General features: G+C 50.1%; 3 protein-coding genes across 9 annotated transcripts; 1 reads left to right on the top strand and 2 right to left on the bottom strand.

The window, feature by feature from the left end:
• Positions 1-518: 518 nt before the first annotated feature.
• Positions 519-14966, bottom strand: RASAL3 (RAS protein activator like 3). Its single transcript, XM_012457762.3, has 18 exons — positions 14872-14966; positions 14406-14742; positions 11189-11325; positions 10955-11033; positions 10787-10848; positions 9912-9982; positions 7615-7741; positions 7425-7523; positions 6389-6931; positions 5714-5858; positions 5315-5459; positions 3863-4099; positions 3560-3761; positions 3350-3468; positions 2249-2639; positions 1785-1942; positions 1203-1266; positions 519-1089 (listed from the first exon to the last, which is right to left on the bottom strand). Exons 2-18 carry the CDS (start codon positions 14725-14727, stop codon positions 946-948), a joined length of 3045 nt encoding a protein of 1014 aa, XP_012313185.2. The 5' UTR covers positions 14728-14742; positions 14872-14966; the 3' UTR covers positions 519-945.
• A 3895-nt stretch (positions 14967-18861) lies between these two features.
• On the bottom strand, positions 18862-43400 carry PGLYRP2 (peptidoglycan recognition protein 2). 3 transcript variants are annotated; one of them, XM_064381716.1, is made up of 6 exons: positions 43306-43400; positions 27859-27983; positions 24631-25701; positions 23055-23265; positions 21105-21402; positions 18862-20260 (listed from the first exon to the last, which is right to left on the bottom strand). In XM_064381716.1, the coding sequence occupies exons 2-6, from the start codon at positions 27920-27922 to the stop codon at positions 20171-20173; spliced, it is 1734 nt and encodes a 577-aa protein (XP_064237786.1). In that variant the 5' UTR covers positions 27923-27983; positions 43306-43400; the 3' UTR covers positions 18862-20170. The 3 variants fall into 3 exon arrangements, with proteins under 3 accessions (XP_064237786.1, XP_012313177.2, XP_012313176.2); XM_012457754.2 differs by lacking the exon at positions 43306-43400 and adding an exon at positions 28653-28717; XM_012457753.2 differs by lacking the exon at positions 43306-43400 and adding an exon at positions 28595-28656.
• Positions 28168-102614, top strand: CYP4F22 (cytochrome P450 family 4 subfamily F member 22). 5 transcript variants are annotated; one of them, XM_012457755.3, is made up of 15 exons: positions 28168-28367; positions 49902-50029; positions 73963-74070; positions 75638-75860; positions 80349-80493; positions 88108-88161; positions 88282-88409; positions 88618-88739; positions 91511-91778; positions 94576-94642; positions 94755-94884; positions 98860-98993; positions 99886-99950; positions 101388-101470; positions 102118-102614. In XM_012457755.3, the coding sequence occupies exons 4-15, from the start codon at positions 75639-75641 to the stop codon at positions 102293-102295; spliced, it is 1596 nt and encodes a 531-aa protein (XP_012313178.2). In that variant the 5' UTR covers positions 28168-28367; positions 49902-50029; positions 73963-74070; position 75638; the 3' UTR covers positions 102296-102614. The 5 variants fall into 5 exon arrangements, with proteins under 5 accessions (XP_012313178.2, XP_012313183.2, XP_012313182.2 ...); XM_012457760.3 differs by having other exon boundaries at positions 28171-28367; positions 101739-102210; XM_012457759.3 differs by lacking the exons at positions 28168-28367; positions 49902-50029 and adding an exon at positions 57822-57886.
• The last annotated feature ends 1212 nt before the right edge of the window (positions 102615-103826 follow it).

The raw sequence follows: 103826 nt of genomic DNA, 5'->3' as shown, positions 1-103826 counted from the left end.
TCTCCATTAGCATGTAAGTTCCATGAGGCCAGGGGTCCTGTCTAGTTTATTATTGTTTCTCCACTGCCCAGTTCAGAGTCTCAGGAGACTTCAACATATGTACGTATGATCACAACATTCAAAATACTTTTCCTACTATGAACCAGGCCCTTTCTAGGTAGACATACCCACCCATTGAGTGTGTGTTGTCTCCATTGTGCTTTCAGGGGCTGAGGTTGACCTGGTTAACCATCTACCCAACGACTCACCTACTAGGTCAAACATCCAGCAAACGCTAACCTACCCATCTGCTGTTTGCTCCATCCACTCTACCCCTCACCCATCCATTCACCCATGATTTGAATGACTCATTACCCAATCATTCATACACAGAATCTAACCATCTTCATACCTGATCCCTCTCCTTTAGCTGCCTCCCAGACCCATGGCCTCCCTGACATGAGGGCCTAGGAAGATGCTCTCATCTGTGGGTTTGCCAGGGGTAGAGTCCCTGCTTCATTCAGAAGCAGCTGCCTATAACGATGGTGAATACCTTTTATTGAACGCCTTTAACTATAGGTCCTCTCACTGTGTAGGGAACTTTACGTCCATTTCACAGATAAGAAAACAAGGGCTCTTAGAGAATGAAGTCTAAGGTCACACAGCTAGTGAGAACTGGAGTACATGGCCCTCTCCATGAGACTTCTAACCAGGGGAGAATTTGGGAGAGATAAATAGCGATTGGGGGGCAAATGTCTAAGAACTGGCAATTCTTAGTGGGCAAAGAAACCACCAATGTTACTGAAATCAAGATTTTACTGGGCAACTTCATATTGCCAGGGTGGTTGGCACCTGCAGTTCCACTCCCCACTGTAGGCCAAGTAGGGCTAAGGCAAGGTGAGACACCTGCCCCAAGATGGCTGTCTTTCTGCTCCCAGACCAGTGGGGTGGGGCGGGATGGACAGCTCAGGTGGTGTCTCCATTGAGGCAGGGTGTTTTGAGGTGCTGGGGTTGACTCCGAGACCCCCACGTCCTTGGAGAAAGCTGCAGACTCTGTACAGCATCCCTCAGCTGGGTCTGAGTTCTCTCCAACTCAGTTAGGCGGTGCTCCTGGGGAGGCAGTGGAGATGGGGTTCAGAAACCAACCAGGCGATGGAGTTCAGAAACCAACCCTTACTCCTCCACCGCCTAAACCTGCCCCAGGGCTCAGACGGAAGTCTCACCAGGCTTTTCAGACTGTGCCCTTCATTGCTTGGAAGGTTGTGATCTGAATCAAACTCTGAGCTCCTGTGGGGGTCAGGGGATGGGGGCGAAAGTCAGAGGTTAAGGAAGTTCCTTCCAGCTTCTGGTTGGACAGCCAGGGATTCAGGGGGCGGAGCTTGGAGTGGAGGCGGAGCTTGTTCAGACTGGAGAGCGGGGCCTAAATATGCTTGAAGAAGGATCGGATCGATAGGACCTATCAATCAACCCTTGGCGGCGGGGCTTGTCCAGTCCTGGGTGGGGTCGTGACTGGGCTTGAGGAAGTGCCCAGGCTGAGACATCTCTGTGCCCGGCACAGCCAGGTTGGGAGGGGCTCCTGGAGGGGTGGGGCCTGGATGAGAGTATCTGCCAGGGTCCCAGGCCGACCTGCGGGGGGTGGGTCCACCTGGGGGCGGGGCTTGCCAAGAGGCGGGGCCTGGACAAACATTGGGGAGGGGCCAGCTTGGGGGCGTGGTCGTACCCGGCGTGATTTCGGCAGGGCCTGGTCAGATCTAATTGGATCGGGCCCACCTAGGGGCAGGGCTAATGGAGAGGGCTGGGCTCACCCAGAGCGGAGCCTGGAGTCCAGATCCTGAACCTGGCCCCGCAGCTGCTCCTGCTGCTCCGTCAGGGCCCGGATGTGGGTGCTCAGCGACTCCACGAGGCAGGACAGCGCTTTCTGCTCTTCACGCAGAGCGGCCACCTCACACTGCAGCTCTGCCAACTGTGGTGGGAGAGCAGCTGTAATCTCACCCGTCGTCCCGCCCCTGCGTCTCCCCGGAGACCCTGACCTTCTAGGCCCAAGCGCTCAGCGTCATCACCGCCCTGCCCAGTTGGGGAACATCCCTCCTGCTGTACAGCTGGGGAAACTGAAGCTCAGAGAGGGTCGGGCTAGGCCGGGGGTAACACAGCACAGCGAGCTGGGTACTTGAATCCAGACTTGCCTGGCCCTTCAGTCTTCCCCAGTCGCGTCCCTATCTACCCCTTGCCACTCCCCACTCCCCAGGCGCGGACCTGGGCCTGACCTTACCTTGTTCACAGGTCTGTGCGCGCTGAGTGCCCGGTTTTGGTCTTGCGGCTGGTCCAGTTGGCGCTGCCAGGGCACCGACGGCTTCCGAGGCAGCGAGGCGGAGGCCCGGGTCCAAGGCCGGCCGCGGGACGCTGGGCCCGTGCCCAGGGAGCCTTTGGGTCGCGGCCCGGATCGCGCAGACTGGCGGCGGCGGGCAGGACGCCCGGCCGGGACACTCTGCGTGCGCTGCACCGGCCGGGACCGCCGCAGGGGCCGCTCTTCCTCGGGCCGTGGCCGGGCCCAACTCTCTGAGCGGCGAACGCTGCGCAGAGACTGACTCTTGGAGATGAGAGGGGTGTGCTTGGGGAGGTCCCGGGGTGCCAGGAATCCGGGCTTCTCCCCTGCGGAGAGGCTAGGAATGGGATGGAGAATCTCAGAACCTCTACTGGCTCCTGAGATACCCCATCCCGACCTGACCAGAAGTGACCTCACCCCCAGGTGACATTGTTCTTTTTTTTTCTTTGAGACGAGGTCTCACTCCATCACCCCCAGGCTGCAGTGTAGTGGCTGGATCATAGCTCACTGCAGTCTCAAACTCCGGAGCTCAAACTATTCTCCAGCCTCAGCCTCCCAAATATCTAGGACTACCAGCGCATGCCACTACACCCAGCTAATTTTATTTATTTATTTATTTTTGGTAGACATAGGGTCTCTCTATGTTGCCCAGGCTGGTCTTGAGTTCCTAGCCTCAAGTGATCCTCCTGCCTCAGCCTCCCAAAGTGCTGGGATTACAGGCGTGGGCCACTGAGCCTGGCTTCTGTCCTTGACTTCTGACTATAATCCTGTCTTCTCTATGACCCTTGACTTGGTCAGATCTAATTGGATCTGGCCCACCTGGAGCCCTAACCTCTGTTCTCATCCCTGAGGCCCCAACCTCTTCTCTCATCCCTGACCTCAAATACCATGTGACTTTTAACCTGACCCTCCCTTTCTGTAACCTGTGATTCCAGTCTGACCCTGGGGTTGACCTCTGCTCACAATGATCCATCTTCACCTCTGACCCCTGTCTTAGCCCTGCTTCTGTTCCTACCCATTTAGACCCCAGACTAGACTTGAGGTTACCTGGAATGGACCTGGGCCGGGGGCGGTGGGAGACGCATTGGCACTGACACGGGCACAGGCCGGCCCTCCTCGATGGCTCGCAGGATAGTGGGCAGCGGTTCCAGGGTGTCTCGGGTTGTCTGGTGAGGCACACAGGACAGACTGAGCAAAGTCTCTGGGGTCAGAGTCTGCCAAGCCTTCTTGCCTCCCTGCTCTGGGTTCAGGCCACACCTGGTCAAGCTCAGCAAAGATTGTACAGAGCTGGGCATGCAGGACGGCCAACTGGAGGGCCAGGTCGCTGCTGCCCTGGTAACCACTGGGTGCGGCATCCACATTCACCATGGCCACCTGGTCCAGGAAGCATTGCATGGCTGGTCCATGTTCCTCCAGGAAGCTATTCATGAAGCCCATGTAGGCTTCTTTCTCGCCGAACCTGAATCAGGGCCAGGCTGGGTGGGTCAGGCCAGGTGCTTGCCACCCCCACACTCCCAGCATGGTACCCCCCACCCCAAGCCCTAGTTCGCCAGCACCTACGGAGCATGGTTGGCGAGGTTCTGGATGACCTTGGCAATCAGTGTGAGGGTGCGGGCTGGGCCGGGTGCTGGATGCTCTGGTGCTAAACCAAAGAGGCTGGGTGCCAGAATGGCGGGGCACAGGAGCCGCAGGAAAAGGGAGGCACACACCAGTCGGGGGCCCAGCGCCTCAGAGCCACGTGTCTTGCATGCTTCTCGCCAGCTTGAGAACACAATGCCTAGCTCCGCAGGGAACCAGCTGGTGCAGAAGAGGCAATGAATGGTCAGGGGGGAGGCTATGGGCATAAAGGGTTAAGGTCATAAGGTCGGGAGTCCCAGAAGCATTGCATGACTCGTCCATGATCCTCCAGGAAGCTATTCATGAAGCCTCTATAGGCCTCCTTCTCACTGAACCTGGGGTCTGGGATCCAGGATTGGGAATATGTGAGATAACAATGCTTGAAGTTATGAGTCAGCATGAGGTCATGGCTTATGGTGTAGCTATGACAATCGCTGGGGACAATATTCTTAGAGTTAAGGGTACAGGGTCACATGAAGACAAAGGTTATGAGCTTGGATGTACTTATTATTGGACATGGGATTCGGGAGCCAGAGTACAAGATAGGGAGTAGAATTGGGGCTCCAGAGGTCACCTAGGGTCAGAAGTCACTTGACTGAAGTCAGGGATTAGGTATACATATTAACTTAGGGTCAGAGGTCAAGGGATAGGAATCCCAGGTCTCTTGTGATTAGTTGCATGGGACTTGAGGTGGAGGGTCACTTATCATGGACTTGGGGTATCATCTTGAATCAGAGGTCATAGGATTGAGGTCCTACGTTAACTGGAGACAGTGGCATGAAATTGGGAATATGGAATCACCTGTGGTTACAGGACAAGAAATTGGGTCTCAGGTTACTTGGGGTCAGGTGGCATAGCATGGTGATAGGGTTGCCAGATGTGCCAAGTGAAAATTCAGGATATCCAGTTAAACATGAATTTCAGATAATGGAGTAGTTTTTATTTATATATTTATTTTTAATTGGGACAGGGTCTCTGTCAACCAGGCTGGAGTGCTGTGGCATGATCATAGCTCACTGCAGCCTTGAATCCTGGGCTCAAGCCATCCTCCAGCCTTGGCTTCCTCAGTAGCTGAGACTACAGGTGCATGTCACCACGCCTAGCTCATTTACAGAAAGCTTTTTGTAGAGATGGAGTCTTGCTATGTTGCCCAGACTGGTCTTGAACTCCTGGGCTCAAGCGATCCTCTTGTCTTAGCCTCCCAAAGTATTGGGATTATGGGTGTGAGCCACCGTGCCTGGCTCAAATGAATAATTTTTTAGTATAAGCATGTCCCAATTATTGCATCAAATTTAACTGAGTGTCTCCTGTATTTTATCTGGCAACCCTAAATTGGAGGTCAGGATTAGCATGGTAAGCAGGGGTGGACTAATGTGTTGGGGCCCTGATTCTCACTCGTAGGAATGGATAATGGTTTCGAAGACCTCCTCGCAGCTGTTCTGAAGTCTGGCCTGGTGCTCTGGCAGCTCCGGGGCTGGACACTTGCTGGGGTCCACTTCACAGTCCTCAGTGGAAGCACACAGACGCCGCACAACCTGTCCTGTAGCTCAGCACAGCCAGATAGGGGCTGGGGGCATGACCACCAAAAGCAGCCACACCCATCCTCCAACCTTATCTCCAGGTTACTAAGGAGGCACCCAACATGTGGGGGAGGTCCCAATTGACTCCAGGATCCTAGCATCCCCAAAACACCACTCACTACCAGAATGCAGGTTGTTCAGAGACTCCTAGAACTTCACCCAGGTCCCGTAGCTCACCCAGCAGGCCACTGACACGGACTTCCCCCCAGCTCACCTAGGGTCTCCTGGAGGTAATCCTGTGCCACGAGCTTCATGTACTCATCGATAGCCTTGGTGGCCAATGTGTTTTCCCGGAACAGCAGCGCCTCACGGCCTCCACAGCGCGCCAGCTCCGCAGTGCCCAGGTCAGTCACCAGCGCCTGGGAAAGGCAAGGGGTCACCTTGCATCGGTTGCAGATTGAGTCCAAGGGAATTCGGACCCTTGGCTCCTCCCTCACACCAGAGGCACAGGCCTCGCCTCTCGTAGCTGATGCTTAGGCCCAGTTCTTACTGCTGGGCTCATAACTGAAGCCGGAACCTCTAACCCTCACAGCAGAAATTTAAGCCTTACAGCGCTGAGGTTCAACTTGGGCCCCGCCCCTCACGCGGGACGCTCAGGTCCCGCCTCTCGCAGTTGAAGCTTAGGCCCCGCCCTTCAAGGTGTCCTGCCCCTTAAGGGTGATGCTTAGGCTCCGCCCCTCACAGCTGAAACTCGGGCTCCGCCCTTCTAGGTGCCCCGCCCCTTACGGGTGATACTCGAACCACGCCCCTCACAGCTGCCCTCAGGCCTCGCCCTTCAAGGCGTCTCGCCCCTTACAGGTACAACTCAGGTCTACACCCCAACTCCCGCCCGAAGCGCGTTATCGGTCTATCCCTAGTCGCCCCGGTTCGCGCTGTCTTGGTGCCGCACCTGCGCCCGGCCGGTGGCCCGCAGCACGCGCACCATGGAGGCCGCCAGCTCCTCCTTGGCCTGCGCTGGCAGCGCGGGCTCCAAGGCCCCGCAGAGGCGCGCGTAGTGGAAGGTGAGGAACTCCGCCAGCTCCTTGTAGCGCTCGGACGGCAGCACGCGCAGGCGACGCGCCCGGATCCGCGCCCGCAGCGCTGCGCCCGCTGGCGCCCCGAACAGTGGGAACCAGCGCTCTAGGCCGGCTGCAGGCGCGCGTGGGGTGCCCAGCTCCTCCAGCGCCAGCGCCACGCGGCCCAGCACCGCGCTTCTCGGGCCCGAGCCACGAAGCCTCAGCGACAGGCGACGTGCCGGTGGCAGCGCCTCGAAGTGGAAGCGCTCGGCCCAGAAGAGCTGGCCGGGGCCGGCCCGAGGCGCCGTGCGTGCCAGCAGCGCGCCATCCAGCCACAGCTCTGCGCGCACGCCAGGTGCCCCCGCCGCTGTCCGGGGAAGCCCCTTCGCCTCGTGCACCCACACGCTCAGCCACGTCTCTTCCCGCTCCACGTTGTCCTGCAGATGGGAGTGGGGTGGGGGAAGCGTTTTGGTTCGTTGGCACCCCAAAGAGCGCACCGCAAGTTAAGTGCGGAGCATCAAAACTGGTGCGCCGGGTCTCTAGGGGAGATCGCTGGGCCTTTAGGGAAAGAGGTAGAGCCACGGGAGTCCCGCGGTGGCTACGCGGAAGTCTTCTAGCTTTTCTGGGCTTTCCGGGGAAGTTCGGGGCTCCAGGGTATAAAAGAGTAGTCCTGGAGTGAAGACTTCGCGATTGCCTGGTAGGCAGGGTTTTGGGTGCGCATGGGGCCGGGAGTGGACAGAAGGGGCGGGTCTGATATTCCCGGGGCTGGTAATAGATGGAAGGGGAGTCTTGGAGCCGTTGCAACGAAGCAGGCGGGGCAGGTGTGTTGGGGGCGCGGGTTATGGAGCGAGCTGGTTTTGGGTACAGTGGAAGGAGCGGGCCAGGCGTGTGGGCGGGGTCTCCGTGTCCCACTTTTCTAAGGGCAATGACCTGGGTGGGCTGGAATTGGCGACGAAGGTCCTCGATCCACCGGTCTCTCTCAGCGGCCGAGCGACAAGAGAAGCAGCGGCTTCCGCCCGTCCACGTTACCTGTTGGGATGGAGAATCCAACGGTGTGATTGAGGCCAAGGGTGAAGCCAAAGGGTGGGAGGTGAGACAGAAGTGGATTGTCTGCACTTACCTGAAAGCAGTGGGGCTCCCCCACGAGGCTGGGGTGCAGTGGCCAGACCCGAACATCCTGCTCGGCGCCCAGGTCCAGTTCAGAGAGTGTGGCCAGCGACTCCCTAGAGCCTAGAGCACTGGGGGGTCTGGGAAGGGGGCGGATGAGCACGTGGTCATCTGCCTCTTCCCCATCCCCCATAGCCTGAAGGGTAGAGGAAGGCCGGGAAGGACTTCAACCCAGATCGGATCCTATTTCTCCCCTGGGCCTCCTCCCCATGGCACCTCCTTGCTTTTAGGATAAACTCAACTCCTCCTGGTGACCTAAATGACCCAGCAGAGGCTAGATGTTGTCACCTCATCTCCCTCCACTTAATCTGTCACTTTCTTTTCTTTCCTTTTTTTTCAGAGACGAGGTCTCGCTATGTTGCCCAGGCTGGAGTTCAGTGGCTATTCACAGGCACGATCCCACTACTGATCAGCACGGGTGTTTTGACCTGCTCCGTTTCCAACTTGGGCCAGTTCACCCCTCCTTAGGCAACCTGGTGGTCCCCCACTCCTGGGAGGTCACCATATTGACGCCGAACTTAGTGCAGACAGCCGATCGGTATAGCGCACTACAGCCCAGAACTCCTGAACTCAAGCGATCCTCCCACCTCAGGAGGAGGTGGGACTACAGGCATGCACCACTGTGCCTGGCTAATCATTTCTGAGCTCAACCCTGGCCTTGTTTTATTTTCTCTTATTTATTTATTTAGTTGAGACAGTCTGGTTCTGTTGCCCAGGCTGGGGTGCAGTGGCTCCATCTCAGTTCACTGCAACCTCCGCCTTCCAGGTCCAAGCGATTTTCCTGCCTCAGCCTCCCAAGTAGCTGGGATTACAGGTGCTTGCCACCACGCCTGGCTAATTTTTGTGTTTTTAGTAGAGATGGTGTTTCACCATGTTGGCCAAGCTGGTCTTGAACTTCTGATCTCATGTGATCCACCCACCTCAGCCTCCCGAAGTGTGGGATTACAGGTGTGAGCCACCATGCCTAGCCCTATTTATTTATTTGTTTAGATGGAGTCTTGCTCTGTCACTCAGGTGAGAGTGCAGTGGCATGATCTCGGCTCACTGCAACCTCTACCTCCCAGGTTCAAGCAATTCTCCTGCCTCAGCCTCCCAAGTAACTGGGATTACAGGCGTGTGCCACCATGCTCAGCTAATTTTGTATTTTTAGTAGAGATGGGGTTTCACCATGTTGGCCAGGCTGGTCTTGAACTTCTGACCTCAAACGACCCACCCGCTTTGGCCTCCCAACGTGTGGGATTACAGGCATGAGCCACCACACCCAACCCTATTTATTTTTGAGACAGAGTCTTGCTCTGTTACCCAGGCTAGAGTGCAGTGGCACGATCTCCTTCCTGGGCTCAAGCAGTCATCCCACTGAGCCCCCCCAATAGCTGGGAATACAGGTGACTGCCACCACACCTGGCTAAGTTTTGTATTTTTTTGTAGAAATGGGGTCTCACGGCCGGGTGAGGTGGCTCACACCTGTAATCCTCGCACTTTGGAAGGCTGAGGTAGGTGAATCACGAGGTCAGAAGTTTGAGAGCAGCCTGGCCAATATGGTGAAACCCTGTCTCTACTAAAATACAAAAATTAACCCAACATGGTGGCATGTGTCTGTAGTCCCAGCTACTTGGGAGGCTGAGGCAGAAGAATCGCCTGAACCCGGGAGGCAGAGGTTGTAGTGAGCCAAGCTCACACCACTGCCCTCCAGCCTGGGTGACAGAGTGAGACTCCGTTTCAAAAAAAAAAAAAAAGGTAGGGGGGTCTTACTGTGTTGCCCAGGCTGGTCTTGAGCTCCTGGACTCAGCAGTCCGCTCACTTTGGCCTCCCAAAGTGCTGGGATTACAGGTGTAAGCCACTTCACCCAGCCCCTTTGGCCTTATTTTAGTTGCTTCTTTTGGCCTCTTGGCCTTTGCACTTGCTATTCCTTCTGCCTGGAATGCTTTTCCCACCCTCTCTTGGCCAAGTTAACTTCCATCCACCCTTCAGCTCTCAGCTCAAGGGTCTCTTCCCTGACTCTCCCGGACCAGTTTATTGACTTAGAGTCAATTTACATTTTAAAGTCATTAGTCTCTAAAACATTTTAGAGTCATTGTGTCAGACTGCCCCCACCCTGGCTCAGTGCTAGGTCATTCAATATCCCCAGCATCAACTGATGTGGGGCAGAACACAGAGGCCACAAGGGGTATTTGGAGAAGGTTGGAATGATAGGCAGGAGCTGGGGGCAGTGTTGAACCTCAGCCCCTCCAGCCTCCCATACACCCTTACCCATCTCGGGGAGCATTGGCTCCTGGCTCCGACCTGGCCTTTTTCTTCTCTTTCAGCCTCTTGAGCAACCCCTGTGGGGAAGGGAATATCACCTGGACAGAAATCTGGGCTCCCTCTGCAGCTGCTTCCCTCCTAAGATATCCCAGAGGATCTACTGGTCTTGGAGGACCAAGACCAAGCTCAGGCTGTATTAGCTGGAATAATAAGAGCGATGAACAGCTCTCATTTTTTTGGTTTTTTCATTTGTTTGTTTGAGACAGGGTCTCGCGCTGTCACCCAGGCTGGAGTACAGTGGTGCAATCATGGCTCACTGCAGCCTCAACTTTCTGGGCTCAAGTGATCCTCTTGCCTCAGCTGGGACTACAGGTGAGTGTTACCATGTAGAGTTGGGGACTTGCTATGTTGCCCAGGCTGGTCTCGAACTCCTGGTCTCAAGCAATCCTTCTGCTTCAGCCTCCCAAAATGTTGGGGTTACAGGTGTGAGCCACTGTGCCTGGCCCAAGGTCCCATTTATAAAGCATCAATCCTATACTCTCCTTCACTATTCATTTATTTATTAAAGAGATGGAGTCTCTCCATGTTGCTTAGGCTGGTTTTGAACTCCTGGCCTCAAGCAGTCCTCTCTGCTCAGCCTCCCAAGTAGCTGGGACTACAGCTGCGCACTGCCCTGCCTGGCTCCTGCACACTCTATTGGCTTCCCATAAACAAACCTAGAGAATGTTCTTTCATTAGCTCCATTTGACAGATTGGGAATCTGAGGCCCAGAGAGAGTCAGCAACCTGTCCCAGATCACCCAGCAAGAGTGGCCTTTCAGTTCTGAGGATCTGAGAGTCTTGGCTCTCCCCTCTAGCTCCCTGCTTCACTGGCTGCCTTACCCGAACGTTGTGGACCTGGTTGGGACCAGCAGTCTCTGGTTCTATCTTTCCAGGCATCCGATCTGTGGGTAGTTACCGGTGGGAGGTTGTGGGGTTGGAATCATCTTAGATTCTGCCCCACTTTTAAAGCCTCCCAAATGCTCCAGACTTTCCGCCCCTCAAGCTTACCTGGATCCCTGAAGTTCCCCATGAGCACGTGGATGCTGCCCTCAGAGCTGGCGCTTCCCACCCGGGGCCTTCGAGGACCCTGTTCTCCCGCAGGAGTGGGTAGTCAGAGAGGGGAGGCAGGCAGACAGAGGGAGAGGCAGACACCTTCCCATCATCCTCCCTTCAGCCCCTGCCTCTGTTCTGCCCTCCTCCCTTTTGTTTCTTCCCTCCCTTTGCCCAGGTGCCCCCTCTCACCTCCTCCTCGCCTCCAAGCAGCACCAGCTTCCCATCAAGCAGGGTGAAGCCCTCAATGTCCCAGACAGGCATGTCGGGTGTGGGGGCCTCGGGGATCTGTGGGGCTGGGGGCTCTGGCTCTGGCTCCGGCTCTGGCTCTGGTAAGAAGAGGAGACACTGGGGGACTTAAGGGACCTTTTCTCTCCCTCAGACCACCCTTTCCATTCCCCAAGGCTCATGGTGGGTTCCCTCCTAGGTTCCCTTGCCCGGCAGCCATATCAGACTGTATGACCTTGGGCAAGCCTTCACCTCTGTGTGGGCCTTGTCCCCACTAACCATGGGGAGCAGACACGGCCCACTTACTCTGTGCCCAGTACCCTGTATACCACACACCTTCTTGCATTGAATCCTCCAAAAGCCATTCAAAGGGCTATGAGAACAGGCTCAGAGAAGTTGAGTGACTTGCCCAGGGCCACACAGTTTGTGAATGGTTGGGCTGGGCTTCAGTCACAAGCATTCTTCTTTTCACCAAGATAATAAGTGGGTCTGAGAGATTAAAAACAGGACGGGGCTGGGTATGGTGGCTTATGCCTGTAATCCCAACATTTGGGAGGCTGAGATGGGTGGATTGCTTGAGACCAGGAGTTTGAGACAAGCCTGGGCAACATGATGAGATCCTGTCTTTTTTTTTTTTTTTTTTTGAGACGGAGTCTTGCCCCGTCTTCCAGGCTGAGTGCAGTGGCAGGATCTCAGCTCACTGCAACCTCTGCCTACCAAGTTCAAGCGATTCTCCTGCATCAGCCTCCTGAATAGCTGGGATTACAGGCGTGCGCCACCATGCCCGGCTAATTTTTTATTTTTTAGCAAAGATGGGGTTTCTCTATGTTGGTCAGGCTGGTCTCAAACTCCTGACCTCAGGTGATCTGCCCTCCTCGGTCTCCCAACGTACTGGGATTACAGGCATGAGCCACTGCTCCTGGCCCCCTTGGTTTTTTTTTTTTTTTTTTTTTTTTTTGAGATGGAGTCTTCTTGCTCTGTCTCCCAGGCTGGAGTACAGTGGCTCGATCTCGACTCACTGCAACCTCCACCTCCCAGGTTCAAGTGATTCTCCTGCCTCAGTCTCCTGAGTAGCTGGGATTAGAGGCACACACCACCATGTCCGACTAATTTTTGTATTTTTAGTAGAAACTGGGTTTCACCATGTTTGTCAGGCTGGTCTCGAACTCCTGACCTGGTGATCCTCCCAAAGTGCTGTGATTACAGGCATGATCCACTGTGCCCGGTGAGACCCTGTCTTTAAAAATAGCCTGACACTGTGGTGTGTGCCTGTAGTTTCAGTTACCTGGGAGGCTGAGGTGGGAGGATCGCTTGAGCCCCAGAATTCAAGGCAGCAGTGTGCTATGATCATGCAACTGCACTCCAGTCTGGGAGACAGAGCAAGACCCTATCTGTGAAAAACAACAGGCAGGTGTGGTGGCTCACGCCTGTAATCCCAGCACTTTGAGAGGCCGAGGCAGGCGCCTATAATCCCAGCTACTCAGGAGGCTGAGGCAGGAGAATTGCTTGAACCCAGGGGGTGGAGGTTGCAGTGAGCCGAGACTGCACCACTCCACTCCAGCCTGGGTGAAAGAGCAAAACTGCATCTCAAAAAAACAACAGGCCAGGGGCGGTCGTTCAGGCCTGTCATCACAGCACTTTGGGAGGCCAAGGCAGGCGGATCACCTGAGGTCAGGAGTTGGAGACCAGCCTAGCCAACATGGTGAAACCCCATCTCTACCAAAAATTTTTTTTTCTTTTTTTATTTTTTGAGAATATACCAAGTAATCTACTAAAAAATGTTTTTAAAAAAATTAGCCAGGTGTGGTGATGGGCACCTGTAATTCTAGCTACTAGGGAGGCTGAGGCAGGAGAATCACTTGAACAGGGGAGGTGGAGGTCGCAGTGAGCTGAGATCGTGCCACTGCACTCCAGCCTCGGCGAGGAAGCAAGACTCTGTCTCAAACAAACAAACAAACAAAAAACAACAACAAAAAAACCAAAATGGCAATATAAGCAGTGAGAATTAAATGAGCTTCCAGGACATAGAAGGGCTGAATTAACCCTCCCAGATTGTGTGTCTGTTCCTTTGTTTTAACCACCAGGAACAACAAATGTTAATGCCACTTATTAAAGGATCACTTAAAATATGCTGGGTCCTGGACTAGTGTTACATTCCTGAGCCCTAGTTCTTGTGATATCCATTACCCTCCTAGGTCCCCCTGTGTGACACTTAGCACAATCTGTCATTTTCTTTTTCTTTTTTTTTTATCCTTTGAGATGGAGTCTCCCTCTGTTACCCAAGCTGGAGTGCAGTGGTGAAATCTTGACACACTGCAAACTCTGCCTCCCGGGTTCAAGCCATTCTCCTGCCTCAGCCTCCTGAGTAGCAGGGATTACAGGCACTCGCCACCATGCCCGGATACTTTTTTTTGTATTTTTAGTAGAGATGGTGTTTTGCCATGTTGGCCAGGCTGGTCTCAAACTCCTGACCTCAGGTGATCCACCCACCTTGGCCTCCCAACGTGCTGGGATTACAGGCATGAGCCACGGTGCCTGGCCCATCTGTCATTTTCTTGCTGACATATTTACTGTCAATTCCACTACACTGTGAGCTCCACGGGGCAGGGAGTGTCATCTGTATCTTTCACTGGTGTGTTCTCAGTGCCTAAATCAGGGCCTGGCACACACAATACAAGCTCCACAACCCTCTGCTTGAGTAAATGAATGGATATGAGCAAATGAAATGATATACTCTCCAAAGGAGAGATCATTATTCTCATTGAACTGATGGAGAGGCTGAGGCTTAAAGGGTCAAGAACCAAAGACACGGAAGCTGGAAGGGAGGAGAGTGGGAGGCAGGGTGGGGATGGATATCCAGGTAGGAAGGGATGGACCTGGGTCACTGAAGGAGAGACCCACTGGGGCCAAGAGCCATTTAGCCTCTGGACAATACAATCCTGGGTCTACATTCACGGTTCCTTCCTCAGAGGGACCCTCTGCCCACAGTACCCTGGCAACTCCTCCTACCCTCTTTAGGGGGAAAGAGGGAACAGGGTAGCTGGGCCCCAGCCACTTCCTGCTGGGCTTTTGCACTCCCCACAACTTCCTGTGTCTGCAGGGTTGATGCTCCGGAGGCAGACAAAACCCAAGCATCCGGCTTCTCAGCCCAGCCCCAGCTCCGGGTGGGGGAACCATGTACCTGGGGCCTCCTGCTCTGGCTCTGGCTCAGGCGGTGGGTTCTTATGCCTCCCCCAGAGGCCCTTGGAGAGTCGAAGGCGACTGGTCCGTGATTCCTTGGGAGGCGCAGAGAGGACCCGACGGAATATGGAGCGAGGGGCTGGCTGGCTGCTGACTATGGGCTCCTGGTGGCTCAGGGCTCTGCCCCAGCCAGCAAAGCGGCCCCAGCGGAACCCTCCAGCCCCCTTCTGCCCACCGCCCCCTGTGTGCCAGCGGTAGGAAGTCAGCGAAGACGGGGCTGTGGGCTGGGTTTGGGAGGTCCGGCTCGGCGACGGTGGGTCCATGGTGGGGGGGGTCTCCTGGGGGACAAGAGAATGACAGTTGTGCCCAGTGTCTGCCCACACACTGCCCTCATCTCCGCCCCCTCCCCACTCTCAGCTCTGCCTCCAGGAATCACCCTGGGGCTCCGCTTGCCCTCCCTCCCTTACCTTGGTTTCCTGACCAGCCCCAGAATCAGCGGCAGTCTGCACCCTGCCTCCTGCCTGGCTTCCTCCCTCGGAACCCAACTCCACGTGACCCTGTCTGTCCCACCCCACCCCACAGCCAGGCTGGGAGGGCACAGTGGGGACAGGATGCTGGAGGTTCGGGGGAGGAAGAGAGGAGGTGGCCTACCAGGCTTCTAGCAAGAAGGAGCCAGACTCCCTCCCCAACAGGGAGGCAGCACTTGCCCCTCTCTCTGAGCCTCCGTTTCCTTCTCTGCAAAATGAGTACAGGCTGAACAAATGCTGGTGAGAATATGGAGCACCTAGAACTCTCATCCACAGCTGGCCGGAGTATAGACCGATTGGCTTATGCTGGAAAATGGTTTGGCAGATCTACTAACACTATTGGCTGGATCTTCTCTGACTCAGCAATTCCACTGCTGGTAGACATCCAATAGACATGACCCCCTCCCCGCAATGCATAATAGCCCCACATTAGAAACAGCAGAAGTGTCCATTAGAGGTAGAAGAAATAAATTATGATCTCTTCACACAGCAGAATATCATACAGCTGTGAGAACAAACTAATGATGATTGAACTCGAACTTGGGTGAATCAATCACAAACATGTTGAGCCTAAACCAAACCAAAGCCACAAAATGCCAGTAATCACAGCTATTCAGGAGGCTGAGGGAGGAGGATCGCTTGAGGCCAGGAGTTCGAGGCTGCAGTGAGCGATGACCATGCCTGTGAATAGACAGGGCGCTCCAGTCTGGGTGACATAGGGAGACCTTGTATCTATCTTCTTTTTTTCCTTTTTCCTCACCCTGCCCTAGAGAGACCCCACCTCTAAAAAAAGATAAATTTTAAAAGCCCCCAAACAATGACAGGTATACACTTTGTGATTCCATTTATATAAAGTTCTAAAGCAGGGAAAACCATGTGTAACAAGTCAGGATGTCAGTTTCTTTTAGAGGCACAGTGGCTGGGAAGAGGTTACAAGGGGGGGCTTCTGGAAGATGGCCAGGTTTATTATTACTCTTATTATAATTTATTTATTTATTTATTTATTTATTTATTTATTGAGAAGGCGTTTCGCTCTGTCTCCCAGGCTGCAGTGCAGTGGCATGATCTTGGCTCACTGCAAACTCTGCCTCCCGGATTCAAGTGATTCTTCTGCCTCAGCCTCCTAAGTAGCTGAGACTACAGGTATGCATCACCATACGTGGCTGATTTTTTTGTATTTTTGGTAGAGACGGCGCTTTACCTCGTTGGTCAGGCTGATTTGGAACTCCTCACCTCAAATGATCTGCCCGCCTCAGCCTCCCAAACTGCTGGAATTACAGGCATAAGCCACCATGCCCGGCCCTTATTATTATTATTATATATAAATGAGGTCTGTAAAAATAATATAGATTTCATAAAATAAAAATATATATTTTATTACATAGTAATACAAATAATATTTTAAATAATATGAATATTATTTTTTATAGATGAGGTCTGTCATCCAGGTTGGAGGGCAGTGGCACCATCATGGCTCACTGTAACCTCCAACTCCTGGGCTCAAGAAATCCTCTTACCTCAGCCTCTTGAGTAGCTGGGACTACAGCTGCATGCCACCACACCTGGTTGATTAATTTTTTTTTGTTTTTTCTTTGTAGAGATGGGGGTCTCAAGTTGTTACCCAGGCTGGTCTTGAACTCCTGGCCTCAAGTGATCCTCCCACCTCAGCCCCCCAAATAGCTGGGATAATAACCTCATGCTACCATGCCTGGCCTATTTTTTGTTGTTGCTGTTGAGGTGAAATTCACATAACACAACACATTTAGCATGTTCTTTCTTTTTTAATATGATTTTTTTTTGAGACAGGATCTTGCTCTGTTGGCCAGGCTGGAGTGCAGTGGCGCAATCACAGCTCACTGCATCCTCAACCTTCTTCTGGGATGAAGCGATCCTCCCACCTCAGCCTCTTGAGTAGCTGGGACTATAGGTGCATGCTACCTGGCTAATTTTTAACTTTTTTTTTTTCTTTTTTTTTTTTTGTAGTGATGGGAGTCTCACTACGTTGCCCACGCTGGTCTCAAACTCTTGGGTTCAAACAATCCTCATGTCTCAGCCTCCCAACGTGCTGGGAATACAGGAATAGCCTGCGCCACTGTGCCCAGAGAGATGAAGCCTTGTTCCATCACCCAGGCTGGAGTGCAGTGACTATTCACAGGCATGATTGTGGCTCACTGCACCTTGAACTCCGGGGCTCAGGCAATCCTCCTTCCTCAGCCTCCCGAGTAGCTGGGACTGCAGGTGCATGCCACCATGTCTGGCTAATTTAATTTTTTTTTTTTTTTTTAAAGAGACAGGGTCTCACTCTGTTGCCCAGGCTGGTCTCAAACTCCTGTGCTCAGACAGTCCTCCTGCCTGAAGCCTCCGTAGTAGCTGGTACTGCAGGTGTGTGCTGCCATGCTTGGCTTAACATGTTCTATTTCTTGAGCTGAGTCCTGGTTACATGGGTGTGTGCTGTTGTAAAAATTCATCAAGCTGTGCACTTGGGAGCTCTTTCGGTTTCCTCCCTCCCTCCCTCCCTCCCTTCCTTCCTTTCTCTTTCTTTCTTTCCCTCCCCTCCCTCCCTTCCTTCTTTCCTTCCTTCCTTCCTTGGTGGAGTCTTGCTCTGTAGCCCAGGCTGGAGTGTAGCAGTGTGATCTCGGCTCACTGCAACCTCCACCTCCTGGGTTAAAGTGATTCTCCTGCCCCAGCCTCCTGAGTAGCTGGGATTACAGGTGCCAGCCACCACACCCGGCTAATTTTTGTATTTTTAGTAGAGATGGGGTTTCACCATCTTGGCCGGGCTGGTCTTGAACTCCTGAACTCATGATTCACCTGCCTCGGCTTCCCAAAGTGCTGGGATTACTGGCGTGAGCCACCACACCTGGCTGGGAGCACTTTCTTGTATCTCTGTCAGGCTTCCACAGATGTTTACTTGAAAGCCAGAGGTGAGTAAATGCCATTCTGAGGAATAAATGAGTCAGCATAACTCCGGTCCAGGCACCGAGTACCAGCTGGCCCCTCTCCCTCTGTGTGACCTCAGGCAAGTCATTTCCTCTCTCTCAGCCTCAGTTTCCTTATTTGTACAAGATGATAATATCAGTTTCAAAAGATTCACGTAAGCCTTTGTCTAGTCAACAAATGTTTCCTGAGTGCCTATTACATGTTGGGTGCTGGAGAAGCCACAGAGAACTAACCAAGCTTGGTTTCTGCCTTCCTGGAGCTCACAGACAATGGAGGTAGATAAGATCCTAAACTCGAACATGGGACATTTCTAGCCGGTAAGGAGGACCTAGAAGGAAATAGACTGCAGTGGATGCTCAGTGAAAATGCCACTCTTTGAGCTGGAAAAATCAGGGAGGACTTCCCTGAGGAGGTAACATTTGCAGCCATTTGTATGCAGTAGATAGAGTCCAATGTAACCAGCATTCCAAAAGTGCCAATGAATTAACATGTCCCTGAGAGCAGCCCTCACCTAATAACTGATGGGAGCTAGCGTATAAATACCCCAGCTCCTTCACCCCTTGTGTGGGATGACTCTGAGGTATGTGTCCTATGCTTTCCCCCAGGTGTCCCCAGTGAGACTGAACTGTTGCCTACAGTGGAAATTTGCTTGAAAACACATTCTTTCCTGGCTGCCTCCAGTTCTCTGCTTGGGCTCACCTCTCTTTTTTCTTCTTTCCCTCCCTCCCTCCCTTCCTTCTTTCCTCTTTCTTTTATTCCTTTCTTTTCTTTTCTTTTTTATTATACTTTAAGTTCTGGGGACATGTGCAGATGGTGCAGGTTTGTTACATAGGTACACACGTGCCATGGTAGTAGTTTGCTGCGTCCATCACCCTGTCGTCTACATTAGGTATTTATCCTAATGCTATCCCTCCCCAATCCCCCCACCCCCTGCTATTCCTCCCCTGGCCCCCACCCTCCAGGCCCCAGTGTGTGCTGTTCCCCTCCCTGTGTCCCTGTGTTTTCGTTGTTCAACACCCACTTATGAATGAGAACATGTGGTGTTTGGTTTTCTGTTCTTGTATCAGCTTGCTGAGAATGATGGTTTCATGTCCTTTGAAGGGACATGGATGAAACTGGAAACCATTTCTCCACCTTCCTTTCTTTTCTTTGAGACAAGGTCTCACTCTGTTGTCCAGGCTGGAGTACAGTGACACGATCATGGTTCACAGCAGCCTCGACCTCCTGGCCCAAGCAATCCTCCCACTTCAGCCTCCGGAGTAGTTGGGACTATAGGCACACACCATTATGCCTAGATTTTTATTTTTTTTTAGGCAGAGTTTTGCTCTGTCGCCAGGCTGGAGTGCAGTGGCACAATCTCAGCTCATTGCAACCTCCACCTTCCAGGTTCAGGCAATTCTCCTATCTCAGCCTTCCAAGTAACTGGGACTACAGGCACACGCTACCATGCCCAGCATTTTTTTTTTTTTTTTTTTTTTTTGAGACAGAGTCTCACTCTGTCACCCAGCCTGGAGTGCAAAGATGTGGTTTCAGCTCACTGCAACCTCTGCCTCCCAGTGTCCTGCCTCAGCCTCCTCAGTAGCTGGGACTACAGGCATGTGCCACCACACCTGGCTAATTTTTGTATTTTTAGTAGGGACAAGGTTTCACTATGTTGGCCAGGCTGGTCTTGAACTCCTGACCTCGTGATCTGCCCGCCTCGGCCTCCCAGAGTGGTGGGATTACAGGCATGGGCCAATGCACTCAGCCCTTTTTTTTTTTTGACACAGGGTCTCACTCCATCACCCAGGCTGGAGTGCAGTGGTGCGATTTCAGCTTATTGCAACCTCTGCCTGCTGGGCCCAAGTAATCCTCCTACCTTAGGCGTGCGCCGCCACACCTGGATAATTTTTTAAATTTTTGCTAGAGATGGGGTGTTGCCATTTGGCCAGGCTGGTCTCGAACTTTTGAGCTCAGGCGATCCACCCTCCTCAGCCTCCCAAAATGCTGGGATTACAGGCATGAGCCACTGTGCCCTGCTATGCCTGGATAATTTTAAAGACTTTTTTGCAGAAATGAGATTTCACTCTGTTGCTCAGGCTGGTCTTGAACTCCTGAGCTCAGGCAATCCTCTCGCCTTAGCCTCCCAAAGTGCTGGGATTATAGATGTGAGCCACTGTGCCCTGCCCTGGGATCTCCTCTCAATAAACTACTTGACTAGAATTATTGTGTTAAGGTCCGCTTCTGGGAAAACCCAAACTAAGACAACGTGTGCAAACACAGATGATGCAAGAACAGAGACCTTCTTTCCATGCTGTCTTTACTGGAGTTCTGAGGCAGGCAGGGTCAATGGGGATGGCTCCCTTCTGGATCTCTGAGAGACACTCCTGGCAGGTCTTGTCTTCACATTCTGGAACAGACAAGAGAGTGTGAGGCTTGTGGGTGGTTGTGGTGTGTGACTGAGTCTGTCCTCCTGGTGGTGGAACCCTGGATCAAGGAGGGGACAGTGTCCCAAATGAGAGAGTTGGGGACAAAGCCAACTATAGGCCAAGATAGGTGTGCTCGTATAGCTTAATGAAATGAAGTGGCAGTATGTAGGCAGCACGAGACTGTCCAGGTATGATTCTAAAATTGTTTTAGTGATGGCGATCAAGGGCTGGGATGAGGTCATCAGGCCAAATTTGCGCTGGCATAAGAGTAGTCATCGGGGTTAAGGAGTCAGGGACAAAACAAGCATCCTCAGAGTTGAGATTGTCTGGGCAGAGAATTGCAACAGAGGATTAAGGGCTGGACAGAGGTTATGCAGGCAAAGGTCGAAGCCCAGGTTCATGTTGTGTGGACAGAGGGCCTTTGGGTAGGGGCAGGGCTCCTGAGGTCAAGGTTCGAGGGCTGGGATGAGGGTGGTGCAGGCTGATGGGTTGTGGCTTGGGTAGAGGTTATGAAGGCCAGGCTGAGGTTGTGAGGGCAGAGTCAGGGTCCATGCCCTGGCTGGAAAAGTAGAGGTATTAGGAGCTGGGAAAGGACAAGTTGGCGGGGTCCCGCGCTAAGCTGAGGCTGCACAGGCAGAAGTCACAGGATCAGGGATGCTGCCCGCAGAGTGACCCGCGAAGGCTGGGCCTGGGTTGCCTGAATAGACTGCAGGGAAATAGGGGGCCTGGCTGGCACAGCGGTTACAGGCGGGGTGCAGGGGCCTCCTGAAGCTGGTGCAGACGGAGGGGCGGCGGGCCCCGGGGGTGCAGGCGGGGCAGACTCACCGCGGTGAAGTGCGGCCAGGTGCGCAGCTGGTCGAAGAGCGCGTCGCCGGGGCAGTCGGTGCGCACCAGCTGGCGGTGGCCCAGCAGCGCGTAGTCGGGCCGCAGGAGGCCGGCGCGCACCGCACAACTCGGGAGCGTGTCGCGCACCGTGCGCAGAGCGGCCTCGGTGGGTAGAGCCGCGGTGTAGTTGCCCACGATGGCCACGCCGAAGCCGCGGGAGTTGTGGCCGAGCGTGTGCGCGCCTACCCAGTACCAGCCGCGTCCCTCGTACACGTAGCCATCCGAGCCCACCACGAAACTGCGGAGGGAAGCGGGAAACAAGCATCACACGGCGTCCCCTCCTCTAGTCTGCCGCTGTGCCAAGGGCCACTGACCCCAAGCCCACGCGGTCGCTCAGCCTCTGTCCCATCTAGCTCTGTCCCACTCTCACACCAACTGCCACTCCAGAACCGTTCGGTTTCTCTGGACCCGCCCTTCAGTACTGGCACGCCCCCTTCTGCCCTCCTCCTCCTCCACGCTTTGCCTTTTTTTTTTTTTTTTTGAGAAGGAGTCTGGCTCTGTCACCCAGGCTGGAGTGCAGTGGCACGATTTCGGCTCACTGCAACCTCCACCTCCTGGGTTCAAGCGATTCTCCTCCTTCAGCTTCCCTAGTAGCTGGGATTAGAGGCGCCTGCCACTACGCCCGGCTGATTTTTGTATTTTTAGTAGAGACAGGGTTTCACCACGCTGGCCAGCTGGTCTCGAACTCCCGACCTCAGACGATCCTCGGCCTCCCAAAATGCTGGGATTACAGGCGTGAGCCACCGCGTCCGGCCCCCTGCCTTTTCTCAAGTCCAGTTCTTCCCCAATTCAGAGCGCTTTTCTGTTTGTTTGTTTTTTTTGCGGGGGGGGGGGGGGGCTTTTTTTCCTTTCTTTCTTCTTCTTCATCTCTCGCTTGCTCGCTCGCTCGCTTTTTCTTTCTTTCTTTTTTTTTTTTTTTGAGATGGAGTTTCGTTTTTGTCGCCCAGGCTGGAGTGTAAGGGCGTTATCTCGACTCACTGCAACCTCCACCTCCCGAGTTCAAGCGATTCTACTGCCTCATCCTCCCCAGTAGCTGGGATTATAGGTACCCGCCACCATGCCCAGCTATTTTATTTTATTTTATTTTTAGTAGAGATGGGGTTTCGCCATGTTGGTCACGCTGGTCTGGAACTCCTGACCTCAGGTGATCCGCCCGCCTCAGCCTCCCAAAGTGCTGGGATTACAGCCGTGAGCCACCGCACCCAGCCTTGTGTTTTTTTGTTTTGTTTTGTTTAGGTTTTTCTTTCCTTTCTTTCTTCTTTTCGAGACGGGTTCTCTGTCGCCCAGGCTGGAGTGCAGAGATGCGATCATAACTCACTAAAGCCTAGAAAACCTGGGCTCCAGCGATCTTCCCACCTTAGACTGCCGAGTAGCTGGGACTACAGGCCTGCAACACCACGCCCGGCTTTTTTTTTTTTTTTTTTTCATTTGTGGAGATGGTGGTGGTGGGGGTGGGGGGGGTCTTCCTATATTGCTTAGGCTGATCTCGAACTCCTGGGCTCAAGCGATCCTCCCGTCTCAGCCTCCCAGTGTGGTGAGATTACAGGCGGGGGCCACCTCACCCAGCCTCCTGTCTGTTTTAGGCCGTCTCTGCCTAGCCTCAGACCCAGACTCTACCACTGGTCCCGCTCCTCTCCCAGATCCCGCCTCCTGCCCTAGTTCTCTGCCCTTGCCGTGGTCCCACCGTTTAGCTAGTCCTGGTTCCTATTAAGGCCACGCCCCTAGCCTAGGCCACACCACCTCTCCAACTTGGCTCCACCTATCAGGACTCCTCCTCGGTCTTGCCAGCTTTCCTCGGATTCAAGCCCAGTCCTCGGCAACAGGCTGCGCCCACTCAGACCCCACCCCCTGACGTGAGCCCCGTCCCCGCCCCGGCCGGGCCCCTCCCACCTGTAGCCGATGTCCTCCCAGTCTTGCGTGTCCTGGTGGTAGCGCTGCATGGAGCGCATGTTGGCTGCGCAGCGCGCGAAGTCCATGCACGGTGGGGCAGGCACGTAGGTGTGATGCACGTACAAGAATCCCAGTGGCAGCTGCAGCGGCGTCGGGCGGCCCCGATAAGGCGCCGCTCCCCAGCGGCAGCGGGGGTGGATGGCCGGGCATCCTACAGGCAAGGGAGTTCAAGGCTGGGGTCAGGACGTGTTTCTCTGCCTGCCCCCTCCACCCCCATTAAAGCACACATACAGACCATCCCCCAGCCTCCTCTCAGATTTATAAAGGGTCCAGTCTCACCCCACATTGGTCCTCCCTGGAGACCAACTAAATGTACTCAACTAAATCTATTTTATTTTTATTTAAAAAAAAGTTGGGGTGGGTGGGACGAAGTGTCTCACACCTAGAATTCCAGCACTTTTGGAGGACGAGGCGGGCGGATCACCTGAGGTCAGGAGCTCCAGACCAGCCTGGACAAAATGGTGAAACCTTGTCTCTACTAAAAACACAAAAATCAGCTGGGCATGGTGGCACATGCCTGTAAATCCCAGCTACTTGGGAGGCTGAGGCATGAGAATCACTTGAACTCGGGAGGTGGAGGCAGCAGTGAGCCGAGATCACACCACTGAACTCCGACATGGGCAAGGCACAGCAAGACTCTGTCTCAAAAAAAAAAAAAAAAAAGAATGCCTTTTGGCTGGGTGCAGTGGCTCATGCCTGTAATCCCAGCACTTTGGGAGGGCGAGGTGGGTGGATCACCTGAGGTCAGGAGTTCGAGACCCGCCTGGCCAACATGGTAAAACCCCATATCTACTAAAAATACAAAAATTAGTTGGGTGTGGTGGTGCATGCCTATAATCCCAGCTACTCAGGAGGCTGAGGCAGGAGAGTCGCTTGAACTTGGGAGGCGGAGGCTGCAGTGTGCCGAGATCGAGCCATTGTACTCCAGCCTGGATGACAAGAGCAAAAGTCTGTCTCAAAAAAAACAAAAACAAAAATAAAATAATGTCTTTTGCAGCAACATGGATGAACTGGACGCCATTATCTCAAGTGAAACAAGTCAAACACAGAAAGACAAATACCATAAGTTCTCGCTTTTAAATGGGAGCTAAACAATGTGTATACCTGCATGTGTGGAAAGATAGACAGTGGAGATTCAGAAGGGTGAGGGGGAGTGAGGAGGGAGGATGATGACACATTGCTTAATGGGTCACTGTATGTTATTGGAGTGATGGATACCCTAAAACCCCAGACTTCACCATGATGGAATCTGTGTGAGTAACAAAGTTACACTCGTACCCCATAAATTAATGCAAATAAATACTATGAAACAAAACAAAATTAGATGAACTCCTATTCATCCCTCAAGGCACATCTCTAGCATTTCCTCGCCTGTGCTGCTGTCCCACCCATCTCTGACCAGATTCCTTATTGTCCTCTCTGGACTCGCCTAGTCCTCAACTTCCCTGAACACATGGGGCTGGGGGTATCTGTATCTGTCATGGTAAGTGTCACAGGGTGTGGGGAACCTCCTCACCCAGGAAGGCCTCCGTGAACTCCTTGGTAGCATTGGTGGCCACCTGGGCCAGGTGTTCCTGGCTCATGTGCTGAAGCTGGGGGTGTACCGGCTCCAGCCTCTGTAGCAGGACAAGGGTTCCCCACACCTGCTGGGCCAGGATGGGGGCTGAAGTCAGAGCAGCCCCTTTCTGCCGTCGGAAGTTGCTGCGGAACCCTGGGTCTCCAGCCACCCCAGCTCCATAGTACTGGCTCAGCAAGTGGCTGAGGGATGGCCGGGGCTCAGGAGTCTGGCTCAGGTAGTCTCCAAGGATGAACCCATCCAGGGCACCATTGAGGAAGGCCATGGTTAAAAGAGATGCCCTGGGGTCCAGGAGCCTAAAGGTCTGAGGGGCAGAGAGCTGGTCCCAACAGCCCTCACTTCCCAGGCCTGGATGGCTCTGGCTCTGGGAACCTGGGAGGAAGGTCAGGCCCAGGTTTCCAGCCAAGGTGACTGCCAGGAGGCTGTCCACCGTAGTTGGGGGGGACTTGGCTTTGGCATCTGGCAAGGAAGCTTGGACATCTGGAGAGCCTGTGGTGGCATCGGGAGAGCTGGTTCCAATATTTGCAGTGGTGACATCTGGAGCAGCATCCCTGAGTCCTGGGGAGGAGGGGACTCTTCCATCTGGAGCAAGGGCTGCGACATCTGGAAAGGTGACTCCAGCCTCCCGAGGGGCAGCTGTGCTGTCCAAGGGCAAGTTTATGACCCTGCGCCCTTGCAGCCCTGCCTGCAGTCCCGCCAGCAGAGGCTCCACAGCCACGGTCGAGCCATCGGGTGCCAGCACCACCCCGTATTCCTGCCCGTCTCGTACACCATGTCGGGCCACCTCCTTGGTCAGGCCTTGCAGTTCTGGGCTCAGTGAGTAGGGATCCAGCTCTGCAGCATCCAGGCTCCGTGCCTCCAGCAGGAAGTGGTAGAGGTGATTGTGGGGGCCAGAGCTTGGGGCTGACAGCAGCCACGCAGAAGCTTTGTGGCTGGCCTTGGCAGCCGGCGCCTTCTGCTCCAGCTCAGCCAGGGCCTGGATGACAGACTTCATGAGCAGGGGCAGGGAGGCTGCAGGAGGAAAGAATGTGTTAGCCCAGCTCCGCCCATTCCTGAGCCTCCTTATATTGATTCCACATCTTCCCAATGCTCCCAGCTCTCCATCTGATAACCCCATGACCCCCAACACTATCCTTGTATAGATGAGGAAACTGAGGCACACAGACTGTGACCTGTTGGTTAAGAAAGTCAGACTGTCTGCGAGTACTGGGGAGCCATGGCAGGATTATGAGCAGGAGAGAGATGTGACTAGCTTGGCATCCTAAGACTAGATTCTTAAACTTAGATTTGTTTATTTGGCTGCCATAGGGAAATGGATTTTTGGGGTGCTAGAACAGAGAAGGGAGACACTGTGGAGGTGAGAGATGAAGGTGGCAAAAGGCAGGTAGTGACATTGTAGTGGGCAAAAGCGGAGGAGTCCCGAGATCTTGAGAGGAAGAGATGGACAGTCTTTTGTGATGGATTGAAGTTAAAAGTTGGGGATGTTAGAGGGAAAGGTATTTGGAAAGATGCCTGGGGCTGGGTGCGGTGGCTCACACCTATAATCTCAGCACTTTGGGAGACCAAGGCAGTTGGATCACCTGAGGTCAGGAGTTTGAGACCAGCCTGGCCAACACCGTGAAACCTGGTCTCTACTAAAAATACAAAAATTAACCAGGCATGTTGGTGCACACCTGTAATCCCAGCTACTCAGGAGGCTGAGGTGGGAGAATCACTTGAAAAAAAAAAAAGAGGCAAATCCTGCCTCTGCCACTTCCTTGCTGTGTGACCTTGGGCAGGTAACTTAACCTCTCTGTGCTTCAGATGCCTCATCTGTAAAGGGACATTATCTTAGTCCCTTTGTGCTTCATGTGGAGGTGGAGGTTGCGGTGAGCTGAGATCATGCCATTGCACTCCAGCCTGGGCAACAGAGTGAGACTCTGTTTCCAAAAAAAAAAAACAAAAAAAAACGGCTAGGTGCAGTGGCTCGCACCTGTAATCCCAGCACTTTGGGAGGCTGAGGTGCAAGGATCACTTGAGGTCAGGAGTTTGAGACCAGTCTGGTCAACAGATTGAAACCTTGTTTCTACTAAAAATACAAAAGTTAGCCAGGTGTGGTGGTGGACGCCTGTAATCCCAGCTACTTGGGAGGCTGAGGCAGGAGGATCTCTTGAACCCGGGAGGTGGAGGTTGCAGTGAGCTGAGATCGTGCTGCTGCACTCCAGCCTGGGTGGCAGAGTGAGATTCTGTTTCAAAAAAAAAGAACAGAGGCATCCAAGATCAAGGTGCTGGCATCTGGGACTTCCCAGCTTGTAGAACGGCAAGAAAGTAAATTTCTCTTCTTTACAAATTTCCTTGATTTCGGGTATTCTGATATAGAAACACAAAGGGACTAAGATAGTGTCCCTTTACAGATGAGGCATCTGAAGCACAGGGAGGTTAAGTTACCCGCCTAAGGTCACACAGCAAGGAAGTGGCAGAGACAGGATTTGCCTTTTTTTTTTTTTTGAGATGGAGTCTCACTCTGTCATCCAGGCTGGAGTGCAGCAGGGCTCAGCTCACTGCAACCTCCACCTCCCGAGTTCAAGCGATTTTCCAGCCTCAGCATCCCAGAGTAGCAGGAATTACAGGTTCCTGCCACCATACCTGGCTAATTTTTGTATTTTTAGTAGAGATGGGGTTTCACCATGTTAGCCATGCTGGTCTTGCACTCCTGACCTCAAGTGATCTGCCCGCTTCGGTCTCCCAAAGTGCTGGGATTACAGGCGTGAGCCCCTGCGCCCAGCCAGAGGCAGGATTTGAATCTAGGAAGTCTTACTCGCCACACTCTCCTCTCTAGAATCTAGGTTCTTCTCCAGTCCACCACCTTATTCCTCTGCAGCGTTGTTCTTCTGTGCCTAAAAAGCCCTTTCTTGCTTCTCCACCAAATCAATTCTTTCTTCCTATCCTAGCTCCTATGTCTCCTCCTCCAGGAAGCTTTCCCTACTTTTGCTCCCCAGGCCCCAGATTCCTCCCTCTATCCTTGCCCTGACTCTGTGGGGCTGTGAATATCTATGTCTCCATGCTGGAGGTTCTTTGAGAGCTTGAGTCTCCAGCCTCACTTCATGCAGGACCAGACACAGACGAGACACCAGCACACCTTCCGCAGAGCCGAGAGGTTTGGTTCCAGAACTCTGCCCCCTGACTCACCTGTCCCTGGGTCTGACCACAGTAGCAATCCGAGTAGGATCCAGAGGACACCCTGGGCCACCATTGCAGGATTCCAGCTTCCAAGGGGTATTCCCGGTTGGCCTCGGCAGAGAACCTCAGCGGTGCTGGATGGAGACAGGCACAGAGAACTGAGCAGAGCCTGTGGCCACTGTCAAAGTCCAGCAGCTAATGACAGACCTGCCTCTCATAGAGCTGTGGGCGGAAGGCAGCAGGGATATGGGGCAGCGAACCCTGGGTCAAGGTCATCGGGGCCTTGCAGCCTCCCCCAGTCTCTCCTGTCCCTCCTCGACTGAGGTCAGTGGTCAGTAAGCCAGGCCCATCCCCAGAGGGGCCTGGAGACCAGGTGGTTCAGACTCCATAAACTCTGCCCGTTCTCCAGAGAGATAGACCGAGACCAACCTAGCAAACCCTGTCCCCTCTCCAGAGTGACAGCTCTGTAGCCGCTGCTGGCCACCAGAGGGGACTCTCAGCTGCCGCCTGCTGTACTGGTAAGACTGACTGTGTTGGGGGAGGAGAGAGAAGCAGAGGCCTGAAGTTGGCACTGCCTCCTGCTTTGTTTTTGCAAGCAACACTTCAGGCTCAGGCAGAGCAGGGGGGCGGGGGCTGAGGATAGTATTTGCTAAGCCCGCTCCGAGCCCACAGGGACCAGGAGCTGTCACCTCTCATCCAGTTCCAGCCCCAGATTCCAAGCCATCAGCAGTGGCTTAGAGCACACCTTGAGCTTGAGTGTTCAGGAGCCTGGGATCGTCGCAGGAGCTGGCTTCTGGGCTCACCTGGGTTGACAGTGAAGTGTTCTTCCTCTTGTCCCGGTGCCTGTGGCTGACCTGCAGAATGGGCCCGTCTCCCCTTTATCCTGGCATCAGGTGGGGAAGGTTGACGTGACTGGGCTGTTGTGTATGTAAATCATTTCCTTGTGGGCCTCCCACCCCGAAGCCAGACTGGGGAGTTTCCAGGAGACCCACCAGGCTGGGGACTCAGCTGGGGCGGGCCTGGGAATGTCCTGCCTGAGCCAGACCTGGGATTCCCCTGGAGGCCACCCCTGGGGCCTCCTGGGATATCAAGTTTTCTCTTTCTAGGGACCTTGCACCTCCCAGCACAGAGCTGGGCATATAGTGGAGGCTGAGGAGGTAGGGTGCTAAGGGATAGAGGGAATGGGGGATACTTCCCAGGTGAGTCAGAGACAATGTCTTCCTCCAAGCCCAAGTTTCCAAGGATTTGGGGAGAGGAGCTCTGCCTGGTAGAACCATGTGAAGGTTGTGGGCTGAGGCAGGTACTAGGGTGAGGTATTCTTCTTGCTGCAAAATTTAAGGCAGTGCTGAAAATCTAAATCACCAAGATAAATTATTTTTTTTGAGATGGAGTCTCACTCTGTTGCCCAGGTTGGAGTGCAGTGGCACAATCTTGGCTCACTGCAACCTCAACCTCCCAGATTCAAGCAATTTGCCTGCCTCAGCCTCCCAAGTAGCTGGGATCACAGCCATGTGCCACCATGCCTAGCTAATTTTTGTATTTTTAGTAGAGATGGGGTTTCGTCATGTTGGCCAGGTTGGACTTGAACTCCTGACCTCAGGTGATCCATCCACCTCAGCCTCCCAAAGTGCTGGGATTACAGACTTGAGCCACCTCACCAGATTGATAAATAATTTTAAGACTTTTTAAAAGAGTAGTTTTATTATTATTATTTTTTAAAGATGGGGTCTTGCTATGCTAGCCAGGTTGGTCTTAAACTCTTGGCCTCAAGCAATCTTCCTGTCTCAGCCTCCCAAAGTGCTAGGATTACAGGCATAAGCCACTGTACTCGGCTTTATTTATTCATTTAGTTTTACTGTTTTTGAGACAGGATCTCCCTCTGTTACCCAGGCTGGAGTGTAGTGGCGCAATCTAGGCTCACTGCAGCCTCTGCCTCCCACGTTCAAGAGATTCTCCTGCCTCAGCCTCCCAAGGAGCTGGGGTTACAGGTGCCTGCCACCACTCCCAGCTAATTTTTGTATTTTTAGTAGAGATGGATTTTCACCATGTCGGCCAGACTGGTCTTGAACTTCTGGCCTCAGGTGATCCACCTGCATCGGCCTCTATTTTTATTTTTTTTATAGAGGTGAGGGTCTCGCTATGTTGGCCAAGCTGGTCTCAAACTCCTGGACTCAAGGGATCCTCCAGCCTTAGCTTCCCAAAGTGCTCCCATTACAGGCGTGAGTCACTGTGCCTGGCCTAGAGCAGTTTTAGGTTCGTGACAAAATTGAGCAGAAGTTACAGAGAGCTCTACCCCCTGCCCCAACACATGCACAGACTCCCCTTATCACTGTCCAGCACTAGAATGGTATGTCTGTTACAATCGATGAACCTGCACTGACACATCATTACCACTCAAAGTTTGTAGTTCCCATTAGGGTTTGCTCTTGGTGATGTACATTCTTCCTCTTCTCCTCCTCCTCCTTCTTCTTCCTCTTCCTCTTCCTTTTCCTCTTCTTCCTTCTTTTTTTTTTTTTTTTGAGTCGGAGTTTTTGCTCTTATTGTCCAGGCTGGAGTACAATGGTACAATCTTAGTTCACTGCAACCTCCGCCTCCCGATTCAAGCAATTCTCCTGCCTCAGCCTCCCAAGTAGCTGGGATTTCAGGCATGCACCACCATGCCCAGCTACTTTTGTATTTTTAATAGAGACAGGGTTTTTTTATGTTGGTCAGGCTGGTCTCAAACTCCCAGCCTCAGGTGATCTGCCTGCCTTGGCCTCCCAAAGTGCTGGGATTACAGGCGTGAGCCACCGTGCTCGGCTGGTGCTGTACATTCTATGCGTTTGGACAAATGTATAAATGATGTGTGTCCACCATTAGAGTGTCATACGGAGTACAGTTGACCCTTGAACAACATGCGTTTGACCTGTGCAGGTCAACTTATATGTGGATTTGTTTCAATAAAAATTACATGGAGTGTGCCTGCCTCTCTCCTCTCTCCCCTTTGATCTCTTCCACCTCTTCTGCCTCTGCCACCCCTGAGACAGCAAGACCCTTCCTCTTCCCCCTCTTCAGTGTTAGATATAGTGAACCTCAAGTTTCTCTTCAAAGAATCAGTATGTCAGTACATTCAGCTCTCTTATTCTTTAATTCTCCATTTTAAAATTTAACTTCCTTGTAGTTTCAGTAAACAACCTGTCCCAACAGTTCTAATCAGTAGTTCACATCTGTTCCCCAGTCCCCTGCTCTGTCCTGACTCCTCCTGGTCACCTGCTCTGGTCACTTTCTTTGACCCCTGGTTATCTGCTCGGACCTGTCTGTAGCCGTCCTTCCCCCTAAACTACCCACCCTGCCACTCTGGCTTATACCCCTGCTCCCTTTAAAATAGCCAATTGGAATTAGACTAGACTGTGTGGTCTAACCCTAGCCAATAGGCGAACGGCACAGCAGTAGGGGTGACCCACCATCAGGAATAAGAACACCTTTCCCTCCTTTGTCCAGGTGTGTGCTTGCCATTGATCCATCTGTGAGATGCACCCTTCTATAGAAGGAAATTGCCTTGCTGAGGAAATTCATATTCGAGTACTGCTTCTTTTGTGGCACCAAAAATTTTACCTATAACATCATCCTACTCAATATGAAGATGATAAGGATGAAGACCTTTATGATGATCCACTTCTACTTAATGAATAGTAAATATACTTCCTCTTCTGTATGATTTTTTTTACTTTTTTTTTTTTTGAGACAGAGTCTTGTTCTGTCCCAGGCTGGAGTGCAGTGGCACCATCTCGCCTTACTGCAGCCTCTGACTCCTGGGTTCAAGCGATTCTCCTGCCTCAGTCTCCTGAGTAGTTAGGATTACAGATGCCAACACCACGCCTGGCTATGGGGTTTCACCATGTTGGCCATGCTGGTCTTGAACTCCTGACCTCAGGTGATCTGTCCGCCTCGACCTCCCAAAGTGCTGGGATTACAGGCATGAGCCACTGTGCCAGGCACGTGGATTTTTTTCAATAAATTACATGGACTGTGTCTACCTCTCCTCTCTCCCCTTTCACCTCCTCCAACCTCTTCTGCCTCTGCCACCCCTGAAGGCAGCAGGACCAACCTCTTCTCTTTCTCCTCCTCAGCCCACTCAATGTGAAGACAATGAGGATAAAGATGATTCACTTCCACTTAATGAATAGTAAATACACTTCCTCTTCCATATGATTTTTTTTTTTGAGGTGGAGTCTCGCTCTGTCGCCCAGGCTGGAGTGCAGTGGCCTGATCTCGGCTCACTGCAACCTCCGCCTCCTGTGTCCAAGCAATTCTCTGCCTCAGCCCTCTGAGTAGCTGGGATTACAGGTGCCCACCATCACGCCTGGCTAATTTTTTTTGTATTTTTAGTAGAGATAGGCTGATCTTAAACTCCTGACCTTGTGATCCAGCCACCCTGGCTTCCCAAAGTGCTGGGATTACAGGCATGAGCCACCACGCCCAGCCCTCTTCTGTATGATTTTCTTAGTAATGTTTTTTTTTTCTTCAGCTTACTTTATTGTAAAAGTACTGTATATAATATATATGTAACATACAAAATACCTATTAATTGACTATGTTATTGGTAAGTCTTCTGATAAACAGTTGGTTTGGTTATCGATAGTTAAGTTCTTGAGGAATCAAAAATTATACTTGGGCCAGGTGTGGTGGCTCACGCCTGTAATCCCAGCACTTTGGGAGGCTGAGGTGGGCGGATCACTTGATCTCAGGAGTTTGAGATCAGCCTGGCCAACCAGGTGAAACCCAGTCTCTACTAAAAACACAAAAATTAGCAGGGCATGGTGGCACGCACCTGTAATCCCAGCCACTTGAGAGGCTGAGGCACGAGAATCGTTTGAGCACAGGAGACGGAGGTTGCAGTGAGCTGAGATAGCGCCACTGCACTCCTACCTGGGAGACAGAGCAAGACTCTGTTTTTTTTTTTTTAAAAAAAGTTATACTTAGGTCAGGCGCAGTGGCTCTCACCTGTAATCCCAGCACTTTGGGAGGCTGAGATGGGAGGAACACTTGAGCCCAGGAGTTCCAGACCAGCCTGGGCAGCAAGGTGAGATCCTGTCTTTATTCAAATACATATATATTTTAAAGTTATTCCTGGATTTTCAACTGCACCTAGCATCAGTGTCCCTCACCCCCACATTGTTTAAGGGCCAGCCATATTTTCAGTTTCCTAAAACTCCTCCGTGTTCTACCCACACATTCATTCCTGTATTCCCTACTAGCTCCTGGCAGCCACTGATCTTTTTACTGTCTCCATAGTTTTGCCTTTTGGAGAATGTCATACAATTGGAATCACATGGTAATGTAGCCTTTTCAGATCGACTTCTTTCACTCTGTAATACGCATTTAAGTTTCCTCCATGTCTTATGGCTTGATAGTGTGAAAGGAAAATATCTTGAGCTCCCAAAATCACTAAGGAAAACTCAAGCTGGAAACTGGCTTAGGGCAATCCTGCCTCCCTTTTTTTTTTTTTTTTTAATTTGGAGATAGACTCTCACGCTGTCACCTAGGCTGGAGTGCAGTGGGGTGATCTTGGCTCACTACAACCTCCACCTCCCAAGTTCAAGCAATTCTCCTGCCTCAGCCTCCCGAGTAGCTGAGATTACAGGCGCACACCACCATGCCCAGCTAATTTTTGTATTTTTTTTTTAGTAGAGATGGGGTTTCACTATGTTGGCCAGGCTGGTCTCGAACTCCTGACCTTGTGATCCATCTGCCTTGGCCTCCCAAAGTGCTGGGATTACAGGCATGAGCCCTCCCATTCTATTCAAAGTCACTGCTCTGCTCACTGAGATAAATGCGTTATCTGACTGCCTCCTTTGGAAAGGCTAATCTGAAACTCAAAAGAATGCAATCATTTGTGTCTCACCTATCTGTGACCTGGAAACCCCTCCCTGCTTCCAGTCTTCCTGCCTTTGCTTCAAGTTTTCCTGCCTTTCCAGACTAAACCAATGGACTTCTTACGTATATTGACTGATGTCTCACGACTCCCTAAAATGTGTAAAACCAAGCTGTGCACCGACTGCCTCGGGCACATGTTGTCAGGACTTCCTGAGGCTGTTTGACCTGTGCGTCCTCAACCTTGGTAAAATAAATCTTCTAAATTAACTAAGACGTGTGTCAGATGGTCTGGGTTCACTATGGCTCATTTCTTTTTATGCTGGATAATATTCCATTATCTGGATGTATCACGGTTTGTTCATTCATGTACTACAGGACATCCTGGTTGTTTCCAAGGTTTGGCAATTATGAAAAAAGGCTGGGCGCGGTGGCTCACACCTGTAATCCCAGCACTTTGGGAGGTCAGGGCAGGTGGATCACCACAGGTCAGGAGTTCGAGATCACCCTGGCCATCATGGCTAAACTCCATCTCTACTAAAAATACAAAAAATTAGCTGGGTGTGGTGTCACACACCTGTAGTCCCACTACTCAGTAGGCTGAGGCAGGAGAATTGCTTGAATCCGGGAGGCGGAGGCTGCAGAGAGCCGAGATCTCACCACTGTACTCTAGCCTGGGCAACAGAGTAAGACTCTGTCTCAAAAAAAATTATGAATAAAGGTGATATAAGCATCTGTGTGCAGATATTGTGTGGACTTAAGTTTTCAACTCCTTTGGGTAAATACCAAAGAGCTCGATTGCTAGATCATATGGTATGAGTATGTTTAGTTTTATAAGAAACTGCCCAACTGTCTTCCAAAGTGGCCGCACTGACCAGGTGTGGTGGCTCACATCTAACCCCAGCACAGTGGGAGGCTGAGATGGGAGAACTGCTTAAGCCCAGGAGTTTGAGACCAGCCTGGGCAACATAGCAAGACCCCACTTCAACAACAACAACAAAATTAAGTGGGTGTGGTGGTGTGCATCTGTGATCCTAGCTACTCGGGAGGCTGAGTTGGGATGATCCCTGGAGCCCAGGAGTTTGAGGCTGCACTGAGCTATGATCATGCCACTGCACTACAACCTAAGTGATATAAAAAGACCCTGTCTCAAAAAAAAAAAAAAAGAAAAAAGAAAAAAAAGGAAAGAAAAAGACAAAGGGGTTGTACCACTTTGCATTCCCACCAGCAGAGAATGAAAATTCTTGTTCCTGTTGGTCCTCCTTGTCAGCATTTGGTATTGTCAATGTTGTGGATTTTGGTTATTCTAATAGGTGTGTAGTGCTATAGCGGTATCTTGCTGTTTTTTTTTTGTTTTTTTTTTGAGATGGAGTCTCACTCTGTCATCCAGGCTGGAGTGCAGTGGCACAATCTCAGCTCACTGCAACCTCCGCCTCCTGGGTTCAAGCGATTCTTCTGCCTCAGCTTCCCGAGTAGCTGGCACCACAGGTGCGTGCCACCATGCCTGGCTAATTTTTGTATTTTTAATAGAGATGGGATTTCACTATGTTGGTCAGGATGGTCTCGATCTCTTGACCTCGTGATCCACCCACCTCGGCCTCCCAAAGTGCTGGGATTACAGGCTTGAGCCACTGTGCCTTTTTTTTTTTTTTTTTTTTGAGATGGAGTCTCACTCTGTCATCCAGGCTGGAGTTTGGTGGCTCAATCTCAGCTCACTGCAACCTCCACCTCCCAGGTTCAAGTGATTCTCCTGCCTCAGCCTCCCGAGTAGCTGGGACTACAGGCACCCAGTACCATGCTTAGCAAATTTTTCTCTTTTTAGTGGAGATGGGGTTTTACCATGTTGGCCAACCTGGTCTTGAACTCATGACCCCAGGTAATTCATCTGCCTTGGCCTCCCAAAGTGTTGAGATAACAGGCATGAGCCACTGCACCTGGCTCAGATTTCTCTTTAAAGCTTGGAGTTAGGGCAGAGACTGCCTTGTGTTAAGCCAGAGGCATGTCATGAATGGCAGCCTCTTTCCTTAGGTCTACCTAGGATTTGTGACCTTCTGGGGCGGGACACCTCCTCCAGGAAGCCTCTGTGGTTACCTCTTTCTCCCCTTACTCTCTCCCAGCTCCCTGACCTGCTGTTCCTCCCTTTAACCTAGGCTGTGCTTGCAGGGCTGGAAGTTTCTTTGTCCAGTTTTGTCTCCCCAAGACTAGGAGATGCTGAGTTTTTGGGGGGTGTCCAGAATTGCCCAGCATAGACTCAAGACCAAGTGAGTGTCAGGGAGAGATTGCTAAATGCACAAAAAGCCTGATGAATGATGTGGGGCTAGTTTGGGGTCGGGCTCTGAAATATACACACACATGTACACACATATTCGGGCACCCCCACACCAACGCATCGGGGTGGGGCTGGGCTTGGCCTGGGAGGCAGAAGGAAGGCTGGAAATCCCATAATGAATCACCTCCTACCCAGGTCTCCTCCCACCTCAGGAGGCCCGCTTGTCAGGATAAATCAAGGCCCCTCCAGACAGTCTGGGGTAGGTCACAAGAGTAGCCACTGACTATGGAGCAAGGCTAGCTCCCATGAGTAGTAGCTGTTAAATGTGCGCTCTGAATGAAGAGAACCCCTAACAGGCTTTGTGTGAGCAACAGGGCTGTTTATTTACCCAGGTGTGGGTGGGTTACATCTGAAAAGAGTCAGCAGAGGGCGGTGGAATAGGAGTTGGTTTTATAGGTTTGGGGTAGGCAGTGGAAAGTTACAGAAGGTACAGTTTAGGGCGGTTTTTGCAAGCTCAGAGGGGGGTCTTAGGGTCTGGAGTCATAAGGTTGACCAAGGTAAGTTACAAGGTCCAATTGCCTTATCAGTTGAGGCAGGAATGAGGAACAATAGAAAAATGTCTTAAGTTAATTAGGCACTGCAGGGGTTGGGGGCCTTCCAGTTACTTCAGACTTTTCTAGTTCCAGAAACTCATCTGGAATGTCTGTGCAAGTCACAGAGGTTACCATGGCATCCATGGTGCCATTAGTCAGCCTAAAAGACCTTACAGAAGCATTGGCACAGATAGGCTGAGCCTTGGGCCCTGGATCTTAAGTGAGGCTGGGATCAGGCCAGAGGAGAAGGGACTTAGGGCAGGGCTGGGCTTGGGCTTAAGGTCAGAGTTAACAGTATTCACTGTGGTAGCACTAATGATGCCAGTAATGAAGACCCCATGACTATTGTTACAGGAAAAGGGTCCCGATCGAGACCCCAAGAGAGGGTTCTTGGATCTCGCACAAGAAAGAATTCAGGGTGAGTCCACAGAGTAAAGTGGAAGCAAGTTTATTAGGAAAGTGAAGGAATAAAAGAATGGCTACTCCATAGACAGGGCAGCCCTGAGGGCTGCTGGTTGCCTTTTTTTTTTTTTTTTTGAGACAGAGCTTCACTCCATTTGCCCAGGCTGCAGTGCAGTGGCGTGATCCCGACTCACTACAATCTCTGCCTCCCGGGTTCAAGCAATTCTCCTGCCTCAGCCTCCTGAGTAGCTGGGATTACAGGCGCCACCACCACACCTGCCTAATTTTTGTATTTTTAGTAGAGATGGGGTTTCTCCATGTTGATCAGGCTGGTCTTGAACTCCTGACCTCAGGTGATCCACCCACCTTGGCCTCCCAAAATGCTAGGATTACCGGCATGAGCCACTGCGCCTGGCCTGTCTGGTCTTTTAAGACAAACTTTGCTGACCTCTGCTGAGCCAGCCCTCCAGGATTCAAATGCCTATGGTGCTGCTTACTGGCTGGAGCAAGTGACTTTATCTCTAGTTCTCATTTTGTCCATCTCTAAAATGGGAGAATAGTACTAACCGCATTGGGTGACTGTTAGCGTTAAGTGAGTTGATACTTGTATAAAGTGCTTAAAACAGTGCCTAGCACGGCTGCTCGTGGTGGCTCATGCCTGTAATCCAAACACTTTGGGAGGCCAAGGTGGGTGGATCACCGGAGACCAGGAGTTCAAGACCAGCCTGGCCAACATGGTAAAACCCCGTCTCTACTAAAAATACAAAAAAATTACCTGGTCGTGGTGGCACATGCCTGTAGTCCCAGCTGTTCCAGCTATTCGGGAGGCTGAGGCAGGAGAACTGCTTGAACCCAGGAGGCGGAGGTTGTAGTGAGCCAAGACTGCGTCACTGCACTCCAGCCTCGGCAACAAGAATGAAACTTTGTCTCACACACACACACACACAAACACACACACACACGAAAAAAAGAAAGGCATGTGGAAAATACTTGATGAGTAGGGAGTAGAGGATGGTGGTGTCCTGGGTTCCTGTTGTCCCACCCACCTGCCCCAGCCTCCCCAGCTAAGGTTCATTCCATGGAAATAATCCATTTAATTATTAGTATGGCTGGATTCCCATGTCCTAGAGGAGTCCAGAGTTACAGTCATGCATTATTTCTGTATCTGGGGCACTTGTCCAAGCCCAGGGCTTCCCTGCTGGCCCCTGGTCTTCCAGCAGCCAGCTGGGCCTTAGGGCTGGGCCTGGAGTCAATCTGGAACTGCAGCCAATCATGAAAGCCAAGGTCAGCCAGTCCCCAAATCGGTCAAACTCAATTCACCAAAAAGAAACTCACATCATGACATGAGCCAGTGACCACGCAGCCTCCAGCTGGGGCTTTTCTGCCATCCCCAGTGGGCAGAAGTTGACTTCAATTGCATCGTTCTGGGACATCAGGGGTGAGATTTAATCTCTCAGGCACCTGGTCCTGGAACTGGGGAGGAGGGAGTTTTGTAACTCAGGACATGAGATATTGCAGAGATATGGCGAGCTTAGCTCTTGGTGGTATGCAAGGGGCCAGGACTGAGTGTGGGGGAACGGGGCCAGATGTTAGCACTTCCTGGCAGAATATTTATGGAGCACCCACAGGCTCCTAGCAGTCATCACTGCTTAAGAAAATGACACAGGGCAAAGGGCTTTAAACATATCTTCTATAGAAAAACCCAAACATATTCAAAAGTAGAGAGCTGTAAAATGATCCCCTGTGCATACCCGTCGCCGAACTGACATCTTCAAATCACAATTCATCTTATTTCTTCTATACTCCACCCATTGTTTCTCTTTTGTGATATTATCTGCTGTTGAAGATTATTGCCAAGATCTATTAATTCATTAGTAGGTACAACATGATGATATTTGAGTGATAATAGTCGTCCTTCATGTATTAGCTGAAATACTTCTATAAAAAGAAACAGTCTCAGCCGGGTACGGTGGCTTACGTCTGTGATCCCAGCACTTTGGGAGTTCAAGGTGGGCGGATATCTCGAAGTCAGGAGTTCGAGACCAGCCTGGCCAGCATGGTGAAACCCCATCTCTACTAAAAATACCAAAATTAGCCGGGTGTGGTGGCGTGTGCCTGTAATCCCAGCTACTCAGGAGGCTGAGGCGGGAGAATCGCTTGAACCCGGGGGGTGGAGGGTGCAGTGAGTTGAGATCCTGCCGCTGTACTCCAGCCTGGAAGACAGAGCGAGAATCTGTGTCAAAAAACAAAAAAAAAAGAAACAGTCTTTCATCTTCCATTTGGTAACTCAGTGGTATTGTTCATATAGGAAAGGCAAGATGAGTCCTTGAGTCTTTTTCTTTTCTAGTTTTCTTTTCTTTTCTCTTTTTTTGAGAGGTGTTTTGCTCTGTCACCCAGGCTGGTGTGCAGTGGTATGATCTTGGCTCACTGCAACCTCTGCCTCCTGGGTTCAAGCAATTCTTTGCCTCAACCTCCCAGGTAGCTGGGATTACAGGAACACGCCACCATGCCTGGCTAATTTTTTGTATTTTTAGTAGACATAGGGTTTTACCATGTGGTAAACGAGCTCCAGACCTCAGGTGATCCATCTGCCTCAGCCTCCCAAAGTGCTGGGATTACAGGCATGAGTCACTGCCTCTGGCCTCTTTTTTAGTTTTCAAAATAATTATTGAATCCCTTAACATTCTCAAAAAGTAAACACTGACATTTTTTTCCCTTATAGATTTATGAGTCCATTAATTGAATGATTAAAATATGTCAATACATTGCAGTTTTTATCAATACTGATAATCAAATTGGATTCCTTTTTTGGCCAGTGAGAGTCTCTTTATGTTGACTGCTGAGTTCTTTTGACATGGCTCGGAGTCCTAGGTGGCTTTCTTGCTTCATGGTGTAACAAGACGTTCTCACAGGATACCGTTGGAACAGCTTGTTCATTTCCTGCCACAAGCCTGGGATCAGCAATTTCTTTGAGGAACCCTTGTTTCTTTGATAGGAAAATGAGGTAGAGACCACGGTCAAGGAGCAGGAGTGCTCATGGCTAATGGGTTCGTTTTGTTTCTAGGTCTTTTCACTGGATACAAATAGAAAAGTCCCCCACTTCTGTTTTTTTTCTTTTTTGCGGGGGGTGCCATCACCCAGGTTGGAGTGCAGTGGTGCCATTTTGGTTCACTACAAGCTCTGCCTCCCAGGCTCAAGTGATCCTCCCACCTCAGCCTCTAAAGTAACTGGGACCACTGGGTGCCACCATGCCCAGCTAACTTTGGTATTTTTTGTAGAGACAGGGTTTCATTCGTCATGTTGCCCAGGCTGGTCTTGAACTCCTGAGCTCAGGCAATCTGCCTGCCTTGGCCTTCCAAAGTGCTGGGATTATAGATGTGAGCCACCACACCTGGCCTCCCACTACCTCTTTTTTTTTTTTTTTTTTTTTTAAATATATAACATGGGCCGTGTAGGGGGGAAACCCTACAAGTGCCGTGGCAAGGGTCTGAAGCCTCAGCCTGTTCCCATATAAATATTGATTTAGAAAAGATTAGAAATGTAGGCACATAGTCATTCCTTTATATAATCATATATAATCTTATAGTTATTCACTTATAATCATAAAAATATATACTCAATATAACCTTTGATTTTACTAATGACTATCGGGTTATGAAGCATGGAACTGAGGGGACACTGTGAACAAAGTGATCCTAAGGCAAGATGCTCTGAGCCCTCTGTCACGCCGCATAAGGGCTGCTGGAGGGCGCCTCGGCTGTGCGGCAGCGCCAGCGCTGGGAAAGCGCCCGCTGTTTAGCCAGCTAGGGAAAGAGATGTCCAAAATGACCGAGACCTCTCCTTCCTGGGGGAGTTAGGAGAAAACTCCGCCTCTCCAGGCTCTTGTGGCAAGGCCGGACGGCTGTCAGGGAAGCCCGCAGACATCCAGGGCCTTAACTGTCTCTGTGTGATGCTGTGCTTCAGTGGTCACGTTCCATGCCCACTCTCATGTTCTGCTTCTGCGCCTGGTTTCTCTTCTTCTCAGAAGATAAGAATTAATGTCCTTGACATTTCTAACAAATATGCGAAGAGTGCTGACGCATTAGGTTTTCTCCTCACCTCGGCTGCTTGAAAGTCCTGGACCCCCCATCTCCAAGACACATGATTTACCTGACCCCATCACCGAACACCATTACCTCACCCTGCCTTCCCTGCCCCCTGCTTTGTACTCAATAAAAGTCAGAGCGTCTAGGCACTCGGGGCCACTGCAGGTCTCTGCGCTTTAGCTGGCAGTGGACCCCCAAGCCCAAACTCTCTTTTCTCTATCTCTGTGTCTGTCTCTTTTATTTCTACAGTTTCTCATCTCTGCACTAGCAGGGAGAGGCTCACAGAACCCTATAGGGCTGGACCCTATAGGCTGGGTGCAGTGGCTCACACCTGTAATCCCAGCACTTTGGGAGGCCAAGGCAGGTGGATCACCTGAGGGCAGGAGTTCGAGACCAGCCTGGCCAACATGGTGAAACACCATCTCTACTAAAAATACAAAAATTAGCCAGGCATGGTGGCAAGCACCTGTAATCCCAGTTACTCAGGAGACTCATTATATATATGTTTGTATAATGAGTTTGTACTCATGAGTACATATATATATATATATATATATATATATATATATAATGAGTTTGTATTGATGCTTCCAATTTGTATTTTGGACAAAATCGCTTTTATTTAGCCTGATCAATTTTATACCTGCATTTTTATTTTCTGACATTGAAAATCCAAATTCTCACCATCAACAACACAGTTACTCATTTGCTTTATTTCACAATACACACATGTTAATCTCAAAAGAACACACCAACAGTATCTTAAGTGATATGGTTACTGAAAACAGTTTAAAATTTTTTTCCCTGACCCTTTTCATCATTTTGATATATTCCACTAGAGAATATGCCATTAAATTATTGAGCTAAAACAGTTTATTTCTGATTGGTTATGCCACTAATCTGAAGTGTTTGATTTTTAGGTATTTTTTTTTGAGTGTAGAAAGTGTTTAAAAATTAGCTACAACAATAAAAACGTCTCACAATAAGATTGTGCATTATAACTGTCTCAAACAAACAAAAAACAAACCTATTAATATTGTTGTTCATATTAATCTGTTACTATTGTTAACTTTACCTACTACATCCAACCTCCCATTTAAAAATATCATTATAAATATAGTACCTTAGGCCAGGCTCGGTGGTTCATGCCTGTAATCCCAGCACTTTGGGAGGCTGAGGTGGGCGGATTACCTGAGGTCAGGAGTTTGAGACCAGCCTGGTCAACATGGCGAAAGCCTGTATATACTAGAAATAGAAAAAATTAACTGGGCGTAGTGGCACATGCCTGTAATCCCAGCTACTCAGGAGGGGAGGCAGGAGAATCGTTTGAAACCAGGAGGTGGCGGTTGCAGTGAGCAGAGATTGCACCACTGCACTCCAGCCTGGGTGACAGAGCAAGACTGTCTCAAAAAAATAAAAAAAATTAAAATAAATATGTACCTTTGCACATGCTACTTTGACTTACTGGGTCATTCAGACAAAGTAATACCACATTACTTTTTTACTGTGGCAAATACACATAACATACAATTCACCATTTTAGCTTTTTTTTTTTTTTTTTTTTTGAGATGGAGTCTCACTCTGTTGCCCAGGCTGGAGTGCAGTGTCGCCATCTTGGGTCACTGCAACCTCCGCCCCCGGGGTTCAAGTGATTCTCTTGCCTCAGTCTCCCAAGTAGCTGAGACTACAGGCACGCGCCACCATGCCCAGTTAATTGTTGCAGTTTTAGTAGAGACGGGGTTTCACCATGTTGGCCAGGATGGTCTTGGTCTCTTGACTTCCTGATCTATCCACCTTGGCCTCCCAAAGTGCTGGGATTATAGGCGTAAGCCATTTTAGCCATTTTAAGTGTACAGTTCTAGGGCATTTAGTACATCCATGCTGTGCCACCATCACTACCAGCCAGCTCCAAAACTTTTTGGCTTCCCCAGCTGAAACTGTCCTCATGAAACATTAACTTTCTATTCCCCACTCCTCCCCCAAGCACCTGGCAACCATCATTCTGCTGTCTCTATGAATTTGTCTACTCTAGATACGTCATATCAATGAAATCGCACAATATTTATCCTTGTGACTGGCTTATTTCACTTTCCTATAATTAGATCAATGCATATATAACTCTGGCAGATATGACCAGTTTTCCCTCCCCAGGGATTACCTTGCATTCCCCATTGGTTAAGCATGTGAATGTGTAAAATACTCCCAAGCCTTTCCATTTGACCTGGCAGCCTCCTAAACATTCTTTAAAACCTACCTCTGGCTGGGAGTGGTGGCTCATGCCTGTAATCCCAACAATCTGGGAGGCTGAGATGAGAGGAACCCTTGTGTCCAGGAGACGAGCATAGGCAACACAGCAAGACCTTGTCTCTACAAAATATAAAACAATGAGCTGGGCATGGTGGCATGCACCTGTCACCTCAGCTACTTGGGAGGCTGAGGTGGGAGGATCACTTGAGCCCAGGGGGTTGAGGCTGCAGTGAGCCATGATGGCGCCACTGTACTCCAGCTTGGGCAACAGTGGGAGACCCTATCATAAAACAAAAACAGAGACAAAAAACCCACCTCCAATATCCCCTTTTCCAGGAAGTTTTTCTTTCCTCTCTGGCTTCTTGTTTTTGTCTTTGCTGGTTCCAGGCTGCCTTCTGTGTCTCAGTCTTGATTCTGAGAGGTTGGGAGTGTCTATGTCCAACTCAGTAGTCTCTAGACTGGGAGTCCGTAAGGGCTGGCCCCGGGGCTGACTCTTCTTGCATTCAGCACAGGACCGGCATGAAGAGGTGAAAACTCAGGAAGGTTTTCTGCCTAAATAGAACAGTTCCATAGCTCTCAGCCTCTCTGGCTGGGCTCTCCCGGACTAGGGAAAAAGTACCAGGTCAAGTGTGCCAGTGTCCTGGGTTCTGCTCTCTGCCCTGTCATTGAGCCACCTGTGCCTAAGGATGGTGACTTCGCTGTGTACCTGTCACCTGGGTGGTTCTTGGCCAGAGGAGTGGAATGTGCCTGAGGTCAGGGAGGCCCTAGGTCCTCTCCAGGCTTCCGCATTCTCTGGGTAGAGCACCTCTCCCTTTCTGCCTCTTGTTTTTCCAGCTCTAAAATGGGAATGATAATGGTTTTATCTCCTGGCTGTGGCAAAGGAATTGGTGAATTGGAAGCATATCGATCAACTTCCCACCATTTACTTATTTACTGAGATGAAATTTACATAATGAAATTAATCATTTTGGGCTGGGCACTGTGGCTCACACCAGTAATCCCAGCACTTTGAGAAGCTGAGGCAGGTGGATCACCTGAGGTCAGGAGTTCCAGACCAGTCAGGCCAACATAGTGAAACCCCATCTCTACAAAAAAATACAAAAATTAGCCGGGTGTGGTGGCCGGTGCCTGTAATCCCAGCCACTCAGGAGGCTGAGGCAGGAGAATTGCTTGAGGGAGGTGGAGGTTGCAGTGAGCCGAGAACGAACCACTACACTCCAGCCTGGGCAATAGAGTGAAACTCAGTCTCAAAAAAAAAAAAAAAAAGATAATTTTGAAGTGTACAATTCAATGACATGTAGTACATTCACAGTATTGTGCAACCATCACCTCTATCTAGTTCCAAAATATTTCATCACTCCAGATGGAAACCCTGTACCCATTGAGCAATCAATCGTTCCCTGTTCCCCTCTCCCACCAACCCCTGAAAAATATCAATGGGCTTTTTGCCTCTATAAATCTATGCTGGGTATTTATTGTTTTGAGACAGAGTCTCACTCTGTCACTCAGGCTGGAGTACAGTGGCATGATCTTGGCTCACTGCAACCTCTGCCACTGGGTTCAAGTGATTCTCCTGCCTCAGCCTCCCAAGTAGCTGGGACTACAGGCATGTGCCACCACACCTGGCTAATTTTTTGTATTTTTAGTAGAGACAGGGTTTCAGCATGTTGGCCAGGCTGGTCTTGAACTCCTGACCTCAGGTGATCCACCTGACTTGGCCTCCCAAAGTGCTGGGATTACAGGCAAGAGCCACCGCGCCCTGCCAATGCTGGGTATTTCAGATCAATGGAATCTTACACTACGTGGCTTTTTGTGTCTGGCTTCTCTCACCCAGCATCGTGTTTTTGAGGTTCATCCACTTTGTAGCATGGATCAATGCTTCATTCCTTTTTGTGGCTGAATAATACTCCATTGTAGGAATACAATATTTTGTTTCTCTATGAAACAACTGGTGATCATTTGAGTTGTTTATACTTTTTTTTTTTTGACACAGAGTCTCACTTTGCTGTTAAGCCTGGAGTGTAGTGGCGTGATCGCGGCTCACTGCAACCTCCACCTCCTGGGTTCAAGTGAGTCTTCTGCCTCGGCCTCCCAAGTAGCTGGGATTACAGGCGCCGGCCACCACACCTGGCTAATTTTTGTATTTTTAGTAGAGACGGGGTTTCACCATCTTGGCCTGGTTGGTCTCAAACTCCTGGCCTCAAGTGATCCACCCACCTTGGCCTCCCAAAGTGCTGGGATTACAGGTGTGAGCTACTGTGCCTGGCCTGTTTCTACTTTTGAGGAGAGTGGAAGGGTATTGCTATGAATATGTATGTACAGGTATTTGTTTGAGTACTTATTTTCAGTCCTTTTGTACATTTACCTAGGAGTGGTATTGTCACGTGGTAACTCCACGTGTAACTTTTTGAGGGACTGCTAAGCCCCACCACTTATGTTACAGACTTTATCCCTCTGATGCCTCTCAAAGTTATTAAGGAGAGATAGATGGAGGCTGGTTAACATCCTCATTTTGCAGACGAGGAAACTGAGGCTAGGAGAGGTGGTCCCATGCCAGCCTGAGGTTAATGGTCATCAGAATAGCTCTTGTATGCTGCTGGCTGTGGTGGCTCACACCTGTAATCTCAGCACTTTGGGAGGCCGAGGTGAGTGGACTACCTGAGGTCAGGAGTTTGAGACCAGCCTGGTCAACATGGTGAAACTCCATCTCTACTAACAATATAAAAATTAGGCAGGCATGGTGGCACACACCTGTAATCCCTGGTACTCAGGAGGCTGACGCAGGAGAATCGCTTGAACCTGGGAGGTGGAGGTTGCAGTGAGCCGAGATCGTGCCACTGCACTCCAGCCTGAGCGACAGATTGAGACTCTGTCTCAAAATAAATAATAAAAAAAAAATAGCTCCCATCTGCTGAGTAACCACTGGGTGCCACCCAGTTGCTAAGGAACGTTTTAGGATTGACTCCCTAAGAGGCCAAGCATGGTGTCACATGGCTGTAATCCCAGCACTTTAGGAGGCTGAGGCAAGAGGATCGCTTGAGGCCAGGAGTTCAAGGCTGCAGTGGGCTAGGATCATGCCACTGCACTCCAGTCTGGGCAGCATAACGAGATCCCAATCTCTGAAAAAAAAAAAAATTGGGCTGGGTGTGGTGGCTCACACCTGTAATCTCAGCACTTTGGGAGGTCTAGGCAGATGGATCATGAGGTCAGGAGTTTGAGACCAGCCTGGCCAACATGGTGAAACTCCGTCTCTACTAAAAATACAAAAATTAGCTGGGCAAGGTGGAGCGCACCTGTAATCCCAGCTACTCGGGAGGCTGAGGCAGGAGAATCATGTGAACCCAGGAGGTGGAGGTTGCAGTGAGCTTAGATTGTGTCACTGTACTCCAGCTTGGGCGACAGGGCGAGACTCCGTCTCAAAAAAAAAAAAAAAATTACTAGCCCCACTTCCTTGCTCCAGTCCCAACAGCTTCATGCTTCATGTTCTCTGGAATCTGACAGCCCTGGGTGTAACCCCCAAATTGGGTAGATTACTTCCTTACTCTGAGCTTCTGTGTCTCCACCTGCAAATAATCATAATCCAAGCCCCTACCTTACAACCTTATTGTGGAGAATGAATTTAATCACATAGGCAGAGGCTGGAGCCTGTATTAAGTGTTTGATTTTCAGATATATCAAACAGACAAAAAGCGGTTAACTGCAGGCACGGGGGCTGATGTTTGCAATCCCAGCACTTGGAGAGGCTGAGGAGCGAGGATCACTTGACTTCAGTAGTTCTAGACCAGCCTGAGCAACACAGGAAAATCCTGTCTCTACAAAAAATAAAAAAAAATTAGCCAGATGTGGGTGCACACCTCTAGTCCCAGTAACTTGGGAAGCTCGGGTGGGAGGATTGTTGAACCTGGGAGTTCGAGGCTGCAATGAGGTGTGATTGCACCACTGCACTCCAGCCTGAGGGACAGAGTGAGACCCTGTCTCAAAAATAAATAAATAAATAAATAAATAAAGTGGCCAACAGAGGCTCAGAGAGGTGAAGGATCCAGCCTGGATCCAGCCTGCCAAGCATTTTTGAGACATTTCCTGAAGCTTCTTAACCCTTCAGAAGCCAGGGAGAAGAGATTCCAAAAGCCAGGTTCTCCTGGGAGGGAGCCTGCTGCTGCATTGCTTTGCTGTTTTGGGGATCTGGCCAACATGGTGAAACCCCATCTCTACTAAAAACACAAACATTAGCAGGGGGATCGGACCTTTGCCAATGCATAATCCTTGCCAAATCAGCCTGTGGTGGCCTGTGATCACGAACAACAGCAACTGGTTCCCTGGTGGAGGTGGCAGTGCCACCTTTGCTCCAACCCACTCACTCCTGCTCTCTGCTCTTCTGTTGATATCAGCACAGCAGTAGGCAGGGCCTATTTCTGGAGCCTCAAATGTGGCAGAGTGCCTGGCACTTCCCTGCCTCCAGCCATTGGCTGCTGCCGGTCCCCCTCCTCTGGGGCACCCTTTCTCTTTCCCTCTCATTCCCTCTGGCACATAGGGGAATCCCAGAAGAGAATTCACTCTCTGGCTTCTACTGATCCCTCTCAGCTCCCCTCCTGGGTCTCCCCCACGCCGCCCCCTGCCCCGAGGTCCAGGGCCTCTGCACATACTGCTCACTTTGTTGGAATGCTCATGTTCACCTCTTCCTGTCATTCAAGGATCACTCAAATATCACTTCCTTCTTAGATGCTTTCCCGGACTACCTTCTTTAGACCAGGTTTCCAGTCCCTCCCTGTGACCTCATCCTATTTATGCAGATCCCTATCTGGTGCACTCTTATTCATCTGCTTGTTTATTTCAGCCTCCCCCAGTTAGTTGGAAACTGTGTGAGGACCGGGACCTGTCCTGCTCAGAGCGGCATCCCAGGGGCTGCGACTGGTGCCTGGCACACAGCGTTCAGGAAACATCCGTCGACTCGACTGGCTGATGGCTGGGCTCATTATTATTATTATTATTATTTTTTTTGAGACGGAGTTTCGCTCTTGTTACCCAGGCTGGAGTGCAATGGCGCGATCTCGGCTCACCGCAACCTCTGCCTCCTGGGTTCAGGCAATTCTCCTGCCTCAGCCTCCTGAGTAGCTGGGATTACAGGCACGCGCCACCATGGCCAGCTAATTTTTTGTATTTTTAGTAGAGACGGGGTTTCACCATGTTGACCAGGATGGTCTTGATCTCTTGACCTCGTGATCCACCCGCCTCGGACTCCCAAAGTGCTGGGATTACAGGCGTGAGCCACAGCGCCCGGCCTATTACTATTATTGTTATTATTATTATTATTATTATTATTTGAGATGGAGTCTTGCTCTGTCACCCAGGCTGGAGTGCGGTGGTGCAATATTGGCTCACTGCAACCTCCGCCTCCCACGTTCAACAATCCTCCCTGCCTCAGCCTCCTGAGTAGCTGGGATTACAGGTGTCCACCACCATGCCTGGCTAATTTTTGTATTTTTTAGTAGAGATGGGGGTTTCACCATATTGGCGAGGCTGGTTTTGAACTCCTGACCTCAGATAATCTGCCTGCCTCGACCTCCCAAAATGATGGGATTACAGGCATGAGCCAGTGCACCTGGCCTTGGGTTTATTATTATAAATGTAAATTTTCTTTCATCCTAAATCGGCTTGTGAGGATGAAGGCCTTTTTCCATGCTTGGCATCGGAATCTAGGGACACTCCTTAGATGGACCACAAGAGTTCAAGTCCGTTAAGGAAAAAAAAAAAAAAAAAAGAGGTCAAGTCAAATTCTGTCCTCACCAGGCTGTGTGAACTTGGGCAAGTAACTATCCCTTTTTGGGACTCCAATTAGTAAAACAAAGTTCTCATTGGGTGCAGTAGCTCATGTCTATCATTTCAACCCTTGGGAAGTTGAGGCAGGAGGATCTCTTGCTGCCAGGAGTTCAAGACCAACCTGGGCAATATAGTGAGACCCTGTCTGTTAAAGTAAAAACACCACCACCCACTCCCCACCAAGTTCTTAACTCATTTTCTTTTCAAAATCTGATGAAATACTGTGTACCCACAAAATTAAAAAAAAAAATTAAATCTGGTATAAGCTATAGCTCCCAATCTCTGCTGGAAAATGAACTCCTGATTTTGTACATGGTCTTAAGGGATTTAACACCTCTCCCCACCAAAGGCCAATGTTGGATTCCACTAAAGTTGATCAGAATTAAAATACATTTTTTCCCACTGACCCAGTTTGTCAGCAAAGATTGGAAAGGCACCTACCTCTATTGTGCCCAGTCACATACTGGGAGATTCTGGGTCCCGAAAAGGCCCAAGCCCTGGGCTCTGAGGTTCCCAGATGGGGGGCAATAGCAGCCAGTCACTCTCAGCCCCCTGTGGTCAGGACTGGGCTAGCTGAAACAACCTAGATATGAGGTAAGGTACAGCCTGGGATGGGAGCATAGAAAGATTTCTGGAAGACGGGGTGCTGCAGGGGCTTTGAAGAATGAATAGGAGTTGGTCCCACAGGCAAGAGCATTCCAGCAGAGGGAACAGCTTTCGGGGATTGGGAGAAGGAGGAAAAGTGTGAGAATAAGGGACATTTACACAACATTTTCTTAATGACAGACGATGTTCACACCCTGTTGGGGTCTTAGGACCACCTTAAGAGGGAAGAAGGAGGAGCACTCCCATTTTACAGTTGATAAAAATGAAGCACAGAGACGCTAAGAGGTGTACCTGAGGCCACAGAGCTGGTAAGTGTCAGAGCCAGGCCTAGATATCTGCCTGCTTCTCCTGAAGGGGAATTCTTATTCACAGAGGGACAAGGTTGCTTTTGATAGGCTGGGGGAGCTGGGGGAAAAGGGGAGGGCAGAATCTGATTGGCTGAGGAACTGAAAAGTGGAAGTAGTAGGTAAGGTGGGCAGACAAGCAAAGTCTGATTGGCTGGAAAGTAGAATATGGAAGTCTGATTGGCTGAGAATAGTTTAATAGACTAAGGTGGAGTCTGATTGGCTGAGTGGTTGGAGAGTAGCATTTTACTGATGGAGGGGGCAGAGGGCAGAGTCCAATCCGATGAGAAACAGGAGATTGGGGTTTGATTGACTGAGGGATATAAGAGGATTTAATTGGCTGAGGTGTGGGAGGGTGGAATCTGATTGGCTAGGGGGAACTCAGCATGACGTTCTCCCGGGGGTGTTAATAATGTCATTTCTCCTCTCCTTCACAAATCCCGTGTCTGTGGGCCCTTGTGGAAGGAGGTGGAGATTAATCTCCGAGGACTGTGAGGAAATGGAGGCAGGTGTGTGTGGAGGAGCGGAGGGGGCTAGGTCACTCCAGGCAAAGGCCAGAGAGGACACCTCCCCAGCCATACCTGCTGAGAAAGAATCTTGTTCTCCACTTCCCATCACGCCTCCGCCAGAGTGACCACTAGGATTTATGGCCCAGAAGGGAGAGGTGTCACCAGCGCCTGGATAATTCCCAGGGATGAAGGAGAGGTCCTTCTCACCCCCACCCCCTCCCCCTCCCAAGCAGAACCCCTTCTCCCCAATCCTCCCCCTTCCTAGGGGACCACAGTCTCCATCTCTCTAGTTTCTGAGGACAAGGACCTCTCCTCCCTCCACTTGCCCAAAGGCATCTTCTCACACCCACTGGGATTTTATTGCTATTGCCTTCCTCCTCCACTGGAGCTTCTCTCCCCTCCCTTCCTCCACCCCCAGTCTTCCTGTTTGACTGTTTTAATCTCTTGTCCTTCACCCTCCTCCTTCTCTTTTACTCATTCCATTAAAAACTCCAGCCTAGGCCAGGCAAGGTGGCTCACACCTGTAACCCCAACAGTTTGGGAATCTGAGGCTTGAGCTCAGGGACTCAACATAGTGGGATCCCCATCTCTTCAAAAAAAAAAAGTAGCTGGGCATGGTGGTGAACACCTGTAGTTTTAGGTACTTGGGAGGCTGAGACCAGGGATTGCTTGAGCCCAGGAGGTCGAGGCTGCAGTGGACTATGACTGCACGCACCACTGTCCTCCAGCCTAGATGACAGAGTGAGACCCTATCTCAAAAATAAAACAAACCTCCAGCCTAAATGATGCCCAGGTGGAAAACGTTGGAGTTACATCCAGTCTGTCAGCAAATCCCATTAGCTCCACCTTTTATTAAACTAATCACAAATTCCACTACTTTTCACAACTCTCAGTTCCTTCAGGGCGGGGTAGTGAGGAAGCTCTTGCTCCCCCTTTACTCTGTTCATAATATTGCCGCCTGTTAAAACCTCTCAGAGGACCCTCTGTGGCTCCCACCTTCTTCAGAGTAATAGCCTAAGTCCTCCCAGTGACCCCCCCCAGGACCTAGACAACCTGTCCTGTCACTTTCCTGCCTTCATCTCCTCCAAGTATCCCCCTCACTCACTCTGCTCCAGCTTCACTGGCCTCTTGACTGTTCTTTAAAGGCATAGTCTGGCCTCAGGGCCTTTACACAGGCTGTGCCTGCTGCTTGGAATGCTTTTCCTCCCCTCCCTTAAGATCTCTGTTTAAATATCACCTCCTCAGAAAGGGTTTCCCATCTCCTTACCTTGCTGGGTTTTCTTCCATAGCACATATCACATAGAATATGTGCTTTTAATTTATGTGTTTCTGTTTATTCACTGCAGAGCAATGCCTGGCACCATGTGCAAACCTGGCGTTTGTTAAATGAATATGTGCTGTGTGACAGCTGGGGCTGGGGACAAGATAGAGAATGAGAAAGACCCCTTCTACCTGCATGGAACTTACAGCCCTATCCAGGGCTAAACAAATCATTCTAAGAGCCGCACGAGGTGGCTCATGCCTGTAATCCCAGCACTTTGGGAGGCTAAGGTGGGTGGATCACCTGAGGTCAGGAGTTCGAGACCAGCCTGACCAACATGGAGGAAACCCTGTCTCTACTAAAAATGCAAAATTAGCCAGGCGTGGTGGTGCATGCCTGTCCCAGCTACTTGGGAGGCTGAGGCAGGAGAATGGCTTGAACTAGGGTGATGGAGGTTGTGGTGAGCCGAGGTTGCACATTGCACTCCAGCCTGGGTAGTAAAAGCAAAAGTCTGACTCAAAACAAAAAAACAAAACAAAACAAACAAACAAAAAGAATAGACCAGGCGTGGTGGCTCACTCCTGTAATCCCAGTACTTTGGGAGGCTGAGGTGGGCTTTGAGGTTAGGAGTTTGAGACCAGTCTGGCCAACATGGTGAAACCCTGTCCCTACTAAAAATACAAATATTAGCGGGATAAGTGCCTGTAGTCCCAGCTACTCAGAAGGCTGAGGCAGGAGAATTGCTTGAACCCAGGAGGCAGAAGTTGCGGTGAGCTGAGATGGCGCTATTGCACTCCAGCCTGGTGACAGAGAAAGACTCCTTCTCAAAAAAAAAAAAAAAGAAAAAGAAAAGAAAAAGAAAGAAAAAAAATCATTCCAAGAGCTATTTTGCTGGAACCGAGGATAAACAGGGGCTGTGGCTGCATTGAGTACAGGCTTGAACTGAGCCCAGTGACTGGGGAAGCCCTCAGAAAAAATGGCCGGTAAGTAGGAGTTAGTTGGGTGGGTGAGAGGAAGATAATTCCAAGCAGAGGGAAGAGCATGTGCAAAGGGTTTAAAGTTGGAGAGGTGATCTCGATGGGTTTGGCAAAAATGGTCCCAAGCGGCTTGTGTGTGGATGGGGAGAAGGAAAGTGGCCAGCACATGTTGGAAGGGGCCATTTAACACCCAACTCGCCTCTCACCTTTGAATTGCTTTCTTTCTTTCCTTTCTTTCTTTCTTTTTTTTTTTTTTTTTTTGAGACTCTTGTTGCCCAGGCTGGAGTGCAGTGGCGCTCTCTCTGCTCACTGCAACCTCCGCCTCCCGGGTTCAAGAAATTCTCCTGCCTCAGCCTCCCAAGTAGCTGGGATTACAGGCATGCGCCACCATGCCTGGCTAATTTTGTATTTTTAGTAGAGACAGGGTTTCTCCATGTTGGCCAGGCTGGTCTCCAACTCCCAACCTCAGGGGATCCACCGACTCTCTCTCTCTCTCTCTCTCTCTCTATATATATATGTAAAATTGGTGAAAAGATACAAAATTACAAATAGAGGCCAGGTGTGGTGGCTCACGCCTGTAATCCCAGCACTTTGGGAGGCTGAGGCGGGCAGATCACTTGAGGTCAGGAGTTCGAGACCAGTCTGGTCAACATGGCGAAACCCTGTCTCTACTAAAAATACTAAAAAATTATCTGGGCAGGGGTCACAGGCCTGTAATCCCAGCCACTTGGGAGGCTGAGGGATGAGAATTGTTTGAACCCAGGAGGTAGAAGTTGCAGTGAGCTGAGATCATGTCACTGGACTCTATCCTGGGTGACAGAGGGGAGACTGTCTCAAAAAAAAAAATTGATGTGAAATTCACGTAACATAAAGTTAACCCTATGAAGTGTAAAATTCAGTGACATTTTAGTGCATTCACAGTGTTATGCAACCATCACCTTTATCTAGCTCCAAAACATTTTTGTCACCCCAAGAGGAGGTCCTATAACCACTCCCCCTGGGTATGGGCTTCTCTCTCCATCCTCCTTCCCCAGTCCCCGTGGCAACTGCTACTCCACTTTCTGTCTCCGTGAATTTACTTAGTCTGAATATTTCCTATAAATGGAATAATACACTGTGGGACCTATTGTGTCTGATTTCTTTCACTCAGCACAATGTTTACGAGACTCATCTACATTGCAGCATGGATCAGGACTTTATTTTTATATATATTTTTTTCAGATGGAGTCTCCCTCTGTTGCCCAGGCTGGAGTGTAGAGGCGTGATCTTGGCTCACTGCAGCCTCTGCCTCCCGGGTTCAAGTCATTCCCCTGCCTCAGCCTCCAGAGTAGCTGGGACTACAGTTGGCCACCACCACACCTGGCTAATTTTTTGTATTTTAGTTGAGATGGGGTTTCACCATGTTGACCAGGTTGGTTTGACCTCCTGACCTTAGGTGATCCACCTGCCTCAGCCTCCCAAAGTGCTGGGATTACAGGCATGAGATATTGTGCCTGGCCTTTATGTCTTTTTTATGACTGTGTAATATTCTGTTGCATGGATGGACCACAATTTGTTTATCCATTCATCTGTTGGTAGAATTTGGGTTGTTTCCACCTTTGGCTATCATAAATAGTGCTATCCTGAGTACTCTTCTATAATTACACATGTGAGTACCTGTTCTTCCTTCCTTTCCTTTCCCTCCCTCCCTTCCTTCCTTCCTTTCTTCTTTCTTTCCTTCTCTCTCTCTCTCTTTTTTTGAGACAGGGTCTCATTCTGTAGCCGGGATGGCATGCGGTGGTGCAATCTCAGCTCCCTGCAATCTCAGCCTACCAGGTTTAAGCTATCCTCCCACCACAGCCTCACAAGTATCTGGGACTACAGGTACGCACCACCACGCTGTACCTGTATTTTCTATATTTTGTAGAGACGAAGTCTTGCCATGTTGTTGCCCAGGCTAGTCTGGAACTCCTGGGCTCAAGTGATGCTCTCTTGCCTCAGCCTCCCAAAGTGCTGAGATCCTAGCTGTAAGCCGCTGTACCTGGCAAGTACTAGTTTTCAGTTGTCGTGGGTATATACCTAGGAGTGGAATATCTGGGTCATATGGTAATCTGATTAGCTTTTTGAGAAATTCCCAAACTTTTCCACCATGGTTGAACCATTTCACGTCGCTACGAGCAGGGTGCAGCGAGATCCCTCTTCTTATCTTTGGCCCCCTGCCATGACCTGACCTGTCCATTCCCAGACAGCTTTCTCCTACCATTTCCCCTGTCCAGCCACCATCTCCACTTCCTCACCTCCCACCTTTTTTTTTTTTTTTTTTTTTTTTTAATAGAGACAGGGTTTCACCATGTTGGCCAGGCTGGTCTCTAACTCCTGACCTCAGGTAATCCGCCCGCCTCGGCCTCCCAAAATGCTGAGATTACAGGCGTGAGCCACCGCGCCCGGCCTACTCCCCTCCCACTTTAACCTCACCCCACTGAGACCTCGGCTGTGTCAGGCTGAGGGTTCCGGTGGCTTGGGAACCACACAGCTCTAGACCCTGGGTTCCTTGACGTCTAGGTGCAAGTGATGGTGCCTGTTACTGCTCTTCTGCAAACTCTAGCTCCAGCTCCAACTCTGTGCTGCTGCCTGTCCCCTCTCTAAATGTAGCTGTGATCCCTGAGGTCAGGAGTTTGAGACCAGCCTGGCCAACATGGTGAAACCCTGTCTCTACTAAAAAGACAAAAGTTAGCCCAGTGTGGTGGCGTGATCCTGTAAGCCCAGCTCCTAAGGAGGCTGAGGCAGGAGAATTGCTTGAACCTGGGAGCTGGAGGTTGCAGTGAGCCAAGATCATGCCGCTGCACTCCAGCCTGGGTAACAGAGCAAAATTCCATCTCATTAAAAAAAAAAAAAAAAGCTGGGGTGGTGGCTCATACCTGTAATCTCAGCACTTTGGTAGGTCAAGTTGGGTGGATCACCTGAGGTCAGAAGTTTGAGACCAGCCTGGCCAACATGGTGAAACCCCATCTCTAGTAAAAATACAAAAATTAGCTGGGCATGGTGGTGCACGCCTGTAGTCCCAGCTACTTGGGAGGTTGAGGCAGGAGAATCACTTGAAGCTTGGAATGGAGGTTACAGTGAGCTGAGATCACGCCACTGCACTTCAGCCTGTGCAACAGAGTGACAGAGTGAGACTCTGTCTTAAAAAATAAAAAAAGGCCGGGTGCGGTGGCTCTCCTCTGTAATCCCAGCACTTTGGGAGGCCAAGGCGGGTGGATCACAAGGTCAGGAGTTTGAGACCAGCCTGGCCAACATGGTGAACCCCTTCTCTACTAAAAATACAAAAATTAGCCAGGGGTGGTGTGGTGGTGTGTGCCTGTAGTCCCAGCTACTTGGGAGGCTGAGGCAGGAGAATCACTTGAACCCGGGAGGCAGAAGTTACAGTGAGCTGAGATCGCACCACTGAACTCCAGCCTGGACAACAGAGCGACAGAGAGAGGCTCGCCCAAAAAAAAAAAAAAAAAAGGCAGCACTTTTGCCCTCTCCTCCTCTTCTCTGCTCACCTCCCTCCTGAGTGATCTCACTGACCTACTCCCCTACCATCCACCATCTTCTCAAGGCAGGTGACTCACAGATGCACTTCTCAGGAGGTACCCTCACGCTGAGCCCAGCTGCCTCCTGGGTGTCTCCCTGAATGTTGTCCCATGGGTCTTTTAGACTGAAGGTGACCCACAGTTTACCATTCTTCAGGGGTGGGGTGTTCTGTGCATTGCAGGATGTTGAATAGCATCTCTGGCCCTCACCTACTAGATGCCAGTTGCACCCCGCCCCCAATCTTCCCCGCCCCCACCCCCACCCTGACCCAGCAGTGTGACCTCCTGATATTGCTAAATATTCCCTGGCAGAAAACTCTGCTCTACCAGGATGGCCCCAATCAAACTGCAAACTCTGATGTTTGTCCAGCCTGTGCTCTGTGCCAGGAGTGGGGCTGAACATCACCTCGTCACATGGGCTTCTCCTGAACTTTATCCATAGGGGGATGGAGGCTCAGAGCAGTTATATGACTTGCTCAAGGCCACACATCCACGAAGCGCACTCTTAGTGCCTCCAGGCCCTTTGACTTACTCCTTCCTGGTCTGCAGCTCTCTAAGAGCAGAGAACCTGGGTGGATACCTTACTCTCCTTCTCTCTTCCCTAGAACCCCGATGACCTCTGGGACCCCAGCCCTAACCCTTTCCTGGGTCTCAGCTACCCCCACCCATTGTCTCTGTCCCCTTCGGCCACTGGAGGGGTCCCTCTCAAACTTCACTCTGTGTGAATCTCAGCATTTTCCGAAGTGCTTCCAGTAAGCTCCGCCTTGGCCAGAATTCTTAGCAAAACAAAATTCATATTTCAATTCAATTTCTACAATAGGCTTTAATGATACATTATGAATAAAAGATTAATAAAAATAAACTCTTCCTCAGAAGTAAATAAAAATTAAAGACACAAATAAATAACTTTTTTTTTTTTAAAAAAAGCTCTATGAGCTGGGAGAATGGCTTGAGCCCAGGAGTTTGAGACCAGCCTGGGCAACATAGTGAGACCCCATCTCTAAAAAAATGGAAAAAAATTGGCTGGGTGTGGTGACATGCGTCTGTAGTCCCAACTACTCAGGAGGCTGAAGTAGGAGGATGGCTTGAGCCCAGGAGTCACCCCAGCCTGGATGACAGAGGGAGACCAATCAATTAACAGGGGGCACCTCCCCTACTCAAGCACCATCCATGGCTCCCCAGTGCCCACCAGACCAAGACCCAGCCACTTAAGCTGACCTTCACAGTCAACTCCTGCCTCCAGCCTCCACACCTCTCACACCACAAGGCCAGGGAAAGCCACCTGCCAAGTCACACCCTCCAGTTTCTCTGTGCTTGAGCCATACCCCCTCTCTCGTACCTGTTGAAATCCAACCTCTCCCTGCAGCCCCAGCTCAAATGTCACATCCTTCACGTCGCCCTCCCCAACCTCATGTCTGCCTCCTCCAAGCAGCAAAACTTCAATTACGTGTGTCTCCTCTTCTTCACCTGGAAACATGCCTCGCTCCTCCCACGCCCTCTTCCCAAGGGCCCAGCACCAGGTGAGAGAGTGTTATCGGAAAAAAGAGGGATAAGGAAGTCTTCTGAGTTTACCAGCTGCTGGGGCAAGTGGAGATTCTTGTCTTCTCATCTGTCTGCCCACTTGCTCAGGTCAGCCACACATCCACCCACCAACCCAGGAGGACAGACACATCCAGAGGCGGAGCTGACTGTCTGGACACAGTTGGAACAGATGGGCTTGCCAAGGACAACATCCTGGCCAGAGGCTCAAGGTGTCTGGCAGTGGGTGGGGAGGAGTGGGGCGGGGGGAGCAGAACCAATCTGGTGTTATTTGTTGAGGCTGGAGGTCTTCCTGGCGGAAGAGCTGGAGGCTGCAAAGCCTCCAGGGGTGTGTGTGTTGTGGGGGCGGGGGTACGACAGGTTAGGTTCAGGATCCAGACAGAGGGGAAGGGCTTGTTCCCAAGGGCTGGTGGAGCCAGAGAATTCCTGAGGGCCCCAGAGGAGGCTTCTCGGGGGGCTAGTGGGGCCCAGGGGCTGATGGTTTAGGGATTGCTGTCCAAGCTTGGGAGCAAACCCGGGAGTGGGGGCCATGAGGGATGCTGGTGTGGGAGGAGTGTGGTCCAGAGCAGTCCCTGATGGTTTGGGACTTCCGTCTGTCTCTCTCCGTCTCTCCATCTCAGTCTCAGTCTCTCTCTCTGTCTCTCTCCACCCCTTAACACGCCTATTTCTTGTTCCCTCCTCTTCTGGGGGCAGCCCTGGCCTGCGGGGGCCCAGGGCGGGGTGTCCGGGGGGCGGAACCCTTTGGCGCGGTCGGGCGGGGTTAAAGGGCTGGGCCGCGGGACGGTGCGGTCAGATCCCCGGTAGTGGCGCCAGCAGATCCGGATCCGGGACGGGAGGCTGAGACCAACTGGTGAGTGCGCGCGGGGTGGAGGCTGTAACCTGAGCGCCGCCGCGGCGCTGCGCTGTAACCCGAGGCTCGCCGGGCTCAGTGCCGGAGGGGTGAGGGCGAAGGACTGCGCCCGTGGAGGCAGGAGGGGCGCAGCCGACCGTGGGGACTCCCTCAGGACCCAGGACAGGGCTGCATGCCCAGGACAGTTGCGGGGAGAGGGGCACGTGGGTGTGTCCTCGACGTTTGCTGCATTTGTGCCTGTGTGTGTGTGTGTGTGTGTGTGTGTGTGTGTGTGTATGCGCACGCGCTTTGGAGTCCTAGGTGCATCCTTTGGGTGTCTGTGATGGGGAGGGAGCCTCCAGAAGACCCCTTTCGTGGTCAGGGTATCCCAGATAGGTTCAAGCCCTGCCCTGGGACGCCTCTTTGGGGCTGAATGGGGATTCACCTTAGATTTCACCACTGCACATTGTCTTGAAGGGGAGGCTGTACATTCAACCTATGGGTTAGGCTTGCCGTCCAGCTGCCATCAGGGACCCTCTGCCCATCCATGCCAGACTCAGAGCCCCTCTATGAAAAGACGATGTTCTTCTGGCCCTGAGAGTTGGCTCTGAGGGTTGAGTGACGTCCTGCGGTTGGTCCCAGGTGATGTCTGTCTGGTAGATGCTGGAAGGATGATGCTTTCTGATCTCCCAAGGGCCTGGACCAGCCTGGGTATGCAAGGTGGCCGAGGCTAGCCACCTGGGGAGTCTCAGGCTGGAGGGGCCCAGGCTCAGGGCATCTCACTTGGTTCATCTGCCTGCTCACCCCTCATGCATGCACTCATTGTGTGTCTGTCACCATCCCATAGGCAAAAGGAGATGGCCAGGGCTGGCTGTGTGCCCGAAATTCCTCCTTCCCTGTACCTCTTGCCCTACCCACTACTTCTGGGTCCTGGAGCGGTGCCCAGCCAGGGCTGGGAGCATCAAACTCTTCCCTGAGTAACTCCAAACCCCAAAGAGGAGGAACCTCCCCAGATCCCCCCACCACCCTCATTTTACAGGCAAGGAAACTGAGGCCCAGAGAGAAGAAGGCTGTGCCCCTGGACACCCAGTGCCCAGTGAGAGAGCTGGGATTTGAACAAACAAGCCCTGTTTGACCTCAAAGTCCCTGGCCACTTTCCAATGGCCCCAGCATCACCAAATAGCCCAGCTTGTGTTTCTGAACAGTAACATTAACTCTGGGCTGGTGTCCGGTGATGACCCGCGTTGGTGTCCACAGAGGGGCTTGGATGACTAGGGAGGCATTCAGGGAATGGGACCCATCTCTCCTTTTTCTTTTTTCTTTCTTTCCTTTCCTCCTCCTCCTCCTCCTCTTCCTTCTTCTTTCTTCTTTCTTTTTTGTTGTCGAGACAGGGTCTCACTCTGTCACCCAGGCAGGAGTGCAGTGGCATAATCATAGCTCACTGCAGCCTTGACCTCCTGGGCTCAAGCGATCCTCCTACCTCAGCCTCCTGAGTATCTAGGACTACAGACATGCACCATCACACCTGGCTATTTTTTTGTATTTTTAGTAGAGACAGGGTTTCACCATGTTGCCCAGGCTGGTCTCGAACTCCTGGACTCAAGCAATCCACCTGCCTCAGCCTCCCAAAGTGCTGGGATTACAGGCATGAGCCACTACGCCTGGCCCTTCTATCTTCGTTGACAAACCTTGGACCTGATTCTCCAAACCCCAGATGGCCAGGTCACAATAATAAACATGATGGCAGCACCAACAGCAATGACAGGTATCATTGATCAAAGGCTTACTGTGTGCCCGGAAGTGGGCTGAACACTTTATAAATGTTGCATTGTCATTGCAGCCCTGTGAGGAGGGTAAATAGGGTTTCTGTCTTAATGGATGAAGAAATCAAGGCTTAGAGAGGTGCAGACACTCACCTGAGGTCACACAACAGAGGCAGAGCTTTATAGAACCTTTTCTGAGGCTCATGTCCAGGTGTGGCCACACTTGGGATGGTGGGCAGAAAATGATAGCCCTGCAATGGTCTAGATTACTAGTGGTTTTGAAACTTCTTTTTCTGCCAGGATTCCATTTGGGCCAAGGAAATTGTTAGCAAAAGTTTCGAATATGATCAAAGCTGTAAAGGGAGTACCTCCTTTACCCCATTTGCCAACTTAGCTTTGCTCTCATTAGTCATAAATGACTCTGAAGCTCTTTCTCAGAACTTGAGAAATTTGGAGTGCTGAGTGGAGACTCCAAAAGACCTAGAAGCCAGGCTGGGCATGGCCTGTAATCCCAGCACTTTGGGAGGCTGAGGCTGGAGAATGGTTTGAGCCCAGGAGTTTGAGACCAGCCTGAGCAATATAGGGAGACCCTATATTAATTTTTTTTTTTGAGACGGAATTTCGCTCTTGTTACCCAGGCTGGAGTGCAATGGCGTGATCTCGGCTCACCGCAACCTCCGTCTCCTGGGTTCGAGCAATTCTCCTGCCTCAGCCTCCTGAGTAGCTGGGATTACAGGCGCGTACCACCATGCCCAGCTAATTTTTGTATTTTTAGTAGAGATGGGGTTTCACCTTGTTGACCAGGATGGTCTTGATCTCTTGACCTCGTGATCCACCCGCCTCAGCCTCCCAAAGTGCTGGGATTATAGGCGTGAGCCACCGTGCCCGGCCTAATTTTTTTTTTGAGATGGAATTTTGCTATTTTTGCCCAGGCTGGGGTGCGATGGCATGATCTCTGCTCACTGAAACCTCCACCTCCCAGGTTCAAGCGATTCTCTTGCCTCAGCCTCCCGAGTAGCTGGGATTACAGGCATGTGCCACCACGCCCAGCTATTTTTGTATTTTTAGTAGAGACAGGGCTTGTCCATGTTGGTCAGACTGGTCTTGAATCCTGACCTCAGGTGATTCCCTCGCCTCAGCCTCCCAAAGTGTTGGGATTACAGACGTGAGCCACCGTACCTGGCTGACCCTATATTAATTTTTTTTATAAAAAATTCAAAAAATTAGCTGAGCATGGTGGCAGGCGCCTATAGTCCCAGCTACTTAGGAGGCTGAGGTGGGAGGATCACTTAAGCCCAGGAAGGGGAGGTTGCAGTGAGCCAAGATCACACCACTGCACTCCAGCCTCCTTGGTGACAGAGCAGGACCCCATCTAAAAAAAACAACCTAGAAGGCCCCTGTCAGCTCAGGCCTTCTGGGCTCTGGCACTTTGGGGGAATATGTAAGTCTCTGGGGTAAAACAGCCCTACGATGTGAAGGAAGTCAAGGCGGTACCATGAATCAGTTGGGACAGGGGCAGGCTGCCTTGGCTGTAGGCTTGGAGTGAAAAGGAGGGCTGGGATGTGGGGTGATGGGGCCAGCATTGGGGTGCTCTTCCACCAGGCTCCTGGCCGGCCCCAGCCCCTGCAGTTCAAGAAGAGGCATGTATCTGGTACCTGGCGTCAGCCCTGGTCCATGCCCTGTATTTCTTCTTGGGAGCCCACACACCTTGTATAACAAGTCCTCAGCCTGTGCATGGCCAGGCCAACCTGACAAACCGGGCGTGGGCTGGGCTGCAGAGCCAGTCGCTGGCTTTGCCACTGCCAGATCACGCAGGCCCCGGCAAGGCGGGGCCACCTCTGCCAAGGCAGGCCTGCTGGATGACATTGGGGCTGGTGTAGAGAGGGAGCAGGCATGTCAGCCACCCACAGCATTCTGAGGGTGCCACCTTTGAATTGCTCTCGCTTCTATCAAATAGTAATAATAGGAGGAGTCATCATGGCTAACATTTTGTGTGCTGAGTGACAAGGCCTTTCCGTGCTTATGTGCCTTATTTCACCGAGCTGTCCCAAACAACCTTAGTGGGTAGGTCCTGTTATTATTAATCCATTTCACAGGTTGGCAAAGGGAGGCCGATGGCAGGGTCTGGGTTCACCCAAGGCTGCTAACCTAGGAAATAGGAGAGCTGAGAGTTGAACCCAGGCCTGTTGGAGTCAAAAGTGTACATTAAATTAAATTAAATTAGTTTATTATTTTTTTGAGACGGAGTCTTACTCTGTGGCTCGTGCCCGTGTGCAGTGGTGTGATTTTGGTTCATTGCTGCCTCCGCCGCAGCCTCCCAAGTAGCTGGGACTACACGTGGCTGCCACCATGCCTGGCTAATTTTTGTATTTTTAGTAGAGACAGGATTTTACGACGTTAGCCAGGATTGTCTCGATCTCTTGACCTTGTGATCCACCTGCCTCAGCCTCCCAAAGTTCTGGGATTACAGGCTTGAGCCACTGTGCCCAACCAACTAATGAATTTTTATAATTGATTAATTGTTTTGAATGGGTGGCATGTGCTCATGGTATAGGAAATCAAAAGGCCTAGAAGAGTCAACAGTAAACTGAATTTTCCCTTTCACCCCTGCCCCGAGTTCTTTCAGGCCCTTTCCGGAGGCTGCCACCATTTCTCATGGGTCCTCAAACCTTCTCTCTCTCTTTTTTATTATTACCATTTATTGGTGACAAACACTAAGTTTTACTTACATTCCATGGGGAGAAAAATTCCAGCATAAATGATGAATGGAAGCAGTACTTAACTCGCAGGGCTACCAGGCTTTCCATATGGACTGCACACAGAGCCTCAGTGCACACACTCCTGTGTGCAGTGACACAGCATCAAAAGCAACACAGCTGTATAGAGAAACACAGGCCATTGTTTTTGGTCCTAATGGAGATGTAATTAACAGTATCGAGCACTCTGGAAAATCAGTCTGCGGGTTTATAAGGACTATATAGAGATTATATCCTGTAGTGTTGTGAAAGCTAAGTCCTCAAGAGCCATATGTATAGATCTTTTTGTAGCCTTTTTAAAGAATATATATTTTTTGAGACGGAGTCTAGCTCTGTTGTCCAGGTTGGAGGCTGAGGCAGGAGAATTGCTTGAACCTGGGAGGTGGAGGTTGCAGTGAGCTGAGATCGTGCCACTGCACTTCAGCCTGGGCGACAGAGCAAGACTCCGTCTCAAAAAAAAAAAGAAGAGAGAAATCTTCCAGCTCTCTTTAAGGGTTGCTGGGAAGATGGAGTGAATGATGGTGGAAATCATCGCATATAGCAGGTGCTGGGTGATTCTTTGGAGAGTGATCGAGGGGAGGTGGCTGATCGTGGTGCAAAAGAGTGGACCATCAAGGCAGCGCTGGGGTTGGAGGATGAGGAGCTGGTGTGGGCAGACCTGGGGAAAGGCATGTGGATGGAGGGAACAGAATGTGCAAAGGCTCTGAGACAGGAACTAGCTTGGCCTGTGGCAGGAGTGGGCTGGAGTGGCCCAAGGTGAGCAAGTGACGGGGAACAGGGCTAGAGGCACCAACAGGGATGGGCCATGCAGGTTGTTGTGGTCCATGACAAAAAGTCTAAATTTAGCCAGATGAGGTGGCTCATGCCTGGAATCCCAGCACTTTGGAAAGCTGAGGTGAGAGGATTGCCTGAGGCCGGGAGTTCAAGACCAGCCTGGACAACATAGTCAGATCCCATCTCTACCCAAAATCTAAAATTAGCTGGGCATGGTGGTGCCTGCCTGTAGTCCCAGATGCTGGGGAAGCTGAGGTGGGAGGATCTCTTGAGCTCAGGAGTTTGTGGCTGCAGTGAGCTATAATTGCACCACTGCATTTCTGCCTGGGTGGCACAGCAAGACCATGTCTCTAAAAGAAAAACTGACAACGAAAGAGTCTAAATTGCATTTAGAGCAAAGAGGGGAGCCATGGGAGAATTTTGAGCAGGGGAAGTTCATGGTCTGATTTAATTTGAGGAAGATCCCTCTGGCTGTGTGTGCGGAATGGACTTCTTGCAGGGAGAAAGGGTGGAACTCTAGGAATCAGTGGGAAGGGGCCACTGCAGTGCTGGCCTGATGTGGGTTGGGATGATGGGGATGGAGCAGGATGAATGGATTCGAAAGATGTTTAGGGTGGACCACTAGCAGGACCTGGCAACAGATTGGATGTGGCTGAAAGGGGGAGGAAGAGGGTGAGGTGAATCTGAGAGTCTAGGAGATGCCCCCAGGGGGATGTTCAGGAGCTGGCTGGACCTAGCAGTGCTGGACATTGAGACATGGGAATCGCCTGAGATAGGATTGCTGAGACCACGGGAGGGGTGCGATCCTCAGGATGTGGGCACAGAGGAAAGGGGAGACGATGCGGCTTTAAGGAGCCCCAACATTTACAAACTGGGTGCAGAAAGAAGGGCTCAAGGCTGGGCGCAGTGGCTCACACCTGTAGTCCCAGAACTTTGGGAGGCTGAGGTGGGCGGATCACCTGAGGTCGGGAGTTTGAGACCCGCCTGACCAACATGGAGAAACCCTGTCTCTACTGAAAAAACAAAACTAGCCGGCGTCGTCGTGGGCGCCCATAATCCGAGCTACTTGGGAGGCTGAGCAGGAGAATCACTTGAACCTGGGAGGCGGAGGTTGCAGCAAGCTGAGATTGTGCCATTGCACTCCAGACCGGGCAACAGGAGCAAAACTCTGTCTCAAAAAAAAAGAAAAAAGAAAAGATAAAGAAGGGCTCAAAGCACACTGAAAATGGGGCATTTTTTTTTTTAGACAGAGTTTCACTCTGTTGCCCAGGCTGGAGTGCAGTGGCGTAGTCTCCGCAGCTCACTGCAACCTCTGCCTCCCAGGCTCAAGTGATTCTCCTGCCTCAGCCTCCTGAGTAGCTGGGACTACAGGCGCTCACCACCGTGCCTGGCTAATTTTTGTATTTTTAGTAGAGATGGGATTTCGCCATGTTGGCCACATTGGTCTTGAACTCCTGACCTCAAGAGATCCACCTGCCTCAGCCTCCCAAAGTACTGGGATTACAGGCCCGAGCCACAGTGCCCAGCCAGAGGAGGGGACTTTTTGAGGCTGAAGTGGAGGATGGGCAGAGGCGAGTTCCTGAAGGGCTTTGGATGCCAGGGAGGGTGTTAGAGCATGGGAGTTGCAGGCCCTTAGAAAGGGGATTGTGGTGGCTGCGATGGGAACTAAACTGTATCCAGGTGGCTCCTGGGGGTGGATGTGATGATGCATGTGACCCCTGTTGGCTGAATATGTTGACTCCCTCTCAGCACTTTTGGACCCGCCAAGATGGTAACACCCACTCCACTCCCCTGACCGGGCTGCAGGCAGAAAAGGTCATACTGGTGTGGATCCAGAGATCATCTTTTTATAGTCACCCCCAGGTACAAATGGGGAAACTGAGGACCAGGCCACATAGCCAGTCAGTAAGGAGGCAGAAATAGGACCCAGATGTTCATGGTGTATGTGTGTGTCTCTGTGTGTGTGTGTTATGTGTGTGTGTGTGCACAAATACATGCTGCATTTAATAAGAAAGTCCCTTTCCTTTTTTTTTAAGAGACAAGGTCTTGCCAGGCACGGTGATGTGTGCCTGTAGTCCCAGTTACTCAGGAGGCTGAGGCTGGAGGATCGCTCGAGTCCAGGAGTTCTGGACTGTAGTGCACTATGCCGATCGGGTGTCCACACTAAGTTCGGCATCAATAGGGTGACCTCTCAGGAGCAGGGGACCACCAGCTTGCCTAAGGAGGGGTAAACCGGCCCAGGTCAGAAACAGAGTAGGTCAAAACTCTCGTGCTGATCAGTAGTGGAATCGCACCTGTGAATAGCCATCGCACTCCAGCCTGGGCAACATAGTGAGACCCCATCTCTAAAAAAAAAAAAAAAAAAAAAGACAGGGTCTCACACTCTCACCCAGGCAGGGGTGCAGTGGTGTGATCATAGCTCACTGCAGCCTTGACCTTCTGGGCTCAAGCAGTCCTCCCACCTCAGCCTCCTGAGTAGCTGGAACTAGAAGGCACATGCCACTATGCCTGGCTAATTCTTAAATTTTTTGCTAGAGATGGTGGTCTCACTATGTTGCCCAGGCTGGCCTGGAACTCCTGGCCTCAAGCCATCCTCTCGCCTTGGCCTCCCAAAGTGCTAGAATTACACAGGGGAGCCACCATGCCTGGCCCCCTTTCTTTCAAGTTCCTCGCTTCACTTAAGTCTTTGCTCTGAGACACCTCTTCCAAGAAGCCCTCCTGGACCACCTTGTCTAAAGGGATTGTTCTCCAATCCCTTAACCTGTATATGAGTTTCCTGTCGCTGCTGTAACAAAATGGCCACAAACTCAGTGACTGAAGACAACACACATTTATTCTCTCACAGTGCTAGAGGCCAGAATTCTGAAATCCAAGTATTGACTGTGCTCTTTCTGAAGGCTCTGCGGGAGGGTCTCTTCCTTGCCTCTTTCAGCTTCTGGTGGTTCCTTGGCTCATGGACACATCACTTGAGTCTCTGTCTCTATCCTCATGTGGCCTTCTCCTCTTCTGCCTGTCAAACCTCCCTCTGCTTCTTTTTTTTTTTTTTTTTGAGACAAGGTCTCACTTTGTCACCCAGGCTGCAGTGTAGTGGTATGATCTTGGCTCACTGCAACCTCTGCCTTCCAGGTTTAAGCGATTCTCTCCCCTCAGCCTCCTAAGTAGCTGGGACTACAGGCACCTGCCACCACACCCGGCTAATTTTTGTATTTTTAGTAGAGTTGGGTTTTCACCATGTTGGCCAAGTTGGTCTTGAACTCCTGACCTCAAGTGATCCACCCACCTCGGCCTCCCAAAGTGTTGGGATTACAGGCGTTAGCCACCACGTGCAGCCTGCTTCTTTCTTTTTAAGGAACTTCGGTTGCATTTAAGTCCCACCTGGAGAACGTAGGATCATCTCCCCAGCTTAAGATTCTTAACTTGGCCAAGTGCAGTTGCTTATGCCTGTAATCCCAGCATTTTGGGAGCCTGAGGCAAGAGGGTCACTTGAGGCCAGCAGTTCGAGGCCAGCCTGGGCAACATAGTGAGACCCCCCCCCCATCTCTACAAAAATTAAAAAAATTAGTTGGAGCGATGGCATGTGCCTGTAGTCCCAGCTACTCAGGAGGCCGAGACGGGAGGATTGCTTGAGCCCAGGAGGCCGAGGCTGCAATGAGCTGTGTTTTTGTGTCACTGTACTCCAGCCTGGCTGATAGAACAAGACCCTGCCTCAGCAACAAAAGTCCTTAACTTATTCGCATCTGTAAAGACTCTGGCATAGGAAGTCACATTCACAGGTTCTAAAAATTAGGAAGTAGGGCTGGGTGTTGTGGCTCGTGCCTGTAATCCCAGCACTTTGGGAGGCCAAGGTAGGCGGACCATCTGAGGTCAGGAGTTCAAGACCAGCCTGGTCAACATGATGAAACCCAGTCTCTACTGAAAATACAAAAATTAGCCAGGCGTGGTGGCAGGTGCCTGTAATTCCAGCTACTCGGGAGGCTGAGGCAGGAGAATCGCTTGAACCCCGGAGGTGGAGGTTGCAATGAGCCGAGATCACACCACTGCACTCCAGCCTGGGCTACAGAGGAAGACTCTATCCACTCTCCCCAGAGAAAAGAAAAAAAAAAAAAAAGAGCACTTAAAGTTTCTAATTAGTAGTAGTTATCACTAGCTGGCTTCCCCAGCATTGCTAGGGATAATCATTACCCATCATTAAATTGGCATGGAAATAAATACCACCGCCCGGTGCCGTGGGTCACTCCTCTAATCCCAGCACTTTGAGAGGTTGAAATGGGAGGAATGCTTAACGTCAGGAGTTCAAGACCAGGCTGGGCAATATAGTAAGACCCCATGTCTACCAAAAAGTAAAAAAGCTAGCTGGGTGTGGCAGTGCACGCCTCTAGTTCTAGCTACTCAGGAGGCTGAGGTGGAAGAATCCCCTGAACCCAGGAGTTCAAGGCTGCAGTGAGTTATGATTGTGTCACTGCACTCCAGCTTGAGCAACAGAGCGAGACCCTATCTCAAAAGAAAAAAATAAATAAATACTCACAGTTGCTTCCTACGGAGCATGTCACCTGGAGTTGCCCGTGTGAGAAGCAGCCCAGTTGCCCATCAGCATCCTGAGTTTGGAGCTTTTCCCTGGGACTTGTGGCTTGGAGCTCCTTGTACTTCCCTTTGGGAAGTTGCTTCCTCCTCACCCCTACTCCTACTCTGGGCTTTCCAAAGGAAATATCACCTACACCAGGCAGTCTGTATTTTTTTCAGAGATGGGGTCTTGCTGTGTTGCCCAGGCTGGAGTGCAGGGTCTATTCATAGATGTGAACATAGAGCACTACAGTCTCAAACTCCTGGGCTCAAGTGATCCTCCTGCTTCAGCCTCCCTAGTGGCTGAAATTACAGGTGCTGACACAGTGCCTGGTTTTGTATTTTTTAAAATGTTAAGTGTGGTGAAACACATATAACATAAAATTTACAATCTAACCATTTTTTTCTTTTTTTTTTTTTTTTTTGAGATGAAATCTCACTCTGTCACTCAGGCTGGAGTGCAGTGGCACCATCTCAGCTCACTGCAACCTCTACCTCCCTAGTTCAAGCCATTCTCCTGCCTCAGCGTGCCACCACACCCAGCTAATTTTTGTATTTTTAGTAGAAACAGGGTTTCACTATATTGGCCAGGCTGGTCTCGAACTCCTGACCTGAGGTGATCCACCCACCTCAGCCTCCCAAAGTGCTGGGATTACAGACATGAGCCACTGTACCTGGCCATCTTAGCCATTTTTAAATGTACCGTTCAGTGGCATGAAGCAAATTCAGTGTTGCGCAGCCATCCCTACCATCCGTCTCTAGAATTTTCTCATCCTCCCAAACTGAAACTCCATCCCCATGAAACACCAATTCCCCATTCTCCTTCCCCACCACTCCTGGAAACCCCTATTTGACTTTATGTTTGTATGAATTTGACTACTTCAGGGACCTCATACAAGTGGAATCATACAGTATACATCCTTTTGTGATTGGCTTATTTCACTGAGCAGGATGCCCTCAAGGTTCATCCCTGTTGCAGCATTTGTCAGAATCTCCTTCTTTTTGGCCTGATGAGGTGGCTCAAGCCCGTAATCCCAGCACTTTGGGAGGCCGAGGTGGGCAGATCACGAGGTCATGAGTTTGAGACCAGCCTGACCAACATGGTGAAACTCTGTCTCTGTTAACAATACAAAAATTAGCCGAGCGTGGTGGCATGTGCCTGTAATCCCAGCTATTCAGGAGGCTGAGTCAGGAGAATCATTTGAAACCAGGAGGCGAAGGTTGCAGTGAGTCAAGATCGCAGAATTTCCTTCGTTTTGAAGGCTGAATAATATTCCATTATATGGATGGATCCTGTTTTGTTTATTCATTCATTTGTTGATAAACACTTGGTTTACTTCCACCTCTTTTTTTTTTTTGAGACAGAGTCTTGCTCTGTTGTCCAAACTGGAGTGCAGTGGCTCAATCTCGGCTCACTGCAACCTCTGCCTCCTGGGTTCAAGTGATTCCTGGGCCTCAGCCTCTCCAGTAGCTGTGATTACAGGTGCCCACCACCACACCTGGCTGATGTATTTGTACAATATTTGTACACAAATTCAATTGTATACAAATACAAATATAATATTGTATACAAATGCAATATTTGTATTGTATTTTTAGTAAAGATGGGGTTTCACCATGTTGGCCAGGCTGGTCTCAAACTCCTGACCTCAGGTAATCTGCCCCCCTCAGCCTCCCAAAGTGCTGGGATTACATGCATGAGCCACTGTGCCCAGCCTACTTCCATGTTTTAGTGATTATCACTCCTGCTCCTCTGGACATGAGTGTGCAAATATCTCTTAGAGATGCTGGTTTCAATTATTTGAGGTGTATACCCATAAGTAGAATGGATGGATTATAGGGTAATTCTATGTTTAATTTTAAATTTAATTTTTTTAAGAGACAGGATTTCCCTATGTTACCCAAGTTGGAGTGCAGTGGCACAGGTGTGCATCATCATGTCCAGCTTGTTTAATCATAAAAGGAACCACCAGTGGCCACAGTGGCTCATGCCTGTAATGCCAGCACTTTGGGAGGTCGGGGTGGGTGATTGCCTGAGGTCAGGAGTTTGAGACCAGCCTGGCCAACATGGTAAAACGCCATCTCTACTAAAAATACAAAAATTAGCCGGGTGTGGTGGCATGCGCCTGTAGTCCTAGCTACCTGGGAGGCTGAGGCAGGAGAATTGCTTGAACCCGGGAGGCAGAGGTTGCAGTGAGCTGAGACTGCGCTATTGCACTGCAGCCTGGGCAACAAGAGCAAAACTCCATCTCAAAAAACAAACAAACAAAAAACCACCACATGGTTTTCCACAGTAGCTTTACCATTTTACATTCCCACTAACAGTGCAAAACTGTTCCGATTTGTTCACTTCCTTATTCATACTTATTTTCTGTTTTTTGTTTTGATCGTAGCCGTCTTAAGACTGGTCATATAGTCTATATTTTAAGTCATAATATCCATCCCAATTGGGATCACCAAATCTGAGGATGACCCACCTAGCTGTTTTCCCAGGATGCGGTAACTAATAAAAATTTCACTTCTGAAGCCAGGCGAGGTGGCTCATGCCTGTAAATCTCAGCACTTTGGGAGGCAGAGGTGGGAGGATTGCTTGAGCCTAGGAATTTGAGACCAGTCTGGGCAACATCACGAGACTCTGTCTCTACAAAAAATAGAAAAAATTATCTGGGCATGGTAGTGTGCACCTGTTAGTCCCAGCTACTTGGGAGGGTGAGGTGGGAGAATCGCTTCAGCCTGGGAGGCTGAGGTGGGAGAATCGCTTCAGCCTGGGAGGGTGAGGTGGGAGAATCGCTTCAGCCTGGGAGGCTGAGGTGGGAGAATCGCTTCAGCCTGGGAGGCTGAGGTGGGAGAATCGCTTCAGCCTGGGAGGCTGAGGTGGGAGAATCGCTTCAGCCTGGGAGGGTGAGGTGGGAGAATCGCTTCAGCCTGGGAGGCTGAGGTGGGAGAATCGCTTCAGCCTGGGAGGGTGAGGTGGGAGAATCGCTTCAGCCTGGGAGGCTGAGGTGGGAGAATCGCTTCAGCCTGGGAGGGTGAGGTGGGAGAATCGCTTCAGCCTGGGAGGCTGAGGTGGGAGAATCGCTTCAGCCTGGGAGGGTGAGGTGGGAGAATCGCTTCAGCCTGGGAGGCTGAGGCTGCATTCAGCTGTGATAGTGCTCTTTAGGGTCACTATTTAGCCTGGGTGATAGAGTGACACTCTGTCTCAAAAAGAAATTTCACTTCTTTATTTTTTTTATTTTTATTTTGTTTTGAGATGGAGTCTCACTCCATCACCCAGGCTGGAGTGCAGTGGCATGACCTCAGCTCACTGCAACCTCCACCTCCCAGGTTCCAGCGATTCTCCTGCCTCAGCCTCCTGAGTAGCTGGGATTACAGGCACATGCAACCATACCCGGCTAATTTTTGTATTTTTAGTAGAGACAGGGTTTTGTCATGTTTTCCAGGCTGGTCTCAAATTCCTGACCTCAAGTGATCTGCCTGCCTCGGCCTCCCAAAATGTTGGGACTACAGGTGTGAACCACTGCACCTGGCCAAGAAATTTCACTTCTGTATGGAAAATGTGATTTGGCATTGGCTGGCAGAGGAGCAAAGTGAAGCCTGGCATGGTGGTTCACGCCTGTAATCCCAGCACTTAGGGAGGCTGAGGAGGGTGGATCGCTTGAAGTCAGGAGTTCGAGACCAGCCTGACCAACATGGTGAAAGCCGGTCTCTACTAAAAATACAAAAAATTAGCTGGGAGTGGTGGTGGACGCCTGTAATCCCAGCTACTCGGGAGGTTGAGGCAGGAGAATCGCTTGAACCCAGGAGGTGGAGGCTGCAGTAAGCCAAGATCACCCCATTGCTCTCCAGCCTGGGCAATAGAGTGAGACTGTCTCAAAAAAAGAAGAAAGAAGAAGAAGAAGAGCTACACTAGTCTGAACCCTTAGTAGAGGGCACTGTTGGGAGGGGTGGGTGGGGTGAGGGCTCAGGGGCGCACCTGGAGTACACACCTTTAGCTGTGGTGCCCGAGGAGATAAGCGTACAGAGGGAAGAACCCTCAGCCATTGGTACTGGCTGGAAAGGAGAGAAGAGAGCAGGCCCCAGTCATTTTCGGGAATCTCCTTGGGGTGATCTGAGATCCTTGGTCCCCCAAAGTGAAGGTGATTAAGGGTGGCCCTTGGTGGGACCTTGAGGGAACCCCTGCCAGCTTCTGTCTACATTGAGTTTGAGAAATTGAGCCGGGGTTTAGCTTCTTCATCTGGAAAATGGAGAGAATGATAGAACCTACCTCTGAGGACTGGTGTACGATTCTGTGTTAGTGCATTCTCGCATTGCTATAAAGAAATGCCTGAGACTGGATAATTTATAAAGAAAAGAGGTGTTACTGGCTATTGGTTCTGCAGGCTGGACAGGAAGCATGATGCTGGCATCTGCTCAGCTTCTCAGGAGGCTTCAGGAAACTTACCATCATGGCAGAAGGCAGAATGGGAGTAGCTGCATCACTTGGCTGGTGCAGGAGTAAGAGAGGGACGCGGGAGGTGTTACATACTTTTTTTCTTTTTTTTTTTTTGAAACAGAGTCTTGCTCTGTCACCCAGCCTGGAGTGCAATGGCACAATCTTGGCTCACTGCAACCTCTGCCTCCTGGGTTCAGCGATTCTCCTGCCTCAGCCTCCCGAGTAGCTGGGACTACAGGCACCCACAACCATGCCTGGCTAATTTTTTGTATTTAATGTGTAGCCAGTGCTACACATTTTTAAACAGTGGGATCTCAGGCTGGGCATGGTTGCTTGTGCCTATAATCCCAGCACTTTGGGAGGTCGAGGAGGGCAGATCACCTGAGGTCAGGAGTTCAAGACCAGCCTGGGCAACATGGTGAAACCCCATCTCTACCAAAATATACATTCAAAAAAAAAAAAGATTAGCTGGATGTGGTGGTGCGTGCCTGTAATCTTAGCTACTCGGGAGGCTGAGGTAGGAGAATTGCTTGAACCCAGGAGGCAGAGGCTGCAGTTAGCCAAGATCATGCCACTGCGCTTCAGCCTGGGCAACAAGAGCAAGATCCTGTCTCCAGACAAAAACCAAAAAACCCACAAGATCCGTGAGAACTCACTCACTCACTGTCTGGAAGACAAGCACCAAGAGGATAGTATTAAACAATTCATGAGATACCACCTCCGTGATCTAAACACCTTTCACCAGACCCCATCTCCAGCACTGGGGATTACAGTTCAACAGAAGGTTTGGGTGACGACACAGATCCGCACCATATCAGATTCCCTGAGATGAGGCTGGTACCGCCCGGAGCATGGTGGTGCTTGGCACATGGGAAGCCCTTCCTGCCTGGTTACTGTTTTATTCATGTTATGGTTACCCACCCGCTTTGTCTTGGTTCCTTAGGAGCTGGCTCTGAAGCAAGGATCTGAGTGCAAGTAACTTTTTTAGGGAAGTGATCACAGAAAATACCAGCAAGGAAGAAGAAAGTGAACCCCAAAGAATTGAAAACAGGTACTCAGACAAATAAATGTATACACATGTTCAGAATAGCATATTTCATAATAGCCAAAAGGTGGAAACAGCCCAAATGTCCATCCACAGTTGAATGGATAAAGAAAATGTGAGGCTGGGTGTGGTGGCATGCACCTGTAGTCCCAGCTACTTGGGAGGCTGAGGCAGGAGGATCACATGAGCCTGGGAGGTCAAGGCTGGAGCGAGCCATGATCACACCACTGCACTCCAGCCTGAGTGATGGAACCAGACCCTGTCTCAAAGAAAAGGAAGGAAGGAAGGAAGGAAGGAAGGAAGGAAGGAAGGAAGGAAGGAAGGAAGGAAGGAAGGAAGGAGGGAAGGAATATTACTCAGCAGTACAAGGAATTAAGCTCTGATTGATGCTACAATGTAGATGAACCTCGAAAACAGGATGCTGAGTGAAGGAAGCCAGACACAAAAGGCCACATAGAATTTGATAGATTTATAGGAACTCTCCCGAATACTTAAATCCATAGAGACAGAAAGCAGATGAGTGGTGCCAGGGGCTCCAGGGAGGGAGAATGCGAAGTGGCTACTAACGGGGATGGTTTTTTTGGGGGGATAATGAAAATGTTCTGAAACTAGCTGGGCAAGGTAGCTCACGCCTGTAATCCCAGCACTTTGGGAGGCCAAGGCAGGAAGATCGCCTGAGCCCAGGAGTTCGAGACCGGCCTGGGCAACATGGCAAAACTCTGTCTCTACAAAAATAAAAAACAAAAATCAGCTGGACTTGGTGGCATGCACCTGTAGTTCCAGCTACTTGGGAGACTGAGGTGGGAGGATTGCTTGAGCTGGGGAGGTTGAGGCTGCAGTGAGCCATGATTGTGCCACTGCACTCTAGCCTGCATAACAGAGGAGACCTTCAAAAAAAAGAAAAAAGAAAAGAAAAAGAGAAAGAAAGAAGGAGAGAAAGAAAAAAACGAAAGAAAGGAAGAAAGAAAGTCCTGAAATTAGATGGAGGTAGTAGTTGCATGATATGTAAATGTACTCAATGCCACTGAATTATTCCCTTTAAAATGATTAATTTTGCGTTATGGGAATCTCAAATTAACTAAAAAAAAAAAAAGTGAAAGAGAGGGAAAGGAGGTGGCTAGAGAGTTTCTATTTTGGGCAGCTGGAGTTTAATCTCACTGGGGAAGCCTGGAGTGAGAGTGGAAGCCATATCTCAGGGTCACTGTACCCAAGGGGTGAGGGAGCTGGGGTATTTATCCACCAATGAGCATCAGTCATTGGTTGAGAGCTGCTCCTTTGGGAGGGGGGTCTAGGTTTCCCAGCCTGACCAGCTATGCATGAGTAGAGAATGCCCTATGGTAGAGAAGTCAAGAGAGTGACCTTGCCAAAGTCAAGGCTGAGGGCATACGAACAGGGCCCCGAGTGTATCTATCTGTCCAGCTGGCTGGAGGTCAGGGCTGGGGGGTGACGAGGTATCCTTGGTGTCTGGGACTCACGTGTGCTGAGAACCTGCTGTGGCCTAGGCACACTGTACCTGACCCCATGGGTCATCGTCTTGTGTGTTGCACTGACCCCTGACCCTGTGTGTCTCCAGGATGCTGCCCATCACGGACCACCTGCTGCACCACCTGGGGCTGGAGAAGACGGCGTTCCGCGTATATGCGGTGTCCGCCCTCCTCCTCTTCCTGCTCTTCTTCCTGTTCCGCCTGCTGCTGCAGTTCCTGAGGCTCTGCCAGAGCTTCTACATCACCTGCCGCCGGCTGCGCTGCTTCCCCCAGCCCCCGCGGCGTAACTGGCTGCTGGGCCACCTAGGCATGGTAAGTGTGGCCAGGAAGGACTGGGCTGGGCTGGGCAGGTGCGAGGTAATAGGTAAGGATGGTGGGCCTGCTGGCTTCCCACAGCCTCCCAAGAATCTGGTTGGAGCTAGAAGCAGATTTATATGATGGGGTATGAGGCGAGGCTCAGAGAGGGCAAGCAGTTTACCCAAGGTCACACAGCTGGGAGGAGGCAGAACTAACTTTAAACATGAATTATTCCGTGCATCTGGAGCATAAAAAAATAATAATAAATAAATAAAGAGGAATTATTTTGGGAGGCTGAAGTGGGAGGATTGCTTGAGGCCAGGAGTTTGAGACCAGCCAGGAAACATAGTGAGACCCAGTCTTTACAAAAAATACAAAAATTAGATGGATATGGTGGTGCACACCTGTAGTCTCGGCTACTTGGGAGACTGAGGTAGGAGGATTGCTTGAGCTTAGGAGTTTGAGGCCAGCCTGGGGAACACAGTGAGATCACATCTGTATAAGAAAAATTACAAAAATTAGCTGAGTGCAGTGGTACACACCTGTAGTCCCAGCTACTTGGGAGGCTGAGGCAGGAGGATCGCTTGAGCCTGACAGTTTGAGGCTGCAGTGAGCTATGATTGCACCACTGCATTCTAGCCTGGGTGACCTAGTGAGACCCTGTCTCTCTAAGAAAAAAAAAAGAACTCTATAATTTTATAGCTATCACTGTAGCAACAGGTACCTTTACTTTTGGAGTCTGGAATCCCAGGGTAGGGATGGAGGTGGGGAGGGGAACACGTCCTATTCCCATGTGGTTCCACTCTTCTCCCTTCAATGCTGTGGTCCCAGGTCAGGACTCTTACCCTTTTATTGCATGGATTTTTTTTTTTTTTTTTTTTTTTGAGACAGGGTCTCAGTCTGTTGCCTAGGCCGGCCTCGAACTCCTAAGCTCGAGTGATCCTTTGGCCTCAGCCTCTTGAGTCCTTTTTAATTTTGCAGATATGTGCCATTTATTTTTCTAGGCAAATATTAACTCCTTCTATTCTCTGGACAATCCTAGGAAGTGGGTCCCATGACTATACCCATTTTGCTTGGAAGATTACTGAGGCACAGAGAGGTTAAGTAGCTGACCCTAGGTCACACAGCTTGTAAGTGGCAGAGCTGGGGTTCAAACCCAGGCTGTCGAGCCCCAGCCTCCCTGCTTTTAGTTCTACCCTCTGATGCCTCCAGTTTCTGTGGTTTCTGGATGAGATAGGCTGGACTTTTCTTTCCTTTCCTTTTTTTTTGTTTTTTAGAGACAGGGTCTTTCTCTGTCACCTAGGCTGGAGTTCAGTGGTGCAATCATGGCTCACTGCAGCCTCTACCTCCTGGGCTCATGGGATCATCCTGCCTCAACCTCCCAAGTAGCTGAGACTGCAAGCCTGCAAGTGTATGCTCCAATGCCCGGCTAGTTTTTGTATTTTCAGTAGAGACGGAGTTTCACCATGTTAGCCAGGCTGGTCTCAAACTCCTGACCTCAAGTGAGCCACCGCGCCCAGCCTCCCTTTTTTTAGTTCTACTCTCCGATGCCTCTACTTTCTGGATGAAATAGGCTGGACTTTTCCTTTTGGACTTTTCTCCTTCATTTCTTCCATCCCCCACCCCTACTCAGGCCTTATCCTCTACTGCTGGTCTAGGGTTCAGCCTCCTCCTTGAGTTCCTACCTTCAGTTTCATCTCTTCAGTCCATCTCCCATCCCGGCTCCAGAGGGATTCTTGCATCCAATCACATCCCTGACCCTGCTCACACACCCTCCATGGCTCCCTATTGCCATTCAGAGAAAGGCTGGTGTTCAAGGCTCTTTTGGCTCCAAGCTCTATCCTCCTCACTTACTTCACCATCCCTTCCTAGCTCCATAAAATCACTTCCCACTCCTGTAACAAAGCTCTCACCTCCAAGGCCTTTGCCCAAACTGCACCCTCTGTCCAGATAGGCTTCTCTGCTAGATCAACTTCTGCTCACTCTTCATGCCCCATGTCCAGGGCCCTTACTCTAGAAAGCCCTCTCTCGATTTGACGGTTGTCCTAGAGCGTGTGGCCAGGCTCTAGTGCCTGGAGGAGGTGGCCAGGGCCAGCTCTAAACCCAGCCTTGACACTGTACGTCCAGCCCAGCTCCTAGGCCCACGGGGGCTGGGTGAGGCTGCAATTGAGCCTTGGGTGTGGACACGATCAGGCCTGAGCCTGACAGAGAAGGAGACACAGCAGCTAGAAAGGAGTCATTTGTTGGTTTACTCGTTTGGCAATTGCTGAGCCTTATTGCTGGCTAGGCACTGGGTTAGCCTGCTTTGTATCTGAGCTCTCCTCTAATTCTCACAGCCTGTGAAATGAGGATGGATCTGTCCTATTTCATGGATTCACACTTTTATAGATTTGAGCACAGAGAGGTTAAGCGGCTTGCCCGAGGTCACACAGCTGCTGAAGGTGGGTTTGAACTTGGATTTGTCTGACATTGAGCCTGAAGCTTCCCTGCCTCATACAGCAGGTTGAGAAAGTGCGGTTTTACAGCTAGGTCGCCTGGGTTCCGGCACTAGCTTTGCAGATGATGCCAGAGCTTGCCCATATTCCTCTCAACCCATTTTTGGATGCAGTGGCCTGACGTCCAGCTGCCAGCTCCTGCATTTTAGGGGCTTTCTCTGGTGGCTGGAGCTCACACTCTGCAAATGAAATAAAGGCTAGGCACAGTGGCTCACACAGTTGCAGTCAATCCCAGCACATTGGGAGGCCAAGGCAGGAGAATTGCTTGAGCTTGGGAGTTTGAGGCCAGCTTGGGCAACATAGGAAGACCCAGTCTTATAAAAAATTTAAAAATTAGCCGGGTGTGGTGGTGCGTGCCTAGAATCCCAGTGCCTGTTCCGTTGGTTCTGTGAACTTGAGAATTAACGCCCCCAGGAGTGACCCTCAGCCAATGACTGATGGGTATTGGTGCATAAATACCCCAGCTCCCTCGCCCTCAGGTGGGAAGACTCTGAGATGCAATGCGCTACTCTGTCCTCCCAGCTCCCCAGTGGGACCAAGCTCTGGTTGCCCTTGGGGGTAACTTCCGTGACACCTCATCCTTTACTGGCTGTCTTCCCATTTCACTACCCATGTTTTTGGGGATCACCCCCACATAAACTACCAGCCCTAGAACTCTTGTCTCAGGACTTCATTCTGGGGGAGCCTAAGCCAGAACAGTCACCAACTTAACTTGTAACTTCAGAAAAGCCATTCGACCTTGCTGAGCAAAAATAAAATGAGGAAAATCATAGCAATGGTCTCACAGGGTTCTTGTGCCAATCAAATGTGCCAATACATGAAAAGTCTCCACTACAGGGACCAGCACAGTCCAGACACCTGTATGTGGTGAAGATAGCAACAATAATAACATTGTATTACTCACATAGCAAGTACTTGATAAATGTCAGCCATGACCATCTTTGCGTTTATCATTACTATTTTTATTTTTTATTTATTTATTTTTTTGAGATGGAGTCTCGCTCTGTCACCCGGGCTGGAGTGCAGGGCACGATTTTGGCTCACTGCAACCTCCGTCTCCCGGGTTCAAGTGATTCTCCTGCCTCAGCCTCCTGAATAGCTGGGGCTAAGCTGCCTGCCACCACGCCTGGCTAATTTTTTGTATTTTTTAGTAGAGACGGGGTTTCACTGTGTTAGCCAGGATGGTCTTGATCTCCTGACCTCATGATTTGCCTGCCTTGGCTTCCCAAAGTGCTGGGATTACAGGTGTGAGCTACCTCGCCCAGCCTTATTTTTATTTTTATTTTTATTTATTTATTTATTTTTTAAAGATGGGGTTTCACCATGTTGGTCAGGCTGGTCTTGAATTCCTGACCTCAGGTGATCTGCCCACCTTGGCCTCCAAAGTGCTTGGATTACAGGCGTGAGCCACCATGCCAGGCCTCTTATTTTTATTTTTTAAGAGACAGGGTCTTGCTCTTGTCACCCAGGCTGGAGTGCAATGGCACAATCTCTGCTCACTGCAACCTCCGCCTCCCTCCAGGGTTCAAGCGATTTTCCTGTCTCAGCCTCCTGAGTACCTGGGATTACAGGCACCTGCCACCGTGCCCAGCTAATTTTTGTATTTTTAGTAGAGGTGGGGTTTTACCATGTCGGCCAGGCTGGTCTCGAACTCCTGACCTCAGGTGATCCACTCGCCTTGGCCTCCCAAAGTGCTGGGATTACAGGTGTGAGACCTTATGCCCAGCCACTATTTTTAGTTATTGAACATCAGCTGTGTGTCAGGCCCATGCTGGGGCTCTTGCTTTGCTATTTCGTGAATCCTTTCTACTGGCCTCAGAGGGAGAGTTGGTTCTTCCCCATTTTTCCGATGAGAAAATGGAGGCCCAGGGAGGTGCAGCCAACTGCCTAAAATCATCACGTAGCACCACTGGGGCTTGTTTTGTGACTAGAGGAGATGGCAGGAGGGAGGTGCCGGGGGAAGCTGGGGCTGGGCACCTCCTCATTGCTCCTCCCTTATCTCTTGCAGTACCTTCCAAATGAGGCAGGCCTTCAAGATGAGAAGAAGGTACTGGACAACATGCACCATGTAGTCTTGGTGTGGATGGGACCTGTCCTGCCACTGTTGGTTCTGGTGCATCCTGATTACATCAAGCCCATTTTGGGAGCCTCAGGTAGGTGGGCTGGGCCTCAGAGCAATGGGTGAGTCCTCAACTCCCAGAGCCTACCTGAGATTCTAGGCAGGTGGGATATCCAGAGGAAGGGTCGTTTGAATAGGGCTTTGAAGGATGAATAAGAGTTTGCCAAAGCAAGAATGGCAGGCCAGATTGCGAGGACAGTATGGGCAAAGATGTGACAATGACTGAGTTCCAGGAACTTTGAGGGAATGTCCATCCATCTGGCAGTCAGAGCCAAGCGTGTTCGGAGAGGCAGTTGTTCCCTGTGGGCTTGTTAAGTAAGTGTTGCCCAATCTTTGGCCATGGCACTCCCATCATTTGATTCTTACATTCCCATTGTGGCCACAACTCTTGGTGACTCAGCCTGCAGCCTGCTGTCATCACTCGGGCTGACTCTGACCGGCAGGGAGGGAGATGTGGAAGAATTGCTTCCTTGTGCAGTCCACACCTATCCCAGGATGTGAAACTCCCAAGTGTGCTTGGCAAGCTCTTGCTCAGCCTTCAACACCCAGCTCCAATGGCTGCCTCCTCCAGGAATCCTTCTCTGACTTCCCGGACAGACCCATTCTCAGTCCTGACCCTTTGGGCCTGGTATGTCTGTGTCCAGCTCTATCTTCCTCATGAGCAGGGCTCTGGATTCTCAGTGTGATGCCTTGTGTACCTGGTGTATTCGTTCTCATGCTGCTATAAAGGTCTGCCCTAGACTGGGTAATTTACAAAGGAAAGAGGTTTAATTGACTCAGAGTTCCACAGGGCTGGGGAGGCCTCAGGAAACTTACAATCATGGTCGAAGGGGAAGCAAACACATCCTTCTTCACATGGCGGCAGGAAGGAGAAGTGCCAACAAAAGGCGGGAAAGCCCCTTATAAATTCATCAGATCTCATGAGAAGTCGTTCACTATCATTGGAACAGCAGCATGGGGGTAACTGCTCCCACGATTCAATTACCTCCCACTGGGTTCCTCCCATGACACATGGGGATTATGGGAACTACAAGATGAGATTTGGGTGGGGACACAGCCAAGCCATATTATCTGGGCACCTCCAGAGGCATCAGGGGACATTTGATGAATGAACTCCAGTAGGTCAGGCATGGTGGCTCACACCTGTAATCTCAGCACTTTGGGAGGCCAAAGCAGGAGGGTTGCTTGAGGCCAGGAGTTTGAGACTAGCTTGGGCAACATAGTAAGACCCTATCTCTCAAAAAAAAAAAATTACCCAGTGGCCGTGATGTGCACCTGTAGTCCCAGCTACTTGGGTGGCTGAGATGGGAGGATCACTTGAGCCCAGGAGTTTAAGACCAGCCTAGGTAATCTAGCAAGACCCCATCTGTACAAAAACATTTAAAAAATATTAGCCGGGTGTGGTGGTACATGCCTGTAGTTCCGGCTACTGAGGAGGCTGAGGTGAGAAGATTGCTTGAGCCCAGCAGTTGGAGGCTGCAGTGAGCTATGATTGCACCACTGCACTGCAGCCTGGGTGACAGAGCGACTTTGTCTCTAAAACAAAAAAGTGGGAGGGGTGGGTTCCAGGAATTTTATGATCTCTGGACCCAGCTTCATCTCTACAAACACACATCTGGGCACCATCTCCAGGGCTGCCACCCAGGAGCTGTGAAAGAAGAAGCTGCCATCCTACACTTCTCCAGCTATTTCCTCTCAATGCCTCTTTGTCCCCCCATTAATACATTTGTGAAGGGATGAAGTTCCCCATGGAATAAGGGGAAAACCTAGACCTTGGAAGGGAGAAGCGGTTTTTCTGAGGGATGAGTCCCAACTTGTGGGAAGAGCCCCGGGCCAGGACTGAGATGGGTTGGCTTCAGAGTCTGGCTTTGGTACATGCTTATTGTGAGATCCCAGTCATTTATCTAGCCTCTCTGTGTCTCAGTTTTTGATCTGTCAAATGAGTGCCATTGTGAAGGCTGAATAATATAATGTGGATAAGAGGCCATGTGCAGCATCTCATTCCTGAAATCTCAGCGCTTTGGGAGGCCACGGCAGGAGGATCACCTGAGTCCAGGAGTTCAAGACCAGCCTGAGCGACAGAGCAAGACCCTGTCTCTACAAAAAAATTTAAAAAATTAGCCAGGTGTGGTGGTGCGTGCCTGTAGTCCCAGCTACTAAGGAGGCTGAGGTGGGGGGATTGCTTGAGCCCAAGAGGTAGAGCCTGCAGTGAGCTATGATTGTGCCATTGCATCCAGTGTGGGCAACAGAGTGAGATTCTGTGTCTAAAAAAATTTTAAAAAGTTAAAAAATAATGTGGATAGGTACTAATAAGGGTTTCTCTTCTTCTGCCTTTTAAATATACGTTTTTCTTTCTCTTTTCCTCCTTCCCTTCCTTTTCCTCCCTCTCCTCCTCCTCCTCCTTCTATTTCTCTCTTTACTCCTCCTCTTCCCCCGTCCTCCTTCCTCTTTTTCTTTTCTTTTTTTGAGATAGAGTCTCGCTCTGTCACCCAGGTTGTAGTGCAGTGGCGTGATCTCAGCTCACTGCAACCTCTGCCTCTTGGGTTCAAGTGATTCTCCTGCCATAGCCTGCCGAGTGGCTGGGACTATGGGTGTGCGCCACCACACCTGGCTAATTTTTGTATTATTATTATTTTTTTTTAGTAGAGACAGAGTTACACCATATTGTCCGGGCTGGTCTTGAACTCCTGACCTCAAGCGATCTTCCCGCCTCAGCCTCTAAAAGTGCTGGGATTACAGGCGTGAGCTAGGAGGCCTGGCCTCTTTCTTCTTTCTCCTTCCTCATCCCTCCTCCTACCCCTCAGAGCATCAGTTTCCTGAGCACCATCCTGCCTGGTTCTGAGACTCCAAACAGAAGGAGGAGTAGCGCCCCAGCAGGGGCTGGCAAGTAGTAGATGCTTAAGCCTCTTGCCCTCCCCTCCTTCGGGGCGAGGCAGGGGATGTTCTGTGTCTCCCACCAGAGAAGCCAGATAGGGAGCTCCAGGATGGAGAGGGTGGGGCTGTGAGTCAGCCTGGAGTGAGGCCTCTTGGCCCCAGGGTGCCCCTGCCTGGAATGACACAGATCAAGCTCCAGTCACAGACTCCACTCCTGACCAGGACCTCGTGGGGCCACACCTGGGAGTAGCTTGCTGCTCCGAGCTTGGAGGTGCACAGCCCTTGAGCCCAGAGGTGGGCCCTCAGTTTCCACATCATCTTATAGGCCTTTGGACTGGGAAATTTTAATGAGAGAAGGTAGGTAAACATGCTTTATAGAGAACATCATGATATATGGGCATATAATTATAGCTTGCTTTCACGTAATCTTTTTTTAATGGAGGTGAAATTCATGTAACATACAATTAACCATTTACAAGTGAACAACCAGTGGTATTTAGTGTATTCACCATATTGGGTAACCACCAGCATTCTCCAGTTTCAAAATTTTTAATCATCCCATAAAAAAACTCTGTACCCATTAAGTAATCATTTCCCATTTCCCTCCTCCTCCCGTCCCCTGGTAACCTTGAATCTGCTCTCTGTCTCTATGGATTTTTATTCTGAGTACATCATAGAAAGGGAATCAGATAAAGTGTGACCTTTTGTGTCTTTTTTTTTTTACTCAGTATAATGTTGTTGTGTTTTTGAAGTTCATTCACGTTGTGGCATGAATCAGTTTCTTTCTTTCTTTCTTTTGATACAGGGTTTCACCCTGTCACCTAGAGGCTGGAGTGCAGTGGTATAGTCATAACTCATTGCAGCCTTGAAGTCCTGGGCTCAAATGATCCTCCTCCTGCCTCAGTCTCTTGAGTAGCTGGAACTGCAGGCATGCACCACCATGCCCAGCTAACTTTTATTTTTATTTTTGTAGAGATGAGTTCTTGCTATGTAGTCCAGATTGGTCATTAGGGATGAATTCATTTCATTGTATGGATTTTTTTTTGTTTATCCATTCATCTGTCGATGGACACTTGGGTTGTACCTATCTTTTGGCTGTTGTGAATCATGCTACTATGGACATATGTGTTCAAGTTTTGGGGTAGACATATGTTTTTGTTTCTCTCTTGGTGGATACCTAGGAATAGAATTGACAAGTCATATGGTAATTCTGTACTTAACTTTTTCAGAAACCACCTTGCTGTTTTCCACAGCAGGTGTGCATTAATTTTCTACTAACAGGAAACTCAACTATTTATCTCACAAGTTCTTGATGCTAATAAATAATCATTTTAATCATAGTAATAAAAATAGCCAACAGTTGGTCAATTATTCATTTACATACACATGTATTTAATGAGCATTTACTATAAGCCAGAAACACAGGAGTTTGTTGGGTCTTATAGGGATGCCATGAGGAAAGATTGTTCTATTTTCACCTTTGGCAGTGGTAATATGTCCAGGCTTACATATCTAGTTAGTGGCAGTGCTGGGATTTGAACCCAGACCTGGCTGGCCCAGAACCCCAGGTCTCAAACACAGTGATATGAATCTTTCTGAGTATGACCTTTTCCTTGCTGGAACCATGTGGGGGCATTTCATACACTGTCTCATCCATGGTAGGCATGACCATGTCCCCCTCTTTTTTTCTTTTTAAAAAACATTTTTCTAGAGACAGTCTTGCTGTGTTGCCCAGGCTGGTCTTGAACTTCTGGGCTCAAGTGATCCTCCTGCTTCAGCCTCCCAAAGTGCTGGGACTGCAGGTGTGAATCATGGCAACTGGCCTACCATCTCCTTTTTGCTGGAGGGGGAAACTGATGAGGAACGTGGACACAGACTTTCCTGGCATTGAGAGGTCAGGGTTGGAGTGGAGAAGGAACCTGAGGATGAGAGAGCAATGGTTCAGCTGAGAAGGGAGTTTGGAGAAGGCTTCCTGGAGGACGTGTCAGTGAAGTGGGGCCTTGAAGGATGCCTAGGAGTTTGCCAGACAAGGAGTCCCAGATGGAAGGTCCTACCAGTGCATTGATGTAGATGTGTGAAAATTCCAGGGGAATTCAGGTGACCTTGGGTGGCTGGAGTGAAGGTGATGTGTTGGGAGGAATAGGAAATGAGACTGTCAGTTAAGCAGGAACTGGACTGCAAAGTGAATGAACTTGTACTTTATCCTGGGAGTGATAGGGAGCCATGGGAGGTATTTGAACAAGGCAGCTGTTGACCAGATCTGGGTGTCAGAAAGACTCCTGTGGAGCCTATCTTGGAGTCCACAGCCCAGAGAAGAGAGGAGGGACTAGACTCTCACTTTCCTCTTCAATGATGCCTCCTCCAGGAAGCCTGCCCTGACTTCCAACAGCCCTTTTTCTGGGCCTTCCTTAGCACCTAGCACACTTCTACCTTCTTGGTAATTGCATGGCGTGCCTCTGCTTTCCTTTCCTGCCCCACTCAGGAGCTCTTCCAGGGAGGGCATAGATCTGAGCCATCAGTGGGTGTTGGGCACAGAAAGGCAGCAGAAGAGGTGTGTTGAATAGGTGGATGAGTGGACAGACGACTATGCATGCAATTGGCCAATTCCCAGGGAGTGTATGTGTGTAGGCAGCTGAGTCACATTCAGGTAAAAGTGATATTACTTGAATTTCAGGTACTTTCTTCCTGGGCCTCTGCCCATTCAGCCCCATATCTGTTCAGTACATAGAAGTATCCATCCATCCATCCATCCACACATCCATTTATCCACTCATTCATTCATCCACCTGCTCATCCATCCACCATCCACCCATCAACTCATCCATTTGTCTACTCATTCATTCATCCACCTGCTCATCCATCCACCATCCACCCATCAACTCATCTATCCATCCATCCATTCATCCATCCATTCATCTATCCACCCATCCATCCTTCACTCAGCCATTTATCCACTCATTCATTCATCCACCCGCTCATCCATCCACCATCCACCCATCAACTCATTCATCCATCCATCCATCATCCATCCATCTACCCACCCACCATCTATCCACTCGTTATTCATCCATCCACTCATCTATCCACCATCCACCCATCCACCATCCATCCATCCATTCATCCACCCACCCACCCACCATCTATCCATCTGCTATTCATCCATCCATGTACTCATCTGTCCATCTACTCATCCATCCACACATTTATTCTTTCATTCATCCATCTTTTAATCGGCTTATTTATTCCTTTAATAAAAATTTATTTCGTATCAATATATCAGTGACCATCATGAACCCTCCTGTTAAGGGGCTTGTAACTGGCTGGATACAATCCAGAGTGACTGCTGGGTCAGGGGTGGGGAGAAGCATTCAAGTTGAGACCACAGGATGAGGGAAGAGTGTTTGGGGCCAAGACAGAAGCCAGTAGAAAGTCTCAGAGCAGAGAGAGCACATGTCTTTTTTGAGGAGTTGAGAAAAGTTCTGTGGTGTGGCTGGGCATGGTGGCTCAAGCCTGTAATCTCAGCACTTTGGGAGGCTGAACTTGGAGGATCGCTTGAGCTCAGGAGTTTAAGACCAGCCTAGGCCACATGGCGAGACTCTGTCTATACAAAACATTAAAAACTTAGCCAGGCATGGTGGCGTATGCCTGTAGTCCCAGCTACTTGGGAGGCTGAGGTGGGAGGATCGCTTGAGTCCAGGAATTGGAGGCAGCAGTGAGCTCTGATTGTGCCACACACCCCAGCCTGGGTGACAGAGCAAGACCTCATCTCAAAAAAAAAAAGTTCTGTTGTGTTAGTTCTGTTATGTTGAATGGTGGGTGGAAGACAGAGGTGTCTTGAGAGAGAGCTGAACAAAGGCAAATCATTCAGGGCTTTGAAAATGGGCTGGTATGTGAGGGTGATGGGTGGTGAGCAGGAAGGGGCATGGTCAGATCTGATAGTCATACGAGATTCTCCTGGGGCCAGCATGAGGGACACACTGGAGAGGGTGAGGTGGGAGGCTGGGAGCACAGGAGGTGTGATTCAGATGCCTGAGCTGCAGAAAAAAAGGGGGTGGTTGGGGGAAGACTCAGGTAAAGAAGGCCATTCTGGATAGACAGCTCAGCCTGGCCAAAGGTTCAGAGGTGACCCACAGCATGTATGAGAATAGGGTAATCTGGTGTATGTTGAAGGATGAGTTGGGAGAGGCATGGAAGGGCCAGATGGAATAGGGTTTCAATGCTAGGCTAAGCCTGAACTTTTTACAAGGGCAATGGGGAGCCCTGGGAGGCATTTGAGCAGGGGAGGCTCATGTTCAGATCAGTGTTTTATGAGGCTCTTTCTTGGATAGGTGTGGAGGATGGACTGGAGGAATGCTGTGGGAAGTCAGAGCCCAGTGAGGAGGCCTAAGGAAGTCATAAGCAAGGTCAAGGTTAGAACTTGGTTTTGAGACCTGGCATGGTGGCTCATGCTTGTAATCCTAGCGCTTTGGGAGGCCAAGGAAGGTGGATCACTTGAGGTTAGGAGTTCGAGACCAGCCTGGCCAACATGGTGAATCCCCATTTCTACTGAAAAATATTAGCCGGGTATGATGGTGGACGCCTGTAATCCCAGCTACTCAGGATTACTGAGGCAGGAGAATCGCTTGAACCTGGGAGGTGGAGATTGCAGTGAGTGGAGATTGCACCACTGCACTCCATCCTGGGTGACAGAGTAAGACTCCATCTCAAAAACAACAACAAAACAAACAAACAAAAACTCTGTTTTAAGTCATCATTGCCCCTTTGCCCTCCACAGCTGCCATCGCCCCCAAGGATGACCTCTTCTATGGCTTCCTAAAACCTTGGCTAGGTGAGTGCCAAGTGGGTAGGCTGAGGCTGGGGCTTCAGAGAAGAGAGGGAAGAGCATGGGGTTCCTTGGAGGGTTTCAGAGTAACAGGAGAGGCCCCTAACCTCAGTCTTCTGGGCCCAGGGGATGGGCTGCTGCTCAGCAGAGGTGACAAGTGGAGCCGTCACCGCCGCCTGCTGACACCGGCCTTCCACTTTGACATCTTGAAGCCTTACATGAAGATCTTCAACCAGTGCGCTGACACTATGCATGTGAGTCCTAAGGCTTTGTGGGAAGAGGGTGTCTTGGGAGTGAGGCTGGTCCAGGCTCCAACTCATGCTTGGGCAAGGCATGTGACATCAGGAGGCCTCACTTACTTTATCTGTAAAGTGAGCTGGTGGTGAAAATGCAGCGGGTCCTTGTCAGGCTGACTCCCCATCTGTGGTTTCCACGCGTATTCACCATGTATCTCTCTTCCAGGCTAAATGGCGGCGTCTGGCAGAGGGCTCAGTGGTCTCCCTTGATATGTTTGAGCATGTCAGCCTCATGACCCTGGACAGTCTTCAGAAATGTGTCTTCAGCTACAACAGCAACTGCCAAGAGTGAGTGTGACTCTTGGGAAGATGGAGCCAACTGCTCTAGGGGCAAGACAGTGGCAGAAGAAAGGGAACTCCCAGGTGTTAGACCACTCTGGCCTATGGGAGCCCTGCTACTGATGGGCCATGTGGTTCCAGGAAAGTGACCATCTCTCTGAGCTTCACTATTTTTTTTAAATCAAAATAATGGACATAATCCTTCCTTCCCCATAGTCATTGTGTGAGAGTTAAATGAGATAATGTGGGTCAATGGCTTGGTACATAGTAGGTGCTTAGTAAATGTTACTATTTTTTCATTCCACTATGAAGAGCGTGTGGTCTTTGGACAGTGTCCTTCCCACTTTTTGAGGCTCAGTTTCCTTGTTTGTAAAACAAAGGTGACCATCTCTTACTCTCTGAGAGATACTTTAAGGATAAAATGATGTAGCACTGCCCTGGCACATAGTCGATACTCAGAGAATATTTGCTGAGTAAATGAATCAAATAACCAATGCCCTGGTTTATTCATTCATCCATCAAATATTCATTGTGTACCTACTATGTGCTTTGGCACCATGCTATTGCTGTTGAGAACAGGGTGGTGAATAACAAACAGTCACAATTCTGTGAAGTTTATAGTCTAAGTGGGGACATAAGGAATAAGGGAGATAATTAATGCAAAGCTTGCAACACATAGTTGGTCCTCAATAACAAACTAATGACTTTGTTACTTTAGACATTATAAAGGCACGCTCCAGTTGGATAAGGCAAAGATAGTCTTAGTAATTAAATAATTCAAGATGGCCTTAGAAATTAAATAATTAATTCATCCAAGAAATATTCACTGAGTGCCTACTATGTGCCAGCCCTGAACTAGGTGCTGGGAACACCATAGTTAACAAGAAAGACAAGATGTTGCTTTTCTAGAACTCCCGTTTTAGTGGGAAGACAGGCAGTAACCATGAACAAGTAAATAAACAAGAAAACGACAGACTGCAATGACTGCATGAAAACAAATGCGCTTCAGGACTGAGTACAGCTCCCTGCAAGCCGGCTTCACCCTTTAGTTTTTTTAAAATAATAGCTTTATTGAGATACAATTCTCATACTACACAATTTACTCATTTAAAGAATACACTTGAATTGCTTTTAGTATATTCAGAGTTGTGCAACAATTACTACAATAGATTTTAGAATATTTTCATCAACCCTCCCCCATCCCAAGAAACATTATACACTTTAGCAATCCTTCCCCTTCCCTTTCTCCTTCAGGTCCAGGTAATTGCTAATCTACTTTCTGTCTCTATAGATTTGCCTGTTACGGATATTTCACACAGATGGAATCATACAGACTTTTGTGTCTGGCTTGTTTCACCCAGCTTAATGTTTTAAAGGCTCATCCATATTGTAGCATGTATCGGTTATTTCTTTTCATTGGTGAATAATATTCCATTTACCATATAATACCACATTTTGTTTATCCAGTCATTCATCGATGGACACTGTTTCCTCTTTTTGACTATTATGAATAATCTGCTATTAACATTAATGCACAAGGTTTTGTGTGAAAATGTATTTTTAATTCTCTTGACTATATACCTAGGAGCAGAATTGCTGGGTCATATGGTAATTCTATTTTAAACCTTTTGAGGAACTGCTAAGCTTTATTTCAGTGGGTTTCAACATAGTACAAAGTGTTTGTACCATTTTGCTCTCCCAACCAGTGATGTGTGAGAGTTCCAATTTCTCCATAGTCTCACTAACACTTGCTTTTTAGAGATAGCGTCTTGCTCTGCTGCCCAGGCTAGAGTGAAGTCCAACACTTGTTATTATACGTTTTGATTCTAGTCTTCTTAGTCGGGGGAAGTAGTATCTCATTGTGGTTTTGATTTGCATGTCTCTGGTGGCCAATTCTGTTAAGTATCTTTTCACATGCTCGTTGGTCATTTCTGTCTTCTTTTGAGAAATGCCTATTCAGATCCATTGGCCATTTTAAAATAAGTTTTAAGAATTCTTTATTTATTTTAGGTATCAATCCCTTATCAGATATATAATTTTCAAATATTTTCTCCCACGCTGAGGAGTGTAGCCATTTAGTTTTAGGGATGCTACAGTTACTATGCCTATGTTGAAAGTCCTTATCCCTCTTTGGGCCTGTTTAAAAATATACCTGGGACCAGGTGTGGTGGCTCAGGCCTACAACGAAGCACTTTGGAAGGCTGAGGCTGGAGGATCACCTGAGCTCGTGAGTTCGAGGCTGCAGTGAGCTATGATTGTGCCACTGTACTCCAGCCTAGGTGACAGAGCAATACCTTATTTTTTATTTTTTATTTTTATTTTTTTGAGACGGAGTTTCGCTCTTGTTACCCAGGCTGGAGTGCAATGGCACGATCTCGGCTCACCGCAACCTCCGCCTCCTGGGTTCAGGCAATTCTCCTGCCTCAGCCTCCTGAGTAGCTGGGATTACAGGCACGCGCCACCATGCCCAGCTAATTTTTTGTATTTTTAGTAGAGACGGGGTTTCACCATGTTGACCAGGATGGTCTTGATCTCCTGACCTCGTGATCCACCCACCTTGGCCTCCCAAAGTGCTGGGATTACAGGCGTGAGCCACAGTGCCCGGCCTCAGCAATACCTTATCTTAAAAAAGTAAATAAATAAAATAAAAAAGAGTTAATATAGGGCTTCTCTTTGTTGTCTACTCACTGGGGAGTAGGCTTATTTTAGCCAAGCCATGGGTCTGGCGGTGCTGTGCTAAAGGAATGAGCTGCACTCATGGCTCCTCTTCTCCCTGGCAGGAAGATGAGTGACTATATCTCTGCTATCATTGAGTTGAGCTCTCTGGCTGTTCGACGCCAGTATCGCTTGCACCACTACCTTGACTTCATTTACTACCGAACAGTGGATGGGCGGAGGTTCCGGCAGGCCTGTGACATGGTTCACCACTTCACCACTGAAGTCATCCAGGAAAGGCGGCGGGCACTGCATCAGCAGGGGGCCGAGGCCTGGCTTAAGGCCAAGCAGGGGAAGACCTTGGATTTCATTGATGTGCTGCTCCTGGCCAGGGTGAGGCTGGGCTCTGGAGGGGGGAGTCCTGCCTGGGATGGCCTCCCCGGGAATTGCATGTAAAATGATAAATGTGAAAACTCTATTAGGCGTGGTGGCCGACGTGTGTAATCCTAGCACTTTGAGAGGCCAAGGCGGGAGGATCACTTGAGGCCTGGAGTTGGAGATCAGCCTGGGCAACACAGGGAGACCCTGTCTCTACAAAAAGTAAATAAGTTGGGTGTGGTGCTGCATGCCTGTGGTCCCAGCTACTTGGGAGGCTGAAGCAGGAATGTGGCTTGAGCCCAGGAGTTGGAGGCTGCAGTGAGCTATGATGGTTCCACTGCATTCCAGCTTGGGCAACAGAGTGAGGCTCTGCTTCAAAACAAAACAAAACAACACATACACGCAAAACAAAACAAAATTCACATGGGTCTGAGATGGGGTCAGAACAAGTAAGACTCACTGGGTGAGTTTTCTTGGGCTGCTATTACAAAGTACCACAAACTAAATGGCTTAAACGTCAGCAATTTATTCTCTCACAGTTCTGGAAGCTAGAAGTCCAAGATCAAGGTATCGGCAGGGCTGGTTTCTTCTAAGGGCCATGAAGGATGAATCTGTTCCAGGCCTTGCTCCCTGGCTTGCAGAAAGCTGTCTTCTCCCTGTGTCTGTGGATCATCTTCCCTCTGTGCCTGTCTCTGCCTTCATCAATTTGTATAAGGACACCAGTCACGTTGGATTAGGGCCCCACCCTAATGAGTTCATTTTGCCTTGATTACTTTTGCAAAGACTCTCTCCAAACATGGTCATAGCCTGAGGTATCAGAAGTTAGGACTTATGAATTCTAGGGGTGGGGGCAGGGCACTTTTCAGCTCATAACACTCGCAAAGATGAAACACATGACCTTGAAGAGATGGGACGCTTGCAGAGGTGTATGGTCACTCATTGATGTGTCTGTGGACCTTTTGGGTTCTGGATTCAAATAGTCCTGGATTCTAGTTCTGGCTCTGTCGCTTAGAGGATGTTTGAGCTTAGCCTCAGGTTCCCCACTTATACCATGGTGATCACAAAACCTGATCACAAGGTTGTTGTCAGGCATCCAGTGGGATGCTTGGTGTTAGAGGCTGCTTCAGAAATATGAACTCCCTTCTCCTCGCCGTTGACTTTCCATCCCTCTTTCCATCTTTCTTTTCTTTTTTCTTGTTTTTAAAAAATTTAAATTAAATTAAATTAAAGTTCCAGGATAGGCTGGGTGCTATGGCTCACGCCCATAATCCCAGCACTTTGAGAGGCTGAGGCAGCTGGATCACCTGAGTTCAGGAGTTTGAGACCAGCCTAGCCAACATGCTGAAACACCATCTCTACTAAAAATAGAAAAAACAAAAATTAGCCAGGCGTGGTGGCATGCACCTGTAATCCTAGCTACTCTAGAGGCTGAGGCAGGAGAATCGCATGAACCCAGGAGGCGGAGGTTGTAGTGAGCCAAGATCGCACCACTGCACTCTAGCCTGGCAGCAAGAGCGAAACTCCCATCTCAAAAAAAATTTTTTTTTAATTTAATTTAATTTTAAGGTCCAGGATACACGTGTAGGACGTGCAGGTTTGTTACACAGGCAAACATGTGCCATGGTGGTTTGCTGCACCCATCAACCCATCACCTAGGTATGAAGCCCAGCATGCATTTGCTGTTTATCCCGATGCTCTCCCTCCCCCGCCCCTCTGACAGGCCCCAAGTGTGTGTTGTTTCCCTCCCTGTGTCCATCTGTTTTCATTGTTCTGCTCCCACTTCTAAGTGGAAACATGTGGTGTTTGGTTTCCTGTTCCTGCCTTAGATTGCTAAGGATGATGGCTTCCAGCTCCATTCAGGTCCCTGCAAAGGACATAATCTTGTTCCTTTTTATGACTGCATAATATTCCATGGTGTATATATACCACATTTTCTTTATCCAGTCTTTCATTGATGGGCATTTGAGTTGATTCCATGTCTTTGTTATTGTGAGTAGTGCTGTAATGAACATATGTGTGGATGTATCTTTATAATAGAATGACTTATATTTCTTTGGGTGTATACTCAGTAATGGGATTGCTGGGTCAAATGGTATTTCTGGTTCTAGGTTTTTGGGGAATTGCCATACTGTCTTCCACAATGGTTGAACTAATTTACATTCCCACCAACAGTGTAAAAGCATTCCTATTTCTTCATAGCCTCAGCAACATCTCTCACCCAGGGTCTTGCTCTGTCACCCAGGCTGGAGTGCAGTGATACAGTCATGACTCACTGCAGTCTTGACCTCCTGGGCTCAATCTTCCTGTCTCAGGTTCACCAGTAGCTGGGACTACAGGTTTGCATCACCAAGACTGGCTAATTATTTTTTTGTAGAAATGGGGTCTTATTATATTGCCCAGGCTAGTCTTGAACTCCTAGGCTCAAGTGATCCTACCAGGCATGGTAGCTCATGCCTGAATCCCAGCATTTTGGGAGGATGAGGCAGGTGGATCACTTGAGGCCAGGGGTTTGAGACCAGCATGACCAACACAGAGAAGCCCCATCTCTACTAAAAATACAAAAATTAGCTGGGCATGGCAGTGTGCACCTGTAATTCCAGCTATTTGGGAGGCTGAGGCATGAGAATTGCTTGAACCTGAGAGGCGGAGGCTGCAGTGGGCTGAAATTGAGCCATTGCACTCCAGCCTGGGTGATGGAGTGAGACTCCATCTTGAAAAAAAAGATGTGGGGGAGATATCTGAGTTTTGAGGAACCCCTAGGAGGCAGAGAGTGGGATGAAGTGGTCTGAGCATCCTCTACTGCCCATTCCAGGATGAAGATGGAAAGGAACTGTCGGATGAGGATATCCGAGCCGAGGCAGACACCTTCATGTTTGAGGGTGAGGACATGGGGTGAGACTGGAGGCAGGCAGGAAGGGGCATCATTGTCTGTAGATACCATTTCTGCTTTTTTCAGGCAGCTTCCATTCAGATACCCTTATCTGCCTGCAGGTCATGACACAACATCCAGTGGGCTCTCCTGGGTGCTGTTCAATTTGGCAAAGTATCCAGAATACCAGGAGAAATGCCGGGAAGAGATTCAGGAAGTCATGAAAGGCCGGGAGCTGGAGGAGCTGGACTGGTGAGTGTGGGGTCAGGGGAATGAAGGGGGCAGGTTGAGGCCTGAGCCTTAAGTGTAAACCTCTGCTCTCCCACTTATTGATTGTGTGACCTCAGAGAAGCTTTTGCTTCTTGAATTGCAATTTCTTCAACTATAAAATGGGGGTGGTGATAATGCTTATGCCTGCCTCATAATGCAGAAGTTCTCAAAGTGTCTTAGTCAGCAATTGTTGCAATAATGCTGCATAACAAACAGCTCCCAAACTTAGTGGTTTATAGCAAGCATTTATTTCTTGCTTTCGCATGCACACATTTCTTGCTCTTGTCTGCTCATTACTCTAGTTGCTGCTGGACTTGACTGAGTAGAGTGGAAGTTGCTTTCAGACTAAGAGCTGGGTTCAGATATGCTTCATATACTTCCTCTATGGTCTCTTTGGACCAGAGGCTACTACCCTGGGTCATGTTCTTCTCAAGGCAGATTTCAGAAGCACAAAAAGCCACAAAATTTAAAATCTCTGCTTGGGCTGGCTGGGGTGACTCACGCCTGTAATCTCAGCACTTTGGGAGGCTGAGGTGGGCAGATCATCTGAGGTCAGGAGTTTGAGACCAGTCTGGCCAACATGATGAAATCTCGTCTCTACTAAAAACACAAAAATTAGCTAGGAATGGTGGCAGGCACCTGTAATCCCCTCTACTCAGGAAGCTGAGGCAAGAGACTTAAACCTGGGAGGTGGAGGTTGCAGTGAGCTGAGATTGCGCCACTGCACTCCAGCCTGGGCTACAAGAGTGAAACTCTGTCTCTAAATAAATAAATAAATATTAAAATAAAAATAAAAAAGCCGGGCTTGATGGCTCACGCCTGTAATCCCAGCACTTTGAGAGGCCAAGGTGGGTAGATCACCTGAGGTCGGGAGTTCGAGATCAGCCTGACCAACAAAAGGAAACCCTGTCTCTACTCAAAATATGAAATTAGCTGGGCATGGTGGCATATGCCTGTAATCCCAGCTGCTTGGGAGGCAGAGGCAGAAGAATCACTTGAACCCAGGAGGTGGAGTTTGCAGTGAGCTGAGATTGCGCCACAGCACTCCAGCCTGGGCAACATGAGTGAAACTCTGTCTCAAAAAAGAAAAATAAATAAATAAATAATAAAAGCTCTGCTTGCATTAGAGCGTTGCATTGGCTAAATTAAGTCACGTGACCAAGCCCAGTATGAAAGGGGCAGGACATAGACTCCACTCACCTGAGCAGAAGGCGCGGCAGAATCACGTGACAAAGGGTACAGGTATATACTTCTAATTCAGGGAGGAAGTGGAGAATCAGAAACTATAATTCACTCTATCAAATGCATGCTATTTAGAGCTGATTCTGGGTGATGAAAAGAAAACCCAGCACTGGGCTGGGCGCGGTGGCTCACGCCTGTAATCCCAGCACTTTGGGAGGCTGAGGTGGGCGCATTGCTTAAGCTCAAGTGTTTGGGACCAGCCTGGGCAACATGGCGAAACCCTGTCTCTACAAAAAATACAAAAATTAGCCAGGCCGGGTGGCGCGTGCCTGTAGTCCCAGCTACTTGAGAGGCTGAGGTGGGAGGATCACTTGAACCCAGGAGGCGGAGGCTGTGGTGAGTCAAGATTATGCCACCGCACTCCAGCCTGGGTGACAGAGTGAGACCCTGTCTCAAAATAAATAAATAAATAAATAAAAGAAAAGGAAAAAAAGAAAAAAACAGCGTTAAACAGCATTAGCTCACACAGTGAAGAGGTTCCTTTTGGTTCTGTTTCAACCTTTTGCATTATGACCTCAGGAAGACATGCTTAGTGGGGTGCTACTGTATCCTGAACACTTTGCTAATCTTCCTTTTAAACAAATGGAGGAGATGTCTCAGGTTTGGAGAGTTGGCAGGAGTTTGTGTATAGCCACAGTTTAATAACACACTCTGTTTTCCACACTCTGTTTTCACAGTGGTGTTTGTATGGGTGAATATCTTTATGCCAGGGATGCTGTTAGCCCTTTATAGAAACATGAAGTTTCTTTTATTTGAAGAAACAGGCTGGAGTGCAGTGGCACAGTCACAGCTCACTGCAGCCTCAAACTCCTGGGCTCAAGCAATCCTCCTGCCTCAGCCTCTTGAGTAGATGGGACTGTAGGTGTGTGCCACCACAACTGGCAAATTTTTAAAATTTTTCATAGAGATGGGGACTGGCTATGTTGCCCAGGCTGGTCTCAAATCCCTGAGCTTAAGAGATCCTTGTTCTTTGGCCTCCCAAAGTGCTGGGATTATAGGCGTCAGCCACTGTGCCCAGCCATAAAGTTTCTTTGAAAGAGAACCTGGGCCGGGTGCGGTGGCTCACGCCTGTAATCCCAGAACTTTAAGAGGCTGAGGTGGGTCGATCATTTGAGGCCAGAAGTTTGAGACCAACCTGGGAAACATGGTGAAACCCCGTCTCTACTACAGGCACAAAAATTAGCTGGTGTATTGGCGTGCACCTGTAATCCCAGCTGCTTGAGAGGCTGAGGCATGAGAATTGCTTGAACCTGGGAGGTCAAGGTTGCAGTGAGCCAAGATCACACCACTGCACTCCAGCCTGGGTGAAAGAGCAAGATTGTCAAAAAAGAAAGGAAACCTGTTGATTTAAATAAACTAATCTAGACTATGAACCAAGAGTTATTAGCCCAATTTTGGGCCCTAAAGTCCAAAGGAAAATATATTAAGTAAATAATATTATAAGGAGATAATGCAAATTTTTGGAGGGGGGATAGGATCTCACTGTGTGGCCCAGGCAGGAGTACAGTGGCATGACCATAGCTCACTATAGCCTCAACCTCCTGTGCTCCTGAGTAGCTGGGAGCACAGGTGTGTGCCATCATGCCCAGCTAATTTTTTTAACGTTTGGTAGAGATGGGGGTCTCTCTTTCTTGCCCAGGCTGGTCATGACCTCCTGAGCTCAAGTCATCCACCTGCTTCAGCCTCCCAAAGTTCTGGGATGTGTGAGCCACCATGCCTGGCCTGAACCAGTTATTTTATTTTTATTTTTTTGAGACAGAGTCTTGCTGTGTTGCCCAGGCTAGAGTGCAGTGGTTTGATCTCGGCTCACTGCAACCTCTGCCTCCTGGGTTCAAGCAATTCTCCTGCCTCAGCCTCCTGAGTAGCTGGGACAACAGGCCGTGCCACCACATCTAACTAATTTTTTGTATTTTTAGTAGAGACAGGGTTTCACTGTGTTAGCCAGGATGGCCTCAATCTCTTGACCTCATGATCCACCCATCTTGGCCCCCCAAAGTGCTGGGATTACAGGCGTAAGCCACCACGCCCAGCCCATTTTTTTTTTTTTTTTTGAAGATAAGAGTCTTGCTCTGTAGCCCAGGCTGGAGTGTAATGGTGTGATCTCATCTCACTGCCACCTCCATCTCCCGGGTTCAAGCAATTCTCTTGCCTCGGCCTCCCGAGTAGCTGAGGCTATAGGTGCCCGCTACCATGCCCAACTAATTTTTGTGTTTTTTAGTAAAATATGGTTTTGCCATATTGGCCAGGCTGGTCTCAAACTCCTAACCTCCAGCGATCCATCCACCTTGGCCTCCCCAAGTGCTGGGATCATAGGCGAGAGCCACCGTACCCATCCTGCATCAGTTGTTGAAGTACAGAAATGGAGGATATAAACTGGCATATTACCGTTTCCCTGAGTCACCCTGGCTGTCCTGGCACCTCAGCTAGGTGACCCTTGACCTCCAAATAATTCATTAATTAAAGGGTTAATGTCGGGCCCAGTAGAGGCCCAGTGCTAGTGCTGTTCTGAGTGATCAGTGCTCAGATACTTTGCATCCTAAGTATTAGTAATACCCACCTGTGCATGAAACAATTGCAAATGGCAGAAGTTGGGGCAAGTCTAAAATCCTGGACTGGTTTCCTGCCCAGCTGCCCCTGAGTATGTGTGTGTGTGTGTGTTTGGGGGAGGTGGTGTCATGGTGGCTCGGCCTCTAATTATACCTCCATTCTCCCCAGGGACGATCTGACTCAGCTGCCCTTCACAACTATGTGCATTAAGGAGAGCCTGCGCCAGTACCCACCTGTCACTCTTGTCTCTCGCCGCTGCACGGAGGACATCAAGCTCCCAGATGGGCGCATCATACCCAAAGGTGCCCGATGTGTTTCCCCTGCTGCTGGTGCACTGCTTCCAGTGATGTAGCTGCTCTATTGTCCATGTGGGGCCTGGCCATGCCTGCCCCAGGTGCACTATCCCTGCAGATGGGGCAGCTCTCTGTGTGCCTGTTGCTTCTGGGGTGCTGGGGGAAACCCAGTGGTGTGTGCAGGGAATAGAGCCAGGTGAGTCCAGGTGGCAAGGAAGGAGGCAGTGTTGCAGGGATGGGTCTGTGAGGGTGCAGTTGGGGAGCATCAGTTTCATTCAGTTGTCAGTTACTCCCTGGAGACCAAGCCCTGTCTTGGTTGATGCTGGGGATCCTGGCTCAGGTTTTCAGTATTGCCCATTCTTGGGGAGATACAGCAGGGCACAGACATCCCCAGGGATGTAGAGTAAGGACTGGGCTAAAGGGAGAGATAAGGGCTGGAATAGCTCAAATATGGAGAGGAATGCAGGGAGGGCTGCCTGGAGGAGGGAATGTACGAGGTGAGGCTTGGAGTGTGGAAGTGAAAGAGTGAGCATGTTTATGGAGTAGAGCCTCAGGATGCAGATCGTGAAAGGCCTGGAGTGCCAGGTGATGGCACTTGAACTGAATCCTGGGGGCAGCAGGGAGCCAAGGTAGGTGTTTGAGCTGAAGAGGAGAAATGTCAGATCTGTGAGTAAGATCCCTATGTGGCCAGCGTGGCAGCAAGAAAGAAGATGATAGAATCCTTTTAGGGAAAGGCCGGAAGAGTGGATGGAGCAGCAGAATTTTCTAGAGAAGGATGGACAGAAGGTGGTGGCAGATGGCTCCTGGACACACCATGGCTCCAGGGAGACCCAAGGAAGGCGATGTTTTTGGAAGAGACCCTGGCTCCCCTTTGGCTCACTGATCCCATCTTTCCCCACAGGAATCATCTGCTTGGTCAGCATCTATGGGACCCACCACAACCCCACAGTGTGGCCTGACTCCAAGGTGAGTGAGGGCCTGCCCCAACCCTCCCTGCCCTCAGGTCCTCCCCTCCCCTGTGTCCCAGTGAGCCAGAGAGCAGGGCCGGTTGCAGGGTCTGAGTGCGCATTCTCCTCCCCACTGCCATTTAGCCATCTCTTCACCCACTTGTTAATTCATGAGGGCAAAAATATTTATTGAGCACCTACTGTGTGCCAGAGGGTGTGCTGGGCTCTGACAATAGAGGATGATACTGTCTTTGCCCTCACAGAGTTCACAGTGAAGTTTGGGGGAAGACAATAAACAAATAAATAAGATTTGGGGTATTGATACCTGCACGAAAGAAAAAAAAGACCGGACCAGTTTCAGTTTACAAGTGCAGTGGGTCACACTTGTAATTTCCAGCACTTTGGGAGGCCAAGGCAGAAGGATCACTTGGGCCCAGGAGTTTGAGACCAGCCTGGGCAACATAGCGAGACCCCCATCTCTATCAAAAAGGAAAAAGTTGGCCCAACATGGTGGCTTGTGCCTGTAATCCCAGTGCTTTGGGAGACCAAGATGGAAGGCTTATTTGAGGCCAGAAGTTCCAGCCCAGCCCATCCTGGGCAACACAGTGAGACCCCATTTCTACAAAAAGTTAGCCAGCCATGGTGATGCACACCCGTAGTGTCAGCCACTCGGGAGGCTGAGGCAGGAGGATCACTTGAGCTCAACAGTTCAAGGCTGCAATGAGCTATTTTTTTCTTTTTTTGAGATGGAGTCCTGCTCTGTTGCCCATGCTGGAGTGCAGTGGCACCATCTTGGCTCACTGCAACCTCTACCTCCCCAGATTCAAGCGATTATCCTGCCTCAGTCTCCCAAATAGCTGGGATTACAGGTGCCCACCAACATGCCCAGCTAATGTTTTGATACTTTTAGTAGAGACAGGGTTTCACCATGTTGACCAGGCTGGTCTCAAACTCCTGACCTCAGGTAATCCATCTGCCTCGGCCTCCCAAAGTGCTGGGATTACAAGCGTGAGCTACTGCGCCCAGCCTGCAATGAGCTGTGATCATGCCACTGTACTCCAGCCTGAGACCCTGTCTCTAACACACAAACACAGACAGACAAACAAACAAACAAATAAATAAATAAAAGCTGGTGGAGGGGGTACTTTAGCTCAAGTGGTTATGAAAGGCCTTGCCGAGGAGAAGTTTGAGCTGAGACCATAGGGGATGAAGGAGCACGGAGAAGCGTGTTCTAGGCAGAGGAAACAGCAGGTGCAAAGGCCCTGAGGTGGAATCTCACTGGTATGTGTGAACAACAGAAGCAGGCAGGTGTGGCTGCATTGCGGTGAGTGCAAGGTGGAATGGAAGAGGTGGCCTTGAGGTGCTCTCCATCCATCTGTACTGACCCCCAGAGGCTCAGGGAAGGGGGCCAGGCTGGGGCAGCCCTCAGACTTATCTCCAGGCTGTTCCTGCCTAGGTGTACAACCCTTACCGCTTTGACCCGGACAACCCACAGCAGCGCTCTCCATTGGCCTATGTGCCCTTCTCTGCAGGACCCAGGTAACCCCTCTATTTCCCCCTCCAAGCCAGCTGTGGAGGAACAGAGGCAGAGAAAGATCAGGAATGTGCCTCTCAAGAGCAGAGACCAGATGGCACCCAGGTGTCCTTTCTGAAAACCCAACACCCTCTGCCCAATGCCCCAGGATGTCCCCAAATCAGACTCTGCAATAGCATCCTGGGTATTGAGCACCGACGGTGTGCCAGGCCCTGAGTTCTGGGCTCCCACACTCCCATTGGCTCTATGATATCTTCCTCCCCGTTTTTACAGATGAAGGAACTGAGACTCAGAGGGGGCGCCATGTATCCGGGACACACAGCTAGTAAGAGGCTGCACCAGGATTCAAACACTCAACCCCAAGGTCCCATTCATTGAGCGATTCGTGGGGTCTCACTTTTTTTTTTTTTTAAACAGGGTTTCGCCATGTTGGTCAGGCTGGTCTTGAACTCCCGACCTCAGGTGATCTGCCCGCCTTGGCCTCCAAAGTGCTTGGATTACAGGCATGAGCCACCACGCCCGGCCTGGGGTCTCACTTTAACTCTCACCCAGCCCAGGATGCTTTCTTCATTTTCGGGAGGAGGCATGCGACGCCCAGGGGACCTGTGCTCACACAGAAGCTGGGCCTGAGCCCTGTCCCCTCTTCCTCCAGGAACTGCATCGGACAGAGCTTCGCCATGGCGGAGATGCGCGTGGTCGTGGCACTAACGCTGCTACGTTTCCGCCTGAGCGTGGACCGAACGCGCAAGGTGCGGCGGAAGCCGGAGCTCATCCTGCGTACCGAGAATGGCATCTGGCTCAACGTGGAGCCGCTGCCTCCGCGGGCCTGAGCGGATCCCCGGGGTCCAGGCCCCGCCCAGACAGGCCAAGACCCCGCCCCCGAAGGACCAGGCCACGCCCCAAAGATCCCGAGGGCATAGGCCACTCCCCTTGAAGTCCAGGTTCAGCTCCTGGATGACCAGGCACAGCTGTTGAGCAGCCGGGTGGTGCTGACCATGCCCCTCAAGGCAAGACTCCGCCCCTTAGGGGGTCTAATCCCGCCCCTTGGGACCTAGGTCCCGCCCCCTGACTTCTCTCACCTGTCCTGTTTGAGGGAACAGGCTCGGCCCTGCCCCCTCGGGCTCAGGCCCCGCTCTTCAGGATCAGGCCCCGCCCCCAGGATCCTGGGCTCGTAGTCCTCGGGCCACACCCCTGCGGATCCAGGTCTCCAGGCCTTGCCCACTGAGCCTTCGGAGGACCTAAGACCCAACTCTGACTCAGGGTCCACTCTACTGGCTGAACCCCTGGCGGTTTTCTAAATTGAGGACTTGAAAGCTGGAGCCTGAGGTCAGAGCTTTGAACCTGGACATCACTTACCTGAGACTCTCAGCTCATATGGGCAAACGGCTCAGGGCTGCTTGCTTTCGTTGTTTTGTAAACTCAGACCCTTGCGAGCCCCTTCCTTCCTCCGTTGCTCAAAGACCTTTTGCTGAGTGTTCTGTTTTTGTAGAATAAAAGCAAAGAATGCAGACCTCCCTCACCCTTCACCCTCGAGCTCAGACAGACCCTTACCCGTGAAGCCCCTAGCATGGGAATGAGGGACTCTGCAACTGAGCAAAGCTGCGGGATAGGAGGCTGAAAAGCCATTTGTCCTCGAACATAAACTCAGATTTTTTGGGACAGTGTGTGTGTTCATTTGTTTCATCAACAGATCACATATTAATTGTTTGCCAGCACTGCTTCAGAACCACAGGCAGGCCCCGACTTCTGCCTTGTTGGAAATAGATGCTCGGTGCCACAAAGAATTGGCACTGAGACAAAGGATGCAATACAACTTTTACTTCCTGGACTGCAGGAAGGGTACCCCCGCTAGCCATTGTGCCTTGAGAGTACAATGAACAAAGGAAAACACACAAGTTTATTTCTTACGCATTTGGGGTCATCCTTACTGATGTGTCTGATCTCCGTTGGCTGGAGCCAGATCCCACAATCTAAACTGAAACCCAATTGGCTAATAACTTAAAACTTTTCTAAACAGGTAAAAGCAATGGAGAGCTGGGACATGCCTGTGAGCATGTCCAGCACAGATATTTTGGTTAAAATACAAGAACATAGAATGTACTACGTGCCTGTCAGCATGGCATGTCTAACAGCTACATAGAATAGGGCTTAACAAAGTTATTAGCACACTTATTCTTTAACAAGAAAGGAAACTTTAAAAAGGAACTTTTCTATTTCCCACAGCGTTCTCACGGGGTGGGGGACAGATGTTGAACAGATAATTCCACATGCAAATGTTTATTTACAACCCGGGACAGGTACTCCAAAGGAGAGGCCCTGGGTGCTGGATGAATATAGCAGGGGATGGGGAGTGGGTCAGGG

This window comes from Aotus nancymaae, unplaced genomic scaffold (genome assembly GCF_030222135.1).
Source record: "Aotus nancymaae isolate 86718 unplaced genomic scaffold, 86718_ANA_hifiasm-v0.15.2.pri h1tg000028l, whole genome shotgun sequence".
NCBI classification, from domain to species: Eukaryota; Metazoa; Chordata; class Mammalia; order Primates; family Aotidae; genus Aotus; species Aotus nancymaae.
This window is presented reverse-complemented; position numbering and strand designations above follow the sequence as displayed.

What these genes read in the sequence shown, in the direction of transcription:
- RASAL3 (XM_012457762.3), bottom strand. Translation starts at nt 14,727, where the DNA reads ATGGACCCACCGTCGCCGAGCCGGACCTCCCAAACCCAGCCCACAGCC. An exon ending in GGGAGCCCCACTGCTTTCAG is followed by an intron (nt 7,524 to 7,614) that starts GTAAGTGCAGAC and finishes CCATCCCAACAG; the next exon opens with GTAACGTGGACGGGCGGAAG. An exon ending in CGCACAGACCTGTGAACAAG is followed by an intron (nt 1,943 to 2,248) that starts GTAAGGTCAGGC and finishes CTCCCACCACAG; the next exon opens with TTGGCAGAGCTGCAGTGTGA.
- PGLYRP2 (XM_064381716.1), bottom strand. Translation starts at nt 27,922, where the DNA reads ATGGTGGCCCAGGGTGTCCTCTGGATCCTACTCGGATTGCTACTGTGG. An exon ending in TGGGAGGACATCGGCTACAG is followed by an intron (nt 21,403 to 23,054) that starts GTGGGAGGGGCC and finishes TTCCCTCCGCAG; the next exon opens with TTTCGTGGTGGGCTCGGATG. An exon ending in CCTGGCCGCACTTCACCGCG is followed by an intron (nt 20,261 to 21,104) that starts GTGAGTCTGCCC and finishes TGTCTGTTCCAG; the next exon opens with AATGTGAAGACAAGACCTGC.
- CYP4F22 (XM_012457755.3), top strand. Translation starts at nt 75,639, where the DNA reads ATGCTGCCCATCACGGACCACCTGCTGCACCACCTGGGGCTGGAGAAG. An exon ending in GCCCATTTTGGGAGCCTCAG is followed by an intron (nt 80,494 to 88,107) that starts GTAGGTGGGCTG and finishes TGCCCTCCACAG; the next exon opens with CTGCCATCGCCCCCAAGGAT. An exon ending in TACAACAGCAACTGCCAAGA is followed by an intron (nt 88,740 to 91,510) that starts GTGAGTGTGACT and finishes TCTCCCTGGCAG; the next exon opens with GAAGATGAGTGACTATATCT.